This window comes from Sorex araneus, chromosome 6, assembly GCF_027595985.1.
Source record: "Sorex araneus isolate mSorAra2 chromosome 6, mSorAra2.pri, whole genome shotgun sequence".
Lineage (NCBI taxonomy): Eukaryota > Metazoa > Chordata > Mammalia > Eulipotyphla > Soricidae > Sorex > Sorex araneus.
The window spans coordinates 39,798,400-39,942,578 of record NC_073307.1 but is presented as its reverse complement, the minus strand read 5'-3'; the positions used below and the strand labels follow the sequence as shown (position 1 = coordinate 39,942,578).

The 144,179-nt window shown below is 42.3% G+C and overlaps 2 protein-coding genes and 1 non-coding gene across 4 annotated transcripts in view; 2 read left to right on the top strand and 1 right to left on the bottom strand.

Moving 5' to 3' along the window:
* Nucleotides 1-15,421, top strand: part of HSD17B4 (hydroxysteroid 17-beta dehydrogenase 4) — a 70,700-nt gene extending 55,279 nt beyond the window's left edge. The window contains exons 18-24 of the mRNA XM_004609805.2: nt 957-1,026; nt 1,674-1,780; nt 3,551-3,637; nt 6,312-6,398; nt 7,186-7,324; nt 8,274-8,401; nt 15,015-15,421. Of these exons, the coding sequence (XP_004609862.2) occupies nt 957-1,026; nt 1,674-1,780; nt 3,551-3,637; nt 6,312-6,398; nt 7,186-7,324; nt 8,274-8,401; nt 15,015-15,104 (708 nt within the window). The 3' untranslated portion in view covers nt 15,105-15,421. The remainder of the gene's footprint in view (nt 1-956; nt 1,027-1,673; nt 1,781-3,550; nt 3,638-6,311; nt 6,399-7,185; nt 7,325-8,273; nt 8,402-15,014) is intronic.
* A 9,342-nt stretch (nt 15,422-24,763) lies between these two features.
* Nucleotides 24,764-78,363, top strand: FAM170A (family with sequence similarity 170 member A). 2 transcript variants are annotated; one of them, XM_004609946.2, is made up of 5 exons: nt 73,198-73,267; nt 75,742-75,882; nt 76,592-77,390; nt 77,700-77,758; nt 78,345-78,363. In XM_004609946.2, exons 1-4 carry the CDS (start codon nt 73,198-73,200, stop codon nt 77,704-77,706), a joined length of 1,017 nt encoding a protein of 338 aa, XP_004610003.2. In that variant the 3' UTR covers nt 77,707-77,758; nt 78,345-78,363. The 2 variants fall into 2 exon arrangements, 1 of the variants encoding a protein (XP_004610003.2); XR_008630780.1 differs by lacking the exons at nt 73,198-73,267; nt 75,742-75,882; nt 77,700-77,758; nt 78,345-78,363 and adding an exon at nt 24,764-25,303 and having other exon boundaries at nt 76,592-76,713.
* LOC129406328 (small nucleolar RNA SNORA36 family) lies at nt 67,723-67,856 on the bottom strand. The gene has a single exon (XR_008630935.1). It is a non-coding gene; the product is annotated as a small nucleolar RNA SNORA36 family (small nucleolar RNA).
* Nucleotides 78,364-144,179: the final 65,816 nt, after the last annotated feature.

Here is a 144,179-nt window from a genome sequence, read left to right as displayed (position 1 = left end):
TTGGGGTGTCCCGTCTCCCAGTGCCTTTCCACAGAGGTGTCTCAGGCGGACCTCTCTTTAGGTTCCTGCAAGTGTTCGCTGTGTGTCTCCAGTTGCACAGGTTTATGGAACTCTGGTCTTCAACATGTGCTTTGACCTGGTACATGGGGAAGTCCCGTACCCGTGACAGTCTCATTGCTCCCACCTCAGCTCATCACTCTCCAGCACTTCAGTTTTTATTGCTGTCCTTTGCGTCCTACTTGTTTCCTGTCTGATATAGAGCCCATTTTATTTTCTTGTTCCCTTTTCCTTTATTGCTCCCATTTTGAGGGAGACATTAAATACATTCTGGAGGATAGTTAACATTTATATATTCTTTCTCCTCTCTCTGTTTTTATTCTTGTATTTGCAATTAAATATATTGCTGGGGCACTGGGGTAAATAGCCTAGCCCACTGGTTTCTTGGAGACAGCCTTAGGTGGATGAGCAGAGGGCAAAGTGGTTTAATAGCATCTGGGGGATTAGCATATGCAGGGCCCTGTAGTTCTTTCCTGAGCTTCATCATCCTCTCATTTCTTTTTCGTTTATGCGTCATTTATATTCTCGTGTGTGTGTGTGTGTGTGTGTGTGTTTAAATTTTTAGATTCCAGGTCCTTGCTATATATCTGCAGATGTTAATTTCTGCGGCAGTGGCAGTACTTCTCCATCCAGCCCTGCCTCCAGCGCCCCTTCTCTTCTTTGGCATTCCCTTTCCCCCGTACTCAGTGGCAGCTGTTACAAAAGCACTGGATTTATGGTTTTTCTTTCGGGTTAGAAAGAGTTATTTTTTCATCAGAGCTTCAGTTAGGTACAATTAAATGCAAACTCTCATGTGCAAGTAAGTTTGTACGCATACTACATTTTCTTTGTGTTTTATGTAAAGGATTCCAAGAAAGCACTGAGTGGTAGTTATTCTTTATGACTCTCTCTCCCCACAGGCTGCCTTGTACCGCCTCAGCGGAGACTGGAATCCCTTACACATTGACCCTATGTTTGCTGGCATAGCAGGTGAGTGGCTGGTAATCTATACCAATGGAAATTATTAGCTCAGTTACCTAAATAATGTACTGTAAAAGCATTGCTACTTATAATGGCAGTTTGAATAATGTTTGAAAAGTAGCCCTTCCTAATTGCACTTACAGAAGTAACAAGGGAAGAGAGGAATGTGGTGTTCAGAAAATGTTGAAGTTCAGTGTATGGTGGAAGTCCTGCTAGTCTAAGGCCAAGGACAGGAGCCGTGGAGTGGGGGGGGGGATGTCGGTTCGTGTGGAGATCAGGGTATTGGAGGAGAGGGCAAGAAAGAGAAGGGTTAGAGAAGGAGCATCTCCACACGGAGACTGAAATCACCAAGAATGACTTTGTTTACAGCCAAAGCCAGACGGTTAACTGAGTTAGATAGTTCTTTATGTAGTGGTTAAACATTAGAAAAGAATTCTTTGTGTTGTCACTCACATCCCCTCTGTTCCCCCCAGCCCCCACCCCATTTCCCCAGGTTTCATACTTATTTCAGGAAGTATTATTTGTAAAATATTCTCTCTACTCCTTAAAATAGAATTCATATCAAGGAAAACCATGGAGACATTATTTTTGAGCCCTGATTTGACTACTTGTGGTTTTTAAACATGAAAATACCTCTAACTACATTTTCTGTCTAGGTTTTAAACAACCCATCTTACATGGATTATGCACATTTGGGTTTTCTGCTAGGCATGTTCTGCAGCAGTTTGCAGATAATGATGTGACAAGATTCAAGGCTATTAAGGTATGTGTGTAGTATGGCACGGTGGCACTGTTTTAGTTTTAGAGAGTAAAGTGATTTTAGTGATTGCATTGAAAAAGGTACATGGGGCCTGAGCAGTAGTACATCGGGTAGGGTGCTTGCTGGCACACGGCAGATCCAGGTTCAATCTCAGGCATCCCATATGGTCCTGAGTGCACTGCCAGGAGTTACCCCTGAATGCAGAGCCAGGAGTAACCCCTGACTTTTTACTTGAGCACCACTAGAGAGCAGGGGCCAGAGATGAGCTCACAGTCTGTGCTTCTGCCTCATGAGCTGGGGGAGAAGGCAGCTGGGATAGAGAAGGGATCACTAAGTCGTTGATGGTTGGAGGTGATCGTTTGGTTTGGGAGTTGTGGCTGAAAGTAGAAAAAGGACCAAACATGATAGCCTTTCAGTATCTGTATTGCAAACCATAATGCCCAAAAGTAGAGAGAGAGAGTATGGGGGAAATAGTCTGCCATAGAGGCAGGGGGAGGGGTGGGTTGGGGTGGGGGGACACCGGGGACATTGGTGGCAGAAATTGTGCACTGGTGGAGAGATGGGTGTTCAATAATTGTATGACTAAAACTCAAATATGAGAGCTTTGTAACTGTAAAAAAAATGTACTCTGGGGGAAAAAAAAATCTATGATTCATATCGATGATATCCTGGGTTCAAGTACCAGCTCGCCCCGACCTCTCCCCACAAAAAAAAACCCTAAAAGACAAATCAAAATGAAATTTTCTTGAGAAAATTTTATATTAGTGTTGTTTTTTGTGATTTGCTTCAATTTAATAAAAAATGTATAGTGGCCCTTAAAGATAAATCGAAATGAAATTTCCTTGAGATTTATGCTAATAATTTCTTTTTTTGTGATTTGCTTCAATTTAATAAAAAAATCTGTAGTGGCCATATTTGAATTCTAATAAACATACCTATATCAACTTGATAGTCACTTACTGAATTTTCTGTATTTCTGAATTGATTTTAAGCTTGTGCCCATTAAGAATGCCAAAGATATATATGTGTGTGGTGTTGTTGAAGTATAAATTATGTACACTAAAAAAAAGTTTAAGACAGTGTCAAATAGCTCCACTGGCTTTAGTGAATAATGTTCTGTGCAAACAGTGAAAATATATTTCTTTTGTCTTTCCCTTGATAACACTTTATTCTTAGGCTTTTCTTTTTAGTAAGACTCTTTATTAGTACCCAGTAATATTTACACAGAAAACTTGAAAGCAGTGTAGATCGCTTTGCAATTAAAACATAGCATTATTTTCTCATTTTTATGTACTGCAGATTTCATTAATGAGATTTACTCAGTGCCACTATGTTTTGTTCAGTTTTGGGGGCCTGCCCAGTAGTGCTGGGGACCAGCAGAATTAGAAGGGCTGGTGCTAGGGGTTCTGGGCACCGATACAGGCTTCCTGTATTCCAGATTTGCTTTCCAGTCCTGCGAGCCATTTATTATGCTGCTTAAGTCTCAGTGATCACTTGTATAACTCCACTTGAGATAATTATGCTTTTGTTTTTTGATTGGTCAGCATTAAACACTATATATTGACTCCAACTTTGAAAGAGCAAAGAATAAACTTTTGCTATGTCCTTTCTCTACTGATTTTATTATATGATTATTATTTTTAATAATTTCAGTATAAATCGCTGTTTTCTTTTTTATGCTCTCTAATTTCCCATCCAATCTTCTTTCTCCTTCAAGTAGAGAAGTTTCATTTAAAAAATTTTCAAACCTAATATTCTTTTTCTTTCACAAAGGTTCGTTTTGCAAAACCAGTATATCCAGGACAAACTCTACAAACTGAGATGTGGAAGGAAGGAAATAGAATTCATTTTCAAACCAAGGTATGCATAATGGAACTGTAGCTGTTTTGCCACCTGCTTCCCTATATATATTCTCTGCTTCTGTTCCACCTAGCTGTTAGTGGTTAGTACTCAGCCTTGGAGACAGAAGTTAGACGGTTTCATTATTTCAGTCAGTACTCACCTGTACTGGAAAATAAGAGACCTCTGTGTTTTTAAAATATTTTTTTTCTGAACCAAATTGATATTAGCTATTTGGAAAATTCAAACAATTAGATATTTATTGGGGGGAGGGGCTCAATCAATAGTCAAATTTGTCAAAATACAATCTTCAAAAAATTAAATACATGACTCTAAGATTTAAATAGGATAAGCATTTAGTTCATTTGTGAGGAATGGCTTCAAAGAGAATTAGAACAGCAGTGGTTAGGTAGAGAAGAAAAGCGCCTGTCATAGAGTCAGATGGGCAGGGGACCAGGAGGGAGAATGAGGACATTGGTGGTGGGAAGGGATGGGTGTTAGGACATAGTATGATTGGAATCCAGTCATTAACAACTTTGTAACTGTGTATCTCGCTGTGATTCAATTTTTAAAAATAGATATTTAATAGTGTTGTTCTGAAATAACTCTGCTGAATTCCAGGCTACGCTAGTTAATGTCTGCCAATCCCTTATGGTTATCTTTTCTACCCGACAGAAAGACTGTGAGTCTTGATCATAAAAAAATCTGAAAATTAACATGTTGTGTCCCAGGGTTGAGGCCTAATTTGTGGGAAGTCCAGGACAAATAAGAGTGAATCTCCTATAGAGAGGCCTAATTTGTGGGAAGTCCAGGACAAATAAGAGTGAATCTCCTATAGAGTTTAGTAATGGGGTGTGGTGGGAGCTTTAACTGTGCTTCAAAAATCCTAACAAAATGCCATCATCCGATGCGCCTTTATTAGTAAGCTTCCTAAAGATCATTTTGTTAGCACAGTTGAACAGGCTGACACTTCCTAACCTGGTTGTTGTATGACAGATGGTTTGTACCGAACAGTCTAAGAACCACTGTCAATAATAGCAGCTTCCATTAACGGTGTACCTGTGTTCTGCAGCCCTCTGATTTTATGATTTCACGTAAGTTTTGGGTTTTGAATAAGAAGATGAACTCTAAAAGTGTTAAATTCTATGACTAAATTACAGCCCTACCCTCTGTCCCCACCTTCATGCACCCCCCACCAATTCTATTGACAGAATAGTGCAGGGAGTTTCTAGGATCTAAACTTAAAGGGTGGAGAGGTAATTTGACTATAATAAAATTCTTGTCACTGTGCTAAATTCTATATAATTCTTTATCTTTTCAGTATATTTAAAGTTCTCCCATAGTGACTAGAAGTACTCTTTTCTTTTACATATAGTATGTGTGTGTATGTATAGAAAAAAAGAAAGAAATTTATTTGTATATTTCCCTTCCTCTCTTCCTTTAAACTACTATTTTAAGATATGCTTGGCTTGATAAAAGAAATTAATTTACTAAAGTGTATTTTGTTCTTAAATTTTTCTCTTTTCCTTGCTTTTTACTGTATATAATTTAGAATGAAATGAATTGTTTGAGAGATTCTTTTTCCCTCAAGTATTATGTATGTATTCACTTTGTGAATGTTTAAACTTCGTTTTAATAAATGCTGCCTTAATTTTTAAACAGTCCTACACATTTGTAGCAGTGTCTAGCTTTTATGAAAGCATAGCCTTTGGAATAGCTTCAGGTGAAACATTAGAAATTATATTTAATGATTATTTTGAAAAAAGGCTATTTAAGCTTGAGTTTGATCTCCATATATTTGCTGTTTGAAATAAAACTGGAATCGTTGCTTTAAAATGGACTATTCTTAGCCAGTTGTATACTTTTTTCTTTTTTGCTTTGGTTTGATGTTTGATTGGGGCTACTCCCAGTTGTCGTCAAGGCTGACTCCTAGCTCTGTGCTCAGGGGCTGTGCCTGGCGGGGCTAGGGGATCCTATGGGGTGTCTGGGATTGAGCTTCCATCTGCGTGGTACAAGGCTAGCTACCTTCCCCGCTGTACTGCCTCTCCAGCCCTGCCCGGTGTATTTTATATTAATAGAGTAAATGCATTTTGAGTACCTATGTGACTTACTGTCCCATACTTCTAGCTATTTACAGTCACACCCATGCTTCCCCCTTTATTAGATACGCTTACTTTCTTACAAAATCCTCTAAATACCAAGGCCCGGGCTTTACTCACACTACTTAGAGCCTGCCTGGTTCATAGGTTTGTCTTTTTTCTTTCCTTTTCTTTTTCTTTTCTTTTTTTTGGCCATACTTAGCAGTGTTGAGGGCTTACTCCTGGCTCTGTGCTCAGAGATCTCTCTTGGCTGGGCTCAAGGACTGTGTCGTGCCACTGGTTTAAACTGAGTCAGGTGCTTATAACGCAGGTGCCCCACCCGCTGTACTATCTCTTTAGCTCCCATAGGTATTTAAACTTAATGGTGATGGTTGATTCTAATATGGTTGATTAGTCAGGGTTAAGGTAATAACAATTAAATTAGTAAGCCTTCCTATTTACCTACCTTGATAATTTACAAGCTCTCTAATTTGGGTTATTTTGTTTTTCTCTTGAAGGAAAATTATGCATTTCTTTCAGATGACTCTATACTATTTCACAGAGAAGCCATGTTTTCATGGAATCATCAATGTGATCTGTTTTTATCCCCTCTTTAGAGTCAGGAAACGGGAGAGATCGTCATAGCCAATGCATATGTGGATCTTGTGTCAACACCTGGCACGGTAGCCCAAGCTCCCTCTGAGGTGGGTTTTTATAAACTGTGTTCAAGTCCTTTTCTAATGTCTGAATTTCAGGCCAAATTGCTTTAAGAATGTTTAGAATACTTTAGAAAAATTTTAATTCTGAGAGATTTTTATTCTTGAATTAGAGAAGGATGATTCAAAACTGCTTGGAGTAAAAAGAATATTTTGGTGTTTGAATTTTTTTAAAGGTTTTTTTTTTGGCGGGGGAGAAGATTGGGGCAGATTTTAGGCCATATTTTAATAGTCTCATGTTCATTGGCTGAACTAGCCAGGTGGTTTAGGCCATATTTTAAGAGAAAAAAAAAATTACAGGTTTAGAGTAATTGAATTTGTTTAATAAGAAATCTTAACCTAATATATTTTGGAGGGGAATATATTAAAAATTTAAACGTCCTGTGTGTTTGATGATTTGTGAAAAGGTTACATGCAAATGTAAAAATAGGACACATTCTTTACAAAAATTAAAATGAAAAAACTTACTAAGTTTTAGAGCTAGAAATTTAAGCTCACACAGTTTAGTCCATTTTACAAATCATTGTGTCCTGTATCTTTTACTGAAGTTGGGACATATGTTGTCCAGTTCCTAGTTTCAAACATCTTTTTCTAATTTCTGAGAGTAAAATCTTGTTAGGAAGACTGGGGTTTTGCTTGATGAATATATATAAGGGGAATATGAAAGAAGTTGAGAAAAAAAGTTTCCCCTATTCATGATCAGGTTTTTACATTTCTTCTCTCTTGTGCATATAATCTGTAATAATTTCACCCTCACTTGTTTTCTTTTCACTAGGGTGGCAAGCTTCAGAGCACCCTTGTATTTGAGGAAATAAGTCGCCGCCTCAAGGACGTGGGGCGTGATGTGGCGAAGAAAGTGAACGCTGTGTTTGAATGGCACATCACCAAAGGAGGAAACACAGCGGCTAAGTGGAGTAAGTCCCAGCCCGGCATTTTTAACCGGAGGGAAGAAAGTTTCTTTGTCCTGATGAAAGTCTGTCTCTTAGAAGGGAGGTAAATCCGACCTTCTTGGATACGTTGTTTTTCTTGGGACATGGTTTCAGAGCACCCAAAGACATGTGGAAGTTTTAGAGATAATAAGGTATGAATTCAATATAAAGTAGGTATTTGAAAGACTTCATTGTAGTATCTGAATGTTGTGTTGTCGAACATCCCTTTTTAGTGGTAAGCTGCGTTAATATTGAAACTTCTCAGAAACTTAAAAGTATACTCCCGAAGTATTTTTATTTGTTTTTTTTTTTTTGCACCCCCACCTGGCAGTGCTCATGGTTTATGTGCAGCTCCAAACTTAGGTGTCTATCCCAGAGGCTCAGGTGACCATAAGGGGTGCTGGGGATCTAACCTGAGTCAGTTGTGTGCAAGACAAGTGCTTTACCCACTGTACTATCCCTTTGGTCTCTCAGAAGTATTTTTAAGTATTTTGATAATTTTAAAATTGTCTTCCTCATCTCAGAACTGTATAATTTGGATTGGTCCATGGGGGCCACACCTGGCAGTATTCATGGGCCCCTCCTGGCTTTGTGCTGGACGGCCATATGGCTCAGGGGCTCAACTTTTTGAGTAGTCTTTTTTTTTTTTTTATATGAAAAATGGCATCACAGAGAAAGAGATTTAGATGCAGGGCAGCAGGAGATCATTTGTGTTACTTTTTTAAGCTCCTGGGTTCAGAAATCTGTATGTCAAAAAACGAACAAAGGCATCTCGGAGAGAAGGACTTAAAAACGTTTTATAAATGACAGATTAAATATGTAACGTAGAATAATTCCTGTTTTGGATGTCTGCATTTTCTGTTGGTTTATTTACTTTCCTATTGTGAAGAATAAAGGATTCTTTTTGAGTTATTTCCCCCTTTTCCCCCTCCAGCTATTGACCTTAAAAATGGTCCTGGAAAAGTGTATCAAGGCCCTGCAAAAGGCTCCGCTGATACCACGTTCATACTTTCAGATGAAGATTTCATGGAGGTCGTCCAGGGCAGGCTGGACCCCCAGAAGGTAATGTTCCAAAAATAGTCACTTACTCATCATTATTGCTTTCTCTTTGACAGTTGAAGTCTCTGAGCAAACCTCCCACATTCTTATTTATAAGACATTCCTTAGAACTCTGAGGAAGACATTGTTGAACCACTGCACAATTGAGATAGCAGTATAAATTTTCACTCCTCTGAAAAATTAAACCAAGACTTGCCTGTTGGTTAGAACCCTTGCTGGTGACAGCAGCGGTTAGCCAACATGCTTTTCCTTTTTTTATGTGTATTGGTGTTCTTTACCACAAAGAAAGCTAGAGAAATGGAAATATTATTTAGAAGTTACTTTCTTGCTAATAATCACGAATACTTAATAGCTGATATTTGTATTATTCATACTGTGATGATTATTAATATTAGTAATATAATCACTGTCACTGTCATCCCATTGCTCATTGATTTGCTCGAGTGGGCACCAGTAACGTCTCCACTGTGAGACTTGTTACTCTGGCAAGCTACCCGTGGCGTATTCGATATGCCAAAAACAGTAACAACAAGTAATATAATATTAAAGGAAATATTATTAAAATATTAAAGAGAATATACCTGTAGTAATTTTTCTGTTATTTTATTTGGGTCCCACCTGCTGTTTCCACTGGGGGCATAGGGCAGAGGGCAGAGGGCTGGCTTGTCCCTGCCTGGGGTTGTTGGTCCCTACCCTCTTGCTGGCAGGATCATGTGGTTGAGGATCGGTTCTGGGGCTCCGGTGTGCTAAGCCTGTGCTCCAGCCCTCGGAGCTGCCACTCTGGGCCCCAGTTACAGGAATTTGATGACATGAGAGTCCATGATCAACTGTATATTTATCTTAAGAAATTTACATGTAACAGATCCATGCAATTTATAACCTCTAATGTTAATTGAATTTGGGTTGGTGGATCATGTATATGTGTGTGTGAATAAATATTATTTTCTCATGGTCCTAGGGCTCAAAACCAGGGCCATATATATGAGAGACATGTGGTCTGTAATTGAGCTGCATTCCCAGCTACATTTAATACATTTAGACATTTAGATGTGTTTGTTTTTTTTTTAAGTTCATTTTTATAAAATGGAGTTTCATCGGCAGTATTTGACACTGAACTTTGGGTGAAATTCTTCAGCATACAATAGAACAATATAAAACCCATATCTAGATCTCTTCATATGTTATTAAAGGGGAAGTCATGTGTTCTTAGATATTTCATTAAGTTAGTCATTGTATTTTGGTACATAGGATAAGAAAGTTGTCTTAATTACTATTAAAATTATGAGGAAAGGTCCCACCAACCAGTGTCTTACCTGATATGAAACATGCAGAGTGATTTCAGTGGGAACTCATGCGTCAGATATGATTTGACCTCTTTGACCATTATTACTTAAGATTGCTCTGAAACTTTGGGTCGTTAAAAAATATGAAATAAAAGTATTTCATACTAGTTACAATGGAGGAAAGTAGTTGTTTTTAAAGTCATAATTATGGGGTTAGAAATTCCAAAAGAATCCGCTGAATAATGCTTAGAATGAAGGACTTTGAACAAATAGTTCAGTGCACAGTAATTATTTGAAAATAGTTTCCAAAAAATTTCCTTTAGGGGTCAGAAAGACAGCTCAGGGGGCTGGAGAGCACGTGCTGTTTGCGTGTAGGAGGCCCAGCTTCGACAGGCTCTCTAGGCACTGCAGGAGGGTACAGCCAGGAGCACCCCCTGAACTTCACCTGGTATGTCCCCAAAACAGAAGGAAACAAAATTCATTCATAATCACAAGGACCCGCACACAGAACAAACTGAGTACATGAGAAAACAAACAGTTTTCCTGGATATAAAGAATCAGAAGTTGCAGAGTGCTTAAATGTATCATCTCTGGCATTCGATATTGCTCAGCCACACACTCATTGCTTACATGAAAATAGTAATTACAACAACCCCAGCTACTGTTGGGATAACCAAACCCAGCCATGCATGCCAAGAGCTGCCGTAGTCCCTGCCAGGTACCAAGTGCGCCCTCAGTCAGTTTCCCCCTCAGGAGAACCTGTTCTCACGTGGGTTCAAAGCACACAAAGGAGACGCTGTCTCTGCCCTGCAGGGTTCAAGTTGCCATCAAGGAACCACGAGCTCTTGGGTGGGTATGGCTGTGTTTCAGTAAAACTGCTGACAAGACTCCAACTTGAGGCCCGCCAGCTGGTTTTGTTAGGAGTGTTCAAAGAAGGGGGATAAAGCATCCTTCAGAAAGGCTTGTGAACTCGAACCGAGTGCCAGCGGTGGCTGCTTGCTGACGGAGCCTGGAACTGAGAGGGGCGAGGCGGAGAGGCGGGAGAGGTGGACGAGGGCCCGTGGCCGCGGGCTCTGGGGAGAGCTTCAGGGAGGTGAGACTCTGTGTGTGATGGGGAGTCACTCGGGAATCGGACAGGAGCCTTTTGAAGAAATATCACGGTCTCGTCATTCTCAGAGTCTGCCCTCAGAAACGGGATGGGAGCAGAGATCTGTGGACAGAGCTCTCCCACTCTGTGGCTGTGAGCAAATGTGGCTGCACGCCATCCTCTGGGCGGTAGGCGGGAGATTAGCTCCATCTGCACCCCAGGAGCTTGGCAGGTGGTTCTCAGGGCCCTTTCCGGCTGCTGCGTCATTTGTGTGAGTGCAGGGAGGGTGGTCACACTTTCAGCCTTCCGCTTTTCTGACACGGGAACCAGGTTCCATGAGGTCCTATGATGTTCCTCTGAATTGCAAGAACACGTCTGTCTGTCTGTCTCTTTCTGTTACTGAATCACTGTGAGATACAGTTATAAAGCTTTCATGTTTGAGTTTCAGTCATTTGATCAAACACCCATCCCTCCACCAGTGCACATTTCTACCACCAGTGTCCCCAGTATGCCTCCACCCCCTCCCATCCCTCTCCTGTCTCTGTGGCAGACAGTTTCTTTCCTATTCTCTCTACTTTTGTTTTCCATCCTTTGACTTTGAGTCTGTATTTGCTCTGACTGTTCAGATGTGTTTCTTGTAGGCAGCAGAATGTTGGGTTCAGTTTCTGAGTCCATTTTGCCACTCAGTATCTCTTAATTGGTGCATTTAGACCATTGATATTGAGAGAGATTTTTGTCACTAGTTGTCTGTTCTCCTGCATTCGGATTGTTTCCAGATTCTGGCTATTGTGAACTATGCTACAATGAACATACAGGTGCAGATGTCATTTCTAATGTGCTTTTTGTACCCGTGGGATATATCCCCAGAAGTGGTATTGCTGGGTCATATGGAAGCTCAATATCTGTTTTTTTAAGAAATGCTCATACTGTTTTCCAGAAAGACTAAACTAGTTGGCATTCCCACCAACAATGAAAGAGAGTTCCTTTCTCCCCACATCTGCGCCAGCATGGTTGTTCTTGTTCTTTAAGAGCACGCATTATTTATTTATTTATTTAAAAAAAATTTATTAGTGAATCACCATGAGGTACAGTTACAGACTTACAAACTTTCGTGCTTGCGTTTCAGTCATACAATGGTTGAGTGCCCATCCCTCCATCAGTGTCCATTCTCCACCACCAGTGGTCCCAGCATCTCTCCCACCACCCCCACCCCGTCCTTCCCCCACCCCACCCGCCTCTGTGGCAGGGCATTCCCTTTTGCTCTCTCTCTCCTTTTGGATGTTGAAGAACACACGTTTTAAAAGCAGCCCAACAAATGCCAGCTTGCTTGAGAAGCACAGCAACCAACAGGAAGTGCGTCTCGGCCCAACTGAGACAAGAGTACAGTGAAGTTCTGCAGCATGGCCAGAGGAACTGGCACAGAGAGCCACCAAGAACCAGGCTCGCAGCTGTGGCCTGTCTGCTCTGACTGGCAGCAGCTTTATCTCACAGGCAAATAAACTGTAGATATAAGAGCAAAATTCAGCTAGCCCATTTACCCCAGCGGGAGTAAGGGGGACCTTGTGGAACCTGGTTCCCGTGCCAAGAAAGCGGAAGGCTAAAAGTGTGACCACCCTCCCTGCACTCACACAAATGCCAGCAGCAGCCAGAAAGGGCCCTGAGAACCACCTGCCAAGCTCCTGGGGTGCAGATGGAGCTAATCTCCCGCCTACCGCCCAGAGGATGACGTGCAGCCACATTTGCTCACAGCCACAGAGTGGGAGAACTCTGTCCACAGATCTCTGCTCCCATCCCGTTTCTTCCTGCTTTACATATCCCTTGATAAATAAAAAATGCCTTTAGTTGTCCCTTCTAATCTTTTTCAACCTGAAATCTATGTTGTCGGAGACTAGTAAGGCCACCCCAGCTTTTTTGAGGGAGTTGTTTGCAGGGATTATTTTTGGCCTTATGCTCCCTATAATATTTTCTCAGTAACAGAGCCAGTTGTGAGTATTGTGATTTGTGCTCTGGATTTTCTTCTTTGGGAATTTGAGAGAGAATGCAACAACTTGCATGAGTGTTAGGTTGGTACAGAGCCTTTAAAAAGAAAAAAAAATTTTAAAGCTTTTTTATTGAATTGCTGTTTGAAGCTATTTTTTTTTTCTTTAATCCCTCAGCCTCCCATTCCTATTTATATTTATGGTCAGCAGAGGTTGGTCTGTAGAGTATCACACTACCATACTGGCAGTGGAAGTGGATCTGGAATGCGTAGGATTTTGATGGGGAAAGATGTGACCTCAGAAAGGATCTTTCATAATCTAATTGGTGCCACCAGTTACTGCCCCCAGCGCCCCCGTGTAATCCCATCAACAGCCAACATCCAGAGACTATAAAGCCAAGCTCCCGGAAGCACGCAGCCACGATGTGGCCATGCTACATTTGATAGCCTAGTTCTTCCTGTTAGATAACCTGGCAAGTTACCTAGAGTTTATTGCCCACACGAGGGAGAGCCTGACAAGCTCCCCGTGGCGTATTTGTATGCCAAATACAGTAACAATGATGGGTCTCATTCCCCTGACCCTGAAGAGCCTCTAATGCAGCACCGTTGGGAAGGACGAGTAAAGAGAGGCTGCTAAAATCTCAGGGCTAGGATGAGTGGAGATGTTACTGGGCCCACTCGAGCAAATCGATGATCAATGGGCTGACAGTGTTACAGTGATCAAATCACTGTGAGATAGGCCCTAACAAAGCTGTTCATGATTGGATTTCAGTCATACACAGAGACAGACTTGGAGCAGTTTTGCAGCGTTTGTCTTGGTAATGAGCTTCAAATGCTCTTAGAACAGGTCAGACCCTAAATGGTTGGCACCTTTTCCTTTAACTTAACTAACGCACAAGAGTGGTCGATGGCTGATGTTACACCCTCTGTGGATGAGGAGGATCAGAGGATAAGTGTTTTGCCTTGCTAGTATGGCCACAGAGCCTAGCTTTTAAAACACTCAGACATTCTGGTGCTACTGCCTAGGATCTGCTCACCACTTAGTTACAGTCTTTTTCTGTCATCAGATTTTTGTTTTGTTTTCGGACCATACCTGGAGGTGCTTAGGGTTTACCCCGGCTCTGGGTTCAGGGCTCACTCTTATACAGATCAGGGGATTGAACTCGGGCTGGCCATATGCATGCACAAGGCAAGCACCTTTCCTACTGTATTCTCTCTCCAGCCATGTCATTAGATTTTTAATATGACAGTGACAGTGACAGTGATTTTTATAGGTGTCTATTCAGCTAGACTAACTTGTCAGTTTCTACTATGCAACTAAAACACAGAAATAACTTATTTCACCAAGTAATCATTGCAGAATTTCTATGGGGCTGGAGTGATAGCACAGTGGGTAGGGCGTTTGCCTTGCACGCGGCCGACCCGGGTTTGATTCCCAGCATCCCATATGGTCCACTGAGCACGACCAGGGGTAATTCCTGAGTGCAGAGCCAGGAGTGACCCCTGAGCATCGCTGGGTGTGACCCAAAAAGAAAAATAAAATCATTGCAGAAGTTCTGACAAATTGATTTTTTTATTTTGTTTTTGTTTTTTGCAAATCTGATACAAGATTTTTAATATGCTTTTCAAAATTATCTAGGAGATAGCTAGAACTCATGCCAGGCCTACTTGAGGCCCCAGGTTCAATCCTCAGCACCATTTGGCTCCTTTGAGCACTGCCAGGATATCCCTGGTGGCCCTCAGCACCACCATAGCTCAAGCTGTACCACACCACCAGGACTGACCATTGAACTCTCAGGCCGATACTGTAGGATGAGCATGACTGGGAGTGGCTCCAGGCCCTTGAACACCGTGGAGGAGACCTCCCACCCCGCCAACGCATGTGGAATTCAGGATTGTGATTGTTTGGTCCACAGTAGGCCTTTGATTGTAGGGTCACAACTCGCAGGGTCTGTGGAAAGAGACTAGAGCCAGGTTGATGCAGAACTTTGACCTCTGTTAGCCCTCATCATTCATTCTGTGTGTGTGTGTGTGTGTGTGTGTGTGTGTGTGTGTGTGTGTGTGTGTTTAAATATCTAGTGAGTCTATTTTCTTTTTGTACCTGAAAATATGAGTGCCATCTGTAAGCATTAAACTATCCTTGCTGAAGAAAAAAATTGTCTCTCTTCTCTAGGGTTATCAGTTGTGTTCGGTGGGAACAAGGGTCGTTTATTTAAAGGAGCAATACACTGTAATGTGCTCAAGGCTGGCACGCTCTCTCCTTCGCAGGCTTTCTTCAGTGGCAGACTGAAAGCCAAAGGGAACATCATGCTGAGCCAGAAGCTTCAGATGATTCTTAAAGACTACGCCAAGCTCTGAAGGACACCCTGCGTTAGGAACAGAAACAAGAAAAATCGAACGCTCAGTTCCCCCGTATCTGTGCAAATGGTTCCATGGAACTGATCAAAATGATATGGAACTGATCTTCACATTCAGATTTCAGATAACTGTTCAGATGTTTATTTTCTACTAATTTTTCATGTTATTATTTTTACAAGGAACTATAAGGAATTGTTAACTATCCTCCTATTCTTTGATTAATAGCTTCAAAATAAAATACAATCATCTAAGTATAACCTCTGCAGCATTTGTAAAGGTGTTGTAGGTTGAAAAGAAAATTAAATAAGTGAAGGCTACTTGGTTGTCTTTTGTGTCTCATGTTGTTATTTTCTCATTGATACACCCCTTGAATTTTCATAAAAAACACTTTTTGGCTTTTTGGGTTACACCCAGTGATGCTCAGGGTTACTCTTGGCTCTACACTCGGGAATTACTCCTTGTGGTGTTCAGGGGACTCTATGGGATGTCAGGGATCAAACCTGGATTGGCTGCTTGCAAGGCTCTACTGCCTGAACTATTGCTCCGGCCCAAAGCACTCAGTTCACTTTGCTATTTCACTTTGCTATTAAAAACAGTTATTCTTCTGTTTCCAAATAATTTCCCTTCTCCTCTTTGCCTTTTCCCTGCTTTTGCTGGAAACAATGCTGTTCTGGTGAGTGGGCCAGCAGTAGGGGTGTCAGAGATGGAGGAAGCTTCAGTCAGGGAGCCCCTGGGAGAATATTGTGTGTGTGTGTGTGTGTGTGTGTGTGTGTGTGTTGTGGGGATGGGGGGTTGATGAGGGGTCAGTGGATCTAGGTGGAGTTCCTGGGGGAGACTTTGGCATGATCAGTGCTAGGACATTTATTTTGGAGTGCTTTGGGGATCAGTACTTGTGGGGTAAGGTGGAGGGCGTGTGTTGGGAAGTCGATGTTGCGCTTACCATGAGGCCTCAATTGATCTTTTGGAGCGCTGAAGCTGGGATGGTCCTTTAGAATTGTCCTCAGCTACCTCGCCAGTCGGTGTAGGGGGCAAGGCCTTAGGCAGAGCCGCAGAGAAGTTCCCAGAATGTGCTTCAAATCAGTGAGAATCTCCCCAGCAGCAAAGAACAGTGTCCTCAGTCCTGAAAGGCTGCCCGGGTCGGCCCAGAACTTCTGAGAATTAGGATGGAGATAACCAGAGTTTAGAGATCAAAAATGAGCCTTGAATTGTAAGGGGATGATAGTTGGAACACAGTTGAGAACTTCCAGGTCCTTTCGTTGATTGAATGAATGAGCAGGGGCGGTGGAAGGTCTGGAAGATAAGATGTATTTGCCGGCTCTGTCGAGCTCATTAGCTTGGTGTTAAGAAATTAACTTTGTTTTAATTGAATTAAAATAAACCTAGGGCAGTCTTTTATTGTTGGCCTTTCATAATCACTCATTTCATTCGAGCTTAGAAGAGCTTAGTATCCTTCCACATAGAGCATATTAAAATTAATTAAACACCACCACATGTTAATCATAGTGCTGACTGTATATCCTGGATATATTAAGAAACTAAATGTTTTAATTATCTGACTCCTCTCTGCCAATCTTAAAGGTCAGAGTTACAGTAGCTTCTTATTAATCCTCATGCTCCTTTAGCTTTCTATAAGCTTTCTGTAATATTTAATATCATTGAGTACACTTGTCTCAGCTTTATTAAAATAAAGCATTCTCTTTTAGCTTCCAATAAGAAACATATTAATTTCTTAATGAACTTAGAGTTTAATCTTCTTGACTTCTACTTATCTCTTGTAATTTCCTCTGTCTTCTTGTCATTACAGGATTTTGATTAAGGTTTCAAGCCCTTTCCCCTTTGGGGTGGATATTTTTTCCTTGATGATTTTATCTGTTGTCTCGTCTTCAGCCATTGTCTGCTGGTAACTTTGCATCTTCAGCTCTGCCCTCTCCATAGCCAACTACAGTTCTAAGTTGTGTAGCTCCTGCTCAGCTGTGAGGTTAAGGACACTGCGAGCCAAGTCACACATGTCTGCCCCCAAGGCTCTTTGAGCTCTCCTGAATTTTATTTTTCTAAATCTCAATAACACCTTCCTGACAGATCACTTTTCTTTTCTTTTTTTTTTTTTCCACTCCCAGATCACTTTTCTTTTGAGCTTTTTCTTAACCACCACTGTAGAACAGTATGTGACATCTCACAGAGCTTTACATATAAGCTTTGGTTTATATGTAACCATATCATGTAATACCACAAGAAAGATTTCTTACATTAAGAGGACTAGAGTTGAATATGAATATATTAATATTGTGCCAGCATTATTGCATAGGTCAGTGAATACATCAGCAAAACCAAATGTTTCAGTATGAAATGCTGTAATTCACGAACTTTTTAAGTTTGAAGTTGGGGCCTGGAAGAGGGTTTGGTGGCTATAGTGTCTGCCTGGCAGGTAAGACACCCTGAGTTCAAACCTCGGTGCAACCTGTGTTTGCTGGGTTTATCCTAACAACTCTGCTATTGGGGAATCCTGGGGAGTGGAGAAAAAGATAAGGCTGGGATTATGGAAAGTGACTTTTTGAAGAGAACATTTTGTTTTGATGGTGGGGGGAGCAGGGGGAAGGGCAGTGCTCAGGGAGGCTGGGACCACTCGGTAATACTCAGCCTGGCCATGCTCTGGGTCAGCACCAGGGCACCTAAGAGGTCAGTGTGAACAGAACAACTTAGAGGGGAGAGGGGAGAAAGTAACTTTTTTTTAATTTTAATTTTTATTGAATCACTGTGAGATAGTTACAAGCTTTCATGTTTGGGTTACAATCACACAATGATCAAACACCTATTCCTCCACCAGTGCACATTCCTCACCACCAGTATCCCTGGTATACCCCCCCCCCTTTCCCTCCCTCCCCCTGCCTCCATGGCAGACAATATTCCCTATACTCTCTCTCTCCTTTTGGGCATCATGAGCTTCCATATGATCCCACAATACCACTTCTGGGAATATATCCGAGGATACAAAAAAGCACAGTAGAAATGACATCTGTACCTATATATTCATTGTAGCACTGTTCACAATAGCCAGAATCTGGGAGCAACCCAAGTGCCCTAGAACAGATGACTGCTTAAAGAAACTGGTTCATCTAGACAATGGAATACTATGCAGCTGTTAGGAGAGATGAAGTCATGAAATTTGCTTATAAATGGGTAGACATGGAGAGTATCATGCCAAATAACCTATTTTTAAAAGCCACTGTAGCACTGTCGTCCCGTTGTTCATCGATTTGATCGAGTGGGCACCAATAATGTCTCCATTGTGAGACTTCTTGTTACTGTTTTTGGCATATCGAATATGCCATGGGTAGTTTGCCAGGCTCTGCCATGCGGGCAGGATACTCTTGGTACCTCGCTGGGCTCTCCGAGAGGGACGGAGGAATCGTACCCGGGTCGGTGGCATGGAAGGCAAATACCCTACCTGCTGTGCTATCGCTCCAGTCCTAAGGAGGCAAAATAGAAAAATTGCAGACAGACCAAGACTAACAGGCAATCTAGATTCATATTATATATGTAGTACGTTGGCTGGAAAAAAAGCAAAACTGAGTCGGTAAAATGTTGAGGCATGGACTATAGGGCATTTCCTCGCATGCAGCAAACCTGGGTTCTATTCATCACCCTGTATAGGGTCCCCAAGCCCTGACAGGAGTGATTCCTGAGTGCAGAGTTGGGAGTAATCCCTGAACACTGCCATGTGTGGTTCAAAACAAAACAAATCTTGAGGCAACTAAAATTCTAAATTTTCTCCTGGATGTGCTTTGTCTTCAGGGCCCGTTTTATAAGCAGCTCAGTCATATCACCTTTGAGTCTGCAGAGGACAGTGGGAAAATGGAGCAGTAGAAAGAGTCCTGTTGGGGGGAGCATTGGCTGCAGGAGGTTTTCCAAGGGCACAGCAAGAAGGCACAAAAGGAAACCAGAAAATACAGACAGAAGGTCTTGAATCCTCCCCTTGCATTTCTTACTCTGTTTGATGTTACAAGCTTCCTCAGTGAAGAACAATGGGGTGCTATGGCAGGGGGTCCCCAAACGTTCTTGTACAGGATCAGATAGTAAATATTTGAGTTGTTGCAGGCCCCAGGTGGTCTCAGAAGGATATTCTTAAAAAGAACAAAACAAAACGGAAAAAGGCAACAACTAGCTTTGCAAAAGTGTTTGCAAAAAGTGTCACAACCCGTGTCAGGACAGACTGAGTGCTGAATGTGGCCTCTTCTGGGGGCGCTTGGCCTTAGGGCTGGAGACTGCTGGTTTAGAAAATCCAATTCTGCAGTGTCCTCTATATTTGCTCTCACCATTTCTGAAAGTATGAATTCCTGAGAATTACGCATCCAAAATCCACGTCTTCCCCACGTGCATGCAGCCGCAGCTGCGCCCACATGCAGTAGTCTCACTCCAGCTAGCCCACAGTGGTCCGCCCTTTGCCCCCTCCCCCGCCAGGTGCAACCAGGGAGTGGGACCACCGTTCACGCTGGTTTCCAAATCAGCAATGCAAGTACCAGCCTGGTCTTCCCTGTCATGGCCATCAACATCCCTGAACACTCCATAAAGCTCACTTCTTCAAAATTGTTTCCTTAGATTAAATCTTAAAATGGCTTATCTGTAGAGCTGCATGTCTTTTGTGTGTGAGGCCCTGGGTTCAAATCCTGGCACCCAAAAAAATCTCACCAAGAACAAAAACCTATGGAAATGTAGGTGTGAAATGATGGGGCTTAAGGGAAAAAGGCAGCTTTAGGACTGCCCCTAGTGCCCCAGCTTCCTCAAGGCTGGCCTTACACGGGGGAAGGTGAGGTAAGGAGAGCAGGTGTCTGTCTGTTGGAAAGGGACAACCATGCACAAGTGAGCAGTGCCACTGGGGGTCAGTCCCCAGCGTAACTGTGCGTCATGGAGTAAGAACCAAAGCCATGGTGCCAGTGAGATTTAGATCTTGGTTTCAAAGGAGGCGGCTTTGGGGTGTGAATGGGACAGGCTCGGAGACCAGGAGGAGGAACAAACAGATGCCCAGCATTCAGAGGGGCAGCTCAGAGAGCGGGCTGGCGGGTGCGGCTGATGCTGTGTTCATAAGATTGCCTCCTCAGCTGGACTTGGGGCCCAGTGGCAGCCTAGACTCAGTTTAGTGAGCCTCTCACTGCCTTCGCCCCATGTCTCTGGGGAGGACCCCCGACCTGTGAAATCTGTCACCCTAGATTTCACGTTGGGAGATTAGCGATGACCTCCCTGTCCGTGTCCTCAATGAAAACAGGCCTCACTGTTTTCTCCTCTGTCGGACTGAAAAATACTCCATGTTACTGGTCTGTGGAGGTGAATTTTGACACACTGGAATGAACTGTTAACACTTTTTCTTTACCATTTGGTTTATTATGGAAGTTACTACAGAAATGTGTGTTTGTGTGTGTGGGGGGGTGGCTACATATTATCAAGTAATAACTTTCAAGACCAATGAATTTCTTTGTATCCAGGACATTTGATGTAAGGAAGGAAGACCAGCTTTAAGTGACTGAGTACATCAAATGAGTGAATCCAGTTTTTTTTTTCCCTTTTCAAAAAAAAAAGTTTTTAAATTATGTTTTAGGCCACACTTGGCTGTGTGCAGGACTTGCTCCTGGCTCTGCACTCCGGGGTCACTCCTGGCAGGGCTCAGGGGACCAGACGGGATGCCTGACCTGAACCCTGGTCAGCTGTGTCCAAGGCAAGCGCCTACCTGCTATACTATTGCTCCAGCCCCCTGTATCCAATATTTTGTTACTTCTTTGTTTTGCTTTGAGGCTACTCCCAGTGGTGCTTGGTGCTGGGAGTTGCTTCTGGTGCTCAGGGACTATGTAGTTCTGAGGCTCAAATCCCTGGGTGCCAAGATGCAAAGGGGGCGCACCAGCGCTTTGGGTCACTCTAGCCCCTACTGTTACTTCTTAGGAAGTATTCTTACTTAGATCATTCTTCAGCAGATGTTCAGTGCTTTTTTTTTTTTTTTTAGATTTAATTTAAGTAGCATTTTCAAGTGTAAACATTTCCCTGTGACTTGTTACAAGGAATATGCTTTTTACCACATGCACACCATCAGTTTCTATTCTTTAACACTGACAAAACAACAACAAAAAGACTCTCGGCAGATGACTGAAATTCTGGGAAGTGAGTGAGCTGTCTGCTGGGCGAATAGCCTCAGAGTCAGACTGAGAAACGGGGTCCTCAGCTCTGAGGCGGGCTTTCACCGAAGCACATTTCCGAGAAGAACCTCTAAGCATGAAGCTCTGTCTAGGCTCAGAACGACAGTATGATTTGCTTTAATTAAGGCAAATGGGGCTCCAAAGAGAGCAGCTTCTATGGAGTCAGCAATACTTTTACTTTTTAACTTGAGAGTTATAGAAACTTTTCAAAATGTGAAGTAGGAGGAATCTGGGTATGATTTAAATCCTTGGACTCTCTTCATCTCTGACAAATTTTACCTCCCACCCCCCTATTTCTGCTCATTTTGCAGACTTGAAAATGTACTCCTGGCTTAAATACTTAGAGCGCCTTTCTTTTTGTAATAAAGTTCTATTTCCAAAGTGCTTTTTGATAATATCTCTGCTACTCGTCTTTCCTGGAGTGCCTCTCACTTCCCAACCAATATCCTTTTATTTTTTTTCCTGATAAAATCTTGTACTAGTTAAGTTGAATTTACTCTTGAATCTAATTAAGCTTACAACTACTGCAAAAGAATAATTTATACAAATCTAAGATGTTTTTTCTTACCTACAATTTCTATACCATACACTAGCTCATATTTATCATTTTTGTATATCTCATAGTGAAATTATTTCATTTTTCACCAACATACTGAATTGTTAGAGAATTATAACTTTATCATTTTGCCACTGAGAAAATAGCAGAGGTTTCAACTCTCCAAGCAAGTTAATAAAAATGTGTTTCTTGTGTTTTTATTTCGTAAAATCAGTGAGAATTTAATCACTTATTCAATAATTAGATTACCATAAGTATTTAGATTCTTTGATAAAAACAGTCCATTTTCTTGTTTTAAAAAATGTATTTTATTTTTATAAACTTCACAGTAATTCATTACATTTAATTTTCAAACACCAATCTCACCACCATTGCATTTTCCCACCACCATTATTTTGAATTTTCCCACCACTCATGCTCAAACCGTGCCCCCCAAAGCAGAACCAAAACAATTAATTTTGCATTGTTTGTTATGAATAAGCCACTAAAGATGGTCCAATAAAGTTTCCTTTGAGAAAAGTGTGTGAACAATGTTGTATTTCATCCTGGGGCCATTAAGCCCTTGTATAAGAGATTACCCCTATCAAATATTGTGTACTACGCTACTGGTACATCAGTGGTGTAGAGTATGAGAGGTTGTGCTCCAGAGCTTCTAAAATTTAGGATGATTATACGGCAGATTCACTCATGGGTCAGGTTTCTCTGAGCCTGTGGAGAGCGGCCTGAGCCCTTGAGGCCTGGCATTTTCAGTCACTGGTCCCGCATACTTGGGTTTTTTAGCGGATTTATTCCTTGGGTGGGGAGCCCAGGATAAGCCTGTAAAGATTGGCCATGAGGGTGGTGGCCATTGGTTTCTGGGGGTTATCAGCTGCTGGGGGTCCTTTGGGACAGGAGGAGAGAGGGTGCCTGCTCCCGTCTGAGGCGCCCCAGAGAAATCAGCCCAGCTCGAGGTCTGGAAACATCTCTGCCTCGAGCTCTGGGTTCTGAAATTCATTTGTGAGAGCACTCCATTTTCTTAATTGCTTCCTTTAAAGACACTGAAGAGAAAAGAAAAACTAGAAAAGTTCTGTTAATTGAATGGACTACTTTCATGTTTGATTTTGCTTCCTTGTCAAAGACTGAGCTTCATCTCAGTGTTTTGTTCTTAAGACAGCACTGATTTATTACTGGAAAGTTATCTGATAGAATAACATACTGACAGTTGGCTGGTATAGTTGAGATAAAGAGATTATCCATTGCTGACATGGATTAATGTCTCAACTCAGGAGCATATACAGGCAGGCAACTAGTAATAGCTCCCTCAGATGATGAATGACCTTATATACTTGGGCATTATTATTTTTTACTGCTATTTTTCTGCCTGTAAGCGGCCAGCTGGGCGATGAGGAGGAGGCTGGTTGTCATTTTCCTGAATAAGTCAGGTCCGTTTTCTGCTGCCATGAGAACCCGGCAAATCATTTTCAGGGCTGGCAAGAGTTTGCACTGGGTCATTACCAAGAGTGTTTCTAGTTCACAGATGTTAGGGGTCTGTGAGCATTGAACTTCCAACCTCGCCTGGGAATCAAATGTCTCACTTTACCAAGACTTTTACTCTCTGCTGATGTCTGATGAAAAGCTGATGATGAAAAGGAAGAAATCGATCTTAATGAAAATGACAGCAGCCTTGGAAGGACTGACAGGGGCAGAGCCCCGAGTCCCCAATGACTTTCATTGAAAAACCCCAGCGTGCCTACAACAGGCCAGATTTTCCCCAGTGGAGCCTCCCTACATGCCAAATATCCTTGGAGGTGGTGAGGAGGGGGGATAGTGGGGAGGGGGCGATGTTAATGTTTTTTTTTTTTCTAGTCAATTGAATCAGCAGTTTCTCATCTCACCTTCTTTTTGCTACCTTCTTTTGTCATTGTATTCAACCTGAACTGGCACAGCATTTGTTTTCAGGAATAATCGTCCCCAACCATACACCCTCAATGCAGTTATGTGTATCAGATCAGAGGTTCCCATCTTTACTTCACCTCCCCCCCTTCAGAAGAAAAATTCTTCTGTCCTGCTCTCCCACACAAACCTACCTGTCTTCTCTCCATGAACAAACACGGTGTCCCCAATGGCAGCCTCTCTCCCCTACCTTCCCACCCAGCTCACCCAGGCATCTCAGTGAATCGAGGAGCAGTAACACCCACCTGGAGAAAGACTGCCTCAGACCATTTTGTTTGTTTCGTTTGGGGGTCACACCCTGCAATGCTCAGGGTTTACTCCTGGCTCTGTGTGGTTAATGCAAATTATCCCTGTGGTGCTCAGGGGACCATATGGAGTGCAAGGCATGGAACTCGGGTCAACCATGTGCAATGGCCTCAGACCATTTCTTAATGGAAGGATTAACCTGGACGGCTTGCTTCAAGCTTTTCCTGGCCTGGCCTTGTGAAATCTGCTTGGTCACTCCTACCACTGAATAGTGGGGAACAGCCTGGATCCTCTCACCTCTGCCCCCCTCAGCGGCCCTCTCTAGAACCTCCAAATGCCTCCTTTTTTATTTTATGACACAGAACAGTGGAGCTCAGCTTCTCAACCAGACCCGTGCAGTGTTCCTATACGGCTACCCGAACAAACATTTATCTCCTGAAGAGGAAGGTGGCTGCTCACCAATATTTTCCCTTTTGCACAAAGTAAAATGGCAAGGTAGGGAGAAATGAAGGAAGACGTTGGAGGTTGCTCGGGCAGAGGATGCCCGAAACGGAGCTACTGTCTGCGTCCACCACTGACCAGCATCCCGTGCCAAGGGAGCCTACCAGGAGCACCCCTGTTCAGTCCCTCCATAAGCAGTGATGGAGGTGATGTCACTAGATCTTGTGGAAAGGTGAGGATGCAAGCTTGGAAGGTTACAGGACTGACTCAAGATCACACTGTCAAGTGGCAGGTTTGGAATTTGGAGTTAGGCCATCTTTGTGCTTCATCTGCTCAGGACTAATCCATAGGGCTGGCGCTCTGCATACATGGTTTTATCTTATGCTTCTGAGCTATGTGAGTTTTTCTCACTTGTTTTCAAACAGGAAATTTGTTTTTAAAAAGATTAGAATGTAATAAGCCAGGAGTCCAATCCAAGCCCTGATAGCAGTGGGGTACACTGGCTGAGTGGGTCTTTTGTCACAATATGACTATCTACATTTTCTGGGGTTCGACAAGCATATTTAAATGGTTTTATTAAGAATTTGAAAGGTTTTATAATATACGTGGCAGAGCAGACACTTCAGGGACTTTTACAGTTTGCAGAATGAGAAATAGAAAAAAAGGAGAAGAAGCACCTCAAAGAATAAAGACAAATAAGTCCACGCAGTAAAGAGAGTACTGGGAAGCAGAGAAGACCCTGTGGACTATGAAGAACTAGGGTTATTCTAGTCCTGCAATTACAAATCTACAGATTCTGCTGAGAAGTGCCTCATTTCTTACTGCAGCCTTTCAGGAATTAACTGGTGAGTCTGAAAAAAAACCATTGTCCTTTATCTTCAGTGATGCAGTGAGGACACAAGGTTAGCATGGCACTTTGGAATAAGGGTGTCCACAGATACCTTTTTACATGTCAATATTCCATCAAAAGGTAAGGTATGCTGAGTGTGTATTTAAGGAGTGAATGAGAGAGAAATGAAGTTCACTGGAAATCAGCCGCCTCAGTCCATCTGGGGAAGGGAGGGACCATGTTAGAGCAAAGAACAGCGATGAACTATTTTCTGGTGAGATCTGCTGGTCCGGGTTTTTGCTTAATGAAGCAAGGGAGACCAGATTTCTCCTGTCACACTAGTTACCTTTTTTGAAAGACAAAAAAAGGGGTCAGGGTGTTGTACTGGGGCCAGGAAAGGTCATTTTTACACAGTGAAGGGATGGGGGGCCTCACATGATCCTGAGAATCCTGTTTCCCCTCTTGACTCTTCTTTTGGTGGGTCATGTGGGCTATTTTAAGGGCTAAGTGACAATGAATCTGAAAGTGTTTTTACAATAGTGCCTTATAGTTCTTTGCTTTAAGACTCATTAAACTGGTATAGATTGTGGCCCCCTGTGGGCAAGTGTGCAGTCTGGGATTCTTTGTTTAGTTGTATGGGAATTGTCAAGACCTAGATTCCTTGTGGGCGTGTGTGTGTGTGTGTGTGTGTGTGTGTGTGTGTGAGATAGGGTCCGAGGGGGGATTCTCATAGAGACCCAGTGCCTAGAGAGGGAGCCTATGCCCATCTACCTAGAAGGTAGGGGCCACTTTCAAGCACCTAGGCCTGAAGCACTTCTCTGGCCTGATCCTTCCCTTAGTTTCCAGAACCTTCTACCACTGAGTCTTCATCGTCTTGAGCTCCAGGTTCCTTTGTGTTTGTTTGTTTTGGGGCCACACTCAGTGATGCTCAGGCCTTACCCCTGGCTCTGGACTCAGAACTTACTCCTGGTGGTGCTCAGGGGAACATATGGGATGCTAACAATAGAATCAGGTTGGCCATGTGCAAGGCAAGTGCTCTACCGGTTGTGTGATCTCTCCGGCCCTTAGGCTCCTGTTCCTGACCTGATTCTAGCAGGTGGTTTTTGGTGGAAGGTGCCCACATGCCACTCTTCTCCTCTCCATGGTGGGGCTTGTCTTCTCCTCTGACACTGAGGGCTTTCCCTGGGCAGGCTGATTTCTGGGTCCCACCACTTCCTGCCCCCTTCCTCCCCACCCCACCCTCACTGCTTTAGGGTTCTCCACCCCGTCGTCAGCTTTTTGGGTTGGATTCTCCTAACACCCCATCATTCTCGAAACCTTGGCACCATCTTCTAATGCTCTGAGATGGTGTTTGGGACAAGAGGCAGACCCCAGGTGGTCTTTAGGCAAGCAGAATCAGCGTTTCCTGGGCATTTGTTAGAGGCAATGTTGGGCACCCCACTCCAGGTTACCGAAGGAGAGCTCAGGGTTAGAATCCTGTCATCTATGCTGGGACAGGCTCTGGGTGGGTCCTGAACACAGGAGAGTCTGTCCTGGCTCCACTCTGTGAAAATAGATCAGGCACTTCTCCCTGTCCCCAAACTGGGCCTGAGAATCCTCATGGCCTGTTCGCTGTCACTGACTTTCTACCGTGGCCTGTGGCTGAGGCCACCTCTTTAACCCCTCATCCCATACCTGCTTCTGACTAGGATAGGTAAAGAAGGCTCCTTTGGGAACAGAATGAGCCATACTTTTTTTTTTTATTTTATTGAATCACTGTGCGATAGTTACAAGCTTTCATATTTGGGTTAGAATCACACAATGATCAAACACCCATCTTTCCACCAGTGCACATTCCCCACCACCAATATCCCCAGTATACACCCCCTTCCCCACCCTCCCCCTGCCTCCATGGCAGACAGTATTCCCCATACTCTCTCTCTCCTTTTGGGTCATTATGACTTGCAGCACAGACACTGAGAGGTCATCATGTTTGGTCCATTATCTACTTTCGGCACACATCTCCCATCCCGACTGATTCCTCCAGCCATCTTTTTCTTAGTGGTGCCTTCTCTATCCCATCTGCCTTCTCCTCTCTGCTCATGAAGCAGGTAGAATGAGCCATACTTTGTGGTGTCATGATTTACCGATATTCCTCCTGATCAGATTGAACTGGGCACATCACTACAGGGACAGATGCCTCTGGAATCTTTTCAAATAAGAAGAAATGCCAGTGCGGGCTGGAAGTTGAGGACACTAGGGATGGGAAGCTAGAGAGGCTAAGCTGTTCCTTTTTCTCTTCCCCTTTGTCTCTTAGGTGGGTAGTTTGACAAAGTGATTGGCTAAGGGAAAAAGAGAAGCGAGTGTTGCCTCATTTCTAGACTTCGGGTGTCAGGCACTGGAGACCCATGGGTAGGCAATCCTTCTGATTGCTGCTTAATTTCTTCAGGAATTGGGGAGTGTATCTCTGTTTAGCAGCTCTGGTTTTAATTAAATTTAATTAAGTCTCCCAGAAGCTTTAAATTTAGGGCAACTTCAGAATGCAGGTGGCTTCTGTTAAGCACAATTATATTCCCTTTATAGCTGCCATGATTTGGGAGACCTGTGTTGTCAGAGTTTCTTTAACAAGCTCACCCAGGTTTTGTTTTCCGAGTCCAGTGTTTTTTTGGCTTTTGTTTTGTGCCTTTCCTGGGGGTGCTCAGGACTTAGTCATGGCTCTGTGCTCAGTATCACCCCCAGCGGGGCTCAGGGGAGGATCTCCAGTGCCAGGGATGGAACTAGAATCCATGCAAGGCAAGTGACTCCAGCCCCATCTTTTAGGTCTGCCAAGCAGTGCTCAGGGGAGCCAGGGGACACCCTGGACAGTGCTACACCTTGCAGGCTGACAGGTCAGTGTGAGGCTGAGACCGTGGGGCTGCCGGACTCTGCGTGACCAGAGTCTCCTGGGCCATCCTGGAAGTGCTTGGGGGCTCTGGGCTACATCTGAAGATGCTGAGGGGGAGACACGAGGTGCTTGGGATTGAACCAAGGTTGGGCACATGCACGGTGGCCCAGGTCCTAGTTATGTCCCAGGGAGTCTTCACAAGCTCCCTGGCCTCTCGGAGTCCATTTTGAAGCACCACCCACTAGGAAGCTTCTCTTAACTTTCCTCATTTTCTCTTTCCTTTCCTTTTTCCCCTTCTTTCACACCTTCCCTCCTTTTCTCTTTCCCTCCTTCATTTCGTATTGCCGAAGGACAGTGCTCCTGGGAACGTACACTGACTACTCATACTTACAACCTCATTAAAAAGTTGGGCTCTTGGTGGTGAAATATGTGCACTGGTGAAGGGATGGGTGTTTGAGCATTGTATAACTGAGACTTAAACCTGAAAGCTTTGTAACTTTCCACATGGTGATTCAATAAAAGAATAAATTAAAAAAAAAGTTGGGCTCATGGGGCTGGAGCGATAGCACAGTGGGTAGAGTGTTTGCCTTGCACACAGCTGACCTGGGTTCGATTCCCAGCATCCCATATGGTCCCCTGAGCACCGCCAGGAGTGATTCCTGAGTGCAGAGCCAGGAGTAACCCCTGAGCATTGCCAGGTGTCACTCGAAAAAAAGTTGGGCTCAGTATTTCAGATGTTAGTTTTCTCAGAAGGGCTCTTCACCTGGTTCATCAGTTGGGCAGTTTGGGGTCCATGTGGCCAGTAGACTCCTTGCCATGTGGCTGGAGGCAGGCAAGAACAGCAATCTGGGGCTACCCTCACGGCAAACACCAGATGCCAGAACAAAAGGTCAGTCAGGTGCACCGAGATGCTCCTCCACCCCCACACCCAGCCACCCCCTTCCCCCTTCTGTATGATCCAGTCTCTTTTGAGACAAGCCCTCTCGTTTTCGTTTCTAAACATAAAAAGCAGCTGTGCTTTTAAAAATAACATTGCAGAAAGCCTTCTGATATAATCCCGTTTTCCTAGAGATAAAGGGAGTCACAATGAGTAATTTACTTCTTGTTTTCTTTCTGAACCCTCACCTGCAAATGGAGGTGGGCTGGGGAGAGGAGGGGGAGGTGGGAGAGGAGAGGGGGAGGGGGAGGGGGAGTGTTATTAAGCATCTGCACAGGGCACGATGGTTCCTTCAAGTTCTAAGGTTTTTATATGAGAAGAGCAACTCCTCAAGCCAATTGCATTGTCCGTAATTGTGCTGAAGTTTCACATCAGCGTTTTTCTCACCTCGCTAAGAGCATAATATATTATTGCAAAGGTAATGAGCGGAAGTTGTCAGGAGTTTGATGAAGGCCAAAATTCTTTTGACTCGATATCAACTACATTTCCCTGGGCCTGAACACAGATTATCTAGGTCAATTCAATTTCTTTAGAAGCAAACAATTTTCGTTTAAAGTTGCAAGCAGGTTCCTGTACAACTCCTACACGTTTTATTTAATTCCAGCTGTAGTAAATTACATATTTAATGGCATACATAATTGTTAAGGTATCTGGTCCTTGGAGATAAACATCAAGCTGCTGAATAAACTTCTAATGAATATTTTTATTAAAATATTAAAACAGTGATTTTTGGGGGGTTGGGGGGTACCACTGTCAGTGCTCAGAGATCCCTCCTGGCATGCTCCAGGAGACCATATGAGGTGCTAGGGACCGAATCAGTCAGTTGCATGCAAGGCAAACACATTAACACTTGTACCAGCTCTCTGACCCAATAGTACTATTTTAATAAGACTAAAGTGATAGTTTCTCTTTAATAGTTGTTTAGTATCTTGTTATATGCTATATTACTGTATAATATGTACAGTTCATTGCTATATACTTACTATAATTTTCACTGTCACTGTCATCCCGTTGCTCATCAATTTGTTCGAGCGGGCACCAGTAACATCTCTCGATTGTGAGACTTATTTGTTACTGTTTTTGGCACACCCAATATGCCACGGATAGCTTATCAGGCTCTGCCATGCAGGCGCAATACTCTCGGTAGCTTGCCAGGCTCTCCGAGAGGGGTGGAGGAATCGAACATGGGTCGGTTGTGTGAAAGGCGAATGCCCTACCGCTGTGCTATTGCTCCAGCCCACTATAATTTTATTTTATTTTTTTGGCCTTTTGGGTCACACCCGGCAATGCACAAGGGTTACTCCTGGCTCTGCAATCAGGAATTACTCCTGGCTCCTGGTGGTGCTCAGGGGACCATATGGGAAGCCGGGGATCGAACCTGGGTTGGTTGCACAAAAGGCACTGCCCAACCTGCTGTATTATCTCTCTGGCCCTAACTTAATATAATTTTTAAAAAGTCACTTTTCCTCTTGACCCTACAGGGAACGAGTCCTCTTTGACCCAGGATTGGACCTGGACCATAAGATGGTGTCGGGGAATAGTATTAAGGGTACAAGTGGGGTTCTGGTTCTGTCAGAGTATGGCCTGTGTTCTCGGAATGTCCTCTGAATCACACAGCGTTGCCGAGAGCTGATCATTCCGCTTGCCACCTATATGCACATTTGAACAGCTTTGTATGCAGTGTTGGCAACTCCTACCTGATATATGCTATCGTGCAAAGCCATTGCCTTTTAGTCACTCCAGCATGGCTCCACTGTGGCCCCCAGGCATTGCTCTCTCCCTCCCCCCGCCCCTATTCTCAGGAATCTGCTCTGTCCAGAGCTATGGACAACGGTGCTTTGGATTTACTTCCTCTTTCACCAGCCCAACCTCCTGGACAGTGGGGTCCAGGTGAAAAGTCTTACTGTGGCCTCCGATGGAAACTGGTTTCCAGTTCTGGTTGCATTAGAGGCGGGGCCCCTCTATAATTGGTGATTCTCTGCTGGAGAGGCTTGTTGGGATTCGCTCCCCCTGAGTTTGTGTCCACCTGGAAGTGTGAAGTGTGGGTGGGGGTGGGGTGGGATAGGGGGATGCCTGCCGGAGAGGAGGCACCTCCTAACTCAGTCTTGTCTGGGTGATGCAGCCTCATTTCTGCAGCCTCGCAGGCCCAGGGCAGGGAAGCCCACAGCAGCACCTCAAGGTGAGCCTGGGTGGGAAGAAGCCCCCCAGCCCCGAAGGGCTGGAGTCATGGCTTTGCAGGATGAAGTTTTCCTTCCTCGGAACAGCGTAGCACAGAGGCCTCTGAGCTTCTGGAAAGACAGATGTAAGCCTGAGCTCAAACCGCACACTTGCAGGTAAGGCTGATGGAACCTCTCTGCTCCCTTAGGTGCGGGATGTCCATGTCGGGCCCCACCGTGACCCCCAACAGTCAGGGATGCTCCTCTCCCTCCTCTGTGCCTGACTGGCTGTTTTGGGACACAGGCATGTCCCGGTTCCTAACTTGGGGTTTCTCCTCACTCTTTGTTGCAGATCACTGAAGTGCTTCAATTGTCAAAAGTGTGAGTTGGTGAAAAGACCAATCAGAAAGAGCTTACATTTTTCTTTTTTTCTTTTCATTGAAGATGATGGAGGACTGTCCTGAACTCTCTCCTAGGATTGTCCCATTGTCCTGAGGTCCTTCCCACACACAGTCCATGCCATGAACCAAATCCCAGCAACTCAGGCCCGCTTCTTTCCTGCCGGAGCACAGGCTGTATTCCCAGTGTTTGTCAGTGGCTTGGGAAGGAAAGTTGACTTATACGGGGATTTATACCCTCTTGCTGGCCTCTTTTCCCCTTCCACACTCAACATCGCTGTCGCTAGCTCATCCTCCACATGTTTTTGCCTCAAAATTTTTTTTACAAGTATTTTCAGTATAATGGAAGCTACTAATAGCTGGCTCTATCCTTACCAGAGAGTTTGGAGATGTTTTTAAATGCACAGGAACTCACCGTACTGTGACTGAACAGTGAACTTTTCAAAGGATGGTATTTTAGAACTGAGCTTCTTAAACCTCATATGGTTTTGCATACCTGGATGTGGGGGAGTTGAAAAATTTGGCAACAGTGAAAGGTGTCTGTCTATGCAGCACCCTCAAGTTAATACAAAATAAACTATGTCATGGATCTGAGGTGTTGTATTTCTTGGGATAAAATGGATTTTAAGTGGAAAAAGTGTTAGGACTTGGTGAACAGTTTTCCTCTGTCTTCAGAAAAATGGGTTACATTGTGAGAAAATATATAACAATGCTATGACACTGAACCAAAGGGCATCTAGATGAAAATCTACACAAGGGGGCAGGGCTCAGAATGAGGAGGGCCAGCTGAGGTGAGGTTTGCAAGACCTAACCAGGTCCCTGAGAGTAGAGTTTATCTTGAAGTATTTAACTGGTTTGTTCCCCCCATCATTTCGGCCCCTCACCTTTGCCCCCGGGTCCAGTCTTTTAAGTTTTTGCGGTCGATAGATTTTGAAGTCTCATTCCAGGTTGGAGACGGGGGCTGGGGAGATAGCTTTATGCACTAGAGCGCATGGTTTGCTTGAAAGCAATCCAGGTTTGATTCCCAGTACCACATGCTCCTCTGAACGCCCCCAGATGTGACTACCAAACAAAATGAACATATCAGAGGTAAAATGTGCACAGATTTCTGCAGGGTTTCAGATATGGTCGCTGAGCCAGCAGCGTTATTATCCTCAAGGTAGTTGTTAGAAATGCAGATTCTAAAACCAGGATCAGGAATGAATGGGGACATTTTAAATTTAAGTTTTTGATTTTGGGCCAGACCTAGTGGTGCTCAGGGTCTACTAGGGTTCACCATATGTGATGTCGGGACGCTAATTAAAGTTGCCTGCGTGCAAAGCAAGTGCCTTACCTTCTATCCGACCAGGAGGACTAATTTTGAAGTTTGTTATTTTGGTCCCTCTTGGAGAGCCCGGCAAGCTACCGAGAGTATCGAGCCCGTGCGGCAGAGCCTGGCAAGCTACCTGTGCGTATTGGATATGCCAAAAGCAGTAACAATAAGTCTCTCAATCAGAGATGTTACTGGTGCCCGCTCGAACAAATCGATGAGCAACGGGATGACAGTGATACAGTGATACAGTTATTTTGGGGGCCACCCCAGTAGAGCTCAGGGATTACTCCTTGTGGGGTTCTCTATATGTTGCCAGGGCTCCAACCTGGATCAGCCACCTGCAAGGCAAGTGCCTTACCTTCTGCACCATCTCTCCAGCGATGGGAGAACTGTCTTCAACAAGTTTCCAGGTGATTCTTATGCGTGGTTAGTTCTGAGAATCACTGGTCTCTGCCTTCAGTGGGTCCCATCAGTAGGAACAAATATAAGAGGTTCCCAGAAATGTCAGTGAAGTATGGAATAGAGCTTGATTCATAAGCTCTTTGAGAGTAAATGAGTGAATAAAACAGCAATTTTTGGAAGCTGAAATTGACCACAAACTTGACGTCATTAATGTTTCTCAAGCTCTGGGAACAGTCTTGCTTCTTCAGAATAAAGTGCTCCTAAACATAAAAGAAGAGAAGGACTGAAAAAAAGAACAGAAAGTTCTGGGAAACTCGAAGACTGACTACTGGTGATTAAGTTGCCATTATAAAGAAATCACTGTGCCCAAAAGGGAACTTACTGGATAATATTAAATGAAATTTTATCCCAATGAAAGCACATAAAAATTAAGTATGGGTTGATAATAGCCATGAGATTGTTGAATTTCAGCAAAGGTCATTTTCCTTTGTAGAAATTATGCTTTAAATTGTGTACTAGCTCAGAGGCAACATCAGTATAGGAAAGAATGATGGGATTTCCAGTCATTTGGATTCAAATCAGTGACGTAAGGGGGACCTAATGAGAATCAAATGGTGTAAGGATTCAATGTGAAGCCCCTCTTGCAAATCATTGTCCATGTAAAGTCGTTCTTCACATGGAGGTTGATGGATTGACTGAAGGAATTTCAGTTGGGATATAGAATTTCATAAATATTTTCCTTCATTGTTGTTTCCAGAATTTATTCAGTGGCTACTGTGCAGACAGCAGAAAAAGTATGTTATTTCCCTTTCCTCAAATGAAAAGAAATAACAGTAGGAATAACAAGAGGAAGAATGAGCCACATTTGTATGAAGGACGAATAAGCATTTTGGCTACAAAGTTATGCCAGGATAGAAAGGAAACTAAATTAAAAACATATTTTTTCCACATGCTAAACTCTAAGCATGTGAAAATGAGAGTGAATCTTTGTATGCATACAAGAGAAACCCACATAATATTCAAAATACCATATTGGGGATATATTGCCTTTGTGATAGGGGTTCTTAATTTTCTAAAATTTTATCTTCATTTCTAAGGATATTATACTGAGCAAATAAATCATCTCTTATATGGCATCCTTTTTAGCTGAATACCCTTGCTATCAGACTATCCTGAAATGGTGAAGACAGTATTTTTTTTCTTTAGAGACTAGATGTATGATCCAAAATAGCCTAAAAGCAGATTTCTAAATTCTTCATATATTTACTGTATGACTTTCTCTTCCTATTACAGGTTTTCCGAATAAGTTGTGAAACCGATTTTCATCCATTATTTTTGTAAACAATTGTATTGGATATTTTTAATAAAATATGCACTTTCTGTGGCTAGATAACTAGGGGAAAATGTAGTAATATATTATCCTCGGAACCCTGGTGAGGATTCTCTTATGTTAATGTCTTTTGAACAAATGAGACTTTAGAGTAAAGTCCATCCAACAAAACCTATGGGAAATAAATGATAAGCAAAGAACCCTAATCAGAAATGCAATCAGAAAACAAGGCAAAGGTATTTCTTCTCCTAGCAGCTGAAATCTTTATGATTTATGGTATGGGAAGAACACTTTCATTATATTTAAGCAGTGAGAATGTGAGAGATTAAGACATTGGAAAGCATGAGGTGGGGAAAAAAAGCATTAAAACAAGGAGGAGGCTCCCATATTTCAGCTGTACATCAAGTTTCCCACCACAATATATCATACAACCCTCAAGACAATACTTCAAGGGTAATGTTTACATTTTATGAATGAAGTACACAGGGATCAAGCATATCCTTACTATTATGGGCTAAAAAAAGACAGTTTATTGGAGATTCCTTAAAAGAGGCCCTGTTCTTTGGGCTGGAAAATCCAGGCCATGTCAGAGGCTGAAAATGTGAAGATTTGACCAAATCATATGCCAATTGAGCTTCACCTTCCATGGAGCTTTTCCAGCTTTTGTCTGTCCACACTTCAGGGCACACAGTTCTTTACCACACTTTGATTATTTCAACAGTGTGGCTGGAATCACAGTGAGTTTTAGGAAAGCAGAGATGGGAAGGCCGAGGAAAGAAGCTCTGCAACCACAGAACCCTCATTGGTCAATTCTTTGGTCAATTCCATTTCATCTCACCTGTAGAGTGAAATTGGGGAACTGGGAAGAAGCCTCAGAGAGAGAGGCTGGCTTCCTCCTACTGTCTGCACATCGTGGACTTCTCAGGCTCCGTGATCCTCCCTCATTCCTTCTCTTTATTGCTATTTCTCCCTATAAATATCCAAAGAGATATCTCACAGGTTGGTTATATATGTGAAAATCAACCAGTGCCACACATCATAGAAATGACAAAAATCATGACCAATGAGGGGAAAAAAAAAAAGCATTTACCAAAATTCAGTACTCTTCCTTGGGGCTAGGCTGAGCATGTGCTCTGCATGTGTGTGGGAGCATGTTTAGTTTAATCTCCAACAACATGTGGTCCCAGAACATGTGGTCACACAGTAGGTGTGACCCAAAATTTCCACCTACCAATATTCCTTAATAAAGGGCACCTATGATTAGAAAGTGACGAAGATAGCAATGATAATGACAATGACATAGAAAACGAAAACTGTATGCACACTAACTAATGAGAGTCCCAGAAGCCATAAAGGAGAGACTTTCCTGCTGGTGGTGTCTATGGAGATGATGGAGTCACCCACCACATTAAACACGAGTCTGAGATGGGAACTTTCAGATAACCGAATGTAAATCCTTTATCAGATTTTAACTTGTACAGTACTTGAAGTGAAACACAATGAAAACTTTAACAGAAATTGTCTCTTAATACATTTACAGTCTTGTATTTACAAGCTAAATATATATAGGAAATCACAAATAAATCCCCTTTAAGTTTGAAAAAAAAATAAAGGGCACCTATGAAAAATGGCATCATACCATCTTATTTAATAATGGAGTCCTGAATGCTCTTACAAGGCGGAATGTTTGCTCTCGTGTTTCTAGTCAACACTGTGGTGGAACACTGTGTTTCTAGTCAACACTGTTCAGGGAAGGTTTGTGCGAGAAAAGAAAAAGAAGTATTCTGTATTGGGAAAAAATAGTGTAAGACTATGTTTCCAGATGACTTGATCTTGTATGTAGACAACTATAAAGAACTCATAAAAACTGATTGACTCTGTTAAACTGCTTATCAAGGTTGTGGATGCAAGATTAGTAAACAAGAATCAATTATATTTCTCTATAGTAGCAAAAAGAAAGACAAAGTTGAATTGAAAGCAATTCCATTTTTATAGCATTAAAAGAATAAACTCTAGGAATAATTTAAAACAAGTATCTCCAAACCAAGCTGCCAAATAAAAAGCAGAGGCTGTGGAGAGAGTATAGTGGGCACAGCACTTGCTTTGCATGCGGCTGACCTGGGTTTGATCCTCTGCACCACATACAGTCCGTAGAGCCCTGTCACGAGTGATCCTTAAGCACAAAGTCAGTGGTAAGCCCTTACACTTACGAATGTGTAACCTCACCCCTGCCCCACCCCAAAGCAAAGTATAAAAAAGGGAAAAAAGAAAAGTTAAGTCAAAGTTAAACAGAAAATTGCTACAAAAGACACCATCAAGAAAGTATGAAGATGGACCAGAGAGATTCAGATGGAGCCTCCTTTGCCTGTGATTGACACTCATGGTCAATCTTCATGTAGGGTCAGCATCTTCAGGTACCACCTGGAGGCTCTCAAACATGGGGATGACCTTGGTGGTCCCCGGTACTGCAGGGCAGCACCACATCCTGGTCCTCACAGTTGGCCATGAGTTTTTGGGAAGGACTCCAGGGACTCTGAGCACTGCTTAAAATGTCCGGAGAAGACAGAAATAAAATTGAAAAGATGGAAGACAATATTTATGTATCCTCTGATACAAGTTCATGATTCAGAATATACAAATGAGGCTTATGCCTCAACAATAGTACAGTTCAAAAAATAGACAAAGAGGGGCCGGAGTGATAGTACAGCAGGGAGGGTATTTATCTGGCATGCAACTGATCTGGGTTCGATCCCTGACCCCACATATAGTCTCCTGAGCCCTCCACAAGTGACTCCTGAGCCTAGAGCCAGGAGTAACCATGAGCATTGCTGGCTATGCGCTTTCCCCCTGCCCCCCGCCCCACACACCAAAATAAATGGGCAAAGAATGTGAATAGACATTTTTTTTCCCCCAAAAAGACATACAAATGCCAGTGAGCACACGAAAAGATGCCGAGCCTCGTTAGTCATTAGGGAAATGCAAATTAAAACCATAATGAGCTACTTCTTCATACTCACTAGGATGTGGAGAAGTTGAAACCCTCATTTATTTTGCTGATAGGAGTGTAGAATGGTACATGCACTGTGGAAAACCTTGGCAGCTCCACCAAAAGTTCAACAGATTCATCATATGACCCAGTCCCTGGACTGCTAGGTATACTCTCAGAAGAAGGGAAAGCGTATGCCCAAGCACACTTGTATGTTAAGGTTTACAGCAACATTCTTTATAATAACCTAAATGCGCAGACAGTTCAATTGTCCATCAAGTCATGATAAAAGAACAAAACAGTATATCCATGCAGTGGAATAGTTTTGCACTATTACATGGAAGAATCACTGAAAGACATAACCACAGGGATGGATCTTGAAAGCGAAGGAAGTTAGACATAACTGGCCACGTGTGTGGTTCTATTGATTTGAACTATATTCCAAGTAGGAACTGCACAGAGACAGAAGCAGAGCAGTAATTTCACAGAATGGGAGAAAGAAGGGGGTGAAAAGGGATAAATCATGGATATGAGCACTGTTTGGAGGGTAATGAAAAGGTTCAGGGATAATATTGCAATAATTGCACAATCCTGTCAATATACTAAAAATTACTGAATTGTATGCTATGAAAGGTCGACTTTAATGGAATATGGATTACAAACCCAGAAAAACTAATTTATAGTTCAGTAAAAATATAAAGATCAACAAAATAGAAAGCTGTCTCTCTGGAGAAGAAGAGATAACAAATACATAATTATTTTTCAGAGTAATAGAAAAAAATGAGCAATGAAAAAAAGAAAAAATACTACTACAAGATATTATAGTATTTCTACAATATATATTACAGACAATATTGCAGTTCTATAAGAAAATATTGCTAAGGCATGCTATAACATTGCTAATAATGTGAATTTGATGTATTTGGATTGATGATTTATCCTGCTCCTGTTCTCAAATGGTGCTAGATTCAGGGTTTTTCTGGGCAGGCTATTTGTCGCTGTGTGAGATACATCAGCAAGTGACCTTTGCAGAGACCTCAAAGGAAATTAATTGGAGACCCGGCTGTCCAAATCTTCAGCTCTGGCATATTCCTGGACCAGTGGTAGGGACGTGGCTGTTTTGCTCATGTCCCATGCACCAACTTCTTCTAGTCTATATGTGTACTGAACAATAAGTGCCACCAGATGGCACCATATCGCAACTTCCCTGAACGTATTTGCACTGTGCAACTCTGCGTTTCTCAGCTCCTGTCACAATTAAGCATTTCTTTTCCATGACTTATTATGAAATTTGTATTATAGTTACCTAGTTACTGGTCTTACCCTATTCAGAGAAACTACGCAAATGACCTTTAGAGGAAGCGGAGACCTTCCTGATGGCAGCAGGTGAGCTCTTTTGCACCCAGATGTGGCCCCTGGGTGGGAAGCACAGGATCTGACTGTGTTGGGACAATCTCATGTTAATTGGAGGCACCTGTTAAGCGGGTATAATTTCTCTACTAATCCAACCATAGGAATGGCACCGACAGACTGTTTCTGGGAATGCAGTTCTACAGGACTGCATATATCCCCTCATTAGAGAAAAGGTCTCAGCTGAGGTGGATATGATGCAGGCAGGGAGATAGGGAAGGACCCACCATGGCAATTAAATTTCTGGAAAGTTATAACATCAATAGCACCACTGCTGCAAAAATGCAGACACAGGAACTGATAAAGCTTGAAGGCTGGACCCCTCTACCCGCCCCCCCCCCCAAACACACACACACCTTTGAGAGAAGCTCCAGCAGGAACAAATGTCAAGGAAATGAATTTCGAAGAAGACCATCAACCACTTCGAGCTCTACCCCTTTGGCAACGACTCTAGCATTGGACTCCTACCTAGGTAGATGCCCCACATGGAGCAACTTGGGAAAACCCTATACAAGTCATCTTGAACGGAGGAAGTGTGTGCATATGCAGCCGGAGCACAGGTGCTGCTTATGCCTGTGCTGCTGAGCACATGTGGTGCCTGAGCACGTGTGTCACCCGCATCCCTCTTGAGACATGCACTGGGGCTCTCTCAAGCCTGCAGACTCTCTTGAATGTGCTACTCCCACTTTGCTCTCCCTCCATTGCCCTCCAAATAAAATGTTTTTACTTCACTGCTGTCTGCTCCTGAAATTCCTTTTTGTGAAATAGGACAAAGACCTCCAAGCCCTGGGTAAGGCCTAGGTCTGGCTCCCCTCTAGTCAAAGAGCAACTGCTCGCTCCAGTCTGAATCTGTGGTTCCTGGAGAAACTGGGTGTCAGGGATCAACTCCTGTGCTGAGAAGACCAAGTGGACATCTGTAGCACTGTAGTCATTCCGTTGTTCATTGATTTGCTCGAGCAGGCACCAGTAACGTCTCCATTGTGAGACTTGTTACTGTTTTTGGCATATGGAATATGCCATGGGGAGCTTGCCAGACTCTGCCGTGCGGGTGGGATACTGTTGGTAGCTTGCCGGGCTCTCCGAGAGGGACAGAGGAATCGAGCCCGAGTTGGCCGCATGCAAGGCAAATGCCCTACCCACTGAGCTATTGTGCCAGCCTACTGGATATCAGGTGTGGCTTAATGGTCACCTGGTAGAGCTGGCGGGGCTCTGGCCTGTGCTTTGCAGGGGCTCATCACAGACTTTATCAGTCCTAGCCTTCCCAGTGGGTCCCAGGGTGACAGAGGCGGATCGGGAGACAGTGACAGTCTCTCCCCTCTCCGCCTCACATAAGCCACAGTGGGGACCTCAGAAATATAAGATGAGAGTTATTACTTAGAAATTATTTAATTTCAACTCTATCCAAATTAAAAAAATAAACCACTTAGATGAATTTTTCTTGATGAATTTGATATCAATTATTCTGACATTTATACAGGAAAATGTCTTCCAATTCTGATGATCTTTCATTTAAAAAATTGGGTTTGGGTTTGAGACTCACTCAGCAGTGCCAGAGCTTACTCTTGCCTCTCTGCTAAGGGATCATTCCTGACAGGGTTCAGGGGACCATATGCAACGTCGGGTAGGGAACTGGGCTTGGCTACATGAAGGCCTTGCTTCCTGCACACTCTCTCCAGACTCAGTAATCACTCTTTTAAATAACAAAAGATCTGACCTCTTAGCAAATTCTTCTGTGTACATTATAGTTTTGCTAACTCTAAGCACTTAGTTGTATGTTAGATCTCAGAACTTTTCATGGAAGCCAATTTTGGAAAAGAGTGAAAAGCTAACATTCCCTGGTAAATAGGAAGACATACTGCAAAACTGTAGTAATGAGAAAAATTTTGTAACATTAATGCAAGGATCAACAAATAGATCCGTGGATCTAGAACAGGATAGGGAGACTAACCACAGACTCATACTGATGCAGAATTCATGTTAAAAATAATGGCAGCACTACAATTTTGTAAGGAAAGGGAGAGGAAGGACTGGGAGGTAAATGCAGTAGAACCAAGAGGCTAACAAGATGGGGGAACGTAAGATTGATCTTGTCCTAATATCAGAAATGGGGGTGGATTCCAGATGAAGGTGAAGTTCAAAATTATAACTACAAAGTTACTAGAAAAAAATGTAGGAGAATTTCTTTGTGACCTTACGTTGGGGAAGAATTTATTAAGACTTTAAGTGTAAAATCCACTAAGAAAAAAGTTAGTTTTGATTATATCTGGGCAATGTTACTATAGAGAGCTGAATGTTAATTGACTATAATTGCAGTGGCTAATACCAACAAGGGACTAATAGGTAGAACAGAAAGAATGACTCTCAAATTAATAAGAGGATGATGTAACCTCTAGCGGGGAGTGGTACAATAGAGGAAACTAATTTCCTGAACTCCTACAGAATCTTCCAATGGAAATAGGATATATACTGTTGCTTCTGCGGGGAGAAGTACTGGTACACTGTAGGGATTTAAAGACATACATATAGGTTAAAAAAATGTAATTGGCTAAAAAAGAGAGGGGTTACTGTGGACCAATAAACAGTGCCAAAAATGAAGAGTGTAATTATCCTTATCTTCTCAGAAGACATCTCGCCAAAGCTAGCAAAAAAGAGGAAGCTGTCTCTTCTGAGAGCTTCATGCCCTTGCCACCCCTTCTAGGATTTTTTATTTGTTATTAGCTTTTTTTTAATTAATTTCTTTCTTAAATTTTTTTCAATTTATTTTAATATAGTTAAATTGAATTCATTATTTTTTATTTTAATTAATTATTAAACATAGGGGACTGGAGCAATAGCACAGTGGGTAGAGCATTTGCCTTGCACGAGGCTGAACCAGGTTTGATTCCTCCATCCCTCTCAGAGACCCCGGCAAGCTACTGAGAGTATCCCACCCACGTGGCAGAATCTGGCAAGCTCCCCGTGGCATATTCGATATGCCAAAAACAGTAACAACAAGTCTCACAATGGAGATGTTACTGGTGCCCGCTTGAGCAAATGGATGAACAACGGGACAACAGTACTACAGTGCTATTTTAATATAGACAAAACCCAAAATTGTTGATACAGTTCTAGAGTTGAAATTGATTAGAAAATAAAGCTCCAATATTAAAGTCAATGTTAACTATTGTTATTATTAAGGATTAATAATCAATTTTTTAAATGTGGGAATAGTTATATTTGATTAAGGGGTTGTTAAGTCCTTATCGAGGAATTTGCTAAGCTATTTGTTGCTAATTGAGCCTTCTGTGTTACTGTTTTTGTTTGTTGAGTTTAGTTGATTTCGATATTTCTTTCCCATCGAATTTGATGTGTTCCTACTGGAATTTCAAAGCTGAGGACCAAGTTTCCTCTTTTCATGTTATGGACACATATTCCCTGTAGTTCCCCGTGAAGTCCCAGAAGTTCTGGGCTTGAGACCCTGGCATGGGGGAATGCCCTGAAATGCTCATTTCTTTTTTGCTCTCTTTTGTTTTATTTTTCATCAGTTTTTTTTCCTAGCAATTCTTTATTGGAAAGTAAGATTCCTGTCCCAGAGTGCATGCTTTACTGCTTTCCTCTGAAACCATAGTCACTTAAATTTTTTTTTTTTTATTGAATCACCATGAGATACAGTTACAAAGCTTTCATGATTGGGTTTCAGTCATACAATGTTCATCCGTCTACCAGTTTACTTTTCCCCCCACCAATGTTCCAGTATCCCTCCCACCCACCCCCTACCCCCATTCCCTGCCTCTGTGGCAGGCACTTTCCTTCTTACTTTCTCTCTCATGCTGGCCTCTCAGTGTCTGTATTGCAAATGGTGGCCACCTTAACTTGTTACTTCTGGCAGGCCCCCTGAGCACCATTTTTCTGGAGCTCATGCCTCCCTGAACCTAGCTGGGCAAAGCCAGGTCCCATGATGCCTCCCCTTGGGTCACGGCCCACCAGTCCTCCATCCCTGACCTGTTGCCAGAAGGTGTGATGCAGCAAATGTCCTAGCCCATCCTCTTAGCACTTGTTTCTTGGGCCCCGGGAAAAGTGAGGATGTGGCTTAACCGTTAGAGCTCACTCTGTTCAGTTTGGTCCTAGATTTCACCTCAGCCTCTCAATTGTGCTTTCACAGCAGTTGTCTAGGTGTGCATTACTCCTGAATTCAGTGTGTCTGTCTGTGTAGCCATCCATGGTCCACTGGACACAGCCAGGACAACATAGTGGGTGCTGCAGAAAGGCAGGCGGAACCTTGGTGCAAAGAGACCCTTAGAGATGAGAACAGTCATCTCTGAGAAACATCTCTGAGAAACAGAGAAGTGAGTTTCCAGGAAAAGTGGGTTTCCAAAGAGTTCGATGTTGTGGGGAGTACATCCAATCTGGCAGCTTGGGCAGGTTGGGGTTTTGGGGTGTAGAATTTCTTGTCCTCCCTGTTACCTTAGAGTTGAGATGTTTCAACTTCCCAGTGCCTTGCTCTTGCCCTCAGATACTCTTATTTGGTAGGTCTGACATGCGATCAGGCACTGTATTTGTCTCTTCGAGCCTCCCTGCCAGGTCCAGTAGCAGAGGATATCTATTGTAGAGCTTGCATAGGAACACTGGGCCTGACATCCCAGGTTCCTTCCTTCCACCCGGAAGTGACGTCATTTTCATTTCTTCTCCAATACTGTAACTAGTGCTAAGGGGCTTTTTGGTGCCATCTTTCCCTTCACTGGGAGCTCCTTGGGTCTGGAGGATCTGTCCTGTTAAAGGGGACATCTGGCCCTGTTTTCCATTCTGTGGCATGCTAAGACTTGGCTCTCTTTGGGCGCAAGTGCTTTGGAGTGTTCCTTTGCCCTTCATGTGGGAAATCACAGGCCTTTCTCCAAGGGGGCAGTTTTCTGTGGAATTGGACTATTTAAATAGCAGCACAAGATCAAAGAAAACACATTTAATGATGGAAAGGCCATCGACTATGACAGTAAGTGTAAGTAAGTCTTCTGTTCTTGGGCTCAGATGTTGAACTGGCTTAGAAAACCCCAGATTCTTATTAATACAGAGGACTGCAAAGATATTACAGGAATGATTACCAGGTCCTCCCGCTAGGAGCACTTGTTAATTATCTGCATCCAGCAGGGAAAAGGGAAGGTGAGGAGCACAAGGGAATAAAGGCAGAGAGAAATTACCTGTATGAGGAAGGAGCAGCCACCTCTGTCCTCTTTACAGGAAATTTGATCTCCTGTTATTGTCAGTCTCACTCTCTGTCCTTCAAGCTCTCCCAAGGCAGGTGGCTGGGCTTCTCTGTGTCATTGCCTTTTTATGGAGTTAATTCTCAGTCCTCTTGTGTGGGTTCAGGGGAAAGATCAGAGTTTGACCTCCTAAACCAGCCTCCTTGAATAGCTGCGCCAGGGGAAAAGGTCACTGAAAGATAATCAGTAGCTTCTAGGTAAAGAGCTCACAATTCCTGCTCCCCAGCTTGAACTTTGTGACTATTAAAATGTTAAATGTAAACAAGCTAGACCCTTAGGTCACCTTAAACAAACGTGTCCCGGTTAAGAAGAAATCCCTCTCACTTTTTTTTTCCCCAGTGGGTTTTATGCATTGCTTCTTCTTTTCTTCTTCTTTTTCATTCTTTACGTGATACCTTTCAAGAGATGGAGGAGGAAACAGTTTGTAAGACATGACTGAATGTGTTGCTCATGTCTTTCTTCCCTGCCAAGTGTGGGGTCTTATTGAGCTTAGGCTGCAGTCGGGTCTTCACCTGCTTTACTTCCCCACACCCTGGTAGCCCAACTCTCTTTCTGTGACCCTGTCCACCAGGGCTGAGCCCTGAATGAAGAGCATCAAAATCTGAAGGACCAGACAGGGGCTTCCTTATACGTGTTCCGGAGTTAAACAAAACAAAACAAAACAAAACAAAACAAAACAAAACACACGGCTCTGGGCTCATGTGCCTGGCTGGAAATTCACTCAAGACAGTAAAGAAGCTGCTTCCACAAGGCAGAATGGGAGTGGGGCTTCAGTGGCGCCTCTTGGCTCCCCTGGTGGACCTGCAGAGCCCAGAAACAGTGTCAGCGCGGAACCAGGGTCACCAGCATGGGCCAGGAGCTGGGTTCAGGAGGGCGACATAGGGAGCTGCACTCTCGGAGTTCTCAGCAGTGCTGGGTTCTGCCAGCATCACTGGCATGTCCGGGAGAACTGGCTGCAGGAAATTTCTCAGCAGGAATCCCAGAGGGTGCACAGGCAGGCAGGGGTGGGTATTGGCCCCCTGGGACAGATGCCTCCCCTCTCTTGTCTCTTCCCAGAGCCTTTTCTCCAGGTGATTTCTCCTCTCAGTTTTCCCCAGCAAGTTGTGTGCTGTAAATTGACCCAGATTGCTGTGAGAGCCCGTCTTGCTTCTGGGCCACATGGAGTATGAGGCCTCCAAAGCAGCTTCAGAAACTGAGGACTCTCCTGGCAGCCCGAAACTTTTAGTTATATTAAAAAAAAGTCCAAACCAGGGCACACCCCTAAATTAACTCCCTTTGAAGAGGTGGCAGCTGCCAGAAATTATGCGAGCAGATGTGACAGCAATGGGTTTTATTAATTATATAATTTTGAGCTATTTTCACGGCGTTAAAATTATACTGGGGCCATTTGATAAATAAAGAGATTCTGAGTGTGACTCATGCCTTGATACGTATCTGCCCTATATTTGAGTCAGGCTCCTTATTTATGTGCCAGTCATCAATGTGAAGTCAATACCCCTTCCCCCACCCCCTCTCTCACACACACAGTTGGCTTATGTGAAGTGGAGAGGAGAGAGATGAGATGGCCACTTTCTCCTGATCCACCTTTGTCACCCTGGAGTTGGCCGGGAAGCTTAGGACTGGTAAAATCTGCAATGAGCCCCTTCACAGCATGAACCACAAATCCACCAGCCCTACTAGATAACTATCAAGTCATACTTAGGGTCTTCTTGTCCTCAGTACAGGAGTTAATCCTTACCACCCGATTTCTTGGGGAGTTGTGGACTCAGGCTGGAGTGAGAAATTGTCCTGGGCCTTTTCCTGGACTTCTGGGTCCTTTGTTTTCTCACAGAAAAGAATTTCAGGAGCAGATGGGCAGTGAATAAAACCAGATTTTATATGAAGAATTTTTGAGGAAAGGGAAGGAGGTAGAAGAATGAACAGGGCAGGGGGTGAGTGAGTGAGAGAGAGAGAGAGAGAGAGAGAGAGAGAGAGAGAGAGAGAGACAGACAGACAGACAGACAGACAGAGACAGAGAGACAGAAGAGAGACAGAGACAGAGAGACAGAGAAAGATTGGAGAGCGAGCGCTGTACACCTCTCAAGAGGGGACATGCAAGCAGCACATGTGTTTCGGTACCACATGCATGTTCTTGCCATGTAGGCACAAGCAGCAAATGAGCTCGGGGAGCATATGAACACTCTTCCTTTGTTCAAGTTGCCTGTGATAAGGTTCCCCCCAAGCTGCCCCAGGTGGGGCTTTCTAGTTAGGTAAGAGTCTGTTGCTATGCCAAGGGGTAGAGTTGGGAGTGGTTGATGGTTGTTGAGTTCCTTTCCTGGCCTTTGTTTCAGCCGGAACTTCTCTGGGAGGGTAGGGGTCCAGGATTTTCTGGGTCTGTTGGCACCAGGTGAAGTCTTATCAAGCCTTAGTTCCTATGTCCCAGAAAGGTGGGTCCCGACAGCTTTAGGGCTAGTGGTTTTGTTATGTCCCAAGGAATTCCATTGCCATGGGGGCCTTTCCTGTCTTGCTGCTGACATCAACTGGATCTGCCCTCACTAGCACTATTATTATTATTATTCGATATGCCCAAAATAGCAACAAGTCTCACAATGGCGATATTACTGGTGCCTGCTCGAGCAAATCAATGAACACCAGGATGACAGTGCTATAGGCTGTCTTTACACTAAACTGGTTAAGAGAACCCAACAACAGAACATATACGCAGGGAAATACTATTCAGAAAAGATAAAGCTGAGCAATGTCTTGCTACGTGGAGAATATCATGCTGAGTGAAGTTAGTTAGAGGGAGAGGGGTGGACACAGAATCATCTCTAATATAAGTGGGACATAAAGAAACTTTGTAAGGGGATAACAAAGCCCAAAAGGCAATAGAAAAGAAGAAGAACAGGAGCACTCTTCTTCAGTAGCAAAGCTTGACCCTGAGGTTGGAGATGGTGGTGAAGATAGGAGGGTAGATTAGGAGGGGAACACGAGGACAATGGGGGAGGGGGAAATGTCTGCCTTAGAGTCAGGCTAAAGGATGGGAGGGAATCTGGGAACTTTAGTGGAGCAAAGTGAACACTCGTGAAGGGATTTTGTTGGAAATTGTATGCCTGAAGCTTAATAATGAATAATTTTGTAAGTGTGTAATTCAAGGTTATTAAAAATAACATCACCTATGTCTATATATCTATAGCACTGTAGCACTGTTGTCCCACTGCTCATTGATTTGCTCGAGCGGGCACCAGTAACGTCTTCATTGTGAGACTTCTTGTTACTGTTTTTGGCATATCGAATATGCCACGAGGAGCTTGCCAGGCTCTGCCATGTGAGTGGGATACTCTGGGTAGCTTGCTGGGCTCTCCAAGAGGGACAGAGGAATCTAACTGGGTCTTCTGCGTGCAAGGCAAACACCCCACCTGCTGTATTTATTTAAAAATACCCCCAAGATTCTTGTTAGCTAGGATAAGTAAAAAAAGACCTTAAGAATGGTCTCCACAGCTTCCCTTGGGTTATCAGATTACAGCAGAAAAAAGCTTGAGTTTGGGCTCCATTCCCTGGGGGCTGACTGTGCCGGCTGCTTTTTCCTAAATCCCTTGGTTCTCTGCTGCTGGCGGCACCGCTAAGAGATGGGGGGAGGTAGCAGAATCCCTGTTTCTCTGCCTCTGCTAATTCTCTCCAGCAGCTGACCTGACTCCAGGGCTTACCCCTCCTGGAGAGGTTTGTCCTGGATTGGGTCTCCTCTGACTGATGGGTGCTCCTGAACCCACCAATGCCACCTCCTGCTGTATTCTGCAGCCTGAAGGCGTATTGATTCTTTTTGCTGCTAACTCCAGGGGCGCGTACTCTCTTGTTCCTCTTTCAGCTTCTCTACCAACTGCTCCCCTATGCATGAAACCCTGTTGGTCAGTTCATTTTTGCAGCGAGGCACAAACTCCCCTCCCCCTTTTGTAAAGGAGGAATGTGAAGTTCAGAGACAGCTCCCAGAATTTCTAGGTTCTGCCTCTAGAAGTAGGAAAACTATCATTTCTTTGTAGCAAACTGCTATTAAAAGGCTGGGTCCTAAGCCCCAGGCGTCAGCCCTCTAAACAAAGACCCGCTGAGCCCATTATCTCCAGTTTAGCTAGCAGTGATTCACATCATCTCTCCCAACATTTCCTCGTAACTTGGGGGCTTTGCCTCCTTGACAATGGCATTGCTCCCAAGCGTTGCCTTCACCAAGTAGAGCACTGGAGCCTGGGTTTATGAATTCATCTCCCCAGACACCTAATTTATTCTTATCTGGGGACTCACGTCCTGGAAAGCATTCAGGTAGGTAATTTATAGGAGCATCCAAAACTGGAACTCCCAGGAGGGTTTTTCTTCCTCCTTTTAGTGAGAAGCTGGAGGCAGAGGGGGGAGGGAAGGTCTGCTGGCAGGAATTCCATTCCAATGTCCTTGCAGTTCTGTGGCTCACCTCTCCCTCTAAGGACGAGTTTGATCTCTTTAGAACCTCCAAAGGCTTTGGATCTGGGTCCACATTCCCCCCCCTCCCCCTAGGCAGTCCCCAAGCAAAGAAGGCACTTGGCCAGGGCATCTGTGACTGGCTCTTTCTGTCCAGTGGAGGAGCCGAGTGGGAATAATCTGTTTGGGGCTTCTGATGTGTGCGTTCTGGTCAGACTTGCAACTGATTAAGGCTTCCTTTGCTTCGCATTGCTTCTTCCCTCTTCCCCTTTCCAAGTGGCTAACTGGATTTTCTAAATCAGAACCTCTAATGGCTTTTCTGATCCAACCTTAACCACTTCCAATGCCTTGCTTTATTTTTATTTTTATTATTATTATTTTTTAATTTTTTTGTTTTTTTTGGGTCACACCCGGCGATGCACAGGGGTTACTCCTGGCTCTTCACTCAGGAATTACCCCTGGCGGTGCTCAGGGGACCATATGGGATTAGAACTGGGGTTGGCTGCGTGCAAGGCAAATGCCCTACCTGCTGTGCTATCGCTTCAGCCCTTGCTTTAATTTTAAAGAGGACACCCCTAGTGATGGCCACCCACCTCTGCCCACCCCAGTCTACTCTCAGTGATACGCTTTATTTTTTATATATATAATGTAGGAGCACTGCTATTTATTCAGCCATTGATTAAGCTGATTTAATTGGGCATGAACTCCACACTACTTTTTGATTATTATTTATTATTTTTAAATTTTAATAAAATTATTAAATTTTATAAGTTAGTTCACAATGTTTGATTACATTCAATATTCAAACACTAATCCCACCACCATTACACCTTCCCACCACCAAATTTTGGATGTTTCCATCCCAAACCCCACCCCCCGTCTCAAAACACAACTGAAATGATATATTTCATATTGTCTGTTATGAAGAACTGCTGAACATATTTACATAAAAATGTTCATACAGGAAACAGTGTGAAGGTTGTTCTGTTTTGGCAGGACCCATTAAGACATTCTATAGGATATCACTAAGATGTTGTTAAAGTTTGGGTGATGTGAGCTTTGGTAAATATATATCTGAAAATATGCATATATGCATGTATATATATTTCACCCTATGATTTGTTGCCTACTATCTGAACCCCATCAATTGTAATGTGGTAATTACGGAGGATGGATAGGGAATGTTTTTGATGTGTTGCATGGCCACAAAAGCAGCTCCATTATCCAGGAATATGTTTATTCATATGTAAGGCTCAGCCCAAGCATGTGAGGAGTGGCCTTGTGTGTGGCGGTGGTTGGCTTGTGGAGGCTTTTGGCTGAGAGAGCTAGGCCCCTTGGGGTGGGGAGGGCTCTTACCTGCCCCCCTCTGGGGTGCCCCATGTGAAACAGCCTGGCGGGGAGTCTGGTGGCATGGTTATGGGGGCCTCGTGTTATGCTCCCTTTCAGGAGAAGCAGCCATGTGATCTGGACTGGGGAAAGCGGGCAGAGGATCTCCTCTCCTGGTCCCGTTAAGCCCAGAGTCCAAGGTCACAGAGTTCCACATTACCTGGGTTCCACAGGACTTTACTCATGCATGAGGCTTGGCCCAAGCGCATGGGGAGTGGCCTTGAGCATGGCGGTGGTTGGGTTGTGGAGGGTTTTGGCTGCCAGAGCTGGGTCCTTTGGGGTGGGGAGGGCTCTTACCTGCGCCTGCTCTGGGGTGCCCCATGTGAAAATGCCTCCCAGTGATGTTTGGCTCAGTGGTTAGTCCAGGTGGTATCTGGAGGGAGGGAAAGGACAGATAGCACAAGGAACGGAACTCAGTGAAGGGGAGTGCTCAATTGCTGAACCCCGTTTCTGGCCTCCTTCCCTGTTGGTTTCCTGGACCCAAGCTGGACCTTGGATCTTCAACAAGCCCAAGCAAAGTAGGAAATTGGTTTTTGTTTGTTTCCATGGAAATGCCACAGATGGGTCAAAATCAAATTCTGCCGAGAAGGAAAAGGATGGCAATTCTACAGGCAATAGGAAGTCTCTTTGTTTTTGTTTTTGGAAAGTCTTTGAGTTTATGAGACAAGGTGCCTTTGCATAAATCAGATGGTAATGAGGCGTGAGCAAGGACAGCTGATGTTGGCTTTTTGGTGTCATTTATGGAGAGATTTCAGCCACTGGAAAGGGGAGGAAGGAAAGAAGATGAGGCCCTTTTAGGTGAGTGTGTCCTCTGATTACAATCTTGTAGTGTAAGTTGGGTGCCTGCATGTAATAGACAGGACGTTGGAATCTATTGCGATTAAGCCTTTTTACGGCAAACACTTATCCGGAGCCTGCAAGTCTTTCATAAATTTTGGGGATTTATTACTGCACCAAAGAGTTCTGCTCTCGGGGACTTGAGAGCTTCTGCAGGGGCAGAAAGGGGAATGGAAATCAAGGGCCTACTTTGCCCAGTGCTCTGTTGCTGAGGGCCCCAAGAACTGGAACTTGAGGGATAATTGTACTTTGCGTATAGTAAATATTATAATTTTGTTATTCTTGTTCTTGTTGTCCTTACTATTATTGACTATTATTGGGTCAAACCCAGTGGTGCTCAGGGGCTATTCTTGGCTCTGTGCTGTGGCATGACCTTCATTTGCATCTTCCACTCCAACCCCCCAACCACAGTGCTTAGGGGAATGTATGTGGTGTTGGGGATAAAAGAGAATTGCCTGGAAGCAAGGCAAGCACAATGACCCCCTGTACTTACAGCCTCTAACTCCTAACGTAGACGATGGAAAACCATTAGAATTTTTTCTAACTGCTATGGGACACTGCTATGGGCAGAGAGTCTCTTGCCTGTGCACCTGGCTATCTTCCCCGGGGCCTCCTCGGAGGAGATGGGCTCCAGCTTCCCTCCCCACCACAAGCAGAGCTCCTGGCAGCCGAAGACCTCCGGAGCCTAGCCACAGCCATGCTCAAGGCCCCTCTCCACATGTTTGGACGAGCCTCACAGATGAAGGAACTGGCAAAGGAACCCAGGTGTGTGGGACCCGGGGCTGAGACCTCCAAGGCTGCTTGGATTGGGACTGGGCCTCCTCTGCCCAGATTTTCCATCTTCCAATAGCTAGGTGGTCACACCCAGGGACTGCATCCAGCGCCGTGTAATCCTGTCAATGGCCAGCATCCAGAGACTTAAAAGCAAGCTCCCGGAAGCGATATCTTATAGCCTACTTCTCCTCCTGGGAGAACCTGGCAAACTCTTGGGATTTTCCTGCCCACATGGGAAAGCCTCGCAAGATCCCCATGGTATATTAATATGCCAAAACCAGTAACAAGCTGGGTCTCATTCCTCTGACCCTGAAAGAGCCTCCAGTACAGCATCGTTGGAAGGATGAGTAGAGAGAGGCTTCTAAAATCTCAGGGCTGGACGAATGGAGATGTTACTGAGATCACTCGAGAAATTCGACAATAATTGGAATGATGATGATGATGATGATGATGATGATGATGATGATGATGATGATGATTATGGGACACAGCAGTGTTTTCTGTACGAATCTGACTCATCTCCAGTTAAAAGACAGTTCAGGTGGCTGAGGGGAGAGTACAATGTGTAGGGTGTTTTTGGGACATCATTAATTTTTTGAGGAGGCATGCCTGGCAACACTTAGGGTCTGCTCCTGATTCCTGGTGGTGTTCAGGAGATCATGAAGTGCTGAAATTCATCCAGGCTTCCCACTCATGAAGCCCCTGCTATAGCCCTTGGAGCTACTTCCTGGGTTCCAAGTTTTGTTTGTGCCACACCTGGCAGTGCTCAGAAGGTTGAGATCACTTTCTACAGCGTCCTTAGGGAACCACACAGCCGCAAGGATCAAACCTGGTATTCACTCATGCATGTGAAGATACACTCTAGCCCCCTAACTATCTCCCTAGTCCTGATGTCATTACCTTTCAGAGAGTCCCCATTTGATCTAAATGCCACTCTCTTAGAATTGTTTACCTTATTTTCCAGATTAAATCTCCGTTTAACCGACCAAAATTTCTCACCCCCTGAGATTTCAAAGTCTGTCACAAATTAAAGGTGGTTTTTAAAAAGGTGATCAAAATATTTTGAGTCATAGCAGTTGTGTTGGAGGAAGGCCATGGATTCTCAAGGTGTTGAATTGGAAAAAAAATTTCTTTTCACTCTGGCAGATGTTAATCCACCTACCCTATGTATAGATCAAATAAATATTCAGTCACCTGTCTTAAATCTAAGCAAATATTTTAGATATCATACTCTTGCATCGTGACAGTTTAAAGCTCATTAAAAAAACAGAATTTTTAGTAACTTGGTTGTAAAAGTGTTAACATTTACAGGATTGATACACAATATTATCACACACACCCGACCACCAAAGGTCCGAGATCCTCCACCATTGTCCCTATGTCATCTTTGGTCCATCTCTTTATCCCCCCACACCCCACACTGCAAGTATTTGTAATTAAAGGTCAAGGCTTTGTCATTACTTGATACAGTCTATTTTCTTGTTTTGTCTATATCACAGATGAGTGAGATCATCTTGTTTTAATTTCTGTTTGGTGTGGGGGATGGATTCAAGGACCTCACACATGCTCTACCATGAAGCTCTATCCCAGCAGTCTTTCATTATTTTGTTTTTGAATTAAATTTTATTTTTATAATGTTGTTCATAATAATTTGTTACATTTAATATTCCAACACCAATTCCACCACCATTATAACTTCCCATCACTATTATTTCCAATTTTCCCCACCACCACCCAATCTGCCCCAATAACAGGCCCCACATAATTTATTTTGTATTGCTTGTTATGAATGATTCTCTAAAAATGATCAAAAAAAGTTCCCTTAGAAGAAAGTGTGTGAAGATTGTTGTATCTCACCCTGGAGCCATTAAGCCCTTGTATAAGAGATTACCAACATCTTGATCCTTGTGTGCTAATATTTTTTTAAATGAAGATTCGTTGCCTTCTACTTTATATCCCATCCAATGTAATGTGCTACTACTGGTACATTAGTGGTATAGAGTAAGAGATGTCATTCCTGGAATTCTAAAATTTTAAATAGTGTGATATATCTGGAGTTAAATTTTTATCTGGATGGTGTCTGCTTCTCTAATATAAGGTAATTGCCAATTTCTTATATTGCCAAGCCTTTATTTAGAATTAATTATTGTCTTATTTGTTTAGTTATCCAAAATGAATAACCTAAGTGCCAAATGTTGCATAATTCACAGAACTTTAGTTTTTGGTTTGAATATCTCTCTCTCTCTCTTTTTTCTCTCTCTCTTTGCAAAGTGTGCTTTTATTGAATAAAGGGAAAAAATCACAATGAAAATCAGTGCAGCTCCCAAAGTTGATTTGTTGAAGGATCTTTACTCTAGAGTCACTCATAGTAATTCTAGGTCAGTTTTACTGTATTTCTCAGGAGAGCATTTCTTGAAACAAATTCTGGGAATTAATAGATATAGCTGGAAAATGTTTCTTTGTCAAGCTTAGATATATCCCTCCCATGGAGATCCCTTTTACAAGAACATATTTATGGTTCTGAGAAGTCTTATAGGTAAAAGAAAACAAACCAAAACAAAAGTCTTAATTTTATTCAGTTAACAGTTCCCATTTAAAACTAATATGCCTGAAATACACCAATTTCAGAGATGTTCCATTGAATGAATTGCTTCTCTTATAAATGGAAGAATTTGCTTTAAAATTTGAAGGAGCTAAGAATGGTTATACCTCTCCATTTCCAATTTATTAAAAATATTCAAGAAAGAAAAAAATAATCCAAAGACACTAATTTTAGTGCTAGACATCAGAGTTCGACAAATTGATATAGAAACTGGAAAGGTATTCTATAGTAATAATTTAAAATACTTTTCCATGGCAAATACAGATCATTTCAGAAAACACTCTTGTTTTGAATTATAAAAATGAGAATACAATTATAGCTTATCCAAATTCTATTTCAAATTTTGAATAATTTCTTTCAGAAAAATGGTATAAATGTCACTGTCACTGTCATCCCATTGTTTATCGATTTGCTCGAGCGGGCACCAGTAACGTCTCCACTGTGAGGTTTGTTGTTACTGCTTTCGGCATATTAAATATGCCACGGGAAGCTTGCCAAGCTCTGCCATGGGGGTGGGATACTCTGGGTAGCTTGCTGGGCTCTCCGAGAGGGGCAGAGGAATCGAACCTGGGTCGACTGCGTGCAAGGCAAATGCCCTGCCACTGTGCTATCGCGCTGGTGATGTGGCTCCATCGCAGAACACATGTGTAAGGTCCCAGTTTCCATCCCCAGCACAACTAAAACTCATAGACAGAAATGTGCACAAATGGTCTGGTATCTATATAAATGTAATGTTTGAAAATTGTTTTAAAATACTACTTGTTATCAGCTACACATGCCGGAGGGGTGGGGGATGGAGGGGTGGGCGTATACTGTGATTCTTGGTGGTGGAATATATGCACTGGTGAAGGGATGGGTGTTTGAGCATTGTATAACTGAGACTTAAGCCTGAAAGCTTTGTAACTTTCCACATGGTGATTCAATAAAAAAAGATTTAAAAAAAATAAAATGCTACTTGTTGCTCCAGTGAAAGGGAGAGATGTTTATAGTCATAATATCAGCTCATTTGATATTAAATGCAGCTAATCTCAAATAGCACAGCGGTAGGGCGTTTGCCTTGCCCATGGCCGACCCGGGTTCCATTCCTCTGCCCCTCTCGGAGAGCCCGGCAAGCTACCAAGAGTATCTCGCCCTCACAGCAGAGCCTGGAAAGCTATTCGTGGCATATTGAATATGCCAAAAACAATAACAACAAGTCTCAAAAATGGAGACATTACTGGTGCCCGCTTGAGCAAATCGATGAGCAACGGGATGAGAGTGATACAGTGAATCTCAAATTAGGAGTTGATTCTCTTTTCTGAACTTTGTGTGTAGTAGCATTACAACTCCCTAAGATCCCTTTTCTTCCCACAGCCCTCTCAGCTGTCCTTTTAGTGTCTAAGGAATGAAATAGATGCAAACCTTAAGTGGCATTGCCAATACCATTGTCTCCTGGAAGTATTTTCTTTATCTTCTCCAAATGTTTATTATTTCTTTGTCTCTAGACAAGTGGTCCTCAGCCACCAGCCCATGGATTGGTATGGGTCTATAGGTTTAAAAGGGTTGAAAACTATTGGTCAACCACCTTGGTTGCAACTTCAGCTGTGTGGACAAGATTGCACGACAGTGCCAGTCTGCAGAGATGAAAGGGCTGAATGTTACTCTGTATCTATAGCCCTGAGTGGTATCCACTTCTTTTAGGGCTTTTACTTTCTGCATTGGATTTGGTAGCCATGCTCTACCCACATTCTACCTTAAAACCCTTGTTTGCATCATTTTTGGGGGGCCGGAGGATGTTCCTAAGCAGTTCTCAGAAGATTGGGGACCCTCTTCATGATTTTTGGGCCAATAGTTCAGTGTGAGGGCCTAAAAATGGGGCATTGCTTGGACCCCGAGATGCCAGAGATTTCCTGGGCCACCCCAATGGTGCTCAGGGACCCCCTAACTTCTGCACTATCTCCCGATCCCTTGTTGTGTGTCAGCACACGGCTGGGGTTCCGCATTTATTCATTTCACCATTCGTTGGTTAGTGAAAAAAGAAAATTTACATCTAAGTACTTCTGATAAGTACTGTCACATGAGAGAATTGGTAAAAGCTACATGGGCATCTGAGGACAGTCTGTTCCCTTGGTGGTGTGGGCAGGTGTCAAGCATTAAATGGACTCACCAGTGCCTGAGAAGGAATGTAAAGCTCGTCTTTTCATGATTGTGCTTCCGAGAGGCAGCACTTATTTCATCAGCAGAATATTTTTCAATTTTTCTGTTTCATGGACTTCTTTCTAGTGTATTATTATTTAAGAGTGGGTCAATTCTTGGCAGCTGTCTGGATTACACAAATAAACAAGAACCAAGGATGCTATGAAGTTAGAACATTTATAAGGCCCATTACCTCTTGACTTTGAGCAATTGCCTAATTACCTTAAGTTCAAAGCTAATTCACAGAATTCCACCAAATAATGACTTACATTTGTCTAGTGATTGGAGGTTTATAAGGTGCTTTCATTGGATTCATTTGTTCAATCAATCAACCAGTCAATTAACACATTAATGCTTCTGCAGAAACTTGGTTAGACTCTAGTAGGTCACACACATTGCCTGGAGTTTCTCGGGAAGCAGGGGATTTACTCAAGTAAATAAGGCAAAGGTCTGCCAGAGTTGTCCGTGGACCAAATGTGGAGACTGAAGTTTGTGTGCACTGCAGTGAGGCCCCCTGAGAGAGGAAGGAAGTCACCGTCGTTCCAGGAGAGGAAAGTGGGGTCCTGAGCATTCCTAGAGGAGGCCCCACAAGTCAGATTTGATACTTGGTGCATCCCTACTGTCTGTAGTTTATAGTGGGGGACCCAACTCAAGGCTGATGCTGACCCTCCCCACTACCCCCTGTAGTTTTCAAAACAGACCAGTCCCACTTCCCAGCATCTTCCCTGTAGCCCAGCCACACAGACGCTGGAATGAGAATCTCATCTTCTAGCTTCTAGAGGAGAAAGTGAAGATAAGAGCAGGGAGCCTCGAACGGAGTAGTCTGTGTGTTCTACACCAACCCGAGGAAGGAGAGCAGCAACATGATTAGATCCTTACTATTTCACAACCCCAAAGACAGAGTTTAGTGCTGGAAACAGTGGCGAGGTTAACATCTAGTCTGGTGGAATTTCACAGTGGCTTCGGGTTAGAGAAAGGGAGCTGAACACTTTCTGTGATTTTGCTGTCATTTTGTGCAGCACCCCCTCATTTCAATAGGGACCCTCAGCTTTTGGAGGTTTGGCTTCTATTAATGCAGTCTGTGGAGGAAGTGGAATTTGAAGGGAGGGTCTATTTCTGCTGGTACCACCCACCTGCTCCCCTTCCATTTCCTTCTTTCTCTGGCCATCAAAAGCTGCGGGGGTTTTCACCAGCAGGAGGTCCTTTGCTCATACTTTAGGTGAAAGTGCCCACATTTTGCTGAGTTGGTGGCACAATGATGGGCTGGGTCCCCGTATTTTTTGTGTTAGAGTTTAAAATGTTTTCCAGATAATCTTTTCTGCCTCTTAGAAGACCGATCAGGAGAAACTGAACAGGTTAATTGCGATATATATATATATATATATATATATGTATGTATGTATATATATATATAAAATATATATTTTAACACATAGAAACTGAGAGCAGACAGGTAACAGTTAACTTCCAGCTAATGGTAGTGAATATTTTTGTTATCTTTTTGCACCAGTGCTGGCTACGTTCGTTAAAAGGTAAGCAGAGCATGTGAAATTTGTTTTGGTTTTGGGCCACAGCTGGAGGTACCCAGAGCTCTCTGTGCTCAGAAGTCACTCCTGGCAGTGCTCAGATAATGATATGTGAAGCCCAGTGTGCCATGAGCACGGCACATCAGCCCTTCGCCTTACCTGCTGTACTTCCTGGCCAGCATATGAAAGTTTTGAGTTTATTTTGTGCCCAAGCATACTTGAATAGTGCCAGATGAACGTGGTTGGAAGCTCTCTATCCATGGGAGTTTGGAACAGTTTTCTTAAGAGATGTGGAATCAGGCGAGGGAGCTGCACTTGACTGACTCTAGCTTAAACATGGGCCTCATTTGGGAAAACTTATTGTTTCTTTGGGGTTGGTAGTTCTTAGGTTTTGACTTGGTCTCTGGCTTATACGTGCCAAGATTCTGGTTGACACCAGTAGACTTTTTTTCTTTAAATTTTATTGAATCACCGGGAGATAGTTACAAGCTTTCACGTTTGGATTACAATCTCACAATGATCAAATACCCATCCCTCCACCACTGCACATTCTTCACCACCAATATCCCGGGTATACCACCCCCCCCCCAACTTTCCCACCCTCCGCCTGCCTCCATGGCAGACAATATATTCCATACTCTCTCTCTACTTTTGGGCATTATGGCTTGCAACACAGACACCGAGAGGTCATCATGTTTGGTCCATTATCTACTTTCGGCATGCATCTCCCATCCCAACAGGTTCCTCCAGCCATCATTTTCTTAGTGATCCCTTCTCCATTCCATCTGCCTTCTCCCCTCTGCTTGTGAAGCAGTCTTCCACCTATGGGGCAATCCCCCTGGCCCTTGCATCTACCATCCTTGGGTGTCAGCCTCATGGGATGCTACCCCACACTCCACAAATGAGTGCAGTCCCTTTATGTCTGTCCCTCTCTTTCTGACTCATTCCACTTAGTATGATACTCTCCATGTTTATCCATTTATAAGCAAATTTCTTGACTTCATCTCTCCTAACTGCTGCATAGTATTCCATTGTGTAGATGTACCAAAGTTTCTTTAACCAGTCATCTGTTTTAGGGCACTCGGGTTGTTTCCAGATTTTGGCTATTGTGAACAGTGCTGCAATAAATATATAGGTACAGATGCCATTTCTACACCAGTAGACTTTTAAGGCATCAGAACTTTGGGATGGTCTCTTTATTTTTAGTTTGTTTGGGGGACACACAGGGTGGTGCTGGAGGCAACCCCCAGCTCAGTGCTTGTGGGGTTGCTCCCCGCAGCACTTGGGGACTGTGTCGTGTGAGGAATGGAATCCGAGCTCAGCGGTTTGTGCAATCTCTCTGGCTCAGCTTGTCTCATTAAATGTCTCTTTTATATTCAATGCCTTTTTTTTTTTTAGAGAACTTCTCTCACCCCTCAACACTCCACTGTGCCCCACCCCCCGACCGGAGCATCCTCACCCCGAGTAAGCAAAGGGGAGAGTGAGTGCCAGCCTCCTCCGCCTGCCAGAAAAGGAACAGGGATCCTTTAATATAGGAGGATCAGCACATAATTAAATTCTAAGTGGCATGACACAGCTTTCTTGTCCTGGGATCTGAAGAACATCAGAAGAGTATTTCCATGAATACAGTGCCCTGGGGGCCCTCATTATCACCCCAGAGGCACTTCACAGGAGGAAAACCACACACGAGAGATGTCACCAATGCTAGCCCATTTTTTTCAGGCCACACTAGTCTGGGATTTTAAAGAGGGGGTCCCATAAGTGGGAGGGGCCCTATTTTTAGTTTTGGACCCTGACTTCTCCTCAGCCTCCATAGCCAAGTCCAGGCCTGTTCTCTGAACTCCCCCGTTTCTCCAGGCCCTGTGCCGTCCTTCCTTCCTCTCCATCTCCTGCCCCCATGCTGCTGGGTGGGAGGCACTGGGAAGGGGTCACTTCTGCACTTGGTGATACTGTCCGGCCTCTACTTGGACACCTTTCTCAGAGTTCTTGATGTGAGCCACACAGGAGTGGGACACGCCATCTTACCCCCCGCCCCAAGTGAGATTGGTATGGGTGGCTCTCCGCAGGGCAGGCCACATAGTTCATTTTCTTTTTATTTCTATTTATTTATTTATTTATTTATTTATTTATTTATTTTCTTTTTGGGTCACACCTGGTGATACACAGGGATTACTCCTTGCTCTGCACTCAGGAATTACTCCTGGTGGTGCTCGGGATATGGGATGCTGGGAATCGAATCCAGGTTGGCAGTGTACAAGGCAAACACCCTACTCATTATGCTATCACTCCAGCCCCCTTTCTTCTTATTTTTTGATAAACTGCCTCCTTCTCAGCCCTGGCAGGTGAGCCAGGAGGGTCAGTAGGTAGGAACAAACACACACAGCCACACCCAGGCCTAGAGTGAGCTCAAAGGGCTACTTCGTGTTTCATATGCAGGAACCCCAGGTTTCATTCCCAACACCACGTGGTCTCCTGAGCACTGCTGGGAATGATGCTCCTTCACAGACCTGGAAGTGCTCCCTGAGCTCTGCTGGAGTGTCTCCAAACCCAAACCCAAACAAAACCAAAGCAAACCAAACCAGAGTAAATCAAATCCAAATTCTGCATTGATGGTAATACCTTGTTCTCACTAGAGTTCCTCATGAAAATACTTTGCATAGTTTCTGGTAAATACCTAGTAATTCTGATTCCTAGTGTTTCAGAATCCCAGCAAGAAATAGAACTGAGGTTCTAGGTTCAGTTTTTTCCTTTTCCATTTTTTTTTTTTTTTTTTTGCTTTTTGGGTCACACCTGGCTATTCACAGGGGTTACTCCTGGCTTTGCACTCAGGTATTACTCCTGGCGGTGCTCAGGGGACTATATAGGATGCTGGGAATCGAACCTGGGTTGGCCACATGCAAAGCAAATGCCCTACTTGCTGTGCTATCTCTCCAGCTCCTACTTTTCCTTTTTTTGGGGGGTGGGAGTGGGGATAGGTTGGCAAGCAGAGTTTGGGCCACATCTGCCTGTACTCAGGGTTCATTTTTGGCAAGATCCAGAGGAACATATGTGGTGCCAGGGATTGAATGTGGGTCACCTGCGTGTAAGACAAGCATGTCTCTGGCACCTCAACTTTGGGCTTTGTTTTTAAGGCTCAAAATACCAATATTCAGGGATCAGAGTGATGATACAGTGATAGGGAACTTGCCTTGCCACATCCAACCCGGGTTCAACCTTCAGCATCCTCATAAGGTTCTCTGAACATCCCAGGAATGACTCCTCAGCACAGAGCCAGGAATAAGTCTGGGGAGTACAGCTGGCCCCCAGACCAAAAAAAACCTCAGGTCCCCTAATCAATATTCTGTATACAACCAGGAGCTGATTTTACCCTCTGCTCTTTCTTTCTCTTAATATTCCTAAATTCTCTTCCTTTAATTCTCTCCTCTCTCTCTCTCTCTCTCTCTCTCTCTCTCTCTCTCTCTCTCTCTCTCATTGAATCCTTAGCCTATAAAGAGAGGAAAGGAAGGAAGCTGAGGAGACACATTGCTCAGTTTTAGCTGGGAGAGCAGACTCCCCCTTTCCAGGGGGGGAGTCGCACCAAATCTACCCACAGATTCTCTCATTCTGAGGTCTCAGAAATAGGGAGTCCAGAGCTCAGTGAGGGCGCCCAGACAGAACAAGATGCTTCTAACCTGGGGTCTGAGAACAGGGCTTGAGGTGCTGCCAGGGAACCAGAGTTTGCAGGATTTGAATTTGTGGACAACAACTCTCTGGATGTTCTGTTGGACCATCCTATGTGACACAGACAATCCCTTTTTTGGACCGAGACTCCTAGGAATGTATGGGAGTGGGGGCTGTAAAATAGGGGGGAGGGTTCTCCCTTTACTTTCCCAGCAAATCACCGTGCTGAGAGCACCTCCCCTCTTGGTGCTCTATCTGTTCAAACCACAGATAATGAGCAGCCTCAGTTCAGGTGGGTGTTTGCCCAGCAGATGCCATTTCACAGGTGGCACAATGTAGCGGGATGCAGTCGTCCGAGTGTCAGAAGCACTGGCACTTTTTGTTTCTAGGAACACCTAGTGACTCCCTCTCCTGTCACCCAGACTTGCTTTCCCCATCAAAGAAGTCCTGCTTAGTATATTTGAGCGGGTGGGAGGTGAGCTGTGTTGATCTACTTGGCCCCTCTCCAAAGCTCTGAATTTATCATGGGAGGGTAAAGTGGTGGACAGGTTCCTCCCACCGTGAGTGAGGGTTTCTTTAAAACCCTGATGCTGAGGGTCTAGAGATCCCTCCTTTCACTGGACAGGGTAATTACCCTCCCTTCACAGGATAATTAGCTTCTCTCACAAAGGAGGAAATTGCGGTTCTGAGAGGCTGAGGAAAGTTGCTTCAAGATAAAGAGTAAGTTCACAGCACACCTGGGACTCAAGCTCAGGTCAAACTTGTTCCAGAGCCTGAATTCTTTGCCTTGTGTGGCTGTGTGTGCACCCAGTGGCTGGGCTGTTTCCTTTGCCATAACCATAGAGCATTTCACTTTTGATGAAAGGAAAGTGCGTCAAATGAAAAGCAGATTAATGAGATAATTGGGATGCTGTGTAGGAAACAAATTTATTTCTTCAGAAGAAATAAATTTCACCCACTCAAATTGCTGAAGCTGTTATGCTCACCAGGGCCTCCTTGGTTGCAGTGGGTGGGAGTGAATGCTCTTAATTTTATTGCTCAGAGTAGATGCTGGAGACCATCAAAGCTTTTCTTTAACTTGTAGAACCTCTGCTCAGAAGTCAGATGGACGCTGGCTTTCTCCATCCGTCACCTATTGCCTTTCCAGTTTGACTGTTGTATCTTGATGCATCATTACTTGAGGAAAAACTGGAGTTTAGAATTGGATCAACATGAAGAATAGTAGAAATTTAAATGCCACCTTGTTTTCCTAAAATGGTGAGGCCTATACAATTGTTTCAATATAATTGCCCGAGAGTTTGGTCCATTATTATTTTATGATGGTTAATCTTATAAATTACCTGAGAATTTTCAAATATCCCTTGTGAAACTGATACATAAACATATGTTTATATGGGTATAAATAGAATCATTTTGATGTGATAGATGACAGAATCTGAAGCAGATGCTCATGCTGATGTTTAGAATGCGTGTCTCCTTATGCTAGGTGTTGAGGTTTGAGGGCTATGAAAGCATGCAAACCTTGGTCTTTTGTCGCTAGTCATTAGTAAAAAGAGATGAGATGGAAGTTGAAGTCAGTATTTTATGCTGTGAGGGGATCCAGTGTTTACTGTTTCCTCCACAAAATAAGCATTGTGTCAACATTTTACAGAGGGACATGGCAAGAATGTAGTGAAATCCTCATTTCTAGGGAGAAGAAATAACTTTTAGAAGATGTTATCCCAAACTTTTAATTAATGTGCTCATGTGGTTCTAGTGACAAACCTGTGCTCTTATGCTCTATTATAAACTAGAATGAATATCAGTTGACCTGTATTTGTTCAGCATTGGGTAGTGATGAAAAGAATTAACTCACCAAGTTGCCGGATGGTTCGAGATGGCCGTTTTGGACCTGGGACTGTTTGCAGACTTGAGAAAATCAAATAACTTCTAGCTCTTTATAAAGAATTTCCAACTCCCCCCACTCCCGAAATGAAACATTGCCCATGTCTGATGTTTTTCTGTTTTTAGACTGAGGTTTATGGGTAGCTTTTAGCTGATGGATAGAAAAGATACGGATTTTATTTGGCAACTTAGTTACTAAAAATGGTTTTGAACTTCAGTTCTGGGGAATGTACATTAAGGCAGATATAGAACAAATTGGATACATTTTGTAGAAAATTGTATGGCAATGGAGAAATGGAATCTGGATCTTTGGAGGAATGGAATTGTAAAGTTGAAGAAAAGATTCGAAAGACTGAGATAACCATCTAAATATTAGAAGAACTGTCTTCTGGTAGAAGAAGGTAGATTTTTTTTTCCTCTCTGGTCCCAAGGATGCAAGTAGAAACTGTCAGTTCTGCAAAGTGAATTTGTCCCTTAGAAAAGGTAGTTTATGTTACATCTGCCAAAATATCGTACTTTCTTCTTTATTTTAATGTATAGAAAGTGGATATTCTCATTCCTTGAAGGCATTAGACCATGCTTGAAGAAACTACTTGGTGGAGCCATTGTAGGGGAAATTTGTGGGTATCAGGGGCTTGGCTATTCCAAGCATTGAAGCTCTTCCTAACTCAGTATTTTGGTAGTTGCTGAATTGTCCTTCTGGAAAACGGGCTTTGTGTTCAATTTATTCAGACCTGGGATATGATTGATAGTCGGGGGGGGGGGTGGTGAGGATGGAGGGAGGAGGGATCATCAGATTGATGCATAATGGAGTTTAGAAAGAATCCACAATGACACAGCAGTTGCTTAGTCCATTCATCCTGATTTGGTGCTATTTGTCTTTTGCCTTTTCTGAGTACTCAAGTGCTTTTCTTAGTCTTTGGGAGGTCCAACTGTGTAATTTGTGGCCTTCCATTTAGCACACCATCTCATACAAAAGGGTTAGTTTAAATGCATTTTGGAAACAATTTTATAAGATGTCAAGAGTTTCCAGATTCTGACAGTAAGGCATTTACCTTAGTCACATATATAAGTGGTAATTTTAAATTTGCAAAACATTGTGCCCACCTCCTCTTCTCTGGGGAAAGACAAAACTTGAATTCTTTTCCAAATTTCTATGAGATGGAGATTTCAGGACAATCCTGAGCCAGAAAGCTGGTTATAGGGTTTCACATATATTGGGGGTATTGGACAGAGGTTCAGGTTTGTAAAGGAGTTCACTGACAGAATGAAAGGCTAAAAAGATTTATAAGAAACTAGGACTCTTGCAAAGAAGCAAATCTTTAACCCACTCTTTAGAATAATTTATACTTTGATTCTTCTGTAGTTATTTGATCTCCTGGAGTCTCAACTCAGTTTGTCAACATAATTAACTTACAATCAATTTATGTGTCTCTGTTCTCAATATATACTTCATCCAGAGTGCCAGTTCAGGATGAATTTGCAAGTTTCTTGAATATTCATGAGGAAGCTTAATTCTTTTTAACTTAAATGGATTATCATTGGTTAACAACATTATGGAATTTCAGGGTTTTAGTTAACACCCTTTTTTAAAAAAATGTAGGAGTACTGCTATTTATTAAACCACTGATTAAGCTGACTGAAGCAGGCATGAATTCCGTATTACTAGTTAACACCTTTATATGGTCAATATTCTTTCAATCACAAATGTTGCAATACCATTCCACCACCACCACAAACAATTTTTGAGGGATTTTTTTGTCCATTCCCAGTGATGCTCACCCAGAGGCTTTGCACTAAAGAATTTCTTCTAGTGATGTTCAGGGGACCATAAGGGATGCTGGGAGTCGAACCCAGGTCAACTGCATGTAGGGTGAGAGTCCTACCCACCCACTGCACTATCTCTATGCTCTCCCCCTCCAATTAACCCCTCACTTCATTCCTGCCAACCACCCTCTTTCCCTTCTGGCAGCCACCATTGTTTTCACAGATCCTAATAGTTTGGTTGGTGTTTTCCATTTACTTTAGTAATTCACTTAGCATTTCTAAATAAAACTTTCAGCAATTGTCTTTCATTTCTTAAATTATTTCAAAAATGGTCACCTCAAGATTCATCCATTTTTCCCCCAAAGGCATGCTTTAATATTTTTAATGGGAGAATAGTATTCTGTCACGTATATAAACCACAGCTAAAAAAGTGGAATGTTTATTTTCGTATCTCCTCATTGTCATTGCCAGCATCTACCTCTTTAGCCTATACTGTTCTCTCTTGACCCCTCTCCACACTTCTTTTATCATTATTAATGTTCCCAGTTCTCAGTTCATTTGTTTCCCTCCAGTCCATTCTGAAACAGTGGTTGATAATAATCTAAGGTATCACCTCTCATGAAATCATTTGTGTTTTAGTCAAAGTCTTTTTATTTTTGGCAATGATTTTTAACAAAAATTTTATTAAAGCATCACGATTTCCATAGTTACTCACAGTTAAGTTTTAGAAATATAGTGTTCCAGCACCAATCCCACCACCGGAGTCTTTTGGGGGTATCCCAAGCAGGTTTCAGGAAGTCCTGGAACCCCTTCAGGCAATTCTTGGTCAACTGTTCTGGCAGTTCAATGTGAGGGCTCATGGCATCAGGGATCTCTGGGTTACCCCAACAGTGCTTGGGGGTCCCCAGGGCAGAACCTGGTAAAGCAGGACTGTGTGGTGCCCAGGATCAAACAGGGCTTGGCTGCAATACAAGGCATATATTTTAACATCTGTACTCTCTTAGCCTTTTAATAAAGATCTTTGTAGACTAGCTTTTTGAAGAATGGAATCTCTATGGGTAAATTGCCTCTGAAATAATCTTAGATGGAAAAGAAAGGAGTTGGGTTTCTTACACAGACACACACAAGACAAGCTTGGTTCAAAGCTGTAGGTGTGCTAACAGGTCTGGATTCTGTGTCGAGAGGGCATAGCTCTGCTGACATGGCCTTGGAAATGAAAGAGCAACTCTCAGGGCATGGTTTTCTCACTGGAGAAAGAAGGGGGCAGTACTGCTGCAACTTACTTATTTAAACTTTAGTTTGACATGTGGTGGGGGATCAGGTCACGGGGATGGCATTAAGTCTAAGTTGTGGAGAAGCCAGAGGTAAGAAACCATGGCCACAGTCATCCACAGTGGGGCCTCAAGTTCTTTTGTGGTCTGGTCTGAAGGCAGGTTATTAATGGTAAAATACACTGCTAGGAACTCACGTGGCCTGTTCTCACTGAAGTTTCTGAATGTACTTATTGTTAAAGTGGGATTGTAGGTGAATTTAGAAAGGACTTGTCCCTTTATTTTTTTTTAATTTAAATTAAAAAAATTTTTTTACATCAATCACCGTGAGGTACAGTTACAGACTTTCATGCTTACATTTCATTTATACACTGATCAAGTACTCATCCCTTCACCAGTGTGTCCTTTTATTTTTTATTTTTATTTTATTATTTTTTGTGTCCTTTTATTTATTTTTATTTTTTTATTTTTTTGCTTTTTAAGTCACACCCGGAAATGCACAGGGGTTATTCCTGGCTCATGTACTGAGGAATTACTCCTGGTGGTGCTCGGGGGACCATATGGGATGCTGGGAATCAAACCCGGGTCGGCCGAGTGCAAGGCAAATGTCCTACCCGCTGTGCTATTGCTCCAGCCCCCTGTGTTCTTTTGTTTTTAAGAAAATTTTATATTTATTTTTTAAAACATTTTGGTTATAATTTCAGATTGAGATACTATGATTTATAGTAATATAAACAATTGTTTCCATACACATAATTTCAGCAGCACACCCATCACCAGTGCATCCAGTTCCCTCCCACTGGGTCCCCAAAGATCCTTCCATTTTTATCTCCTTCAACCCCTACCAACTCAGTTTGGTGGCTCAGTTCTCTCTTTGTGAAGGGCTGAATCTCTATGGGCTCCTTTGGCTTTGTTGTTACATTGCTATATATCTTTAAGTTTCTCATATGAGAGAGAGCATTCCGTATCATTCTTTCAGCGTATTTGCTCAGCATAAACATCCTCTGGTTCCACCCAGGTCATGGCAAATTTCATGATTTTGTTCTTTCATAGAGCCACACAGTAATTTAATGATTTTCCCTTTGAAAATATTTGCTTAAAAATTTGGTAGGCTATGCGGAAAATGAGTAGAGAAATACCTTCTACCCAATCATCTCCCCCAGATTGTGTCTTGGTGTCTCAAAGTTTAATTGTCAGAAGAGGGAAGCAGCCCTGAACTAGGCTCAGTGCTTTGGTCCGAAAATATTTGCTTTTGGTGAAAATGACTGTGCTGTTCAGGAGAGTAACTTAATTGAGTGAGGCTCCAAGGCATGTAGCTGGACTGGGGTTTAGATTCTCAGAGAGGCCTGAACACAGCAGAATTTTGAATGCTTAAATATGTTTGATTTTATTTGTCCCAGGTTTGGAGACCATTTAAGATTAGAGCTGAGAATAACATCATTTTAGAAAATAACTAGGACCAGGATGAATTAAAGGTGAGGGGCTGACACATTCCTATGTCCACGGTTAGGGGAAGAGTAGATGGCCACTTCTAATTCATTCACAGTGCTTCGTACCTGGGGCAAAAAATAAATGGTGCATCTGGGTGCATAAATCCTCCTCCCAGATATGTATTCTTTCTCATCACGAAGCAAATATTCGGCAGCCAAGTTATCTTTAAAGTCATACGAGCAAAAGCTATTTGGAATAACTGTTTCAGAATCATTTGTTACTTTGCACAGACCTATGAGCAGATAGGATTGAGCTCAAGCATTTACCGTCTGATGCCGCTTTGCCGCGGCTGCTGTGCGATTATATATACTTTCATCTTGGCTAAATTCCGGCTGTTGCCACCACTATTACTCAGGGACCTGGGGTGTCAACAAGATAATCGAAATAGCAGTGCGGGAGTGGAGAGCTTTTATGCCTGTTTTTTGACATCTTGGGAAGATGGTTTCCTTTGTATTGTCTAATCAGAGTTGGAAATCTCCCCAGCAGCTAATGCGTATGCAGGTGAGCATTTCAAACATATTAATTAAAATGATTTACCACTTGCTTCTCAGCTTAAAAAAGCAAGCCTGGTTTTAGGAGCTTTTCAACCCTTGTTCCTGAAGCTACTTATAAAAAGGAAAAAAAATTAAACAGAAAATTAAATGTCAAAACTTTATTCCAACCACATTTACTAGTGTACAAACTCTAAGAGAGCATGGTGGGAAAAGGTGGTAGAGGATGAGTTAAGGGATCAGAGGTCAGACCTACTTTGGGGAATGCATAGCTTGATGATTTAATCAATAAATCATTTAGTGGGGAGTGATTAGATACTTTCTATATGGTTTTTGGGGGACTCAGTAGTTACCTGGAAGTTGGGAGTTTGGTCAATGAGGAAACACATGTGATAAGATCATGATCGTGATCAGTGATTTTGGTACAACTGACAGATTTACTTTTGAACATCTAATTCCAATTAATGGGAGTGTGGAAATCCTCAGGATTATTTTTTTGGCAGTGCCAGGGCTCAATTCTCATACATGCAAGGCAAGCACTCTATCACTGAGTTACACCCCTGTCTTCAGAATTCTCTCTCTGAATAATGGCTGGTGATTTCCCACATAGTGGGAGCTTGTTCATTTGGATCCAAGAACAAACCCAGTGAAGAGCAAACTCCTAGACAGAGCACGGGGTCCATGTTTGAGGAGTGGGCCTGAAACTTTTGTTTTCTGTATTTATTTATTTTGAGGACTGCCGAGTGGTGCTTAGGAGACCCAAAGACTCCTATGGTGGTGACTCTTGGCCAGCTTGACTGTTTATTCAATCAAGGGATGGGGGAGGGGATCCAAGGATGCAGTCCTGCTTGGGTCTTGGGGTGACAGGAAGAGAATACCTGAACTATCCAGGGATCCTCTAGGCTGCACCCTATGATGCTCAGGGAGCCACCACATGATGCGGGGGATTATACCTGGGTTGACTGCATGTTAGGCATGTGTTTGTCTCTGTTTAAACCCTGGCATTATGACCCATCTGGGATTGCATCACTAAACATGCAGAGTCATTGTAAATTTGGCAACAGTAAAAGGTTTCTGAAAGTGTAGTGATCAGAAAAAAATTCAAATCCACCAAGGATAATTGATCAAAGGTGTTTCTGGCAGCACTCCCCTGGGTTTCATTTCTCCAGTGAAAAGGGGTTGCCAGGGGGCTGGAGAGATAGCACAATGGGTACTGTGGTTTGCCTTGCACACAGCAGATCCGGATTTAACCCCTGGCATCCAATAGAGTCCCCCAAGCATGGTCAGAAGTAATTCCTGAGTTCATAACTTAGAGTAGCCCCTGAATATTGCTGGGTGTCCTATTTCCCCCTTCCCCCAAAAGGGACTGCAGTAGAAATAGTTTAAGAAGTATTATTTTAATTACTGAGACTGTGTGTTATTTGTTACAGTAAAATAATCCAGACTAATCTTGGTTGATTAAAGATTGGTTGATCAAAGAATATAAATGAGAGAATTGAGGGAAAAGTCATAGGTTTATAGAAAATCCTCCCTTTTTGGCCAGAGAGATAGGACAGGGATGAAGGCACTTGCATACAGCCAAACCTGCTTTGGATCTCTGGCACCACATATGGTTCTGGAACCCAAGAACTGCCAGGAATGATTGATCCCATAAAGAGCAAGCTTGGTTTTAAATAAAACATTTACAAACGTGTCCTGTTTTTTTAAATGAAAAATTTTGCTATGGTTTCTTTAGATAGATATCAAAGCTTCTCTAAGAAGAATATTTTCCATCACTGGAAATACTGAAACAGACTTGAAAACTTATTAAGGGTAGTGCTAGAGATTTCAAGGTGGATATGAAATATAGTAAAAGATGTATATTTGGGTTTTGTACCCTCTTCTGCACAGAGTTCCTAAAACTCTTGAGAGTCCCTAAGTGATGCAAGTCATAAAAAGTATCCTCTGTTATAAGGACTGGTTTAGGGAAGCAACAAAGGATCTCCAACCAAGTTACTTTGGTTGCTGGAGGTTTAATTTTTTTTTTATTTTATAAAGAAGTTCAAAATATTTTATTACATTTGATATTCAAAACCAATCCCACCACCATTACACCTTCCCACCATCATATTTCAGGTATTTCCATCCCGAACCCCAATTCTTGCCGCAAAGCAGAACTGCCACATACCCCATTCCTTGGGAAGAGCAGGGAATTGGAAGTTGAAGTGATTTCCAGTAAACAATGAGTGTCTCAGTCACGTCTGTGTAATGAAACCTCAGTAAGAAGTCAAAAAGGAGACGATAGTTCTGACATCTTCCAGGTGGACACGTGGAATTTCAGGGCGAGCTCCCTGTTCAGGGATCCTGGGGATTCATCTTTTCCCTGTGTCCTTTCTGGTGCATTTCTTCCATCTGGTTCTTTCTGAGTTGTATCTTCTTATCTTAAACCTAGTATCTAGGAAGTACAATGTTTGAGTGCTGTGAGATGCTCTTATCAGTGCATTGAATCCAAGGGGGAGGAGTGTTTGGAATGTCTGATCTGTAGCCAGATCAGCAGCACAGCTGACAGTGTGAATTTGTGGTTGGCTTCTGAGTGGTTTGTGTGTCTGGGTGTCAGGGTATCTTACAGGATCCCTTTCTTCTGAGTAGGACAATAGGTAGTGTCAGAATTGAGTTAGTGTCAGAATTGCAGGGTGACTGCTGATATGTAAGAATTACTTGATGATGTGGAAAATCCTTTGTGACTGCCCCATTCCCTTACTGGAATTGGTGCTAGAATCTGGGTTGGATTAGAGAAATTCAGCTGCTATTTTAATTTAAAAGAATTCAAATTTTCAGGTCCCAAGGATAACTGCACACCTATGTTTGTGCAACACATGTGGTTTCCGAAATATTTGCTCTCTTATATTAATTTATTCACTTTCTTGTGGAGGGCAAAAGACTTTACCTAGTGTGCCTGCATGGGGATGTGCTAAGAAAAATATGTTGGGAGAAAAAAGCAAATGTTTTTATTTCTTAAGATAGGAATCACACCTAGTAGTCCTTGGGAATCACTTCTGGGGTATCACGTTGCAAGATTGACGGGGACATCTGTCTGGTGTTGAAGCTCAAACCCAGGGCCTCCAAACTGCTAGCCATGTGATATTCCCCCTGAGCTATCCTCCCCATCCTTAGAAATTCTTTACCTGGGCCCAACACCACCTACCTATTGCACCTCATAGTCTCCATAAATTTTTATATATATACATATATATACATATATATACATATATATATATATTTGTAAAAATGTGGGATCAAACTATTATGTGAAACTTTTAAAAAAGGTTATAAACCAATTTGGGGGCTGATAAAACAAGGTTGTGATGAATATGTGGTGAAATATGGGAACCTCTCTCTTTAGGCAAGATAGAGATATTCTTTTTTTTTAATAAAGTAGGAGCACTGCTATTTATTCAGCCATTGATTAAGCTGATTGAATTGGGCATAAAAGGATAGAGATATTCTTATTTTTAAAATTGACTTTTAATTTCCAGGTCATTTAAGATTTTCATGCAGTTGTAAGCAATAATACAGAGAGATCCTACTTAAAGTCTTCTTCTCCCTCACCCAAGCCCCCGTCCCTTACTGCACCCCTCACAGATCAGAACCACACAAAGCTGTTGCATGTCATTTCAATCAAGATTTTAACGTGGAATTCAGGCACAAAGCAGTTTAGTCCCCACAAGCAATTCTTCCTGTTGTTTATTTAAAATAACCACACTGTCCCATCATACCCTTTTGCCCTCCCTAAATGAACTACTGATCTTCATTTAAAATGGGAAAAATTTGTGGGTTTCCTGTTGTGCTGCAATAGAAATAAGGAAATTTCTTAAGTCACAGCAATAAAATTAACTAACTCCAAATAGTGAAATATTCTATAGCAGAAATACATTTCTTTTAGAGAATTTAGGAAACCTATTCTCCCTCACGACCCCAAGACATAATTCTCCTACTTAATTGTCAGCTCCATTCTCTGGTAGGATAGAGAGTGGGGACAGAATTCCCCAAATCCTCCCTTGGTGAGGTTTCTGCTCAAGTGTGCCCTCATTTTTATTGAGTTTGAGGTTTTAGAAATAAAAGCCACAGGTTCAGCATACTCTCGCTGCTTTTGGTCCCTGCCATTCTCCTCTTTTGATGTGTGAGACTGCTTCCTTCCTGGATGAAGAAGGAAAGGTTGAAATAAAGGAAGAGATGAAAAACAGCTAAAAGATGCAGTCAAACTATTCCACCCTCTTTGAAAGATGAGAGAGGTCATCCAGGAAAAGGAATTGTTCTGGGCATTTGCAGAGACTGCTTTGGATCTAGGTCCACAGAATGCTGTGATGTCATCACTGAGGTCAGAGAATCCTTCGTGGGCCTGGCGCCCTTTGACCCTTAACAGACCTGCACTATAGTGAGCACTGGCTGGGCAGTGCTGCTGACTCTCTAGGTGCTGTAAGTTCTTCAGCCCTTGAGGAGACATGGCCATTTTAATTTGTAGTTGATCAATTCAATGAACTTCCCGAAAGCCAAGAACATTCAACCTGTAGGGAAACGAGAGAGCTGTGGGCACCTTTAAAGGGACTAGCTGGCACCATGAAACGGCGGCAAAAGAGGAAACATTTGGAAAATGAAGAATCGCAGGAAAGTGTGGACAGGGGAGGAGGTATGTGCTGGGGGGACCTGTCTTGTGTGCCCAGGTCACTGGCCTACTCCACGTTCTCCAGGGCGCAGGCGTGGAGGAGCTGCCTTGGATGCTGGGAGGGAAAACTGTTTGTGACTAAGGATCAAGTCCACCTTAAAATAGGTGTGGAAGGTAATGGCACAAAATGTTCAGAAGTCCCCAAATGGACAGGAAGCGGAAAGTCAGTCCCTACCTGGGCCTGCTCAGACCTCACCAGCCTCATAGAGGATTGGGGTAACCCACACATGGATGGACTCAGATGTCACTCAGTCTCTTTGTTTTTGCTCCTTCACTTTTTTGTTTGCTTGGAGGTCATACTTGGTTTATGCTCAGACTTTACTCTTGTCTCTGTGCTCAGATACAACTGCTGGCAGAATTCAAGGGCCCATATGCAGTGTTGGGGTTTATTGAGTGCAAGACAAATGCCCTACTTTCTAACTACCTCTGTGGCCCTCCTTCTCTTCATTTCATCTTTCCCTGGTGTCAGTGGCTGTGGTTGTGAGGCTTTGGGGAGAGAGAGATCTTTGGAAAGAGAAACCCAAAGAGTAAAGGGCCTGGTTAAAAAAACGCCTTGAACCATAATGCTCCCACTGGAACATAGGTGAGGAATTGATTAGAAATGGCATCACATGGGAAACATGGAGATTTTATTCCCTCTGCAGTAAGAATTTACCAGTTGATCCATGCTGAGTGTGGACATCCTGGGGTGTGATTCCCCAGAGGAGAGGAGGGAAGGACAGGACATCCAGACACTGGTGGGGAGGCACATCAGGGCGCAGCAAGAAGGGGTTTACTTCTCAGGATGTGTTGTAATTGCTTGCTTTGTCCAGAGAGCAGGAGTATGGACAGGCATAGGAGGTAGGATTGAATATAACAGCCCAGAGAGCTAGCTAGAGATTTCCAGGACCCTGATATCTACAAACTGAGCATCACAAAGGGAGGCAGGAGTGGGGCAGACTTCTCAGCAGTGACTGGGGTCAGGATGGGGAAGGCAGTGAATGCCCCAGACCTTCAGCTTCAGAATCAGTATGTGTGTGTGTGTGTGTGTGTGTGTGTGTGTGTGTGTGTGTGTGTGTGTGTGCATTGGGAATTGCGACAGGAAGTTGCAGATGGAAGTTCATTAGAAGCTCATAATTCTCTTAAGGTTCATGTCACAGTGTCAGTCTGGTGATTGGTTCACTGCACAATAGTTCAGTGACACAATGTACATGAGTGTCTACAGAATCCTTGTTAGGGATCTTTCATGCAGTGATCACTCAGGCAACCCCTTGCTTTGGTGCAGTAACACAGATACAACTTTATTCAACCACATTAAAACCCTTGAGGGTCCATGCACACATGAATCCTGTACTATGTTCATACACAGTCCATGGTCATCCCAGGATTCTCCTTCTACAGCCAACTCTGGAGAGAATATATATATATATATATATATATATATATATATATGTGTGTGTGTGTGTGTGTGTGTGTGTGTGTGTGTGTGTATACATATATATATGTTCAGGGTTTCCAGATAGACCACAGGACATGCTGCTAAATTTCACATAATCAATCTTTCAATTTGAGTATGTCCCTAATAGTGTTTGAGCTATATACTAGAACGTTATTCACGATTTGGGACTGGAGTGGGTAAGGGACTTGCCAGGCATGTGGCTGAGATTGTTTTTAACAATGGTACTGCATATGGTTTCTAGAGAACTGTTAGGAATGATCCGTGAGCTAGTGTCAAGAATAAGCCCTGAGCACCACCAGGAGTGTCCCCAAAACAAAGGCAAATAAAATAAAACTACAGTTTTACTGGAAAGTCAGATTTTACCCTGTGTTCCGTGGTTTAGTTTGCTAAATTTGGAAACCCTTTAATACATTCCACCAGTCAACATGTTTTATACTTAGTATATCTGTTTTGAGTCTGTCATCCCATACAAGAGGATTTAGCATGATCAGAGTCAAGGAGAGTGGAATAAGGCGTGATACATAGTAGCTGCTGGTTGCTATAAAGTTGAATGAATGAATGAATGAATGAATGCATGCCATAACTATGAACCTTACCATGCAGTAAACACATTTAATGGTACAGTGCACGCATAGATACTCCTTCAAACACACACACACACACACACTCACACACACGCACATACACACCACACACACACACACACACTTCTATCCTGCTCACCACATGAGTGGCATATCTCTACAGCTTAATTAATAAACAACACACTCCCATCTTAGATAGACTGTCACCACTTAGACCCACATTCTTAATAAGACACTAACAAAATAATCATTGATCATAATGAACTACTGTGGTTTCTATCAGAAATCAGACTTCAAGCCTGGTGTATTTGCTGTGCCTGACACATGTCAGACCCTCCTTAAATACTGTTGGAAAGATGACTGATGGACAGACACGCCCAACACTCCCTTTCTTTGAGGCTCTCCTTCTTCCTCAGGAATATTCAAGTCACCAGAGGAAGCCTCTCAGCGTGGATCCAGTGGGGTAGCCAAGGGCTGGAGTCTAGGAGTCAGGGAGGTCTCCTCAATCTCTGAGTACTTCTCCTGTGTTTCTTTTCCACGCAAGTTCCTCCATGGCGGTAAGGTTGCTGGGCTCCCTGGGTGCACATGATGCTTTGGGTGGGGGAAGAGCATGTAGATAGAAGCATGAGTCAGAAGGGAAACTAGACATGGGAGGGCATCAGGGTTATCTTGGGAAGAAGGTTGGAGCCCTAAGGAGAACATGGACATGAGCTCAGCACAGGAGCACAGGAGCCCTAGTGCCACCATGATGGAAACAAGGAGTGGGGACCAGGAAAGCATACCATTTTGCAATGTAGGGCTCAGAGTGGGACCAGAGGGTGCTACCTTTGGAGGAAGTTTGGAGGCTTTACCTTTGCTTTGCTTCCAGAATAGTAGAGTTTCTCAGTGCAGGTCTGGGCACTGGAGTGGACCATCTGGATCAGGTGCACACTGTGTACCTCTCATATAATCACATTCCACACTCACCTGTTCTCAGTACACACACACTAAGTGCAAATGCATGACTGACAGCACCATATTCCTTCACCCCAACATTGCACAGGAAAACACATCCATGATACCAAACACCCACACACACCCTCCTCCAAGCACCACCCTTGGCCAGTCCCTCGTGTACTGCTGCCCTGACTCCACTCCCCCCCTGGCAGCTACACACGTGAGGTGTCCCCAGACTCAGCACCTCATTCTTGGACAGCCTCACTCACAGGCCCTCCCCTCCTGGCAGCCCCCAGGCCCTTGTCTCATGTTGCTCTTTTCCTTTTCCAGGAATCCGGAGATTACATCATGACAGTTCCCAGCCTAGATCCCCCCTATCCCAGATTCAGGAAGGATGGGAGACTGCTCCCCACTCCCAGCACATCTCCTTCTTCTCCCCCTCCTCCTATAAGACCTGTATTTCCTCTCAGTATGTGAACAAAGAAGAAAGTGGTATGAAAATATACTACATGAAGGTACATATGCAGAAAGGTGTAGCTGTCTCTTGGGAGAACGAGGAGACCTCCATGTCCGTCGAAAAGCTGCCAAGGATGGATGAAGGGACCCTTCCTGAGGACGTGGGGGTAGGTAATACTCCCTCTGATGTGTCCACCAGAAACCTCCTGTCTGACAGCGAGCCCAGCGGGGAGGAGAAAGAACATGAGGAAAGGACCGAGTCAGACAGCCTGCCAGGGTCACCTGATGTGGAGGAGAGGCCCAGGGCCAAGACACCTGACTGGCTGGTGACTGTGGAAACTGGCTTCAGGTGCATGGCTTGCTGTCGGGTCTTCTCCACCTTGGAGACCCTCCAGGAGCATGTGCAGTATGGGATCAGGGAGGGCTTCAGCTGCCACATCTTTCACCTCACCATGGCCCGACTGACAGGCACTGTGGAATCGGAGAGCATGCAGGAGGAGGAGGAGGGTGATAGGATCGAGGACAAGGATGAGGAGGACAAGGACAAGGCAATGGAAGAGAAGGCAGAAGAAAATAAGAACGATGAGGAGCCACCCACAGCGAACATCCTTGGCCTGAAGAGACCCTTGAGCCAGTGTCCAGGCTGTGTGTTTCATTCTTCAAAGGACAGGAAGTGAGCAGGGGCTGGGACCGCCAAGGGACTGGGCCTTCTCCAAGCTGGTACTGTTTCTCCAATGTAGGCTCATGCCTCTGTAAGTGAGAGTTGAAGGCTTGGTCAGCTCAGTGAGCAATGGAAGTGGGGGCCGGGGGGCTAACTGGGGTTCTTGCTTCTTGCCTTGGTATGTCTCAAGTCATGAATATAAAAGGGAGTTTCTTCAGAGATTTTTCCAGCCCTCACAGGAAATTCTGAGAATTTTCAAGGGTCAACAAGAGCACCTTTCCTCTGTTACTAAAACGTGTTTTTGTTTTGGTTTCTCCATAGCATCTAAGATTGAGGGGCCAGAAGAACCTGGAAGATGGTATGACCTTCTATTGGGAAAGGTATGGCCCACGGCTGCCATGCTGTTTTGAGCCTGTGTCATGAAAACGAAGAAGAATATAAGGGCAGGGTCTATGGGACTGTGCTGGAATATCCAGTGTCTTTGCAGCGGCAACAACTTTGGTATATCCAATCTGCAGAAGCAAAGACCTCCATGTGCTCGGTGGAGAAAGTGGAGAGATTTGAGAGTCTCTCCGTGTCTCCACTCTTGACCTCTAAGAAGACATACTCCTAGGTGCCCCTACAGGAGGGAGACCTCAGGGTTCAGCAGTGGTATTAAAAAAAGAAGATAAGGGAACTAGCAGGATCAGAAGTTTGAGGTTACAGGTCTTCAGCCTGAGCTGAAGGCCAGCTTTACCCTGGCCTCTGGATGTTGTCCTATGGACAAAATGGGAATGTGGAGAGAGAAACATAGAAATGTGGTCCCAAGAGGTCAGGAAATGTTTTAGAACCTTTAGTTTTCCATAATTTGCCCGGAGACAAACTTATTGTGGTATGTGGTGTGCATGGTTGTGCTTCACAAAGGAAAAGGGTAACTGAACTCTTGTTGCTTCGTATCTCTTTTATACCTCATTTGTTTTCTTCCAGGGAGAAAAAAACAATCAGGGAAGTAGCAGCAGACAGAATGCCAGTAGTATGAAGAGGAGAAAAGGACCAGTACTAAGTCAAAATATCAAAATTATATGCAATAAAACCATTTTCCAACTCTTTCCTTGATATATTCTTTAATTAAGATTTTCTGTCTGTCACCATCCATTCACCCATCCACCCACCCAACCATCCAATTAATCATTGACCATCCATCCATCCATCCATCCATCCATCCATCCATCCACCCACCCATCCACCCACCCATCCATCCACCCACCCATCCATCTCCTATACCCTCTCTGTAGTGGTTTGTGAATGAGATTTCATGTAAGCACCAGATAACTACCAACCTTTTCTAGAATCAGCAATGCAGAAGCTTCTGCGATGGATTAGGCTTCTGTGTGAGCTTTCAAGGCTAGATACTACATTTCACATGAGAACCTGGAAAGCTGCACTGAGTGCAGACGAAGCATTTGGCAAATAGCAGGTACTGTGGAAACCATGTTCTTGAATGGATGGTGACTGAAAGCACTGAGAGTGTCTCCTCAGGTCTGCCCTGGAAGAATAAGAGTTAGCTGAGGCTTCACAAGAAAACACAAGAAAGAGCAGCGCTTTGTCAGTAGTGAAACTGATGTGAATGTGTCCTTTCTGAGATGGTGAGATTGGGTTACCTAATCCTCATCAGGATTTCTGGGAAAAGATAACTGTATTAGGGGTTTGAGCCAAATAGTTCTGATACTTCTTGTTTTGACTCCAAGCATTCTTATTCTAGCTTCGCCAAGTTTTGACCCTGTAATCTCTGCACTTCATCCTCCCTCCACTGTCACCAGCCTCTGGGACTAAAGGCATCTAGGAGGCACTGAAGACTCATTTGGATGCTTGAGGTTATTCATGACTTTCAAGGTAATGGGGGTTGGGGTAAGGATTGGGGTGCTGGGGGATGTCTTACTAATCTGAATAGGGATCAATTTTTCAGGCTTTAGAAAAATTGATGAAATTAAAGGAGATAGTTTGGAGTTCAGAAATTATGTCAATTTCTTCAAATCCTGGTCTTAAGGATTTCTTTTCAAGATCTGTAGTGGGTTTGTGCACAGGATTGTGTGGTCAGCTGATTGTGGATGGAATCAGAGTTTCCTTCTGTGAGTGGATGTTGTCAACATTCTTCCACTAATACGAACAAGCATTCATCCCAACTGGTTTCCCAGCCCTTTATTTGCTGTATCACCTGTACACCCACATCCTTTGCTTTGAGATGCCCAGAGTCCCCTTTCTCTGTCATGCCAAAGAATTTAGAATTTGTGGCTTCCCACCACTCTTCTAGACACACACCACCTTCTGGGGGTTCCAGTCACTATCAGATACCTCTTCATATTCTCATGTCTTCTCTGTTATTCTTCACTTTCTACAGAACACTCTTTCTCTACCCCTCTGTATCCTAACCTTGCTGCTCCACTCTCTACCCCAGGAGCCTTTTCTTTGCCTCCCTCTCTGGCTGGACCCATTTAATTCACTCTTTTCTCCTTGGAATATTTCTTATAGTTTTTTAAACATTGATTCATCATTAACTTACTAGCTGAACGAAGTGCAAGATTATAGTTTCACATCTCCACCTATGCATAGAATTCTCCACTCCCACCACCAAAGTCCCATGCCACCACCAAATTCTGGATCTCTTCCCCTTTTCTCCCCCTTCCCTTTCCCTCTGGTAACCACTATGGTTATCACAGAATCTATGAGTCAAGTTTTGTTTTGTTTGCTTTATTTACTTATGTACCGTGTGACTGAAACCATCTGGTAATTGCCTTTCCTTTCCTTTCCTTTCCTTTCCTTTCCTTTCCTTTCCTTTCCTTTCCTTTCCTTTCCTTTCCTTTCCTTTCCTTTCCTTTCCTTTCCTTTCCTTTCCTTTCCTTTCCTTTCCTTTCCTTTCCTTTCCTTTCCTTTCCTTTCCTTTCCTTTCCTTTCCTTTCCTTTCCTTTCCTTTCCTTTCCTTTCCTTTCCTTTCCTTTCCTTTCCTTTCCTTTCCTTTCTTTCCTTTCCTTATTCCACTTAGCAAAAATCACCTCAAATTCTATCCATTTTAACCCATCAGGCACAATTTTATCTGTTTTTAAAAAACAGCAGAGTAGTATTCCATTGAATTTGTATGCCAGAGCTTTTTTGTCATTTATTTGTTGTTGGGCATTTAGATTGAGTCTGTGTTTAGGCTTTTGTGAATAATACTGCTCTGAACATGGGGTGTGGATAATGCTTTTTGAATGAATGTAAATACCCAGGAGTGATACTGCTGGGTTATGTGATATTACCATTTTATTTATTGTAAGAAATATACATACTGTTTATTGAACTCTTGCTTTCTTTCTCTCTTTCACTGACATATTCAAAAGAGAGGATTTGTGGCATGTCAATCAGTAGGTTTCAATACAAATATGTTCCCTGTAGGTCCTGCTGAAATAGACAGGTAACCCTGAGAGTGGGTAAGCCAGGGGCCTGAAGACAGGATTCAGAGGGTGGGGAAGAGGTTCTGACCATGTTCACAGATTCTTGCTGGGCTTGCATGGACCAGGAAGTGGGCAACTAAGGTCTGTGGCATGCATGCATTGCCAGCTGCACACATCTACCACCCTACGTCCTTGTACAGCCACTGACACAGCAGATTTTGAAGAGACTCTGAATTCCTGCTCAGAATGAAATAGCCTGGGAGCAGTGAAGCCATCCTGGAGTTCACTTGTAAACTACTGGTTAGGATTCCAGTACAACAGATGCATGGCAATGACCCCTCTTGGGGTCACTTGGAAATCCACTTAAAGGAGCTGGAAGAGAGACTGGAAATAGATAAGGATTTCTCCTCAGTAGTCAGTGACCCAAAACTTTGCCACACAGAATTCCTGGGAGGTGTGATTGAGTATGGAGCCTTCTGACCTAGGTTTTGGGAGAGATGGGGCTTCTGTGGAAGAGTTCTTTGGTCTGTGTACTCTGTGTATTTGAGGGAGGAAGAATCGCATCTTCTCCCTGCCCATCTTGTCCCCTGGGCATCCTTTCGGACTTTGTGAGCCTGCTAGCTCCTAATGACAGCTTTGAAGGTCAGACTTGCCCCTCAAACACTACTCACTTCTTTTCTGCTGATGCTGAGACAGGAAGTGCCCCCTATTGTAAGGGCATTTGCTTGACACTTACCAGAGAATAAAAGTGTTTTATTCCATACTTTTGTCAAAAGTGAGTTCAACATTTTAGATATGAGGACTTCTTGCCACAGTGTGGAGAATTGTGAGTTGTTTAATACTTCTTGACACAGAGACAAGCTTTCTAGAGCAGTATTTATTCTAATTCTTATTCTTATTATTGTATTGAAACTTTATTTAGAAGAATGAGGGGAGAGAAAGAGAGAAAAACATCTTTGAGAATGAACATAGGCTCCTCCAGAGTGGAAAGGCAGACAAAGAAACAGACAAGGAAACAACATAAGTTTGAGAACACAGGCTTGAAGAGCAAGCTAGGTTGGTGCTTCTTAACTTTAACCCCTGCTTTCCCTCTTCTGGCTCCGGTCCCTTCCTGTGCCCACTCTGTTCTACAGTTAGGCCCTTAGTCTTTTGTGTGTGTGTGTGTTTGTTTTAGGGGCTATGGCCGGCTGTGCTCAGGGTTTACTCCTGGCTCTGTGCTCAGAGATTATCTCTGGCAGTACTCTGGGAAGCCTAATGGGGTACTGGTGAGCAAACCTGGGTCAGCCACATGTAAGACAGGGGCCTTACCCACTGGACCAGGCCACTTAGTTTTATGCCATGGCTCCTAATTTATGCAATTTTTCACCTGTGGTGGTCTTCATTATAGTCCCTGGATAATTTGTCTCACTTGATGAGTCCTTTCTTTTGCCAGCCATTAATTCCTAGGCTAACTCTGGTTTTAGGACTTTATGTGATATTTAAAAATTTGTTTTTGCTATGAAATATTTCAAACACTTTTTGATAATAAAATGAGTGCTTTGCTCACCACTCAGTTTTAAAGAGTCCTAATATTTTTGCCACATTTGCTTTATTTAAAATTTTTTTTTACTCTTGAACTTTGTATTGGACTATCATAAATTTACATAAAACTCTAAAATGCAATGTATTTATAAATGGAACCCTCTCCACATTTGCTTTTAAAAATTATTTTTAAGGGGCTGGAGCGATAGCACAGCGGGTAGGGCGTTTGCCTTGCACGCGGCCAACCCGAGTTCAAATCCCAGCATCCCATATGGTCCCCTGAGCACTGCCAGGAGTAATTCCTGAGTGCAGAGCCAGGAATAACCCCTGTGCATCACCAGGTGTGACCCAAAAACCTAAAAAAAAAAAAAAAAATTATTTTTAAAATCTTTTTTTTTTTTGGTCACACCCAGCAATGCACAGGAGTTACTTACTCCTGGCTCTGCACTCAGAAATTACTCCTGGTGGTGCTCGGGGGACCATATGGGATGCTGGGAATAGAACCCGGGGCGGCCATGTGTAAGGCAAAAGCCCTACCCGCTGTGCTATTGCTCCAGCCCCAATTTTTAAAATCTTATGGATCAGACTAGAGCAGGAGCTCAGTGGGTTGGAGCTCATGCTCTGGAGGCCTCGGTTTGATCACTGGAATGACCCCGAAGTGACCCCAATATACAGAGCTGGGTGTAGCCCCTAAGCACTTTGGGTATATCTAAAGTTAAAATAGATAAACTTATGGGCTCTTTGGGGTTTTACTGATGAGGGTAGGATGCAAATAATTCTGATACATTTCTTATTTAAGGTTTTTAATTTTTCTTGAACAAATCTGTTTTGCTAGAAAATTCTTTAAATATATTGGTTCAAATTAGCTCACAGATTTTTAATAGTATTCTGTGACTTAAAAATCCTCTATTGCAATTACATTTGCAGCTTTTTCCCTTTAAATTTGTTTACTTGTGTGATTTTTTCACCTCATGTGTCTTATTAAAGATTTGGTCTTTGGTCTTTGAAAATGAAATGTTTATCTTGTGTGGATATTTAGCATTATTTCCTTCAGTTGTTTAGTTGCTTTATAATTATATTTAAATTTTTATTTATATTTCCTCTTCTGTTTGTGGTTCAGAATTTAATTCCTGGACCTCATACATGTGAAGAATGCTTTCTGTCCCTGAATTCTATCCCCAGTTTATCTTTTAGTCTTCATTAGGTGTTTACTCAATTATTTTTCCAGCATCCATTGAACAAATAATTCATTGGTTTTAATTATTGATGTTTTTAAGGGAATATATCACAATTCATTGATTTTTAAATACAACTATAATTTTATTACATATAGCAGTGTGCTGTATTTGTCACTTATTTCTCAGTATTCTGATACCTGCTATGCTATTTTAATTTTTAAATGTATAAAACATTAATTTTTAAGTTGTTAAGGATTTTATTGGGACTAGTGCATAATTGATTTTAAAAATGATTTACAGGTATTTTAAAACAATATGAGTTCCATTGGATTTAAATTTATGTATGTGTGTGTATAAAACTGTTAATCAAGGTTTTATGTTGTCCATATGTTTTTCATCCTTGCTATTTTAAAGTCATTATATTTGCCAGTTTCTGATAAATACTGAAGTATTTTATGATGATTATGACCCTGTCACTCTCTCCTTAAAATTGTGCAGGGCTAGCTCATATTTTAACAGATGCTCATTTTATGCCACTAGTACATAAAATGAATGATTTGTACACGTTTTGGTGGATTCCTGTTGGTAGCACTGTCCTGCTTTATCTTGTTTCTGTTGGGGTTAAGGTGTGCACTTTGTATGCAGCCAACCCTAGTTCAGTCCCAGGAAACTCACGGTGCCCTGAACATTGCTGGTTGCATCCTCAGAGTTTCTGTGGCTTATCCCTGGCACCACAGGGCTGGAGCAACACTATATTCCCAGCCCTAAAGCTCACCTGCAGGCCCAGTTCACTGAAAATTGCGGGGCCTCCTGAACACAACTTGGGAGATCCCATCCCACAGAACATGCAAACGTTTCTATTGCTCGGATATTAATACAGAGCGTTTCACTGTGTTTTGTTTGTCTAAGGATCGTTCTACTGAACTGCAAAAAGGCTAAGATATCCTTTGGTAAGTAGATGTAGCCTGTTCTACTAACTTGGAAGTCTGACAGGTTTATTGTTTTCCCTTCCTCTCGGTCTGTATTCAATTGGCCATTTCCAGCAAACTGGGTTGGCTCCCATCAGTTCTATCCCTAGGTCACTCCTGCATTCCATTTAAAAAATATTTTTTATTGTAACACAGTCATTTATCAAGTTGTTCATATCACAGTTGTTTCAGGCATTAAATGTTCCCACCACCAGTGTGCCTTTCCCTCTAGCAATGTCCCCAGTTTCCCACCCATCACCCCCCTACCGCTGCATCCCCCCCTTGCAGGCATAAACAAACTTACATCATATTGTTTGTTATGATTACAAAGGAAAATGGAATTATAAAAACTTAGATCAATAAGTGTCAAAAGCCAAAAAGAATAAACAGAGTCAGGGATGTGGAGGGCAGAAACTTATTGCATCCTTGGAATAAATGATGGTGGGCAAAGAACCTAGATTCCCTGGTGCTGCCTCTGAGCATGTCTCTCCTAACGGTACCTATGGTGAAGGTGATGGCAGGCTCGCACCGCTGAGCTGCACTTCACCGTCCCCACATACTCTTGTTTCCTCTTGCTCAGACACTGCCTTTGCTAAGAAAACTTATGTGAATCAACAGCAAAGGAACTGGTAGCTCTAACGACCTCTTCTCATTAAGCTTTATTGGTCCATAATTTAAAGGCAAAGGAAGAGATCAATAGACTCACCAAGTGGTGTCTGAGGAGAAGATCTGGGCAAGGGCGTTTTCTCCAGTTCTCTGGGGAAAATGTAGAGGTCATTTCTGGGATGACCTCGAGCTCCATTGCCTCATGCACTTCCACGGCCCTGCCTGTTTTCAAGATGGGCTGTACTCAGTGAATGAATCTGGTCTTCCCTTCACGTTGTGGCCTGCTTACACTTATCCACCTCTGATACGTGGGAAGGAAGACTGCCCCTCCGCCTGCTTTTGATGATTTGGGGGCCACACCTAGTGGTACTCAAGCTTTACTCCTGGCTCTGAGCTTGAGGGTTATTCCTGTTGTTTCTCTGGGGACATGCAGAGTGTGAGATGGAGCCTGGGCCTTCTGTGACCAGAGCCTGTGCTCTAGCCCTTGATCTGCCCCTTAAATCATTTGTACTTTGTTATGTTGTCTCATGAGCATTTCCTACCCCTCCCTCAAATTCCCTAAAATGCCATTGCCATGAATTTGTAATATGATAATAATGCTGCTTCTCACATAGTCATAAGTTCTGAAAAGTTTATCCATTTGGATACCAGAGTCCGCACGTATAATTCTAATTTTGTAGCTGTAGGTTAGCCTTTGGGAATCATTTCCTCTTTCTTCTTGTCTTGTCAAACCCTTTTGGTCTTTCGAGGTCTCATTTCTTCTTCCTTTACCTCTTGTTCCCTTTTCTCCAAAGATTTGAGTTGATTCCTTGCAAATTAGAGTGTGTTAGATTGTTGAAAAAAGAGTAGTTGTACTGGTGCTCTTGCAATTATGGAAGCTTCCCTCTCTAGCAGTCCACAAAAGCAAGCCTGTGGACACCTGTGATTGAGTTCCAGACCTTTCTAAGAACAAAGCTTTTACTCAGAATACCTCCTGATGAATCAGAGACCCCAGATATGTGCCCAGGCTCAGCTTGAAATTCATATCCAGTTAAGATGATTTAGGCAAAAAATTTGAGGGAATGTGTCCTAAAGTCCACTGAAATAGAAAACCAGTAAAATAAAAAATTTAAGAAAATTACACAAAAAACAATGAAGAAATGAGTTTATTGCACTAACCATAGAAAAAATATACCACACAACGTAAACATTTCTTGTTTTGTGTGCCAGATGCTTGCGTGTCGTGTGTGATGTATGACATATGGTTGTGTGCATGACCTATGAGTGCATGGTTGTATGTGTATAAGTGACTTACTTGATGTGGTTGTGGGGGTATGGTTGCGTGGTGATGTTATGTGCATGTCACTTTATGTACATGTTGCTTTATGGTTGTGTGACTTGTGTGTGTCTGTGGTTATATGTATTTTTGTTGTAGTCTGATGGAGATGGAGAAAAAGGGTCCTGCAAACTCTAAGACGTCTGCAGTCAGGGTCTGGGGGATGCCCGGGACTCTACCAGGTAGAGCAATTGTTCTTCCAGATTTGCTGTTTCTACCATGCTTTCCAACATTCCACACTATGATTTCCTAGTCTCATCAGGGCACTACCTAAAATATCACCTGAACACCCTGTAGTGTAGGTAGAAGGAGAGAAGAAACTCTCCTCATTCCTGGATATATATTTCTATGTCCCATGGCCAATAGCTTTCTTCTTCAATGTACTCTGTTTTCCCCCCCATCCAAACTTAAATCCCTTGGGCTAGAGAGATAGTAGGGTTTACTTTGCACTCAGCTGACCCGGATATGATCCTCTGTACCAAAATGATTCCCCAAGCCCTAAAAGTAGCGATCCCTGAACATAGATAGAGCCAGGAATAAGCCCTGAGGAATGCTGGGTATGATCCCCCAAACAAATAAAACCCTCCAATAACAAAAACAAAATGAGCATGGGAGCGTGGAGTTATTACAGGAGCTAACCTAGCTCTTTAAAAATACTGTTTTGCGGTGCTGGAACAACTGGACAACTACATGCAAAAAAATGGGCTTAGACCTTGACCTGACACCATGCACAAAAGTCAGATCAAAATGGATTAAAGACCTCAACATTCGACCACAAACCATAAGGTACATTGAAGACAAGGTCGGCAAAACCCTCCACGATATTGAAGATAAACGTATCTTCAAAGGTGACACAGAACTCAGCAATCTAGTAAAAACAGAGATCAACAAATGGGACTACATTAAACTAAAAAGCTTCTGCACCGCAAAAGATACAGTGACCAGAATCCAAAGACTATCCACAGAATGGGAAAGGATATTTACACAATACCCATCAGATAAGGGGTTGATATCAATGGTATATAAAGCATTGGTTGAACTCTACAAGAAGAAAACATCCAACCCCATCAAAAAATGGGGCAAAGAAATGAACAGAAACTTTACCAAGGAAGAAATACGAATGGCCAAAAGGCACATGAAAAAGTGCTCTACATCACTAATCATCAGAGAGATGCAGATCAAAACAACCACGAGATACCACCTCACACCACAGAGACTAGCACACATCCAAAAGAACAAAAGCAACTGCTGTTGGAGAGGATGTGGGGAAAAAGGGACCCTTCTACACTGCTGGTGGGAATGCTGACTGGTTCAGCCCTTCTGGAAAACAATATGGACGACTCTCAAAAAATTAGAGGTTGAGCTCCCATTTGACCCAGCAATACCACTGCTAGGAATATATCCCAGAGAGGCAAAAAAGTATAATCGAAACAACATCTGCACATGTATGTTCATCGCAGCACTATTTACAATAGCCAGAATCTGGAAAAAACCCGAATGCCCTAGAACGGATGACTGGCTGAGGAAACTTTGGTACATCTATACAATGGAATACTATGCAGCTGTCAGAAAAAAGGAGGTCACGAATTTTGTAGTTAGTGGATGGGCATGAAAAGTTTCATGCTGAGTGAAATGAGTCAGAAAGAGAGAGACAGACATAGAAAGATTGCACTCATCTAGGGTATATAGAATAACAGAGTGGGAGACTAACACCCAAGAATTGTAGAAATAAGTACCAGGAGGTTGACTCCATGGCTTGGAGGCTGGCCTCACATTCTCGGGAAAGGGCAACTCAGAGAAGGGATCACCAACTATAATGTAGTCGAAGGCCATATGGGGGAAGGGAGTTGTGGGCTGAATGAGGGCTAGAGACTGAGCACAATGGCCACTCAACACCTTTATTGCAAACCACAACAGCTAATTAGAGAGAGAGAACAGAAGGGAATGCCCTGCCACAGTGGCAGGGTGGGGTGGGGGGAGATGGGATCGGGGAGGGTGGGAGGGATGCTGGGTTTACTGGTGGTGGAGAATGGGCACTGGTGAAGGGATGGGTTCCCGAACTTTGTATGAGGGAAGCATAAGCACAAAAGTGTATAAATCTGTAAATGTGCCCTCAGGGTGATTCACGAATTAAAAATAAATAAATTAATTAAAAAAAATAAAAATAAAAAAAAATAAAAAAAAATGAAGAACGAAAAATACTGTTTTGCTGCTGAATGAGTGTAAATTGGGTATGGCAAATTACAGATTTGAGTTTTTTTTGCCAAGTTTAAATATTTTTGTTTGTTTTGAGGCCATACCTGGCAGTGCTCAGGGGTTACTCCTGGCTCTGTGCTCAGGGATCACTCTGGGCAGGATTTAGGGAGCCATATGGGGTGCCAGGGATTGGTCCAAGTTGGTCATGTGTAATGCAAGCAACCCTGCCTGTTGTGCTATCACTCTAGCTATCCTACCAGCTTTTAAAAGTAGCTTCTTGAATGCCATTGATGTCAATCAAGTCTAGGATATAGTTTAAATGGTGGAAAAATTACTATATATAAATATATATAATATGTATAAAGCAGATGCCAGTTCGTCTCTTTCACGTGCTAGTGTAGCCTGATGGCATCTGCTCGCTCCAGGAACACAAAGTGAGGCCCATTATTGTTACCATTTTTGGCATATCAAAATATGCCATGGGTAGCTTGTCAGGCTCTGCTGTGCGGGTGGGATACTCTCAGTAGTTTTTCAGGCTCTCCGAGAGGGACAAAGGTTCCAGGAAAAACTGCCTGGAGTTAATAATAATAATAACAACAACAATAACAACAACAACAACAACAATAATAATAAAAATACCTAAAAGGTATATGTTGAAATTCTTAACTTTGGTATTAGGATATTGTGATGTGGGTAATTAAACCATTGAAGCAGGAATCTCATGAATGGGATTATTAACTATATTCCAGTTCATTCTCTTCTACCTTTGCCATGTTGGCTTCCTGTAAGAAGATAAGAGTGTGTCCTTATACACTGATTCTTTTGATTCTAGATCTTGTATATCTCAGCCTGTAGGACTGTGGAGAAAAACTGGGCATTTGCCTTGCACGCGGTCGACCCGGGTTTGATTCTTCCATCCCTCTCGGAGAGCCTGGCAAGCTACCGAGAGTATCCCGCCCACATGGCAGAGCCTGGCAAGCTACCCCTGATGTATTCAATATGACAAAAACAGTAACAACAAGTCTCACAATAGAGATGTTACTGGTGCCTGCTCTAGCAAATTGATGAGCAATGAGATGACAGTGACAGTGACAGTGATACAGTGATACCTCTCAGAGAACCCTGCAAGCTGCCGAGAGTATCCCACACGGCAGAGCCTGGCAAGCTACCCATGACATATTCGATATGCCACAAACAGTAACGATAGGTCTCATTTTCCTGATCCTGAAAGAGCCTTCAATCATTGGGAAAGATGAGTAAGGAGAGGCTGCTAAAATCTCAGGACTGAGTGTAATAGAGACGTTACTGGATGACCGCTCAAGTAAATTGACAAACAATGGGATGACAATGATACAGTGATACAGTGGAAAAATGAAGACAGGTAGAAAAATACTTAGTCAGTTATATTGGGAGGATAATGCAGTGGGGCCAACGTGGAAACCCACAAAATGAATGCTGTTTCCTTCTCAAGTTCTTGGAAGAATTCTGCTAATTCCACCATCCTGAGGCAGTTACTCATGTGATTTATTAGTACAGAAGAACCCTCAGTTTGATTGAATCATAAGAAGTCCTTAAATTTGGGGAGAAATTCTACATTCTTGATGCAATAATAATTTCAGTGTGTGGGAGGATATCTAGCTATGAAAAATCCTTGGAGAGAATTGCTTATTAAGTTTGGCTTTTTCAATTTTCCTAATACTTTTTTTTTAAAAAAACTAACCACCAGGATATTCTCTTTATTTTTTAGATTCATGTTGTTTTCTCTTTGTCTAATGAACTTTTGAATCCTTTTTGATGAGCTACTAAGGTTGGAGAAAAATAAACATTTCTTTAACAGAAAGAAGATAGTGACAAGGGCCAGCAGAGATAGCCCTAAAATTCAGAATATACATCATTTTGCTCAATTGATTGTAATGTAAAGTTCAAGTTTATTGTCTAGGTAGTAAAAAGGTCAAGGGCTTTCTTGGGCATCTCTGGGATCCTTAGGAACCTTCACTATTTCCAGTATGTTTGGCAGATAAACCATAAAATTGCTCGTTAATGACATGTGATGTTGGTGCTGCAATAGTATTTATTAAGGCATGTCCAAATATGATCCACTGGTAAATGTCAGTGTCAGCATGTTAGATGCAAATGTCGGAAAAATCATTAACACATTTTTATTATGATTATATCCTTATATTAATGAGATATACCTGCATTAAAATGACTAATTTCATTTGAAATTAAAATTTAATATATTAATTTGTTTGATGCTTTGGGCCACACCTGGAATTACTCAGGGTTTACTCCTGGCTCCTGCACTCAGAAATCACTCCTGGCAGGGTCTAGAGAACTATATAAGATGCCAAGGGTGAAATCCAGTTGACTATATGCAAAGCAAATGCCCTACCCACTGAACTATCTCTCCAAACCCATGGTTGTTCATCCAAAATCTAACACCTCAACTAATAAACCATGGCAGAGACAGCTAAAGAATAATCCAGATGGCTCTTGCCCAACTTTCATGATCTAGGTACAGGTGAAATTCTTAGTAGATGTAGCTCATAAACTAACATGGTCCTGTAGACCATGTTAGGCTTACTCTTTGTTCTTCAGGCAGTGGGGATTCACTGAAAGTTTGAGGTGGAGAGTTCTTGTCTTGCATGTGTAAGATCCTGGTATTTGATTCCTGGCACTGCAAAAAAAAAAAACAATAAAAGCCACACACACACACACACACACACACACACAAATCACTAAACTTTTGGCTAGAGAAGCAGTTGATGGTACTGAGTACATTCTTTGCATGTGGAAGCAGGGTTTCATCCTGGGGAACCACAAGGTCTCCTGATCACTGCTAGTAGTGATCTTCCAGCACTGATAGGTATGGCCCAGAAACCAGAAAATCTCCAAAAATAAAACCCAAACCAGGACCCATACCTGACTGAAAATGCTTTCTTATATTTTTTCCAGAATAGGAGGAATCTTCTTATGGACCTTTCATTAAGTCTGGGAGCCTATATCTAAGGAGGAACCCCAAGATCAGTTTTGTCTCCACAACCACGTATCCAATTAAAAATGAATTCTTCTTTGAATTAGTGGCATCTGATCAACAAGAGACAAAGAGGTCTGTGAAACCAGAGGTAACAAAACTTCTTAGACTTGAGCTGGTGTGTTTCTGGCAACCAGTCAAAGGTCTGCGCTTCAAGGTCATCTTTAATGGCTTGTGAAGTACTCACACAGTTTACAGAAGGACAATCCATAGTTCCCAGAAGGGAAATCTTTGAGAACACCTCTTGGTTCCATCCAGTGTCCAGGATTTGATATTTGCTTTGGTACAGATCAAGTTTCAGAAGTAAATCTTGTTTACAACTGGGACAGTTCAAAATACTCTCTGATGTGTTGTCTGAACCCTCACTCCCGCGGAGAAAGCAGACAGGATTTTCTATAAATGCCATGAAGTTTGGGGTTGAAAGACTTGCTACTGTGCCCAGAAGGGTGAAAAGGAAAATTTCTCTGTTCTGTGATCCGTAGTAGCATTATGAAAGGCATGTGGCCAGATGTGTCCAGAGAAGTGGGGTTAAAATAAGAAAGGCTTTTATCTTTAGAGCCAAAGAGAAAAAATGACCAGAAGTGGAGGAGTCTGGTAAGGGAAAGATGTCACAGTTTCAAATACTCTGCAGGAGTAAGAAGTGCCTTCAGAAATACCAGGCTGTGGTTTATAGTATGAGTGAGGGAAAAAATTTGGACTGATCTTATACAAATGTCCAACTTTTCATTAATTTACTTATCTATCCATCTATCCATCCATCCATCCATCCATCCATCCATCCATCCATCCATCCATCCATCCATCCAACCATGACATCTGTATATCCTTCTCTCATACAAACCACCAAACTATTTACCCCTCCCGCTCACCTATCTTCCATTCATGCATCCATGATAGCATTTATGTCTGGTTTTGTGATGATAGGTTTTAAGATATGAGAGTGAAGAAAGAAGATTCCCCTTTTTAAAGGAGATTTTATGGTTCAGTCACAGAGAGAGATAAATAAGCAAATACAACACAGGAAATAAGTAGGTAGTGAGAAGTAGAAATCCAAACTCTCTAAGTGCTACAGGAATGGCAATTAGTTAAGCTCTGCAGTAGGATGAGGAGTGAGAGATCCAGAGGGTACATGTCAAAGCACAAGCTAGTTGAGAGGTACAGGATGAGTAGAAATTTTCTGGGACCCTCACAGGAAAAAATGGAGGATAAGATATAGTTTTTGTTAGAAGAACCAAGCCGTGTAGCATCAGGCTAATGGGGATATTGCATGTTCTTCAGTTTAGCTTGGGTCTGAGGAAAGAAAGTGACAGGAAGTGAAACTAGGGAGACTTAAATAGTCCTGTAGACCATGTTAGGCTTACCCTTTGTTCTTCAGGCAGTGGGGATTCACTGAAAGTTTGAGGTGGAGAAGTGACACCATGAGCTCTATATGGTACGAGGTTGGCTTGTGCATGGGTGGGGCTTAACTGAGCAGTATCAGATGCTTATGTGTGTGGAAAAGTTAAGAGGATAGGAGTATTTACTCTTTCTTCTTCATATCAGACAAGAATGATGTATGATAGGGTGCTAGAACTTTAAACACAACCAAGGCCTATCCATATCAGAGTTTATAATATTTGGTTGTCTTTTTACTTCCTCTTTCTGACAGCAACCTCATGAATACAAATGATCATTTTAGAATTTTTTGGCCTAATTTCATCCAATGGACACTTCCTATATAATGAATAGTTTCTTTCTCTTGTGAGAAAGATTAAATGAACAAACATGCTAATGCCACAGCATGGACATGATGGACTTCCCTGTAAACTTCTTTAGAGAACAGAGAGGGGCTTTGCTACTACTTTTGTCACTATATTTGCTTCAGAAGACATGTTAAGGCCAGAGCATTTTATCCTTAATACTTGTTACTGAATACCTTACTTTTACAAGACCTTTTTCTCTTCTGGACTAGTATAAGTATGTGTGGTGTGTGTGTGTGTGTGTGTGTGTGTGTGTGTGTGTGTGTGTGTGTGTGTGTGTGTGTGAGAAAGAGAGAGAGAGATGCTCAGATGTTTAAGAATTACATGGAGTTCTGCTCACATTAATAAAGTAAATTCACCACGATCCCAGAGGCACACAAACCAATCTCGGAATGCAGAGGCTGCTGGCAGAAATGCTCCTGGACTGTGAACTAAGCTATAGCCCCGTGCTGCCTGGGGAGGGGACAGGTTTTTGTCCCTCAGCCTTTTCCCCTTTGAGGCAGCATAGCGATTGCCACTATTCAGAGCCAATTGGACAGAGGGTAGGCACTTGCAGTGATGGGTCACACAGGAAATCTCACAAGGGGGGCCTGGAACTGGCCCTGCTCCCTGCCCAGACAAGACACAGAGCGGCCACCCATGAATGGCTCCTCTGCTCCTGAATGGCCATGATCCTAGAGGCACAGAAACCAATCTTGGAACACAGCAGCTGCTGGTAGAAATGCTCCTGGACTGAACTAAGCTACGGCCCCATGCTGCCCCGGGAGGGGAAGGGGTTTTGTCCCTCAGCCTTTTCCCCTTTGTGGCAGCATGGCGACTGCCACCTTTCAGACCCAACTGGACAGAGAAGTAGGGGCTTGCAGTGATGGGGCACACAGGAAATCTCACAAAAAAAGTGGGGGCGTGGAACCGGACCTGCTCCCCGCCCAGATGAGACCCCAAGAGCTGCCCATGAATGACTCCTCCTCTCCTGAATGGCCATGATCCCAGAGGCACAAACCAATCTCCGAACGCAGCGGCTGCTGGCAGATATACCTCTGGACTTAATTACTAAAATACCAGAATTCCAAAACCGCACGGCTGCTATTGAGGCCATGCAACATCATATGCTCTTCATTATCAGCAATAGAAAGCAAATTATCTAATAATACCTTTTCGGCAGGTTTGATTGTTGGGGGAAAATTCCAAATAACAATAGTGGGTTTTCTGTCGAAAATTGAATGTAATCAAAGTAAAGAGAGAGTAAAGTGAAAATCATATGCCACACAGGCAGAGTGGGGGGTGCAATAGGGGTATACCGGGGTTCTTGGTGGTGCACTGGTGAAGGGATGGCTGTTTGATCATTGTATGACTGAGACTTAAACCTGAACGCTTTGTAACTGTTCTCATGGTGATTCAATAAAAATAAGTAAATTCATACATTTATTTATGGAGTGTAAAATATTTAGACACCAATAAACTTAACCAGTCTGTGAAGGGTACCCCTGTCTTCATCAATGAAAACCCGTGGGTTCCTTCAAACACAGATGCTATGGAAATGTTTTATTTCTGTATGTGTGTATGTGTCCAGGAGAATGTTTAGATAGATGAATAACTATCATAATAAAAGTGCAAAAAGGAGCCCTAACAATAGCAGATAACCCCCCAGACCCTACCTACCTCAATATTATGCAGTCTGAAAGTCACAAAATCTCTGGGAAATAGTAGACTGTTCTATTGCTTCATCACTCGGTAACATGGGGGCCAGGATCAGGGACCTCTATTGTGTAGAGAAAAAGTATCTGTGTATATTTCAACCACTAGATTCAACACTATTATATGTCTTAGTTATGATTATGATATGGGGTGTGGGATTGGAGGAGGAAACATTGCATGCCTGAAAACCTATTGTAAACAACTATGTAGTCATGGTCTTTAAATACATTTTAATTAAAAAACATTACTCTTGGTAGGTCACTCTTTCTTGCCGTTTAGAATGCTTCACACTATCTTAATTACTTAATATAAAACATCTCTACAAGAAAACACCAGTATTCTCCATGGATTTTATTTTTACTAGGATGTTACCTTTATCATTAATTCTTGCAGTTTTTGTATTTTACTTAGACCCACATTTCTTCTCTTTGTTGATCACTTCAAAAATTGTATCTAGAAATGAACCTGGTAAAGGTAATCACTTACTTTGATATTATTGACTAAACCTAGTATAGTATAGCTAAAAGACAAAGTTTGCAGATTTTAAGAACAATTGCGCATAAAGTCTCTTGCCCCCGTGCCTGGCTCTCTTCCTCAGGGCCCATCGGAGGGGGTGGGTTTCAGTTTCCCTCCCTGCCCCGAGCAGAGCTCCAGCAGCCAAAGACCTCCAGAGCCTAGCCACAGCCATGCTCAAGGCCCCTATGCACATGTTTGGACAAGCCTCATGCATGAAAGAACTGGCAGAGGAACCCAGGTGTGTGGGATCCGGGGCTGAGACCTCCAAGCATGCTTGGATTGGGACTGGGCCTCTTCTGCACAGATTCCCCATTTTCCAGTAGCTAGGTGGTCACACCCAGGGACTGCCCTCAGCACTGTGTAATCCCACCAATGGCCAACATACAGAGAGTATAAAATTAAGCTCCCAGAAGCAGAAGTGTATGGCCGCAGAGTGGCCTCGAGACATCTTATAGCCTAGTTCTCCCTTGGGAGAACCTGGCAAGCTACCGAGAGTTTCCTGCCCACATGGGAGAGCCTCAAAAACTCCCCATGGCATATTCATATGCCAAAACCAGTAACAATGATGGGTCTCATTCCCCCGACCCTGAAAAAGCCTCCAATGTGGCACCATTGGAAAGGACGATTAAAGAGAGGCTTCTAAAATCTCAGTAGGATGAATGGAGACATTACTGAGACCGCTTGAGAAATTCGATAATCAATGGGATGATGATGATGATGATGGTGATGATGATGATGAACAATTGGGAGCTTTAGAAGTAAAGAGTAATTAATGCAAATACATATGAAATATTGTTTTGCCCAACTGTTACATAAGAAGACCAGAAGTTTGGTTTATTTTGACAAATGGTTAAACCTTACCTCTTGAAAATTTGAACACTTAGATATCTTTACAAATATACTTTCATCTTAGAACTGTGAAGAAAGGAAGAAAGATGTCAGACTGAGTTGGGCAGAGAGATAGAAGAGGTGGTAAGGCACTTGACTTGTATGCAGCTGACCCTGGTTTTTGCCCGGGCAGGAGAATGAACACTATCCAGTGTGGTCCAATTCTCCCCACCTCTCACCCCCACCAAACCAAAACCGAACCAATCAAAGAACAGTCAGACTGGAAGGATGCAAGAAAAAGCTCCCTGTTCATGACTGGGCTGTGCAAATGAAAGAAGGAATGGAAGCAGAAGCATAGACATCTTTGTAATTAATGCAGCATATACTCTCTGAAAGCAGTAACTGGGAAAGAGCAGGTGTAGAGTGGACACTGCTGATGAGATTGGTGCTGGAAACTTGTATGACTGAAATTTAATTATGAAAAAATTTGAGCTTTTTTTTTTTAAAAAATTCAGAGCATCTCAATAAAAATGTTTTAAAGGAAAAAAGAGATCATACAAATCAGGTGGCAGAAATGGCAGGGTCTCATGCTTGGGACAGTTCTCCATTTGGGGGCCACAGGCTGGAATTTCAAGACTATGAAGGTGCAGGAATTTCTCTGAACATGGTATTTTTTAGACAGACCTATTGGAGGTGATTTCTCTGGGAAGTTTTTCTATCCATCTAGGAGCATTTGAAATCTGAATGGGCATCCACATTGGGGTCTGGGAGACCTGGGTCAGAGTCTATTACTTCAATCAAGGATCCCATTTCTCTAAGTCCCAACTTTCTCATCTGCACATTGATGATGAGAATAATAGTACTGTTGTAGGCATTAAGTGAACGAGATCCTGTACATTGGAAACTCCTGGCATTTAGAAACTGATTAGTAATAACTAGCAATCATCATTCAAGTGATAAAGAGTAGTGACTCTCAGGCTTTCAGTAAGATTTTCTTAATTGTTTATTGCAGGGGAGAAGGCACACACCCAGAACTGCTCTGGGTTTACTCCTGGCTCTGCACTCAGGAATCATTCCTTGGTGAGGCTTGGGAGACCATAAGTGGTGCTGGGGATTGAACCTGGATGGGCTGCATGCAAGCTAACTGCTTTATCTGCTCTACTGTCTCCCCAGCCTGAGATTTGATGATAATCATGATGTGGAGATGAACTTGGGTTTCACATACGCAAGGCAAGTACTTTTCCACTGCGCTATATCCTGAACTCCAAGAGAAAGAGCTCCTAACAGACTTACTCACTTAAATCTCAAAATCTGGATTTGCTTTGCCAACTTGTCTTCTATTAGCGCCTCATTCATAGTCCTCCCACATTTCTTTTTTTTTTTATTATTATTTTTTTTATTTTAAATTTATTTATTTTTAATTAGAGAATCACCCTGAGGGTACAGTTACAGATTTATACACTTTTGTGCTTATACTTCCCTCATACAAAGTTTGGAACCCATCCCTTCACCAGTGCCCATTCTCCACCACCCGTAAACCCAGTGTCCCTCCCACCCTCCCCAATCCCATCTCCCCCCCACCCCACCCTGCCACTGTGGCAAGGCATTCCCTTCTGTTTTCTCTCTCTAATTAGCTGTTGTGCTTTGCAATAAAGGTGTTGAGTGGCCACTGTGCTCAGTCTCTAGCCCTCATTCAGCCCGCAACTCCCTTCCCCCACATGGCCTTCGACTACAATGTAGTTGGTGATCGCTTCTCTGAGTTGACCTTTCCCCGGAACGTGAGGCCAGCCTCGAAGCCATGGAGTCAACCTCCTGGTACTTATTTCTACAGTTCTTGAGTGTTAGTCTCCCACTCTGTTATTCTATATACCCTAGATGAGTGCAATCTTTCTATGTCTGTCTCTCTCTTTCTGACTCATTTCACTCAGCATGAAACTTTTCATGCCCATCCACTTGACTACAAAATTCTTGACCTCCTTTTTTCTAACAGCTGCATAGTATTCCATTGTATAGATGTACCAAAGTTTCCTCAACCAGTCATCCGTTCTGGGGCATTCGGGTTTTTTCCAGATTCTGGCTATTGTAAACAGTGCTGCGATGAACATACATGTGCAGATGTTGTTTCGATTGTACTTTTTTGCCTCTCTGGTTCTGGAGGACCCACAGCTGCAGAGATCTGCAATCACCATGCCATGCCTTAGGGCTTCTCTCCTTTCCTGCTGACAGGAGGGAAGGAGGGGATCCCTGGCTCCCTAGGAGTACCCTCAAATAAGGACAGAGACTCCCCCAGCCTCTTTAACCTGTAGGTAGAAAAATTTTCCTAGTTTCCCCCTGGATTAGCTTCTTGTTCATCACATACCCTTTCATGCAGGCCTCTTCTCCCTCAGCTCACCTCCTCACTTTCCTATGGGGTTTCCTTTATTTCTTAAATTAACTAAACTGGAATATTTATGATTGGGTTTGATTCTGGCAGAAATGACAGGAAGTAATTTTCTTGAGAAGAAAAAATGTCATTTCCTGCTATCGAAAAATATTAAATAGAAAAAAATCGAAGTTAACTTATATTTACTAAACATAGTCCATGACTACGAGACTGTAGAAATTAAAAACACCATGGCACAATTGATTTTATAATTATCTAAGAGTAGACATCAGTTCTATGAAATGCTGAGGAAAAAAATAACAGATAAAGTGGTTAATCACTGAAGAATAATTATAATGTTATTTGCAGCAATTGAATGCTGCTGAATTCAATTGTCTACACAATAATGATTGGTATCACAGGAATACTGGATTAAGATCAGAGCTATTGACCAAGGTTAGGAGAATAAATTGGGGTAAATGGGTGCCTAGTTTATATTCTTTTACTTTCAAGTTATTAGCTACAAAAGCTGCATGATAAAAGTGCTCCTCTCATTTCATGCTATTTTCTCTGAGGAATAAAGGGAGGAAAACAGAAACACAGTTTAAACTCCTTCTTAGAAAGGCACTTTATTGATATTATTAAGGAACATGTTAGTTGAGAAGTCATTACTGCCTGACCATGAGTAGCAGCTTGCTTTTGAATTTGGATCTCATTTCTAGGAAGCAAATACATACAGACACAAGGAAGAGATCATATGGGACCATTGCGAGTATGACCCGGACCCATGAATTAGCACTGCTCAGCACTTAACATTAGCATTAATTTCGTATCTTAAACATGAAACTTGTATAATAAAATGTGACTATGAACCTAATTTGTATTCTTGTTGATGCAGACAAAGCTTGCATTGTTTTTCCAGCTGAACGTTTCTAGTTTCATGCATTAGCCATATGTTTTGTTCTGGAAAGCTCCTTCATTCTTCTGGATGTCAAGTTGGCCAAGTTGAGATTCTCCCCTTCTTCTTTGGGAAACTCACTCTCAATTTGAATAGAACATAATTTGAATGATGCATATATTTTGACTTTCTCGTGGAGAAGTTTGTAAAGGGTGATTGTATCTTCAAAATAGCAGGAATTTTGTCATTTATGGCCAGTTTTGGCCATTGAGACTACATTGTAAACCAATATAGTCTTGGCTAACAAAACTATATTTGTTTTAGGAGTATAGTTGTACAGCTCCTCCAGTATGTGTTACTGCATCCCATCCATGGGCAACATTCTTATAACTGACCACTCCAGGCCACTGGGCTCCCTTCACCCTTCCATTCCACTGACCTTACTTCTTCCCTTGCAGTAATCTCCTGTCTATGGTCAGAATCAAAATGTTTGATTCACTTTAGCTTTGTTTATTACTATGCTTTATATCCTATATCTGAGGGAAATCATAGGGTATTTGTCTTTGGCCTTCTGATTTATTTTGCTTAGCATGAAGTATTCCAGATCCAGCTTTGCTGACACAAATGGGAAGACTTCATCCTTTGTTAGAACTGAGTAGTGTTGTATTACACACACACACACACACACACACACACACACACACACATATAAAGAGAGAGAGAGAGAACAGCTTTCTTATTTTTATTTATTTTTTTGCTTTTTGGGTCACACCCTGTGATGCTCAGGGGTTACTTCTGGCTCTGACTTATGAAGAATCTGTCCTGACAGTTCTCGGGGCACCATATGGGATGCCAGGGATTGATTCAGGTCAACCCCATGCATTTGCCCTACCTACTGTACTATCTTTCTGGCTCTGCCAGTTTTATACACTCACTTGTTCTTGGACTTTGGGCTGCTTCCATTTCTTGGCTATTGTAAATAGAGCTTCTGTAAGGAATATAGGGTACATGTGTTTTGTTTGGATTGCTTTTGTACTCTTCAGTTCTAAGAGTGAGATTACTGGATCAAATGGTAGATTACAAAATAGCAGTTTTCAAGAGTTTGCAAGCAATTGACTCTTCATTTAAAATAATTTTATATAGAGCTTCAAAGTTTGATATATATTATTAAAATTTTGGTTCAAAAGAAAGTTGAAAATGTTAACAAACTGCTCTAGGCTCTCAGAACACTCTGCAATCATTATCCAGAGGCTCAGAGAGGTATTATGTGAAATTCCACTTCAAAATTGGATCACCAATAGCATCTAACTATAGTTTATATTTATAATGCATAAATATTATAGCCAGATAGGAATTATATGAAGAGTATCACTGTATCACTGTCATCCCATTGTTTGTCGATTTACTTGAGTAGGCACCAGTAACATCTCTATTACACTCAGCCCTGAGATTTTAGCAGCCTCTCCTTACTTGTCTTTCCCAATGATTGGAGGCTCTTTCAGGGTCAGGGGAATGAGACCTGTTATTGTTACTGTTTTTGGCATATTGAATATGCCACAGGGTGCTTGCCACACTCTTCCGTGGGTTTTTCATATATTCCTGTAATGTTCAGTATATTATTAGTATAAATTCCCAGAATAGTCCCAATATAAATGTGCCCAGTATATCCCAAAGCATTAAATATACATTAAAAATTTCTTCCAAAACAGCAAATTAAAAATAAATGAACACACATCATGCAAAATGAAGCTTTAATTAAAATAACATTTATGTAAGTACTTACATTTTATGAGAGAAAAATAAAAATTTCTACTAAAATAATACATATAAAATATGAATATTGTACACTATAAAGAATAAATAAATGATGACGTTCAATTTATTTTTTAGAGTATAAATATCTCCACTAAAAGAAAATATTTGTTCAGACAAATAACTTCTCCTTGAATTTAATTATTAGGTCAAACATTTTAAAAACATTTTTATGAGTCTGGTTTGTTAATTAAATCATCATCATCATCATCATCATCATCATCATCCCATTGGTTGTTGATTTTCTCAAGAGGTCTCAGTAATGTCTCCATTTGTTCTAGCCCTGAGATTTTAGAAGCCTCTCTTTACTTGTCCTTCCCAATGGTGCCACATTGGAGACTCTTTCAGGGTCAGGGAAATGAGACCCATCATTGTTACTGGTTTTGGCATATGAATACGTGGCGGGGAGCTTGCCAGGCTCTCCCACGGGGGCAGGAAACTCTTGGTAGCTTGCCAGGTTCTCCGAGAAGGAGAACTAGGCTATAAGATGTTGTGCGCTTCTGGGAGTTTGGTTTTATAGTCTCTGGATATTGGCCATTGGTGGGATTACATGGTGCCGGGGTCAGTTTCTGGGTGTGACTGCCTAGCTACTAGAAAATGGGGGATCTGGGTGGAAGAGGCCCAGTCCCGATCTGAGCAGGCTTGGAGATCTCTGCCCCAGGTCCCGCAAATCTGGGTTCTTCTGCCGGTTCCTTCATGCATGAGGCTTGTCTGAATGTGTTGATAGGGGCCTTGAACATGGCTGTGGCTGGGCTCCGGAGGTCTTTGGCCGCCGGAACTCTGCTCGGGGTGGGAGGGAAACTCAACTCACCCCGCTCCGAGGGGCCCCAGTGAAGACAGCCAGGTTCGGGGGCAAGAGCCTCCGCCTGTTAATTAAATAAACTTTTCAAAAGCATAAAAAGTAGATTAAGCACACAAATTGAGCCAGTAATGTTACCTAGAAATTATCGCTTACATAAAAAGCAATAATTTTATAAACATATAGAAGCCTAAAGCTGTTATTCTCAGATTTTTAGACCAATGTTAACTAAAACATATTCATTAAAATGTTAAAGAACCAAATTTTTAATGTAGTACATGGAATAAAGATGTAGAATTAGGGGCCGGAGCGATAGCACAGTGGGTAGGGCATTTGCCTTGCATGCAGCCAACCTGGGTTTGATCCTTGGCTTCCCATATGGTTCTCCAAGCACTGCCAGGAGTAATTCCTGACTGCAAAGCCAGGAGTAACCCCTGAGCATCACCGGGTGTGACTCAAAAAGAAAAAAATAAGGATGAACTGTCATAGACTGGTTGGCCAAAAGGGGACTCCGGCAGAACGACAGTCAGTTTCAGCATCCTACCATGCCCTGGCCATAGGCGTTTAGAAATGTAGTTTGAATAAAACCCTTAAATGATGTCCCTAACTTGGAGAACATAGATGATTAGTGGACTGGACAAGTGAAGACAAAGCAAAATTACACATGCACACACAGAAGGGGATCTCATCTGCCTTAGTCATGATTATGTTGTAACTCCAGGGCAGGACTCAGAAGTGGGGCTCAGAAGTTTGAAGTCCAGGAATCGACTGAACTCAACCTCCAGAGAGTCAACTGAGTCATGAGGTTCCAGACTGGAGCTGTATTATTAAATTTGATAAAAATATAATTGATTCCACTCAAGTGGCAGCTGCTAAAGGCTAAAAATAATTGTGGACTTTAAATTCCTATCTCTTTGACTTCCTTCCTAATATTGCTGATGCCTCAGTAATGATAAAGAGTTAGTGTGAGGTAATGTGCAGGACTAATCATTAGGCTTTGAGGATCACACCAGTAATACGTAGGAATTGTTAGCCACTCTTTTAAGTCTATGCAGTCTTTCATAATAATCTTCCTAATAGGTTTTGTTCCAGCTTGTTGTGCTATATATGTGTTTTAACCAACCGGGTTGTTTGCTATAGAGTGTAGAATGTCTGTAGGGAACCATGTCTCAGGTGTCAGTCATTTTTCAAGTGATGCTAAGATACATTCCCAGTAGATTAAATGCATCACTCTATCACTGTCGTGTTGCTCACCAATTTGCTGTTGTGGGCAACAGTAACGTCTCCATTTGTCCCTGTTGTGTTCAGGGTCAGAGGAATGAGGCCCATTATTGTTACTTTTTTTGGCATATCAAATACCCCATGGGTAAAGGAGAAAGAAAACAAAAGGGAATGCCCTGCCATAGAGGTGGTGTGGTGTGGTGTGGGGATGGAGTGAGGGTGGGGGTGGGAGGGATATTGGGATCATCGGTGGTGGAGAATGGGCACTGGTGGAGGGATGGGTACTTGAGCATTGTATGACTGAAATACAAGCACAAAATATGTAAATCTGTAACTGTACCCTCACGATGATTCACTAATAATAGTAATTAAAAAAATACCCCACGGATAGCTTACCTGGCTCTGCTGTGCAAGATTCTGCATCGCTCTCTTCTAGGAGCTTTGTTTTATAGTCTCTGGACCTTGGAGCTTGATGACATTATATGGTGCCAGGGGAAGTTTGTGGGTATGACTGCCAAGCTACTGGAAAACTGGGGATCTGGATGGAGGAGGCCCAGTCCTGATCTGAGCAGGTTTGGAGATCTCAGCCACAGGTCCCGCATACCTGGGTTCCTCTGCCAGTTTCTTCATGTGTGAGGCTCATCTGGGTGTGTGGAGGGTGGCCTTGAGTAGGGCTGTGGCTGGATTCTAGGATGCCGGGACTCTGCTTGGGGTGGGGAGGGAAACTCAACTCGCCCTCCTCCAAGGAAGCCCCAGTGAAGATAGCCTGGTGTGGGGGGAGGAGATTCTGCCAGTAGATTATCATTTCAAACGTCTTTCTTTCTCTCTTCCCTTCCTCCCTCCCTCCCTCCCTCCCTCCCCTCCCTCCCCTCCCTCCCTCCCTCCCTCCCTCCCTCCCTCCCTCCCTCCCTCCCTCCCTTCCTTCCTTTCTTCCTTCCTTCCTTCCTTCCTTCCTTCCTTCCTTCCTTCCTTCCTTCCTTCCTTCCTTCCTTCCTTCCTTCCTTCCTTCTTTCCTTCCTTCCTTTCCTCCCTCCCGAGGTGGTTGGAAGGTTTTGTTTTGTTTTAACACGAGGTTCGTGAAATGAAATTTTTCTTTATTATTGTTCACCTTTTGATAGAAATACTTGCGACCTTTGTAGAGTAGGTCCAATAAGCCAGAATATATATTCTCAATATATATAGAACAAACAGGCAGCTAAAGTCCCTTTCACTGAAACAGGGTAACATGCACCACACATTCCTTTTCTTGTGAGGAAAGTCTTGTGTGAAGGACCTGCTTTGGGCCAGATGTTGCTTAATTACCCGAGCTCATGACAGCAGGGACTTGCTGTGCATTTCAGGAAGGATGTACTGATGACATGCATCAGTCTGTCTTGTCATTTGCCACAGCCGAGAAGGCAGAAAATCTCCTACAAAGTGGTTCAGCTGACAGATGCTTCTTGCATGGCAGCTCTGGGCTAACTCCCTTTCCAGAGATCTTTTCTCCTGTTCAAGCTGGGATTACAGATGCTGATGGGCAAATGAGCATGAACTCCACCAGCTGTCCCATCTCTAACACACCAAAGTGCTTCAGTTGTCTGGAGCCTGGTACAATTATTTCTGGTCAGGTTCTGCAGGTGAAAAGCGATTGTTTCCACTTGTGCAGCCATTTCACAGTCACATCTTGCCCAGCGGGGAAGGGCAATACTCCTCAATGATAGGACTCCAGGGAAGTTCCAGGTGTTTGAAAAGAAGCAAGAACATGCAAGCAACGGTCATTTGCTCCTAATGCCTCCCTGGATTCTTGAGCTTATTCGTGTCTGCTCGTCCCCCATCCCTTCAGTTGCTGCTTTGCCAGGTTGATCAGCTGATTCACTTTCCTTTTAGCTTCTATGGCAAACATTTCTCATGTTGAAATTGTGAATGTGGGCCTCTCTGGGGGCGCTGCTGACCTTGCACTTGAGCTAGAGGGCTGCAGTGGACTCTACAAGTTAGTTCCTCTAACATGCAATAGAATAAAGATGAGTTAGAAAATGTCCCAAGATCAGATGACATACAAGTCAGGGATTGTTTTTCCCATTGAAACATGGAGGAAAGAGAGCCAGAGAGGAATGATCCCATTTATGGGGCATTCTGCATGGAACATAATAGTAAGGGAGGCAAATTCAGAAATTCTGTCCTGCTCTTAGAGACTAGGGGTAAAGGGACACCTTTAAATTCTTTGACATCTAAGGGATGACTCATGCATGCCTCTGATGATCTGAACACCATTGTAAGTGACATTCAGTGGAGCCTGAAGGGGTCCTGGTGGTGAGCTGGGGACACTGTCAATGCCTTAGGAGCTAGCTACAGAGATGTGTCTGTCTGTCCTGGTTCATGAGAAAGGATGTTAAGCACAGATAATATCTTAAGGGACTTGTGATAGGCTTTGTGGTGTGATAGGCTTCTTTTTCTATTCTTTCTTTTTGACTTTTATTTTTTCAATTTTTGGTCACACCTTGCAGTGCTCAGGGCTTACTTCTGGTTCTGCACCCATGGATCACTCTTGCCAGTGCTCAAAGGACCATATCAAAGCTGGGTCAGCTGGGTGCAAGACTATCTTACACTCTCTCTCCCCCCGCCCCGGCCCTCTTTTCTTTCTTTCTATCCCAATCCTCCTAGTTTTCAGAACATAGAGAAGACACAGGCAAGCCTGTCCTCTGTACCTAGCATATAACTTCATGATCTCATAAATATCCTCAGAAAGCCAATGGAAGCATTATCACTCTCTCACAGGGAGGAAACTGAGGCTCAGAGAGGAAAAAAGCCCTTGTGTCAGGGCTGGAGAGATAGTACTTGTCTTGCATGAGACTGACCCAGGTTCCATTCGTGGTACCATGTATAGTCAACCGAGTCTTGCCAGGAGTGATCTCTGAGCACAGAGACAGAAGTAAACCCTGATTACTGCCATGTATGGCCCAAAAACAAAAACAGAAGAAAAGAAACTCATGTTGGGTTCTGTAACCAGTAACTGATAAAGCTGGGATCTAGGCTCATCTCAGGAGAAAGCTGTCTCTTCTGCATATGACTGATCAATATTAACTGGAAATTCATTCTTTTATATTTAGTTTATGTGTGGTTTATACAATAAATCCATAGTCCTGAAACTCAAAATATTCTTCAGTTAATGAAATAAGGAACAGCAAGTCCAGGCATTCTCAGGGATTGAAATTGTGGCTTTTCCCCCCATAGCCTCGTGTCTGTTTCATCAACTATGAGTTGATTATGTTTCCATGAAAAATAGATAATTGAAACATACAGCTGGAACATGTATAGTCATTTGAGGCATGAGAGTCAGTGAATATTTATTTTCTTCTATTGTTGTGCCATAAGGGCAAATATGGATCTGATTATAAACTGTGATTTTATTGCTCTCTCTATTCCAGGCAGAAAGTTCATTAAGTTGGTGACTTCAATTAAAAAAAAAAACAACATGGTTGGCAAGTGGCAAGCAAAGTGAACATTTGCTCACCAAGAAATACTAGTTCTGTGTCTTGATGAATTCTTTTATTTTTTTTTTTTTTGGTAAAACATAGTGGTTGTTTAGGAAAACTAGTCCATAATTTCTCCTCTTAGTAGCTTAGAACCTTTATTCTCAGAGATGAGCCAGTTTATTAATTTTTTAGGGGGCATCCAAGGCAGTGTTTAAGAAGAGTTTACTTAGTCAACTGTGGTAGATTAGTTCTTGGGAAGGAGATGCCGAGCTGTTTGGGCCCTGTGGTGCTGGGGGCAGGAGGGTGGCAATATGTGTGCCAGGGATCAAATTGGGGTTCCTTGCACTTCTGACCCTTGTGCTATCTCCCTGACTCCCAGCAACTTATCTTTATCTTCCTTGTTTATCAATAGTTTGATGTCCATTAAAAGTATTGCAAATAATGCTCAAGAATCATTAGGTTCACTAAAATTTTTTTGGTCAGATCCAATCAATCCAATTGAATTCAGTCAGGCATTCTAAACTTTCTTTCTTTCTTTCTTTCTTTCTTTCTTTCTTTCTTTCTTTCTTTCTTTCTTTCTTTCTTTCTTTCTTTCTTTCTTTCTTTCTTTCTTTCTTTCTTTCTTTCTTTCTTTCTTTCTTTCTTTCTTTCTTTCTTTCTTTCTTTCCCTCTCTCCTGTTACCTCTCTCTCTCTCTGTTTTAGGCTCACAACTAGTTATGCTCAGGGCTTAGTCATAGTTCTGTGCTCAGAGATCACTCCTGGTGGTGCTCGAGGGACCATATGCACTGCCTGAGGTTGAAATTGAGTTGCTGCATACAAGACAAGCACCGTACCCACCATGCTATTTCTCTAGCCCAAAGCTTTCTCTCATGTCCATTGATTACCTTGCTCCAAGTGGAATCGTGTGATCTGTCCTGAGGCAGCAGGTACTCTCATAATTTATCCTGCTGGTGTCTACTGTGTCACGGCAATATGTGACATCCATCTGATGGCATCTTCTGACACTCATTGGGCAGATGTTCTAATATACATTTATGAGTTTTAGTCTTTGGCTTTAAAAATGAATAATTGGAGTAAATACACACAGCAAATTTACCTTTGAAGTCAGTCTATAAAGACATACAGTTTAGTGACTTATTGTTGAACAACCATCACTGTTCTTCAACTCTGAAACATCTTTTATTTCTTTTTTTTTTTTGCAGAATCGAAACTCAATGCTATTAAAAAATAACTCCTTCTCCCCCTCCCTTACCCCCCCACCAACTTTGGCAACAATCTTTCTTTTTATCTCTGAATTTGACTACTTTATGTAGCTCACATAACTTGAAACATGAAACTTACTGTGATTTATTTCACTTCATATGCAGATAGATAATAAGCCCTGAGCACTGCTGGATGTGGCTCAAGCCCTCCCCCCTAAATATTCAACTATTAGGACCTGTGTCAAATTTCTTCCTTTCAAGACTGTATAACTTCTCACTTGATGTAAATGCCACGTTTTGTTTATCTACTAGTCCATTAATGGTCCATTACTTGGTTGCTTCCCCTATTGGAATATTGTGAACAATGTTGCTATGAACATATATGGACAAATGTCTTTACAAATTATTGCATTATAGGTATTCTTTATGTATTCTGGATATCAATCCCTTGTGTCATGGATGATCAGGAAATATTTCCTCCTATTCTATCAAAGTAGTCTTTTCAACTTTATGGATAGTATCTTTCAATGCACAAACATTTTAAATATTTCTGCAGTCTACTTGGTCTATTTTTTCCTTTTGCTGCTTCTGCAGCTTTAAAAAAAAGTAAATTTCTTGCTAGTGTTTTTATCCCAAGGGAATAATGTTGGTAACTTTGCTCTCTCCTCAAGCTTCATGCTCTTGACCTTTAATTAACCTCAGTGCTGAATGTGCTCTTGATTCCCACTGACACTGAAGCAGGGTCTCTCCACTCCCGTGGACAGAGGCTCAGAGACCTGACATCTCATATTGGCTTCCACTGATGCTTTCCCTGAAATGGGAGTTCTATTCTGTAAAATAGCATTTTCTTTGGTTGATTTTGATAGCCTCTGCAGTCCACCCTCGTTTTCGTCAGTTTGTCCACTGTATGTTGACTGTACTTGAATTTTCTATTTGTGTACTTGTTTTTCATCTCTATTGACATTGCCTAAAAACTTCACAAACACTCCAGATACCCCAATCTGTGCTGTTTTTCTTTTCAACTGTTTTCATTAAAGCAGTAGCACCACCTTTGTGAACACTTGGGTGTTAGCTCAGTACAGCTGAGAGGAGCTATGGATGGAGAGAAGTCTAACTGGAGGCTGCAAAGGGAATGCAATCATTCATTCTCCCCTCACCCCAATCCCACATACATCAAAGCAATGTAGCTTTTGTTTGTTAAATGCATTTCAGAGTCCACTTAATGGTTAAATTACACTACAGGGTTCTCAGCCTAAAATAGCTGTTCAAAGATCCCTGACGGAGTTTACTGGCCAAATATGATAACTCATATGGAGCTAGACTTGTCACCGTGGTGCGCCTCTGGTGACATCTCAAATGTACACTCTGACCTAGTTTATGGATGCGAACTTCACATATGGGAGATTTAAAACTCACAGGACAGGAGGGAAATTGGGGATATTGGTGGTGATGAAATAGCACAATCAGCTAATGTAAAGCCCTCCCTTTTGAGGAAGTTCTTCTAAGACAAAGACCTCCTCCTGCTAGGGGATCCTCTTAAGGGCAGTATTTCATCTAAGGACGTGCTTCTCCTTTCCTTAGTCCATAAGCAGTCATCTTAGATTTACTTCTTAATAATATTTTTAGTCATTTCATATGGACACAGTAAGAGATATATTAAATTTATAGGGTGGTTCTTCTGGGGACATCTTGCTATAGATCCCAGACTACAGTCCTCAGGCCAGATTAGTCCTTCCTAATCCCCGCAGGATCAGTCACTTTTCTTTGGGTCATGATGGTATTTAAAATGTCCGTGACCAACCTCTTAACTTATTATAAGTTTTATGGCCCTTGACCTGTCCCGTTTCATTGCCAGGGTAGTTTACAGCTTGCCCTGGGTCCATCCAAGTCCCTTCATCAGGATTCTGCTTTTGGAGTGCAAGGAACTAAGGGCAACTCAGGTGCAAGTTGAGTAAACATAGCAGATGCCCAGGAGTGAATATTCAGAGTCAATTAACTCCCAAGTTATAAAAGCATAGCATTAACTATCTTCCTGTGTCTATACAAAAGGACATTGGTCTAATGTAAACTATGTGAAGGACATAAGGGAAAGAGTAAAGCAATATTTCACTTACAAATACAAAATACAGATCTCTGGAAAATCTGATTTTACAAGTCACAGGTTTCTGGTTATGGAAAAATCAATGATTAGCAGATAGGGGAAGCAGAGCACAAAGGAGACGTTAAAAATGAATACTGAGGAAAATGGGAGTGCTTCAGGAGCACTGTGATGGGTGTTACTCAGTAAACCTAAACTCCTTGCCTTAGAGGGGAAAAGGTGGAGGAGAAAGGACAAACCAAAGTTATCCTACAGTTTGACAGTGAAAGTTTCTTAAGGAAAAGTTGGTAATTTTATAAAATGTCACGATCACGAAATCCCATTAATCACCGATTTCTCGGGCGGGCTCAGTAATATCTCATTTCGTCCTTTTCCTGAGATCTTAGAAGTCCATCTTGACTCGGCCCTCCTAATGATGTTGCACTGGGGGATCTTCAGGGTCAGGGGAATGAGATCCAGCTTGTTACTGGATTTTGCATATGAATACACCATGGGAAGCTTGCAAGACTGTCCCATGTGGGCAGGAAACTCTCAGAAGCTTGCCAGTTTCTCCCAGAGGGAGAAGAAGGCTAAAGAAGAAGTCTAAAGCTTGCTTTTAAGTCTCTCTCTGGATGTTGGCCGTTGATGGGATTACACACACCTGTGTTCTTCTGCTGGTACCTTCATGCATGAGGCCTGTCTGAACGTGTCGAGAGGGGCCTCCAGCATGGCTGTAGCTAGGTTCCTGTGGTCTTCGGCTTAGAGTTGGGCTTAGAAATATCAGGGAGAAAAACATATCCTAGAGGATATCTAATTTGTAAATTTATAGCAGGCCTTTGTGGTTGGTGAGTTGTGAGCAACTAGGATATGGAAACAAAGGATGGTATAGAAGGCAGAGTGGAGTCATATTCTAAGTTCTTATATGTTATTATAAGGGGTCATTATATGGGGTTTACAACATAAACCCACTCAAACACCACCCCTAGATGCAACTATCTGAAATCATTGGCATGCTTATAAATGCAGGTAGAGGGGCTGGAGAGAAAGAATAATGGGTAAGGTGTTTGCCTGCTATGAACCCAGGTTTGACCCCCGCACTCCGTATAGTCCTGAGAGCACTTCCAGTAGTGACTCCAAAATGCAAAGCCTGGAGTAACCCCTGAGCATCACCTGATATGGCCCCCAAACAAAACAAAAAATGCAGACAAATTTGGAAGGTTGTCAAGAATTAAGAGAGAAAGTGATACAGGCTAGGCCAAGTACCACATTCCTGCACTAACGTACACCTCAGAGACCTGGGCCCTATGCAAGCATGGTATACCCACTGTGTTTAAAGCATCAATTAAAAGGCTGGTTGGAACTTTGCAGAAAGTAATATGGCACTTCAAAAAAACCCTAAAAATTGCTCTTTAATATAAATGGCCATGCAATTCCATTTTTTGGCATTTACCTCAAGGACTCAAAAATTATATTCTGAAAAGACATTTATGTGACTATGTTCATTGTAGCATTATTCACAATAGCCAACATCTGGAAATGACTCAAGTATCCAAGGACAAATGACTGGGTAAAGAAACTGTGGTATATAAATATACAATGGAATATTGGCTATGATCAAAGATAGAATCATGCAATTAGCTGTGACATGAATAGATCTGGAGAGCATCGTGCTAAGTGTTAGAATTTGGAATGTTGTATGCTTGAGATATTTCCATTGACAATATTGTAAATCATGATGCCTATGATAAAAAATGACATCTTAAATTCATTTTATGGAGTCATTGAGTGTTCTGTATATAAGTTCATGCTATCTGTGAAAAGAGATAGTCTACTTTTCCAAACTGAGGTCTAGTATTTATTTGTCTTTTGAAATGCTGTGAGTAGGTCTTTAAGTACTTTGCTGACTAGTACTTGACAAGTGTGATAATCTTTCCCTAATTACTGACCTTAGAATAAAAGATTTCAGTTCCTTATTATTGAGTATGTGTTAAGCTGTAGGATTTTTACATATTTCTTTTGTCATGTTGAAATAGTTTTCTTGTATTGATTAGAAGAGTTGTTTAGTTTTTCTTTGATTATTAAAGTGTACTGAATTTTGTCGGAAGAAAAGATGTGCCAGAGTTGGAGGTCCTTCGTCCTCTTAACCACTTCTTCAACGCTCTTGAAGGTGTTCTACGCTGTTCTCTTCCTCCTGCGCAGTTCTGGCGCCAAGTTGTTCCTCATGTTGAGTTCTTGACCCAGGTACACATAGCTGCTGCATTTGGAGATGTTTGTTCCATTGAGAGCAAATGGAGCATCAGGGACTAGTTTTTTTTTAATGAGCATCGTCTTGTTGAGGTTCAGCTGCAGTCTGAACTTTCCACATTTGCAGTCAAAGTCAGCCAGCATTTGTGCTGTTCTTCCTGCACTAATGCACACCTCAGAGATCTGGGCCCTATGCAAACAAGATGAGAATGCTATTCAGGTATCCCAAAGAGGAATTGAAAGAGCTATGCTAGGAGTATCACGTCTCACTCAAGTGAGAGAAGGAATCCGGAGTTCCGACCTTCATCGACGGTCAAGAATCAGGGATGCTGTCTCGTTTGCCAAGACATCAAAAATCAGATGGGCCGTACACGTAATGTGATTTAGAGAAGACTGCTGGACTAGAGCTGTTACTGACTGGATTCCACAGATGTTAAAAGTCCACGTGGCCGCCCACCAACGAGATGGTCAGACTTCTTCGTCAAAACCCTGAATGAACAGTTTGAGGCTCTTCCTGTTCCTGGGGTGAACAGATATCATTAGGCTACACTAGCATGCCACAGGGACAAATGGAGACATTACTGGCGCCTGCTCGAGCAAATGGGATGACAAGTGATACAAGTGATATTGAATTTTGTCAAATTCTTTTTCTGTATTAGTTGAGACAATCACATGGTTTATTTGTCCTTTATTCTATGAATGTGATATCTTACATTGATTTCATATGTCAAACCATTCTTATACTTCACTTGATTATAATATATTTCCTATGACTTACCCGGGTTTCATATCCAGTACTAGATGGTGAGTCGCCAAGTACCACTAGTACCACTAGTACCAAGTACCACTTCCTGACCACTGAGCCAAAAGTTAGCTCTGAGAACCAACTGTTGCCCCCAAACAAAAAAATATAATTGAAGGTCTACTATTACTCATAGTAGTCTTTAATTGTTTCCCCATGCCATCATTTGTAATGTACGCTCTTTCATTCTAATTTTAGCTATTTGTATCCTCTCTCTTTGTTCTTAGTTAAATCACCTATTGGAGTGAATTCTTAGTCATTCTTCCTAAACTGGTTTTAATATTCTGTGTAATCCTGTGGATTGCTTTTCATTAATTTAGAAAACAAAGGAGTATTTTGGATCTTCACTGAGTGTCTATATCCTTTTCCCATAACACATTTAGCATCTTCCTTTTGAAACTGGAGTCTTTTTTAAACCATTAAGCAATAAAACAGGTTGATGTCGCAGGATTTTAAGTTTTTTTCTTCACTTTCACTTTGGCCCACACTCTATCCTCAAGTCCAATCATTGTTCATCAATTTGCAGATGCATCTGATTTAGATTCTCTGTTTTCTTTTGATATTCTTTTTGTTTGTTTTTGGTTTGGGGGCTACACCTCATGGTGCTCAGGTATTTCTCCTACCTTTGTGCTGAGGGAGTAACATACAGTGCCAAGGGTAGACCTGAGCCTCTTGCTTGCAAAGTGTGCTCTCAGCCCACTGAGCTGTGCGAATCTCTTTGAGAAATGCCATTGACCTTTGTAAGTTCCTAAGCTCTGGAGGAAAATGGTTTTTCCTTTTTCTTTTTTCCCACTACTTACATTGTTCACACTGAAAGTCCTGACAAGCAGTGAGAACATGCTTGTTATGGTGCTATCATCCATGTGCCTAACCCTTGTGACAGGCTATGCAAGAACTGTGTCCTTAGAGGTCTTCCACATAGGACACGCTGACCATGTCTGTGATTCTGTTTAAAAATGGAGTGTGTCAGCTTATTCAAGTGAACTGAGAGTTTTCCCACTAGTAATTTTAGTCCTTAGGACACTTGTGTGTCATTTGGCAGTTCAAATGCCAGTGAAAAATCTGATGAAAGATAAACTCCCTCTAGGGCAATGAAGTAATGTGCTTATAAAATTTTAGGAATTATTTCTGGGTCTGCATAGATAATCCTGAAGTTCATCTTGGCATTCTCCAAGGACAAATGGCCTTTGTTGTTTGAGTACTATATTATCACTGTGTGAGGCATGTTTTCTAAATCATCTTAGTCAATTCCTACAATGACCCGATGAGGCAGCTTTCTTGTTCTACATTGTCACAGGATATGGAAAGCAGAGACATTCAGGAGCATACATAGGAAGAGAATAGAGGAGCTGGGGACATAAACTAGGTCATCCAGAGACCCATGTTGTCTTTGCTTTGCAGAATTTGATTTGGTTTTAGTCTAAAGTGCTCAGTTCTAATCTTAAGGACCAGCAGAAAAATTGGAAAATTATGGGGGTTCCAAGAACTGCCAAGGGACTCTGGTATGATCTATAGATCAGCAGCTTTAATATAGGGAACATTTCAGAAATGCAAAAATATCAGATCTCACCCAAGAGTTTTGACAAGAATTTAAACTAGATCCTTTAGGGCATTTGCATTTGTATTCCAGGTCGAGAAGCACAGGCTTAGATTATTTGGCATCTGCAACTTTGAACCCCCCTCTGAAGCTATTTTGAGCTTGCAATGAAATTTTTGATCAATTTGGTAATGTTGCTAATGGCATCTAACACTAAGATTGGTAGAAGGTGGTAGTGTTGGGACAAGGTGATAGAGTTTGGAAAGTTAGCACTAGTTAGCACTAAGGGATTTTGTGAGAACAACATCTTGACAGCTAGTAAGTCCTTTGGCTATGAGGTAACTGAAAGGGCTCTTTGGAATGTGACTCTGTCAGGATGACATTCTGAAGTGAGAAACAAATATATACAACTGCCATTTTCCCTTGTGAGCTGCGTGTCCCTCAGCAGCACAGGGCGATGCCTGAGAGAAAGCTGCCATGAATAGCTTTCAAAGCTTCAGAGAGGAAAGCTTTGATCACTTAGAATATTTCCTGCCACTGTCATGATGGGTTTCTAAGAACCAGTGGGAAATGTGTCATACCAGGTGAGTGGGCATTCTCAGAACCCAAGGCCAGGGCCCGATCCTGATCCCTTCATTTTTGACATGGTTTCTGGCCCCTGTTATCGGCTGCTTTCCTAGCACCTCCAAGATTTGATGCCCTGATTCCACTGGACTGAGTTTCTTGTAGAGCTGTGATCATCTTCAAGTGGGCTTGTCAAGACACTGCTTTCTTACATTTGAACTTGTAGCATTAAATTTCCCAGGATTAAGTGGTGGATTGTCCCTGTGTAGGACAGTTTAGAAACAGTGGTACTTAGATCTCTTTACACCTAGTACTGGTTTTTGTCGTTGAGAGAAGTCATGATGATTAAGTCACAGGATGAAAGAGGGGACTCTCTTCATCCTTTTTAGGTGCATTTGGGAAGAGCAGCCTGTGGATTAGTGGCATATGCTAAGTGAAATGCTTCTACAAACTTGCTTCATCTGGGAGAACTTGGAGCTAGTATCATTTTTGGATAGGTTCTGCGTTAGGTACGAGAGCTGAGTGATAATAAGTGAAGAAATCATTATTTGAATCTTACGGGAGCTGTGTGTATTTTTCTGTGTCTGAGCAGGGAGCTTAGAGATGGACCCATCAGTGCAAAGTGAAAAACTTCTTAAAACAAGAACAACAAAAAAAATTAATTCTTTGATTCCTGTACTGAGAGTGCACTGTGTAAGTGGTCTTAAAATTTTCCCTCTCGAGAGGATCTTCCTTCTATTATATACCATGGCAAAACTTCTCTGGGTGATAAAGCTAAAGCTTTATTTTTTCTACACTATTGTAGAATAGTTAATTGAGGAAATACATTTAAATTAACTAAACACATACAAGATGAAAATTAGGGGTCCTTGGAGGGTTACTGCTAAGGCATGTTGGTGGTTAGCATGAGAACAGTAATTTCTAAGATGCTAGGAAATGCAAACCTGGATGCTAGACAAATAAAAAAAAGGGGCTACACACAGCGGGATTAGAGGCCACTCCTGGGATTCTCCAAAGCCATTAGGGAAACCTTCAACTGTACTTAGGGGTCCTTGCAGATCAGGGAATCAAACTCAGAATCCACTTGAGTTCTTTCTCCAGCCCTACATATACCCAGGTGTGGATCCTCCTAGTCCAAAGATTTTCCTTTGTCTCTAAAGTCATTTGAAACAAGTAATGGCTGGAGAGTAAAGAAACTGTTATCTTCCATGTTTTGTTGTGAAATGTGGATATAGCAAGGCGTCTAGTCTTTTTCTACGGTAAGGTAGAAAGAAATTTTAACAATCACTAACCACTGTTTAGAAAGCAGTGCATGCAGCTGTTGCCACACAAATAGAGGAAACAGGATGGTCCTGGAGAGGCCACAAGGTCAGCCACCGAAAAACATCATTATCTATCCCATGGGAGAGCCTAAATTCCAATTTTGTTTTACAGTACCCGGGATGTTTATTCATTGGAAAGTAATCAGAGATTTCAGCTAAATTGAGTTGATACCTGGGTTGCTGAGTTCTAAAGAAGAGCCAAGCCCTTGGCCAAGCTTTCTTGACATCAGGACAATCCAGGACACCTAAGGAGGAAAGGGATCAGTGCAGGCCCATCTCTGGGTCACCTGTTCTTGCTTCCCAGATCACCAGCATGATGCAGGTTTCTAGCAGCATAAGGAGAACCCAGAAGGGGAAGAAGTCCAGATGATAGTGTAACCTTTCTTGACAGTGATGAAAAAGGGAGTCATCACACAAGTTGTCAGGAGCCTTAATGAAGTTCCCAGGATATCTATTTTACATATGCAAATTATCCTCTGTGGTATCATTTGTGTGGAAAGGTTAAGGTAAGGGAGTTGGTATTTAGATTATTAAGGAAGAGAAAGTCTTGCCAGTGAACCAAATACAGCGTTTCTCTCACTTATTTACGGTTTTTGCTTGAACCTTACAGAACTTAGGCAGCAGGAGATCCCTTCCCTCCTCTCTCCACTTCTGATCTCTGGAGATCTGTAAAAAGCCTTCATGAATATATTAAAAGGTCTGCCAAATGCTATGATTGTGTGGGTGCCTGTGTTTGGCGGTGTTTGGGTGCAAATACCATGAAAATATTTATTCTGGTGACATTCTAAGGGAAAGATCATGAAAATAAACTGTCTCTGATGGATCTCATGCTGATCTGACAGTTGGACTTAAAATTGAGAAAAATGAGGATTGAAAGGAAGAAATGGGCTATGTTGAGGAAGGAGACTGGGGGCCAGGAAGGAGGATCAGCTGAGAGACCAGCAGACAGAGTGATGGAGGGGCAATCACATTCTAGTGCAGAAGCCTGGGCAAAGGCAAAAGTTGGGAAACAAAGATAAATGGACTGACATAAGAAACTTGTGTGTTCCTTCATCAGGATTCAAACTTTCTAGAAAATAGTTTTCTTTTCTTTTTTTTTTTTATTGAATCATCATGTGGAAAATTACAATGCTTTCAGGCTTAAATCTCAGTTATACAATGCTGAAACAACCATCCCTTCACCAGTGCCCATATCCCACCACAAAAAAAAAAAACAAACACAGTACACCTCCCATCCCGCCCCCCTGCACCCCTCCCCGCCTTGTAACTGATAAATTTCACTTTACTTTCTATTTACTTTGGTTACATTCAATATTTCAACACAAACCTCACTATTATTGTTAGGAGTACCCCACTACTGTTGTGAAGAGATATAAGGCCGCGTGGTTTTGGATTTCTGTACTTTATCAACTAAGTCCAGGGAGATTTCTTCCAGATATTGGATCATTGCAAGCTTGTAAACCCTATCTGTGGTCATCATAATATGGCGGTCACCACGCCCTTCACCCCCAGCAAGGAAGAGGTGAGAGAGAGAAATATCTTTCCCCTCCTGGGCGGGCATGGGGCCGTGGCTTAGTTCTCAGTCTGGAGACATTCTGTGAGGAGCTGCCCATGCCAAAAAATTTAGCTGGCATCTGGAGTCACGCTCGTGCAGCTGCGGAGAGGCCGCACACACGTGCGGCCCCGGGATCACATCTTGGCGGCCGAAAATAGTTTTCTTTTAAAAGCAATATTTCAAAGTGTTTCCTGGGTATTTGGCCATAGCCAAAATTTGTATTTTGTGGTGATATTATTACAGTACTATAAGGAAGTAGTAGCAAAACTAGTAAGTAGTACTTATTTTTGAACATAAAGAGCATTTTATTAATCATTACTTTTTCCTTTCTCCTTACCCCATTGATCTTGTGTGGTTGCTGCTATGGTTAGGATTCATAATATGCATAGCTGAGCTGCACACTAGGATTGTGTATTTAGTTCTGGTGCTTGAGCATTGCTGGGAATCCCAGACACCAGTGGACCCAGGGGTTGGACTTAGGCATGTAGGCAGAGCTGGGGTTTACACTCATGGTCTCATGCCTGTAAGGCAGGTACTCTATCTCTGGGCCATCCTTGGGGTCTAATGGTATTTAAATGTATTTAAAGCCTAAGAGTTTGATTATCTGGGGTTTGAATCCATGACATGCCACTTATTGGCCCTGTAATCATGGGCAGAGCAACCTTTATGTACTCTAGATTTTCCATCTGTAGAATGGTGACAGAAGTTGTATGTATAGCATAAGGTCACAGTGAGGGTCAGAAGGCTACTATTTTTTTTTTTGGCTTTTTTGGGTCACACCTGGCAATGCACAGGGGCCACTCCTGGCTCTGCACTCAGGAATTACCCCTGGCGGTGCTCAGGGGACCATATGGGATGCTGGGAATCGAACCCGGGTCGGCCACGTGCAAGGCAAACGGCCTACCCGCTGTGCTATCTCTCCAGCCCCAAGGCTACTATTTTTTAAAGCCTTTAGAAAATTTTTCACACAGAGAAACTCTGTAAATACTGGTAGTTTTTTACTCCTCTGGTTATTCTCTTTAAATAGATGAGGTTCTGAAAAGTCCAGACCCATTCTCAAGGTGACTTCATCTTAAATCCAGGTGATTCTCACCTATGAATCCATGTTTTTCATTCATCTTCTGGAAGGAGATACAGGATCTGGTTTATGATTCCAACACTGACTGACTCTTTGATTAAGTTATTTAAGATCTTGGATTTCACCACCCCCATCCGCAAAAGATCTTGTGGCAATGACCTAGTGGATGATTATAGGAAATAAGATTTTTCTTGTTTAGCTGTTAACTATTGTTTAAATATGGCAATCCACCTAATGAAGTAGGCTTGTACTGACAGGTTGAGAAGAGCAAAATAGAAGTCATCTTGGGGTGTATTTTTAAAGTAGATGATGCAGTGAGGGTGGGTTGGGGGGTAGAGTCGGAAGCTATAGCTGGAGATGTGTACACCTTCCTGTGGAATCTTCTCTTGGCAATAATGAAGTTTGTTGACTAGATCCATCCATTGTTGTTTAAGGACTGCTCTAGTGGTGTTAACTTTTACAGATTTTTGTATAATCCAGCATAGCTCAGAGACACTTGGAGCAGAAAGTAAGAAAGGACATGTACAGCAGAGTGGTTTTATTTTGTTAAATGTTTTCTTGGGTATGAATGGTTGTCAAAGTGATGGCTAGAGTAAAAGGGTGGACCAAGAGGTGGTAAAAGATATTTGACACATTTCACTTATCTCAGCATATACATTGTTGAGTTATATGCAACATTTGCTCTCTATGTGTGTGTAAAGTTTGTCATTACTGAAGAGACAATAATTTTTATTGAGATTAGATGATATCTGAGTGACAGTGCTCAGAAGAATATATGTTACACAGAGCATAATGGTATCATGCAATATTGAGATCTACAAAACTGAAGGTCAAATAATGGTTGAACAATTTGTTTTCATCCAGCTCTCTATGGCTAATTTTGAAATCAATGCCTCTATCATATCTCATGCCACTATATAATTTATCAGGGTTTTAGTATAAGAAAATCTATATGAAATCTATATGAAAACCTAACAAGGCACACAGGACTAAATTTTATGCAGGGCTAATTGATTGCTAATGTGATCTTCTGGATTGGAAATGTCCAAACAATTCATCTGCCTGATGCCTAATCATTTGCCTACATGCTGTCTTGGACACAGCACTCCTGACATTCTGAAGCAAAATTAAGCAGAATGAAATAGAAATTTATCCTGAATATGTTAAAATCTGAGATGCTTTAACACTTTCTATCTTTATGGAAATTAGTTTGTGGTCTCCTCTCTGAACTAAAAAAAACCCATTTTGAAATGCTTAATTGGCAACGTTTTCCTTGTTTTGTTTGTGAATTCTCATTCCTTCACATTTTCACCATGGGCTGTTATCATGTGGTGAGTCTCTCTGGTTTCAATTTCCCTCATTGCAAAATTGGGATAACATTAATATTTAGTCCAATGATTGTTATGAGGATAGTTGTAATATATTTGGAAGAGTTCCTGGAATTTAAAGGCATTTACCAAGTGTTATCTGTTGCCATTGTTGTCCATTATCATGGAGTTTGGCAAGGATATGCAGATTTATTTTCTGAGTGTTTAAATATAAGGGTATTTCTATTAATTCAATTTAATGGCCAGCTACTCATATGTAATATATTGGGCCTGGGAACCATTTTGATGACTTGGCAGGGAGCTATGTTTAAAGTCTTCTGCCCTGCTGTGGAGCCCTCTGACATCCTGAAAGCACATAGCCTTTCCAAAGTTGATTTTCTACTCAGAAAATTGATAGCCCTGTCCATAACTGATTTAGACACAATGGGAAAATGTCAAGTACCTTGGAAAGGAATAATGATTTTGATGATTGTGCTGTGTGTTTATTGAGGTGGTTTCTTTTCAGAGAACTTGAAGAGCCCTGTCTTCTTATTCCATGCCCTTCCTGCAGACTCTGTGTGGGACATGTGCACAGACACAACATCTGTGTTACTGATCTCTATCTCACAGACCTACAGGGAAAAGAAAATCCACCTTCCTGTGTTCTAGGGCCAAGTCTACTTTTTTTTTTTTGTCTGGTGGCTGATTCATTAAACCCCACCTCTAGGCAAATGGAGGAGAAAGTTGGGGTGCTTCTTTCTTAAGTGTGAGCTGAGGATGAAACCACAGAAGCCTGCACAGGAGACCTCATGCACAGGAGACCTCATGTACGCCCACACTGACACCCCAATCTTGAAAAGCCTTTCAGCCCACTTGAGAAACTGACCCTTCAATTTCCCAGAAAGTAGTTTATGAAGTTAGAGACCTTTCAGAGACTCTTGCTTTGTATCATCAGAATTAACATTCCAATCAAATCCAGGTGGGAGCTCATCCTTGTTCTTCAGTGAGGCCGCACTCAGAGATAAGAATTTTTGCTGAAAGCAACCAGTTCTCTTCGAGAAATGGCAGACTCAAGGTTTGGGACAGGAAAAACTCAGGGTTTATTTGGTCTGTCTCATCCTGTCCTAAAGCAAGGGAGGCTCTGAGATTAAGGGGATCATCTCAGAAAAAGGGCTGATGGGGCTAGTGTACTATGGCCAGGCATTTGCTGCCTGAGTTTGAACCCTGGCACTACAAATGGTCCTGTAATTCCCTCCAGGGGTGGTCCCTGAATGCAGAGCCAGGAATAAGCCCTGAATAGAGCTGGGTGTGCAGCCTCCCACTCCCGAAAACAGGACTGATGGGGAGCTCCCACTTGCTGAAATGGAACAATTTGAGCTTGAAAAGATGAAGATGGTAATGGACTATATCACGTCAAATACAATCTTTCAATAATGTCGAAGGGCCCCAGGGTGGGAGAGGGCAAGAGTGAGGAGATGGGGAATGATAGAAAGAGCGAGAAAACTCACCTTTAGAGAAGATAACTTCCAAGTATAGAAAAAAAGGTTTTAAGGGGAAAATGTATGATTTTGCAGTGAACTATGACCGAAGCAAAGGTTGCCTAAGAACTTAAAAACTTTTAGTAAAATGTTGAGTTCTGAAGATGTCCGCCTATATACGAAGTATTATCTAACAAATTTATTTTCATTGCCAAGGCACATGAATCTTGAGGGTAGAGAGATGAAACAACAGGAGGTGAACATGATTGCCCATGTATCTCATGTGCTAAAATATTTATTTATTTTAGCACATGAGATACATTATTTGGTAATGTATCTCATGTGCTAAAATATTTAACCTGAACCTAGTGGTGAAGAATGTGGGATTATATGAGGCAATGGTCCTGCATATTTTACTGTTGTAAAAACACAACTAAAAAGCAAAGTGCTCTTCTGGAAGAGATTGTAGGTATTAAAAGATGTATTAGAAATATAGTATTTTAACTTTTATCCTAGATTTAAAAAGTAAGATATTTTAACGGGGCTATTTTGACCAATTGGGGGAATCTCTTGTTATTTGTTTTTGGGCCACACCTACTGGTACTCAGAGGTTTCTCCTGTCTTTGTGCTTGGGGGACCTATGTGGTGCTGGGGAGGCAACTGGGGGTTAGTTCCACCTTTTAACTCCCTGTGCTCTCTCTTCAGTCTAATTGGGACAATCTGAATGTAGAGATAGGAAAGCAATGCTGCAGTTATTGGGGGAACTTGGTAATTGCTAGCAGATGTGTGGTATTTAAGAATAAAATTTCTTGGTGTCTGTATTTTTCAGCTGGTTTAGAAGAAAAGTTTAATATTCTTTTATAAAAGATGGCCCAGATATAGAAAGGAAGGGTAGAAGGAAGCGAACATTTTGATTAATTTACCTGAGTTCATTTATTATTTTCTTCTTTTAATGTTTATAGGTGTCAAAAAGCTTAAATACAAAAATTAAGGTTAAGAGCATTAAATGAACAGCAATTCATATAGCAAAAGAACTGTAGAGGAGAGCAGGTATTGCCCAATTTCCTGTGTTACCGAAAGCTTAATAAAACTGAACAGAATTGTAGTATTGGTGCTTGAACATTATTCTTAACATATCAAATAAATTGCCATTACTATTATGTCAAAAACCTGAGTGCCAACCAGCACACGTTCATGAATCAGTGCTATCTTCCTTTCTCTCTGACTTCCCGTAGAATTACTTAGTCCTGAAAAGAAGAGTAAATATGCATTGTCTGCCTACAAGGACAAATAGACAACTGATTTACAAACCCAGAGATTTATGGTTGCTGCAAATCTCCTTATTGTGGTAGCTCATTAATATCAGATTTGATTTCAGAGCATCATGCCCGAGCTGCAAATGAAGCCTGACTTGCTGCGATTGGAGAGCCACTGGCAAGCCTCACCTGTGATTAACATCTCTTTGCTCAAATAAGAAGAACTTGCCAGAGCCTGACATTTCTGACTTGTGCAGCTTGTCGTTATTACATCGGAAAACAGCAGTAATTCCTCGTCCTGCTCCTGTGCCCTGAGAAAATAATTGGCACGCTCATTATCTCTCCAGTGCCTAGAGGCATTTATCCTATTAAGACTGTGGACCAATGAGTACTTACCCAATTCTCTTTGACTTTGTAATGCCTTTACACAACTTGTTATTGTGCTGCCCTTTGCCAAATCGTTTTCCTTTTCTATGGTATTTATTTTTAAGATGACAACTTCTTTTTTTTTTTTTTTTCCTGAAGACTCTTGGGATGAAAAGGCCTGGCCAATCAGTGCTGTATTATGGACTCGGAGGGGGAAAGCAATTGTAAGAGAGTTCTTCAGTCTTATATTCCATTCTTAGTCCCTGTGAGATGTCTTTTTGATGATCGTAGTCTGTGTTTGTTCACATTGATGGCATAGTATTTTTTACTGTCTTTTTAAAAAAGCATGTTCCTTGGATTTCAGTCTTTATTTTACGAAAGATCATTTCTAGTAGAAAACACAGCTTGTGCTACATAAAAATGAAAACCTGTAAACCTGTTTAATGAACTCAGTGAATTTGAGCAAAATGAAACTCTGTGATAACATGATTAGTTGTCCCTGAAAATTGGAAATTTTGTGTTGAATGCTAACTTTTAGAATGAAAACAGGTTGGTCTATCCATATTGTAAGTATTAGAGATAGTTAAAAGAGAAGACTAAAATCAGGATTCCGATGACGCAGGTATGAATTCTCACGTTGTCACTAGTCATTGTAGCTTTTGAACAGGAATCTGTAATGGCAAAATAATTAACTAGTATGGAAAGGAGGTCCACATCCTGACATTGTACCTGACATTGATCAGAAGTCTGGAGATAGAGGCTATGCTTTGTCATTCAAAATATTAGGTTTGGGGTAGGAATCCCTGGATTTCCTTTTAAAAGTCATCTAAGGTAAGGCGGTGGCTACCTTACCTTAGATGTCCCATCATTAGATCTGTGATCTTGGCCAGAAAATCAGGGGCATAGTAGTGACTCAAGTTTGTCCCCTTGACCATAGAAATGGAGATTTCCTCACAACTCTTCTTTTGTAGCTTGATCTGTCACATATCTGCTGTGGAAAGGCAGACTAGAAAGGAGGTGTTTGGATTATCTAGTTGAATCCTGTTAGAGGGAACAATCTAATTGATTCAAGACAGTGCTTATTCCACGGCGTTGAATGTTCTATTTGAAGAATTAAATATTTAAAATATTTCAATTACAGTGATTATGAAGGATACTCAAAAAGTCTCAATGCTTTTACAAAATCTTTTGAACAATATCTATCTATGTTTTGAAACAATATAAAAAGCTAAGGTGCAGGTTTTATGCCTTTTAGAATGAGAAATCAAAATATTCATACAAATGGGGCTACTTTTATCTTGACAAATGAGCATTAATCTCAAACTAGGACTTCCAGGACTGGAGTGATAGGACAGTGGGTAGGGTGTTAGCCTTGCACTAGGCCAACCTGGGTTCAATTCCTTCATCTCTGTCCCTCTCAAGAGCATCGCAAGTGACCAAGAGTATCCTGCCCTTGAAGCACAGCCTGGCAAGCTACCTAGGGCATATTCAATATGCCAAAGACAGTAACAAGTCTCACAATGGTCACGTTTTTACTGATGCCTGCTCAAGCAAATCGATGAACAATGGGACGACATTGCTACAGTGCTAGGACTTGCAGATAAGGATACAAAATATGCAGTCAAAATTTAATTTCAGATAGATGATGGATTCTTTGTAAAGATTTATTTTATTATAAATATTGCCATGAAAATATACATGCTAAAATAATTTTACTGTTTAAAATTCACATGTAATGGGCATTCTGCATATTTATTTGTCAAAGCTGATAACCTAACCATCACTGTCACTGTCATCCCGTTGCTCATTGATTTGTTCGAGTGGGCACCAGTAATGTCTCTCATTGAGAAACTTATTGTTACTGTTTTTGGCATATTCAATATGCACAGGTAGCTTGCCAGGCTGTGCTGCACGGACTCTATACTTTTGGTAGCTTGCTGGGCTCTCCGAGAGGGGCGGAGGAATCGAACTTGGGTCGGTCACGTGAAAGGCGAATGCCCAACCGCTGTGCTATTGCTCCAGCCCACATAAGCAGATTAAAAATCTGCTTGTATTCACTGGTTGAACTCTACAAGAAGAAAACATCCAACCCCATCAAAAAATGGGGCGAAGAAATGAACAGAAACTTTACCAAGGAAGAAATACGAATGGCCAAAAGGCACATGAAAAAGTGCTCTGCATCACTAATCATCAGAGAGATGCAGATCAAAACAACTTTGAGATACCACCTCACACCACAGAGACTAGCACACATCCAAAAGAACAAAAGCAACCGCTGTTGGAGAGGATGTGGGGAGAAAGGGACCCTTCTTCACTGCTGGTGGGAATGCCGACTGGTTCAGCCCTTCTGGAAAACAATTTGGACGACTCTCAAAAAATTAGATATTGAATTCCCATTTGACCCAGCAATACCACTGCTGGGAATATATCCCAGAGAGGCAAAAAAGTACAATCGAAACAACATCTGCACATGTATGTTCATCGCAGCACTGTTTACAATAGCCAGAATCTGGAAAAAACCCGAATGCCCCAGAACGGATGACTGGTTGAGGAAACTTTGGTACATCTATACAATGGAATACTATGCAGCTGTTAGAAAAAAGGAGGTCAAGAATTTTGTAGTCAAGTGGATGGGCATGAAAAGTTTCATGCTGAGTGAAATGAGTCAGAAAGAGAGAGACAGACATAGAAAGATTGCACTCATCTATGGTATATAGAATAACAGAGTGGGAGACTAACACCCAAGAACTGTAGAAATAAGTACCAGGAGGTTGACTCCATGGCTTCGAGGCTGGCCTCACGTTCCGGGGAAAGGTCAACTCAGAGAAGCGATCACCAACTACATTGTAGTCGAAGGCCATGTGGGGGAAGGGAGTTGCGGGCTGAATGAGGGCTAGAGACTGAGCACAGCGGCCACTCAACACCTTTATTGCAAACCACAACAGCTAATTAGAGAGAGAAAACAGAAGGGAATGCCTTGCCACAGTGGCAGGGTGGGGTGGGGGGGAGATGGGATTGGGGAGGGTGGGAGGGACACTGGGTTTACGGGTGGTGGAGAATGGGCACTGGTGAAGGGATGGGTTCCCAAACTTTGTATGAGGGAAGTATAAGCACAAAAGTGTATAAATCTGTAACTGTACCCTCACGGTGATTCTCTAATTAAAAATAAATAAATTAAAAAAAAATCTGCTTGTATTATGAGGACCTCACTATGTTTTCTAGACTCCAAAGAGAAAGCAAGACCCTTAACAAGAAGTTATCATTTCATTCTACTTTTCCTCAATTACAAACTGGTTTTCCTTTCTGGATCTGTGGATGGTAAAAATAAAGCCTGTATGTTGTGTATTATGTATATGGTTACTCTGTTAACTTAGGATTTCTTTGCTGTGGTCAACTTCATTTCTTTTGAACTTTCTAGCCAGTAAGAGGACCTGGTAAATAGGAATAGGGTGGCACTTGGAAAGCTATGTTGCAGAAAATTACACCATGTTTCAGGGTATAAGAATATATAAATCTATGTATGTATGTGTAAATGTACATATATACACATATATATACATATGTGACAATAATTGGCATGTTGATATTTATTAGTCTTCTAGGAATATATTTGTGTACCTTAAAATGTATTAGTATTTAGTATTTAGCTATTCATTATTATGAATATTAAAATTATGCAACTAAAAGAATGAGTAAAACCTAGGGATAACCTATTAGAACTAAAGTAAGAGTTTAGCAAAGTTACTGAGTCTATTATCAGTTACAAAGATCAAAACCATTTTTCAAAGAAATATTCCACCTATCACTGAAGAGAGTCTCTTGCCTGCACGCCTGGCTGTCTTCCCCGGGGCCCCTCGGAGGCGATGGGCTCCAGCTTCCCTTCCCACCCCGAGCAGAGCTCCTGGCAGCTGAAGACCACTGGAAACTAGCTACAGCCTTGCTGGAGGCCTCTCTCCACATGTTTGGACAGGCCTCATGCATGAAGGTACCAGCAGAAGAACCCAGGTGTGTGTAATCCCATCAACGGCCAACATCCAGAGAGAGACTTAAAAGCAAGCTTTAGCCTTCTTCTTTAGCCTTCTTCTCCCTCTGGGAGAAACTGGCAAGCTTCTGAGAGTTTCCTGCCCACATGGGACAGCCTTGCAAGCTTCCCATGGTGTATTCATATGCAAAATCCAGTAACAAGCTGGATCTCATTCCCCTGACCCTGAAGATCCCCCAGTGCGACATCCTTGGGAGGGCCAAGTCGAGATAGACTTCTAAGATCTCAGAGAAAGGACGAAATGAGAGGTTACTGAGCCTGCCCGAGAAATCGGTGATTAAGGGATTTCGTGATCGTGATTGTGATCACTGAAATAATACTGGAATATAGACTAGCACCTGAGTTAAAGTGACATAGTAAGCATTAGAACAAGGTACTGATGAAACTTTCCAAATTGTAATTTTAAAAACAAAATTTAAAAATAAAATTAAAGAAAATCAAAACTATAAACTTTCATGCAAATAGAAAATAAACATTTTAGAGATTTTAAACTCATTATTTAATGAGAAGATCAGTGGTATTTAATGGTCAGCTAAAGATTACTTAAGATATCAGATTTATAAGAAACTTAACAGAGAAATATTAGGATAGAATGGCTAATTAGTTATGACTAATGTTCCACAGACCATAAATCTTTGGAGTTGTCTGCTTCATCTGACACAAAATTATTTACATGTGGAGGACAAAATTCTAAAAGCTGGCATGCAAACTCACCATGTTTCAGATATTAAGAGTAAATAATGAGATAGTATAAGTATATTCCATGGCAATTTAATTATTTGGCCTTTGTCCCTAAATGTTGAAAGTTTGTGCTAACCATCTTTTCACTTTTCAAATAATTTTTTTAAATTTCTTTTTTCCCCAACTTATTTATTAAAATTTTTTTTAAATGAATCACCATGAGGTACAGTTACAGACTTACAAACTTTCATGCTTACATTTCAGTCAAACAACGATCAAGTGCCATCCATCCACCAGTGCCCATTCTCCACCATCAATGATCCCAATTCCCTCCCACCACCGCCACCCCATTCCCCCCCACCCCATTCTGCCTCGAGGCAGGGCATTCCCTTTACTCGCTCTCTCCTTTTTGGGTGTTGCAGTTTGCAATATAGGTATTGAGTGACCATCATGTTCCATGGGCGCCTCTGCTGGGGCTGGGGTCTTGCAGGGTCTGAGGGTAGGGGCATTGGGCCTCTCACTTTGGAGGCCACGCCCAGCACGCTGCCTTACCTGTCGGTGGGAGGGGCCACTTATGTCCCTCCTGCTGATGTCTAGTTCCCTCTGCCACACCCCTGAGGTTTTCGGGGGGCTGGGGGGGGTGGCAATTTTTGGCCATGCTCTGCGGGTCCCTCTGCTGGGGCTGAGGTATTATTGCATGGTCTAGGGGCCGGGGGGCTGGACTTTTCAAATAATTTCCCTGACATCACTTGTATCACTTGTCATCCCATTTCTCATCGATTTGCTCTAGTGGGTGCCAGTAATGTCTCCATTCATCCCTGTCAAGTGCTAGTGTAGTCCAATGGCATCTGCTCGCTCCAGGAACATGAAGAGCATCAAACTGTTCATTCAGAGTCTCGACAAAGAAGTCTGACCATCTCGTAGGTGGGTGGCCATGCATTCTTTTGATATCTCATGGAATCCAGTTGGTAATGGCTCTAGTCCAACGGTCATCTCCAAATTGCATTACATGTCCATCCCATCTGATACCTTGGCAAATGGGGCAGCGTCCCCGATCCTTGACCTTCAACGGTCGGAACTCCAGGTTCCGTCTCTCACTTGGGTGAAACGTGATACTCCAAGCATAGCTCTTTGGATTCCTCTTTGGGAGACCCGGTTCTCATCCTGTTTCATAGGGCCCAGGTCTCTGAGGTGTATGACATCATTCTAATAACACCAAACATTAGCCAAGCGGCACAAATGCTGGCCAACTTCAACTGTGAGTGTGGAAAGGTTGGACTGCAGCTGAATCTCACGAAGACAATGTTCATGAGAAATGAACTAGTTCTTGACATTCCATTTGCTCTCAACAGAACAAACATATCCGAATGCAGCAGTTATGTGTACCTGGGTCGAGAACTATGAACGACTTCGCGTCAGAACTGCGCAGAAGGAAGAAAGCAGTGTGGAACACCTTCAAGAGCATCGAAGAAGTTGTTATGAGGACAAAGAACCTCCAGCTCTGGACACATCTTTTCGACTCCACCATTCTTCCTGCACTAACATACCCTTACATCACTGTCACTGTCATCCCGTTGCTCATTGATTTGCTCGAGCGGGTACCAGTAACGTCTCCATTGTGAGACTTGTTACTGTTTTTGGCATATCGAAGGCACCACAGGTAGCTTGCTAGGCTCTGCTGTGCGGGCAAGATACTCTTGGTAGCTTGCCAGACTCTCTGAGGGGGTGGAGGAATCGAACCCTGGTTGGCCATGTACAAGGCAAATGCCCTACCACTGTGCTATGGCTCCAACCTATTCCCTGATATACTTAAAAAAATCTAGCAATGTATATAAAAGGTGATATGAATAAATGGTGTGAGATTCCATGCTTTTTAGAGGGACTAAGTTTATATTTTAAAGATGTGGATTATTTTCAACTGTGTATATAAATGAAATGTAATTTCAATCACAATTTTAGTTATATATTTCAAAGGAAATACTAACTTGCAATAAAAATTGTGGAAGGGAATAAAAGTCCACGACTATCTTTGGTTTAAAGAGAAGTCATAAAGATGGAAAGTTAGTGCTGTCAGATATTAAGATTTGCTACAAGGCCAGAGTAATAAAAAGAAATGTGTTGTTGTTATAGGACCAGGTAAACAGATAAGTGGAAGAAAATAGTGTACTCAAAAGGAGATTCATGTATCCATGGGAATTTAATAAACTTTAAAAGAATTACTACTAAATCAATGGAAATTGTTCAGGTGAAGTTTGGGAGGAATTGGCTCACTGTATGGGGAAAAATTAAATTGAATCTTATGTAGCCTCATATAAAGTGTGGCCTTGAAATTGACTTAAAATACATTTTAGAAAGGACAAATTTTACTGCTAGATGAACAGGTGTGAGGTAATCTTTGTAATTTAGTAATGGAGAAATACTTCCAGAAATGTCAAAAGGAAAACATGGATAAATGTTAATTGTGTAAAAATTAAGGTTTTCCATTTATGAAGAGTATCATGAACCAAGACAATATATAACTAAGTGTGAGAAGAGCATTTTCAGCATCTAAAACTGACAGGGAGTTAATAATTAGCAAGAGATTTCTTTAAATAAACAAGTCCATTACTGTAATTGGAAAGCAGGCAAATAATATAAACAAGTAACTTACAGAAAACTTTAAAACAACATACAAAAAAGAGAACTGAAGACATGTTGAAGACAATTATCTGAGAAATACAGATTAAATTAATGATTAAATTGGCAAAAGTGAGAAAACTGCCAAGGGCTGAGTGGAGGAAGTAATGTCAAACTTTATTCTGGAGAACAGCCTGGCGCTATGTAATGTATAAAGATCTTATGACATATTTGTATCATATATGTAGACCTGAAGAGACATAGGTTCATATTCTGGCCATTCTGTTACTGAATATTTATCCAATGTGAAATCCATGAGGTTATTTATTGACTGGGGTGGTTTATGATAGTGGTGATTGATGGTAGTATAGATAAAATAGCCAGATAAAATCTAGAGAGTACAAATCACTGGACAGCTGGGAAGCATTAGACAGCTGGAATATCTTGGATAAAACCTCACCCCAAGACTGAAGCTTAAAGAAGATAGTCCTAAGGCCAGGCATATGACTCCAGTGGGTAGAACAGATGTCCAGGATTTGTCGCATCCTGATTTTGAACACTGACACCCTATGCCTGCCGGGATTGGTCATCATGACCTTCAAGTATCATAGTAACTAAAATTGTACCAAGAATAACCCCTGAAAAATAAAAGTACTAAATCCAAAAAATGTAAGACATTTTTACATGAGGTCTCAGGATTTTTATGTTAAAAATAAATATCATAAAACACACATTACTTCTTTTTGGGAGTTGGGGATGGTCACACATGGTATTATCTAGGGATATATGGAGTTCTGGGGATGGAATCCAGGTCTTACACATGCTAGATATATGATCTACCCCTTGAGTAGGTCATATACTACATGAACCTTGTCTCCATGTATAATATTTCCCAGAACTTAAAATAGGAAAGAACAAACACAGTCAACTGTTTACCTTGAAGAGGGGAAGAAAATTAAATATTAGAACTAGAGATTGTCACATAGATCAATGATCCTAACGTACCTTGAACTGCAGAGAAAGATAAATTCAGCCCTTTGTGGAGCTGATGAACAAATAAAGTAAAACAAAACGTAATGGTGCTCTGGAGACATGTAAGCACTCATTACTATTGAAGGGGTGCGTCTTGTTTACTCTTGGCCCCCTTAACAGTTACCACTATGACCCTCTTGGAGTTTGTCCCATCGGGGAGGCTGCTGTGGCTGATTCAGGGTTTTGGCAATCTGAGGTTAGAGACCAGCATGGGATATTTGGAAATTAAAAACCCAGGCACTAACAAACAGAATTCTGGTTCTTTTTTACATACTGTTAAGTGCTGTGAAACTTTCAAAAATATCACATTTTAGGGAAGTGATGGAAACAGAACAGTATATCATGTTAGCTGGACCCAAATAATTTTTTAAAATTTATTTATTAGTCACAGTGAGGGTACAGTTACAGATTTATACATTTTCGTGCTCATGTTTCCCTCATACAAAGTTCCAGAACCCATCCCTACACCAGTGCCCATTCTCCACCACAAATAAGCCCAGCATCCCTCCCACCCCCCCCAATCCCATCTCTCCCCCACCCCACCCTGCTACTGTGGCAGGGTATTCCCTTTTGTTCTCTCTCTCTAATTAGGTGTTGTGGTTTGCAATAAAGGTGTTGAGTGGCCATTGTGTTCAGTCTCTAGTCTACATTCAGCACGCATCACCCTTCCCCCGCGTGGCCTCCAACCACATTTTATTTGGTATTCCCTTCTCTATATGAGTTGGCCTCTCCCCAGAATGTGAGGCCAGCTTCCAAGCCATGGAGTCAACCTCCTGGTACTAATTTCTACTATTCTTGGGTGTTAGTCTCATATTCTGTCATTCTATATTCCACAGATGAGTGCAATCTTTCTATGTCTGTCTCTCTCTTTCTGACTCATTTCACTTAGCATGATACTTTCCATGTTGATCCACTTATATGCAAAGTTCATGACCTCATTTTTTCTAACAGCTGCATAGTATTTCATTGTATAGATGTACCAAAGTTTCTTCAACCAGTCATTTGTTCTAGGGCACTCGGGTTTTTTCCAGATTCTGGCTATTGTAAACAGTGCTGCGATGAACATATGAGTGCAGATGTCATTTCAACTATACTTTTTTGCTTCTCTGGGATATATTCCCAGCAGTGGTATTGCTGGACCCAAATAATTTTTTGAAAAAAAAAACCTCCAACCTTTTTTAGTTCTAACTCAATTTCAGATAATCACAGAAAAGTTAATAAAAATTTTATAGTTTCCTACTTACCTGCCTCTCTCTGGGGCACCCTGAGTGAAAACAGCCTGGCGTGGAGTTTGGTGGCATGGTTATGGGGGCCACATTTTATGCTCTCTTCTGGGATAAACAGCTGTGAGTTCTGGATGGTGAGAGCCCTCCCTGCCCCAAGGGACCCAGCCCCCGCAGCTGACCTCTACAACCCAACCACTGCACGCTGCTTTCCGCACACTAGGGTAGAGCTTCATGTATGAGTGAACATATTCCTAAACAGCGTGGCCTCAAAAGCACACATCATAAGACACTCCCTACTCATTTTCCCTAATTTGTCATCATCATCATCATCATCATCATCATCATCATCATCATCATACTGTTGATCGTCGAATTTCTCGAGTGTTCTCAGTAACATCTCCATTCGTCCTAGCCCTGAGAATTTAGAAGCCTCTCTCTACTCATCCTTCCCAACGATGCTGCATTGGAGGCTCTTTCAGGGTCAGGGGAATGATACCCAACTTGTTACTGGTTTTGGCATATTAATACACCATGGGGACCTTCCGAGACTCTTCCATGTGGGCAGGAAACTCCCAGTAGTCTGCCAGGTTCTTCCAGAGGAGAAGTAGGTGATAAGATGTCTGGGAACTTGCTTTTAAGTTTCTGGATATTGGCTGTGGGTGGGATTACACGGCGCCAGGGGCAGTCCCTGGGTGTGACCGCCTAGCTACTGGGAAATGGGAAATCTGGGCAAAGGAGGCCAGTCCCAATCCGAGCAGGCTTGGAGGTCTCAGCCCTGGGTCCCACACACCTGGGTTCCTCTGCCGGTACCTTCATGCGTGAGGCTCGTCCAAACATGTGGAGAGGGACCTTGAGCATGGCTGTGGCTAGACTCTGGAGGTCTTTGGCCGCTGAGGGCTCTGCTTGGGGTGGAGAGGGAAGCTGGAGCCCATCCCCTTCGAGGAGGCCCCGGGAAAGACAGCCAGTCGCTTGGGCAAGAGACTCTCTGTGTCCCTCTCTTCCGGAAGCTTGCTTTTTTCATTTTCCATAATTACCACACCATATTTGATTGGAGACAAGGTGGTGCCGATGCCTCCCAAACCCCTCACGCTCTCCCGAACCCGGCTCAACCATCTCGCCTTAGACAACGTGTGTCTCAGCACACCAGGCATGGAACTCTACACGTGATCCCTGCTGGAACTCTATGCGTGATTCCTGATGGACATTTTGCAAGGTATTTTGCAAGATTCGGACAGAATGGCATTGGCGGGGCACGGAAAAACTTCCCTGGCCAACCGAGTTGCAGCACCATCGGACACAGAGCCCTGGCGGCAGTGCACACAGTGGCTCATCCACTGTGGGTGCTGTCAGCCAACCACTGGTGACCTGGGACTTGGCGCAGGTGTTTGACCTGGCACAGACCCTCCGCGATAGGGTCCTGCCCTGCCAGCTGCTCAACAACCTCTGGGCGCACTCCATCAACCTCAAGGAGATCAACCTGACCCCACCAGAAAATGGGGCGAGGAAATGAACAGAAACTTTCACAAGGAAGAAATACAAATGGCAAAAAAGCACATGAAAAAATGTTCTTCATTACTAATCATCAGAGAGATGCAGATCAAAATAACGATGAGATACCACCTCACACCACAGAGACTGGCACACATCCAAAAGAACAAAAGCAACTGCCATTGGTGTGGATGTGGGGAGAAAGGGACTCTCCTACGCTGCTGGTGGGAATAATGGCTGGTTCAGCCCTTTTGGAAAACAGTATGGAAGCTTCTCAAAAAATTAGAAACTGAGTTTTCATTTGACCCAGCAATACCACTCCTGGGAATATATCCCGGAGAGGCAAAAGAGTATAGTCGAAATGACATCTGCACTCAAATGTTCATTGCAGCACTGTTTACAATAGCTGGAATCTGTAAAAAATCAAAGTGCCCCAAAACAGATGACTGGTTAAAGAAACTTTGCTACATCTACACAATGGAATACTATGCAGCTGTTAGAAAAGATGAAGTCATGACCTTTGCATATAAGTGGATCAACATGGAAAGTATCATGCTAAGTGAAATGAGTCAAAAAGAGAGACAGACATAGAAAGATTGCACTCATCTGTGGAATAAAAAGTAACAGAATGGGAGACTAGCACCAGGAATAGTAGAGAAAAGTACCAGGAGGTTGGCTCCACCACTTGGAAGCTGGCCTCACATGCTGGAGGAAAGGGCAGCTCAGATAGAGAAGGGAACACCAGGTAAAGTGTGGTTCAAGAACCTGCTGGGGATGGGAGACGTGTGCTGAAAGTAGACTATAGATCAAACACGATGGCCACTCAATTCCTTTACTGCAAACCACAACACCCAAAAGGAGAGAGAGAAGAAAAGGCAATGCCCTGCCATAGAGATAGTATGGGGTGGGGTGGGGTGGGGTGGGGTGGGGTGGACGGGTGGGAGGGATACTGGGATCATCAGTGATGGATAATGGGCACTGGCGGAGGGATGGGTACTTGAGCATTGTATAACTAAAACACAAGCATGAAAAGTTGTAAGACTGTATGTAACTGTACCTCACGGTGATTCACTAATAAAAAATTTAAAATAAATAAATAAAAAAAGAGCTACTTCGAATCTTCAAAAAAATCAGGTTCACTGGGTATTTTATGCAACATTAAATTTTTTGCAAGCAATAAACATGCATGAAGGGACCGGCAGAGGAACCCAGGTGTGTGGAACCCAGGACTGAGATCTCCAAACCTGTACCTCCCAGATCCCCCATTTTCCAGTAGTTAGGCGGTCACACCCAGACCCCCCGCCCAGCCCCGCCGCCGTATAATCCCATCAATGACCAACATCCAGAGACTATAAAACCAAGCTCCCAGAAGAGAGCGAAGCAGTCTCTTGCCTCCATGCCTGGCTGTCTTCACCGGGACCCCTCAGAGGGGGTGGATTGGGTTTCCCTCCCCACCCCGAGCAGAGGCCCCACAGCTGAAGACCTCTGGAACCCAGCCACAGTCATGTTCAAGGCCTCTCTCCACACTATTTGATAATAAATTGGAAATTTCAACTTGCCTAAATGCATTAGGCTATGAGATGCCAACATTCTGTGGTGTCATCTCAGATATAGTTTCCAAAAGAGGGATATTTATGCTATTTAACTTCATAAAATCAAAGTGTTTTGACGTGCAGAATTCAAAACTACAAGGTAACAGGGGACAGCTGATTAAAATGGAATTTTCATTCTGAAAAATAGCAAGAAGCAGTAACAAAGTAGTCTGTGGATTTTCTCCATGCATTCTATATAACTTGAGACTAAGATCACTTCTCTTCAGAACCACACAACCTACCAGTGATCACAAATGATATAGCAATCGGTGTGGTCTGTCCATTTCAGAGTTTTCCTGCTCATTCTTCCCACACTGGTTTTTGGCTTAAAGACATAACTGTTTCCTGATCCTACCCAATCTACCCTTTAAATCTTATTTACAACATTCCCACTCCAAATTTCATCTAGAGGCATGGTTCTTCTCCCTCCTCAATTTCTCTGTGTCCTCTCTATCATATTGCCTGTGCATATGGCCTTCTCCTGACTGGAATGTTCTAGAATGTTCTTAAACTCCCTTCATCTGTTTAAATCCTTCTCTCCTCAGATCTCAGGTCATAAAGCATTTCCTCAAGAAGTCTTCTAGTTCCCCAGTGGAGATCAATTCTATTGAGTAGACTTTGCAAGTACCATATTTCTCTTTGTTTTGCTCCATAATAATATATTTATCAATGGGATTTTTTAAAATAATTTTGATTCTTCCAAAAATCTGCAAATAGTTTTAGAAATTGTTATAAAACAGAGCTTCTTTAACACATTCTTTTTAGTTTCCTTCATTGGTGTCCTCACTTAGTTTTCATTGGCTTGTTGGAGGTTCTGATCATTTATTGACCTTTTGGAGGATCTTTCACCCCCATGAGCCCATCACTTACAGTTTCCAAGACAGAACTTTCTTTCCCAGCTATTCCACTTTGTAGCAAGGAAGCATTTGGTCATGTCACTCCTACTGTGCTCGATAGACTGTGCCTGAGGGCCTTACTTTTGGAGCTTGTTTCTGGAATAATGGTCAGCAAGCCTGATTTTATGCCTTTCCCAGAGATTTTGGACTTTTCTCCCCATTAATATCCCCCCTCTCAAGTTTAATGAACTTGGTTTTGTATCTAAGATCTTGGAATAAATTAATAATGGATTCTTTGGGCAGCCAACACAAACAGTATTCTACTGTTCTTTGACATTATTGCAAAAGGGACTGAAATTATGGCAATGATCTGAGTGTTGTGTAGAGAATTGTTATGGTTCAGCATAATTCAATGATGAAGTAGCACAAATGTTCTCAGATTCCTATATGTAAAAAATACAAACGCGCATGCTCGAGGAAGGGTGTGATGATATGTGTGTGTGTGTGTGTGTGTGTTGTTTGAGGGCTCTTGGGGAGGCTCTCTCTCTCTCTCTCTCTCTCTCTCTCTCTCTCTCTTGCTGCTCAAGTTCGGTGCTCTCGAGCTGCTGTGTATGGACCAGATCGGGATAGCTCCTCCTTTGTGGTCCACTTCTGTGTGTGCTGCTGTGCTCTCTTCTGTCTGTCTCTCTACCTCTGTCTCTGTCTCTATAGTCTCTCTTCTGGTCTCTTCTGGCCTCTCTCTGTCTCTGTTTCTGTGTCTTCTCTCTTGCTTCTTGCCTTCTCTGCTGCTTCTGTGTCTTCTCCCCACTTCTGTGTCTTCTCCCCGCTTCTGTGTCTTCTCCTTGCTTCTGTGTCTTCTCTCCTACTTCTGTTACAGTCTCAGTTTATATAGCAATCACATAGGGCGGCGATACCAAGGTGGGTTGAACATTAAGAAATCAACAAAGAGGGGTAAGACCACTTCTCCAGGAGATTAACAAAATCTCATCTAAGATTACTCCAGATTACTAGGATATCCACTCAAGGGCGGGGTCCCATCCAGGGTGTGTCATTTTCTTCTTTCCTCATCTAGTAATCCACTTAAATAGTTATAGTAAATTTACTTCTAATATTTCTAGCAATGTCATTCTGTATGAGCACAGTAAGAGATATATCAGACTTAAAGTTTGGTTCTTCCTGAGGGCATTCACTATATATTCCAGACCACAGTCCTCAGGACAGGGTAGTCTTCCTAACCCCAGTAGGGTCCTTGTTTCATCGTTAATTTGGGTTCATGACAGCATTTGTCTATGACCATGCTCTCAACTTAGAGTTGAGTATTGTGGCACATTGGCATGGCCCATTTTGTTGCCGGGGTAGCTCACAGCTTGCCCTGGGTCCATTCCTTTTCTCGTTGGGACCCTGATTTTGGGGTGCTAGGAACTAAGGTCAATTGAATTTAGAAAGAAGATGCCCAGGAGTAAATATTATTGGAGTCAATCAGCTCCCAAGTTACAAAGTATAATATTAACTGTCTTCCTGTGTCCATACAGAAAGGACACTGCTTTAAGGTAAACTGAGTTCCCTGCGACAAGGCCTAAAGGACAAACCCAATGTTATCCTACACCTATAAATGAATGCAGTCACCTTCCTAGTACCTATTGCTTTAAAACTTTTGACAAGGGGATTGAAAGTTTATATGGCTGTTACTAGAACAATTTAGATCAAACACAATTTGTGCTTTCTGCTTGTTCTTGAATTTTCTATAGTGCTAAACAGCAGTGAAAATAGTAGATACTTTTGTGTTAGGATTTGTTAAGTACTTTATTGCTTTTCCTCTGGTGAAAAAAGATATTTCAACTTTAACAAAGAAATTGGAAGCAAGATATAGGTGTGCTGTGCTTCTCTGAATTGTACAAAAAGAGTCCAGGAATGTCTGAATCTTTTAAAAAGAGAATACTCATGATTACATAGTTTTCTAGTCATGATAGAGAGTCCTGGGTGAATGTACTGGAAGAGAAAGAGATAGATTCAGTGTAGGCTATTTTTATTAAATGTGCTAGTTGGGGAAATGGGACCATGACGGGTCTGCTCAATTTCACTTTTCCTGAAGCATCAATCTGTGGACTCACCTAGCACTGACTCATCTTGCAGAGGCTTAAAAGTCCAAATTTCCTTGAGATGCAAGAACAGTACAAGATACAGCCAGTACCATATAAATTGGGCTTGGGAGTAGGAGGAAGGAAGAAAACCAACAGTTCAGGGAAAGTTCTTTATGGGGAAAAGTGTAGCAAGTGCTTCTAGCCAAGGAAACAGCAGAGCCCTCATTGTTCTTGGAACTGAAGGAGTCATAGAGTTATTACACTTGCTGATCTAACATGGTAAAGATAATGACTAACTCGACTATTATACAGACATAAACTGGGGGGGGGGGTGAGGGGCAACTGCCTGTGTTTTGGTGCTAACTTGAAACCTGACACAGTAAGTTCTGTTTCTCCTCCCTGGTAAACACTTTGGTCTTCTGGACAGAACAGATACACTGAATTTTAGTTTAAAAAAATCAAAAGCACTGAAACTGCTAAGGGAGGTGGGGCATGACAGTGTGACCTCTGATTGGACTGAGCCTGTGTTCCAGATGTTGCTCCAGATGTTCAGTATCTAGTGAGGAGGTGCCACCCCACTTCCACTTGATATGCAGACATTCACATTGGACAACCCCCTCCAACCTCAGGCAATCTGCAAGAGGGAGGGCAGGATGGCCGAGCGGTCTAAGGTGCAGCGTTCAGGTCGCAATCTCCCCGGGAGGCGTGGGTTCGAATCCCATTTCTGACAGCATAGTACTTTTGCACAGCAGAGCCTGGCAAGCTCCCCGTGGAGTATTTGATATGTCAAAAACAGTAACAACAAGTCTCACAATGTAGACGTTACTGGTGCCAGTTCGAGAAAATTGATGAGCAACGGGATAACAGTGATAAAGTGATACAACATAGAGCAAAGGGAAAGGAAAACCCCTAGGGTATGGGGAAATTTGTATTGGAACCAGCAGAGAAAGGAAGTAATAGCTCAGTTTAACTGAATATGGACTCAAGGGTCCGTTTTCCATTAAAAGTGAAAATGACCACAATGCTAAGAAGTGACAGGGTCATTTTCCATGGCCATGTGGCCTCTTAAGTGAAATCCTTTTAGAAAAAGAGTTATAGCTTCTACAGTGCTTTAAAATGAGTCTATCCACAATTCATTGTAAGGCTATAAACACATACATGACATGGGTATGCCAATAAATGTATTAACCATTATTTCTCTAATAACTAGATATGTTCTTGATTCTGACTTCGTTTCCCATTTCCTTTCCCCCCCACCCCACCAACCAATCCCAATTCTTCTCTATCTACTTTGTGGAATCCAGGAATGGAACTGAGGTTACAGACAATCCTCTGAGCAGCACATTGTCCTATACACTGTGACGGTTTGGAGATGATCCTAGGATCCAGTTATGGCAAATAACAGGCAGAATAAACAGTGTGCAGGACAAACTCTTGTTATTTCCTTGTGGATTTAAATGGAGGAATATGGTTCTGATCCTGGCTGCCACCCAACTGCTCTGCCCTAAAGGCCCAGTTGGAGGCTGCTGACCACACGGCAAGGACATAGAAGCTGGGAGATGACTTATGACTTCCAAATCCAGCAGCTGCCTGAAATACTCTCTTCCCCCAAGCTCATGGTTGTGTGTGCTGATGATCTCCCATCAGGATTAAGTCAAAAATAATTTTCTGTTCTTTGACACATGCCCTCATGGTTTATTTTCCAGCAGAGTAGATCAATCATGTGATAGATAACAGGATTTTGCCTTTCTCTCTCTCCCTTTTCTGGAAGATCCCCCGAGAGGGCCTATTACATGTAACATTTATGCCACTGTTTGCCCCTCTGCTCCCACCATCTCTTCTTGTCCAAGATGTCTTGGACAAGATCAGAGGTCACGCTTTCATACCCAAGATCTTGTCCTGCTGTTGCCTGCATTGTCCAGTGTGGTGTCCACACTCTGAGCCTGCCCAGTGATTCGCTTTCAACATTGTGGCCTTTTCTTGGTGGAGCTCTTCACCATCTACCTCTGACTCTCACCTGCTTCCTCCCTTCTCTGGCTAGAAGGAAAGCCTCAGCCCTCACGCTGCTTTCATTCTTTATTCATTGTTTGTTGGGCGATTCTCCTGCAGGAGACCTAATCCTTCATCAGAGCATTGTTTTGGACTTTTTCATACCCTGCTGGAGAGGGCTGCTTTGGAGATATTAAAGCTCAGCCTTGAACTGAACCAGAGCCTCATTTTCCTCTGCATACACGGGTCCTGAGGCTGAATCTTCCAGAGCTGTAGATAGGAGTGGACATCTGCGTAAGTGAACCCAGAATCCTCCCATCTGCAGGCATGCATACCTGTGCAGTAATACTTAGGATGATGGGGCACATATATACCAAGTCATCCTGCTGATACCACTCTGAGAACATAGTGTTGACACTTGGGGTTTGATGAAGCATGGTCCACAGCAATGTGGGGAGTTACTGCTTTTTGAATTTAATGGGAAAATGTGATATAGAGGCAGAGGCCATTTAGAGTTTTCTGTCTACAGCAACTAACTTGTAAGTGGTTTCTTTAACTCTCCAAGGGGCATATTAAGTTCCTTAAAATATATCTATACCAGGGAAATAGCTCCAGTAGTAGAGCACACGTGTTGTGAATAGGGCCCCAAGTTTGATCCATGCAAAAAGACTCCTGGTACCCCGTTTTCCTTTTGCTCTGATAGAAGTTGCTGTGGAGCTTTACTTTCCAATGTGACATGCTTTTTTTGTTTTTTAAATGCAGGTCAAGAATGGCTTGTCACTTCTGAGGAGAACTTCATTCCATGGTCCCTCTTAGGCTCTCTCTGGGTCTTCCAGGCTCTAAGTATTGAAGAGTCTTGCCACTCTCTGCAGCTCTTCCAGAGAAGAGGGTGCTCCGGCTAACGTAGAAACAAACCCTTGCTCCCTGACAAAATGTTATTGGTTTTAACTCCATAGGAAAAAAGGCATCCCTGAAGGACTCCTGTTTTTCAAAGCCACAGAGATCATAATACAGCCACTAATATTTTTCTAACATCTGTCCCTTTTAAGATGTAGGACTGAGAGTTGTTATGTCTGAAATCATGATAGACTATGACAATATGTAGTTTTTCAGCCATGACATCTCCAATACCTACTATTTTTCAAGCTCTGGTTCTTTATCAAGGTGAACATGACTTAAGAGTTCTTTTGAAGCTAATACCTTTCTTTGGAAAGCAGAAACAATATATTGTAAATGGCTATGTCGACTCTTTTGATAACTTTTTACTTTGGTCTGAAGGAAAATGACATTCATGATAAGTGTCTGTTCTATGCCTGTAAAAACATCTTTAGTCTTTCACAGAAAAAACATCTGATCTTTGGCTGGCATTTTTTGCTCTCTCTCTTTCTTTCTTTTTTTTGTTACAATCAATTGCTGAGGTATTGAATCAGTGGATGTAGTCTATAAATTCAAAAAGTCTTCTATAACCTTCTTATATATACATTTATGAATAATATGCCACATATCTGGCTTCTTATTATGTGATGGCTCATTCTTCCTTTAAGTTATGTCAGCTACATCACCAACTATTCAAACATAACCTAAGTATTGCTATGAAGGGAATTTGAAGATGTAATGAAATCCTTATTCAGTTGACTTTAACTCTTGGAGATTATCTGGAATCATCTGGACCATAATTAAAGCCCTTGCAAAGCTTTAAAAACCAGGTTGAGTATATGTGTGTGTGTATGTGTGAAAGAGAGAGAATTCTGCTATTTCTAAAATAATTTTTGTAGTTATAATGGAATGTAATTTTACATATAATGTTGTACAAATTTAAGGAATCTAAGATGATTTGATATATACACATATCACCAAATAGGTTTTTACAATGCATAATAAGATTAGTTAACATATCCATCACTTCACACTATGGCTGTGAACTACAGTCACTACTTTGCCATACTACTTGTTAGCTCCTAGATCTTGTTCATCAAATAACTGGAAGTTTGTTTTCCTGTCTTTTGTCCTTGATACCCATTTAGCTGCACATTATTTCTGTGATTCCTGATTTTTATTTTTTATATTCTACACATAAATTACTTATTTTACTTAATATAATGACCTGAAGTTTCACCCACGGTTGTTACAGATGACGATAGTTCCTTTTAAATGATTGAATAACATCTATTATATTGCGTGCACATATATGTTTATATAGAGATAAAAAATTGCTGGCAAGCATACAAAAAAGGGAATTAATTTCATTGTTGGTGATAATGCATTTGTTCTATGAATCACATTTTTTAAAATTTAGTCATCAGTGATTACTTTTGACCAATATCTACTTCTTAGTTGAATCTATAATTAAAAAAATTCTTATCTTACTTATAATCCTAAAGGTTTCTTCTTGTCTTGGGTCTATTTCTCTTACACAAATTAGATAGTTCTTAAAATCTTCTCCCATGAGTTGCTTCTTTTTGGCTACTCTGCCAAGTTGTGCATGGGAAATCTAATTCAAGTGAGGAACAGAAAGCAACATAAAAAATAAATGCTGTTTCTCTTCTAGTCCTTTATGTTTTCCCTAACATGCTTTAACCAGGAACTAATTATTAGATTTTGGTAATCACATCTAAAGATAGAGTTAACCAACTGTTTATTCCCCTCAAAATTTAAAGTGGCCCATTTTTAAACTGATAAATTATTTTAGTAACTGTGATTTGATGAACCCCAAAAGTTTGTACAGCAGTAGGAAAAATGATTTAGAAGGCCCAGGAAATAGTTTAATGGTGTGAGTCCATGAGTATGATCCTTGGTATTGCCCACATCCCATGAACAAAGTCACTACAATTTTGTTGTCTGGGACGTTTGGTGCCATTACAGAGTGAATAAGATCAACAAGC

What these genes read in the sequence shown, in the direction of transcription:
- FAM170A (XM_004609946.2), top strand. Translation starts at nt 73,198, where the DNA reads ATGAAACGGCGGCAAAAGAGGAAACATTTGGAAAATGAAGAATCGCAG. An exon ending in AAGTGTGGACAGGGGAGGAG is followed by an intron (nt 73,268 to 75,741) that starts GTATGTGCTGGG and finishes CTTCTTCCTCAG; the next exon opens with GAATATTCAAGTCACCAGAG. An exon ending in ACGCAAGTTCCTCCATGGCG is followed by an intron (nt 75,883 to 76,591) that starts GTAAGGTTGCTG and finishes TTCCTTTTCCAG; the next exon opens with GAATCCGGAGATTACATCAT.